General features: G+C 44.8%; 1 protein-coding gene and 2 long non-coding RNA genes across 3 annotated transcripts; all 3 read right to left on the reverse strand.

The window, feature by feature from the left end:
- Positions 1-4,409: 4,409 nt before the first annotated feature.
- On the reverse strand, positions 4,410-91,854 carry RCOR1 (REST corepressor 1). Its single transcript, XM_064169457.1, has 12 exons — positions 90,787-91,854; positions 90,621-90,680; positions 48,328-48,411; positions 27,995-28,047; positions 23,964-24,125; positions 21,303-21,421; positions 17,274-17,352; positions 12,775-12,969; positions 11,707-11,784; positions 10,947-11,004; positions 9,595-9,824; positions 4,410-7,062 (listed from the first exon to the last, which is right to left on the reverse strand). Exons 1-12 carry the CDS (start codon positions 90,971-90,973, stop codon positions 7,021-7,023), a joined length of 1,347 nt encoding a protein of 448 aa, XP_064025527.1. The 5' UTR covers positions 90,974-91,854; the 3' UTR covers positions 4,410-7,020.
- A 12,906-nt stretch (positions 91,855-104,760) lies between these two features.
- Positions 104,761-119,939, reverse strand: LOC135180513 (uncharacterized). The gene is made up of 3 exons (XR_010304467.1): positions 119,841-119,939; positions 112,581-112,680; positions 104,761-105,324 (listed from the first exon to the last, which is right to left on the reverse strand). It is a non-coding gene; the product is annotated as an uncharacterized LOC135180513 (long non-coding RNA).
- Positions 119,940-133,109: 13,170 nt separating this feature from the next.
- Positions 133,110-134,303, reverse strand: LOC135180519 (uncharacterized). Its single transcript, XR_010304476.1, has 3 exons — positions 134,090-134,303; positions 133,528-133,649; positions 133,110-133,164 (listed from the first exon to the last, which is right to left on the reverse strand). It is a non-coding gene; the product is annotated as an uncharacterized LOC135180519 (long non-coding RNA).
- Positions 134,304-144,179: the final 9,876 nt, after the last annotated feature.

Raw genomic sequence — 144,179 nt, forward strand, 5'->3', positions numbered from 1 at the left:
TGCAGACAGGCCTGGCAGACACACACATGTGCTGTAGAAAACAGGTTTTCCCCACACACACATATTCCCATTCTTCGTTAAGGGCCAAAGCTTAATTAAGGTGACACCTTAAAGCCTAAACCACAGCAGCTGCTGGAATGCTGATCAGCCTTAAGATTTTAAGGCTGGACGTTATCAGATAGCAAATTTGTTTACATAGGAAACAGGCTATGGAGGAACACAAAATATAGCATTTAATGTCCATTCAACACTGTATTCCCACTTACAAATAGCACTACTGGGCAGAAACGTAGCACTGGTGCTTTTACAAGCATCAGCATCACAACCACTTTACCTCTGCTTCTGGACTCCTCAGAAGATTCCTCAGATGTGCGTGCTGAGGCAGAGGAAGGCTCAGCTTCCTCACCTGCTTGTGCTCCCTGACTGAAAGGGGAGGATCACAGGATGTTAGGGGTTGGAAGGGACCCAAAGAGATCATCGAGTCCAACCCCCCTGCCAGAGCAGGGCCATACAATCTAGGGTCACAGAGGAACACATCCAGACAGACCTTACAAGTCTCCAGAGGAGACTTCACAACCTCCCTGGGGAGCCTGTTCCAGTGCTCTGTGACCCTCGCAGTAAAGAAGCTCCCCCCTGTGTTGAGGAGGAACCTCTTGTGCTGCAGCTTATAGCCAGTATTCCTTGTCCTATCACAGGGAGCAAGTGAGAACAGTCTGTTCCACTCCCCCCTCTCCTGACCAGCCCTCAGATGTTTATAAACATTTGTTAAATCCCCTCTCAGCCTTCTCTTCTCTGGACTATAAAGTCCCAGGTCCTTCAGCCTCTCCTCATAAGCCATGCCCTCCAGTCCCCTCATCATCCTTGTAGCCCTCTGCTGGACCCTCCCCAGCAGATGCCTGTGCCTTTTAAACTGGGGAGCCCAAAACTGAATGCAGTACTCAAGATGGAGGTCTCACCAGGGCAGAGTAGAGGCAGAGGAGAGCCTCCCCTCGATGTGCTGGACACACTCTTCTTCATGCATCCCAGGATCCCATTTGGCCTCTTGGCCACACGGGCACATTGCTGTCCCATGGATAACTTGTTATCCATCCATCCATCCCAGGATGTTCCTTCTTTAGTTGTTTATTTGCTAGGGGGCACAAAGGCAAGAAGGGCTGGCTTGCATCAAAAGCTGAGACCTGAAAGATGTTTGAGCTGAACAGCTCTGCTATGAAAGCAGATCACTATCTTACTGGTACCATATTCTCCATCATCAGGAAAATTAAAGACACTTCCCAGCAAGGAAACACCCTCAACTCTTAAAAATGCTTCCAAAGTCCAAAGCCTCTCTCGCTGCTCTCCCTTTCCAATACAGAAAGGCAAGACTAATTCCTGCCCTCCATACACTACAGCACTGGAAAACACTGCAGTGTCTTGCAGTATTCTTCCACGTTTCAATGCATGCGAGCAAAACAAAAAGCTGCTTCTCACACGTCCTGCACTAACACCCAGACTGACAAAGTACTGCTTGTGCCCTGCCTGCTGAACACAACAAGGCAAGATAAAGGAGTTTCTCCCAGTTTTCCAGTAACACATTGTCCATGCTTCTGCATCTACTGCTCAGTAGCACCCCCCAGCAGGCGAGGACAGAAAATAACCTTCCTGAGAATCTCAAGGCTCAACATCAGTGCAAAATTGTTATTTTGAGTGTCTGTGATAGCAACATCTAAGTTTCAAGGCTACAAGTTGTCCTCTCCATTACTCTGCAAACACATTTCTTTCCATTGCAGGACAAATACCTCACTAATCAGCACAGCCAAGTGCTAGCCCCTTGTAGGCAGCAAACAGTTAATTCTCCAGGTCCTCATTAAAATAGTGATGATACCATCAGTCTCCATCCATTCCTTACAAGCTGTTTTCTGGTTCTACCACCTCAAGACCTGCCAGTGTCTCAGCTCCACTGCTTCCCAAACGTAAGTGTTGGCTGAAGGCGATGCCCATGCCAGCAGGACTGCAGTGTACAGCTGGATGGCCAAACGCAGGAATACAGCACACCATCAACAAAGGAGCATCATTCTCTCCAGGGCCACCGGCACGAATTGCACCAGGCAGCTCCAGGTGGCAGCTCCACACTGAAGGCTGCTCAGACTCCCAAGGGATAGAGACTCTGCCAACTGACCTCACAGCAGGTAACTGCGCTCCAATGACACTTACATACACAAGAGGAGGCTCGGGAGTGACCTTATTGCGGTCTACAGCAATAGAGGGGAGGCTGTAGCCAGGAGGAGGTTGCTCTCTTCTCTCAGGTGGCCAGCACCAGAACGAGAGGACACAGCCTCAAGCTATGCCAGGGGAAATTTAGGCTTGAGGTGAGGAGAAAGTTCTTCACTGAGAGAGTCATTGGACACTGGAATGGGCTGCCTGGGGAGGTGGTGGAGTCGCCGTCCCTGGAGCTGTTCAAGGCAGGATTGGACATGGCACTTGGTGCCATGGTCTAGCCTTGAGCTGTGTGGTAAAGGGTTGGACTTGATGATCTGTGAGGTCTCTTCCAACCTTGGTGATACTGTGATATGATACAAAAGAGTAAAGGGCTCTCCCGACCAGAATCTCGAAGGTAGTGGATGAGTTACATTTGAGAATCACAGTTTACATGAATAAGATTTTACTACGTATTTTATTACATCAATGGCTTGAAAAAATTTTATTTGATGTCAGCAAACATTGGAAATGATAGAAAAAATGAATTATGTAGAATTTCACAAAGGATTTACCCCACTATAATTCCTCATACAGTAAAATAATTCAAAACCAAAATGTTACTTTTCAGTGGCTAAGCAATTTCATAATGCTATGAACATTCATCACATAAGTGTGCTGAATAATAGAAAACAGGCAAAAAAGACATTTAAAATATTACTTACAACAGCATTATTACAACATACTTTCTTTAAAATCCCAACGAGTATTTTATCACTTCAAAAGCTATACAGCATTTCCATTGTATTTGCAAACTTAACCTTATACATCTTTTAAAATCTTGAAAAAACTTCTTTTAAGCAATCTATAAGCAGTTAACAAAATTGATAAAATCTACATAATGGAATACTATACACTCCAGTATAAATTTTAATTTTAGGAGAATATGAATGTAAACACTCATTATTATACAACATGCATAGACTATACTGACCTTCCATCTTCTGAACTGTAACTTTCACTGCAATTGTGCTTTACTATCAACAGGAAAAGCTGCATTAATCCAGGGAGTGGCAGAAAAGTATTTGCTTTAGGGGCATTGCACAAGATTGCCAGATTTTTGACTTGCTGAAGACAAGCTAGAGCTAAAAACAAAATAATTTCTCTCTTTTCTTCCTTTTTTTTTTTGTAAAGCCTAAACATCAGACCACTCACTCCTGAACAGGCTGTGTGTAGTTTGACTACAGCTTCGAAACTAAAACCTAAACCAACACTTGATCAGTAAAAAATTGCCAAGGGTATTTTGGAGCTTCATTGACTTGGGAGATTTATGTTCACAAATCCAGTGATCGGGTTAGTGTAATGCACTGTTTGGCTCATATTTGGTGTGCAAGGATACCAATGGTATATTAATGATTTAGAGACTAAAACCTGAAGTTTAAAGTGACAATGAGCACATTTTAATACACGATGTTTCAGATGCATTTGTGCAGGAAAGAAAAAGGTTTGCCAGGACGCTGCTCTCAGAGTATAAGAGTTTTACTCCCACGTTAACTATTTAAAAAGTGGATATCTATGGGGTCTTTCTGGTTGCAAACTTGTAAAAATACCTTAAGAGTTCATTATCCCCATTGGTATTAAATATATCAAGACAACCATTGTGGTTGCACTACCAGTTATGGCTACTATGATCTTCAGCATCTGATTGTACACTGTCGCTATACTGTTAAGCACAACTGAGGCATGTATTTTTTTCCCCCCCTTGGTTATAAGATCGTATCACAAAAACTGATCACTGTTTCCAACCAGTTAACACAAATATTCAAGTAGCAAGGTTGTTTTAATGGATAAGCAAAAATAACAAAAGAAGTTACCTAGCACTTTACACACCTACATAAAATTAAATAGAACAAATTAAATTTATGTATATGCAATACACTTTTATACCTTTAAGATTTCTAAAACTAAAACTTAAACTATCATTTTCTTTAACAATACCAATATTTTGCACAATAACTTATACCTAGGAGAAATAGTTTCCCATTTTCCACAAAATATATATAATTATGACATTCACATTGATAGTTTAAGGAACAAAATTTAAGTGAGAATATTCTATCTTATGTGGTTATCTTTGTGGACCCTTCTAATCTGAATGCAACCAGTTGATGTATCTAATGCTTGACCCATTTAAAAAGAGAAAATAGGATCGTCACTTAAACAAGACCAAACCATTTAAACTTTCAAATGCTAAAATGATTTTATTGCATTTAAAAACATAGTTAAAGAGAATGTAAAAAAAACCTAAATGTTTAAAATACAGTGCTATTATATTGTATGTATCAACTACAATAAGATAGCAGTCAAATGAAAAGTAATTTAACAACTTTTTTCTTCCTAATATCACAAATTATACATGTTTCCCCCTACCCCTTGGGGATGAAGCCAAAACACAACTTTTCTGATCGTAAGATGGACAGATTTGAGGGCAAAAACCAATGAGAAGTCCTCACAAGTAACGATTCGCCAGCAGAATCCTCTCCTGATGAGCGAGTTTCACCAGCTGGGATGCAAGCTCACACAACCCTCTCGCACTGGTGAGGACCTGTCTCCATGCATTGACACCAGCAGGAGGTTTAATACTGGAGTACTTTCAATGAGCAGCATTGCCTTACACCCAAACTGACAGCTGAATTCACAGTGCTATTTGCCCGGTCTTTAATCCTAACTCACACTGGCTAACAAGTAGTGTCCTTTCCCACAACAGACTGCCAACTCCAACTGGCACAGGACTGTGGCAACATCTGCAGGGCCACCATCAGAGCTGCCAGTTCACATCAACAGCTGTAGAGACACTGCCACAAACTCGAGATTACAAGTTCCCAATATAGAGGCTAGAGAATAGCTCTCTTCCACCCTACCGTGACCTCAAAGGATGTCTCCGGAGCTACCAGAATGAAATTGCTCAGAAACAGCTACAAAGTGGCTGAAATGCCCTTTTTAGGCTCCATGCTCTAGCTTGCCCTAAGTAATGCCTATCTGCTCTTTTGCCTGTATGTTGTTGCTTCATTTCTGATGTCTAATTGCTTTCCTCACACAAGGCCCAAAGAGGATACCACCTCAGTGTACACGAGGCCACCTCTTCTGCCTTTCTTTCTACACCACAAAAGGTGCAGTCAGAACTGACTGTCACCTGGCTGGAATGATCCTCCCTTGTTTAGGTACAAAGAACAGAGCCCACACAGCACACAACCTGGCACAGCCCAGCAGCGCAAGCATCAGCACTAATTTCAGGGCTAGATTTTGAGCTGCAGCACCCCAGCTGCAGGCCAGGACATGAACTAGATGATTTCAGAGTTAAAAGGCTGCTGCCATACATTGCTGTGTGCCAGCTTGGCCTGAAATCTGTGTAGAGGAAGAGAGGCAAAGGAGGTCACCTGATGGTTTCTCCCAACATCATGAACCATTTTAAAATGCTTTGTGACTAGTGTTATTTTGCAGCTTTCCACTGGACAAGGAGTAATACTGCTGCTTCTAGCTTCTCTGAACACTGCTTGGCAGTCAGCAACTGCCTCGTTCAAAGTGCAAAGTCCCATATAGGGCTTTCAAGACCAGATCTGGTTCTCACCAGCTAGACAGGCCACAGCACAGGTTATCCGAGCAGAGGGCTGGGGATTTGAAAACTGCATGCACCAAGTATTTGGAAAAGCACCTCTTAGATTTTAAATTGCATATTTTGGTTCCGAACATGAAAGCGATGTGTGCTTCAGAAGGGTTAAAATGGCCAATGAAATTAACCTGGTCCTTCTCCAGTAAACTTCTGAGAGACCAAAAACTCCTGGAAGGTTGGATTTTGTGCTCCAACCCTCATGCAGACTTCCAGCAGGAGAAGCAGTTTGATGTCTTTGGCAAACAGCGCTCTGAAGAGGAATGAGACACTGGGACAGAAAGTGATCTATGGTAGCCAAATGTAAAAAGGCACATATTCCAAAAGGAGAGGCACCAGAGAAAGTTGTTTTGACTTAATCCCGCAGAGGATCAGGAAAAAGAAAGTTGTGTAGCACTCATTTAACAAGTTACAATGCAAATGCTGAATGCCAGGGGTTAAATAGCATATCAAATAGTTACGTATTCCCTTTTGCACTAAATAAAAGCCATTAAAACATACAGGACTAAGATGCTCAATTAGGGAGCTTTCTATGAAGCAAGAACATACAGGTACAGTGGAAAGAATTGCACAAACCAGAAGTGTAATGAGTTACATCCACAGCCTTGGGCTGACCGAACCTTAGAAATAACATTTTCTGTCACTTTGCATTATTCAAGACTGTTTGTCATCGTGTCCTGTCACTTCAGAACAAACCTGACACCACTGGAATGTGCACAGGCCGCCCCTTTATAGAAAGCTCACTAACAATAGTGTCACTGTAAGAATAACACAGGAAGCGGAGACCACGAGGCCATGCAGCAATACGCACTTACACCCTACGGACTGAGTACTCCTAATGTGTAGTTATTGTGGGGCTGCTAAGGAGCTCCTCGTTTTCCAGGCTGGTCAAAATTTACAGACAGGTGTTACTGGTTCTAGAAATCCCAATGCTTAAGCAGGACACTGATGAAATGGAAAGCTGAGCTACCTGGGTGCTTTGAAAGGAAGTGGAGGCAATACGGAGGAATGAGGGGAGATTAAGGCAGATGTAGCACAGGACTGGAAGCGTTTGCCTTTTTTTGGTAATAGCTGCTTGTCCACAGATATGATGCAGATGGCTGTCTGAGGTTTGCTAATACCTGATATCCTGGATAACACAGTAGTCAACACAAATTGTTCTAGGCTACAGCACCTTCTCACGAAGCAGATGCATATCTGACATCAAGAACAGAAGTTGCCTGGAGGGAAGGGGGAGGAGGGAGAAAAAGGACACATTTAGTTTTAAAATGAATATACACAGGCTTTCTTGTATCTCCAAAATTCACCCCAGATCCGTGGTACTGGAAACAACATGACAGATAACCCTGGCACAGGGGTGGAATAGCAGCAGCTTCCCCTATTCTGACCTGCATCAGGATGTATCAGGAGTGCAAACACAGAAGAATTAAGACTGGAGTTGAGGTTACTTTATCAGCAGTCTAACCTCCCCCCCCTTCCAAAACATAGAAAAAAGAAAAAACCCAAACCAAACGGAACTGCAGCCACTTGCTCTGAAAATACACTGAAGGGGAAAGCCCAGAGCAGTCAGAGGGCTGACAAAGTTTTTACAAGACTGGCAGCCAAGTAGCCAAGGCATGCCAGAGCAGAAAGCACCCAAGGCTGGGACAGCAGCCTTTTCCTGGCTACTGCTGAGTCCTCCTGACTTGATCAGCCACCTGTGCAAATGCTCTCAAGAGCAGGCACCAGGAGGAACCAGGAACACCCCTTCTAGCTCGAATGTATTGCCTATGTGAAAAACTCAATTTCACCCCACCCCCAGAACTGCTCAGACAGGCACCCAGTCAGCACTGTGCTTGGTACCTCTGAAGGCAGGAGCACATTTACAGCCAGCCTGAGAAGCAGTGCTCGGTGTGCTCAGAGAGCATAACAGCCATTAAGTGTCCACTGTATAACATTCCTGTGCCTCTTCTCTGTATATTTTTATAAAAGGCTGCAGTCTTGGTAGTTAAAATTTCTTCCTTGCTGCCAGCACCTTCCTCCTCCCAGCTGTGACACATCAGTTCCTACTGTCCAGAAGAGGCTTGATCAAGAACCCCAAACCACGTGGTGCTAGCACAGGGCATACGTGGTATGTCATAGCTGGCATCACTGCCACAGTGCCTGGCTCCTGCCTGTGTCAGCCTGGTACAGGCAGGCTTCGCCCTCACCCTTACTGTACTGCAGGGCATTTTGAACTGCCTGACTCCCACAACAGCTGCCTCTTCTCTACACTTTGCAGCTGTTCTCACCAGCCTGTTCTGGTCTTCACCCCATCACTCAGCACTTGCTCAGCTCCAGCCTAGACACTTTTCATCACTAACATGGGGATCACAACTGCTGCTTCACCAACCATTTCACCAGACCTTGCTGTCATGCTTCCAATTCTCCCTCCTCCTCCTCCTCTTTCTCTGGGATCCTTATTGTACCAATAGCCACACATTTGATCACATCAGCACGGTCCAATTCCTGCTGCAACCTGACACATTTTCTATCTCAAGTGAGATCAAGTATCAAGGGTGCACTTGAAAGCAGGAGGAATCTCAGAGGGCTCAGAGAAGGAAAGCTCTTCACTGCTAACACATACAACTTTACTGGTCACAGGAAAAAGCAATGACACAAGTCATATCTTTCAAACTCACAGCTACATATTAGCACCATTGCTTCCTTGCTCTACTTGTCAGTTCTGGAAGAATGGGACAACTTTGCTCACACTCTTCTGAGAAGACAGGGTTTTTGAGTTAGGTTTTGTTCATCCATCATGCCTTTGGACTTACTTCCAGTATAAGCACTTTTTGATTAACCCATTATCAGGATTTGTGAAGCAATGAAGTTCTGCTCTCCGAATGCCCTAATGGCAGCATAAGTGAGCCAATCATAATCAGGACAACAGAAATATGCAGTACACTGAGGAGTCATTAGTCCATGCAAGACTAAACTTTGCCTTATGCTGTTGACTGTGCTTACATTTAGAAGATAGGGCTTTTGTGCCAAGCTATCTTATAAATTAGGCCAAAGGGAGCCCCAGATCAGTCATTTTTAACATGCAAACCTCTAGTAGGGTTTTCTGTTGCAAGACTGTGTTAATATTACTCTTTTGTAACTAACTTTCATATTTAAATACTCTACTGTCTTAGTCAATTTTAACCACATATTGTCTTTGGAGAAGTGTTATCTCTGTGAGGCTCCATCAAGGAGAAGCTGTTTCAAGAATTTCTGTCTTCACAGAAACTGCAGGAAAATCAACAAAACTTTGTCTCTAGGTAAATCCAGAGGGAACAGTTTCACACACTCGCCTCAGTTTACAGCTTTCTTCCCTTAAGTGAAACAACTCCATCAAAAATGGAAGAGTGAGCTTTGCCTCAGAAGGCTGCATGGTCCCACAAAGCCAAACCTAGAACAGCTTGGAAAACTGAGTGCAGGGAAAATATCCAAGTGAGACAATATATGGGATTTCGGCAGCAAGTGGCATTAAAAATGTCCATGTGCTGATGAGATACAGATGCTGTCAGAGGGCTGCAAGTTAACTGTTCTCATTCCACTTTCACGTGTGCCTGGAATTCCCAGTTCCCAAAATCACTACTGGAATCTGTGTATCCAGAGGAAGTGAAATATGCTCCGACTGAAGATTGTCAAAAAATGGCTTTTGCAAAGTGTGTGCATATACATACACACACATCTATCTGAACTGAGCTCAGATGGGAAATTTTATGCAACTTTTAAACTGGATTTACCTCATCTTCCTCTTCAGACATTTTAGTAGAATTATCAGGGGATTTTACAGGCTTCTGGCTGTTGGTTCCATTTGTCTCCTCTTTGCCATGCTCTGCCTCCCACTCCTGTAGAACTTCATCTATGTTGAAACGACGTCGATAATTTACAAAAAAGTTTTTCACTTGCACCACAGATTTGTTTCCAATCACATCAGAGATTGCCTGAAAGTCTCGGCCATATTTCCTGATTGCTGAAAGCAACAACAACAAAAGCGGTGTGTTATTTCTGCAAAGACTGCAAATCCTAGAACCAACCAGGTGGGAAGAGACCTCCAAGAGCATCCAGTCCAAACTAGCACCCAGCCCTAGCCAGTCAACTAGACCATGGCACTAAGTGCCTCAGACAGGCTTTGCTTCAACACCTCCAGGGATGGTGACTCCACCACCTCCCTGGGCAGCCCATTCCAATGCCAATCACTCTCTTTGGCAAGAACTTCCTCCTAATATCCAGCCTACACTTCCCACAGCACAACTTGAGACTGTGTCCTTTTGTTCTGTTGCTGGTTGCCTGGGAGAAGAGACCAACCCCCACCTGGCTACAACCTCCTTTCAAATAGTTGTAGACAGCAATAAGATCAGCCCTGAGCCTCCTCTTCTCCTGGCTAAACAACCCCAGCTCCCTCAGCCTCTCCTCATAGGGTTTGTGTTCCAGGCCCCTCACCAGCCTTGTTGCCCTTCTCTGGACACATTCCAGCACCTCAACATCTCTCTTGAATTGAGGGGCCCAGAACTGGACACAAGACTCAAGGTGTGGCCTGACCAGCGTTGAGTACAGGGGCAGAATAACCTCCCTCGTCCTACTGGCCACACTGTTCCTGCTACAGGCCCAAGTTACAGCACAAGGATCTGAAGCTGAACTGAGAAAAGCTTGAAACCTTGACAAATCAATCAAGGGAGAAGAAAAAAAAAGTCTAAAATGGCAAAAGACAGTTAAGACTAGCCTTAGAGGGGAAGAAAACAGCGAAGTGTGGTAGGGATGGGCACAGCCATCTCTAAAAGACCCAGGTAAATCTGGGTGTACTACTTGAGATGTTGTGCAGGGAAAGCATGAAACTGTGACTCCAGCCTAGAGTTTCACTGCCTGTAAAGCTCAGACAAGCAGAGATTTTTTGCCAATGCTTGTATGCTGCAGTTTATACTGCCCAGGCAGGGGAAGTGGGATATTGCCTCCTTGTTCAACTCAGTTCTATGTGCTTTAATGCATAAGCAATAACATAATTCTTCATTAGCCACTGAAGGGAAACACTGCTCTGGAATGCAGCAGAGTTTTGATTATCACCATCTGGAGTACAGACAGACTTGTAGTACCATACCTTGCACGGCAAGAAGCTGCTCATCTGTGGTCCAGCGTGCATTAAATTTTTGAACAACCTAGACAAAAAAAAAACCAGGTAACTTCATTAATATAAGCAACAACTTGTTTCACTTGTATCTGAGCTCATAAAAACTTCACAAAACCACTAGGAATTAACTATTAGCCAAACTGCATCATTCCTTTTAGTAGCAACAATATTTTCAACAGGGCACACGGCATCCATTCCCTTAACTGTGGCATACACTGTGCCTGTAAGCCATGACAATACAAAGAGATAGGGAACGGTCTGGGCAGATAACCAAGAGCCACACTCTTCCAGAGCACCTACTTGTTTTTATCACAGACACCCCAGGTAACCTTGGTCACATTACTTCCATTACAAGGCGTCAGAGTTGGAAGGAAAACAGCAAAAACACCAATTGTCAAGAAGAAAGACAGGCCGTTAACATCTCTTACATTTCTCAGTGTTTAGAGCAAAGCAACTACCCCTCCCACAAGGGCACTGATAAAACAGTGTCTCTGGAATACCCTGTACTTCTGTTAGAAGCCACTTGCATATGTTAAACACTGCTGTTTCTTTTTATTCCTCATCTCTGGTTTCCATTACACAAAGCCACCGAACATAGTAACTATCTCAATTCACACTGTCAACTAACGTGACATTGGTCCTTGTTCACTGGCAAGAGACATAGCCCTGTTACGTAAACACAGATTAGCATTTAGGTCCACAATAAACAAAGGTCAGAAAATGATCCTACCTCTGGAAGTCTGTATTGTTCTATTCCACCTTCAAGTTTTTCTTTGAGCGCACTGTTCGTCTGTTTGATATTCTGGATCTGAAAACAAAGTTTCACCCCTTTAACAAGGATTAAAAAAAAAAATTTGGGACAAATCTTCCAGCAGCCCCAGCAGGAACCCCACAGCTCAGCATTGCAGTTTTCCCCATAACCTTCCTTTTCAAGAAAAAAACAAAACCCAGAAAATATTGGAATAAAGGAATGCAGGAATAGCAGGCACATTAGGAGAACCCATTTAATTTATTCTATCCCATATATATATGTGTGTGTGAGTATACATGCACAAGATATCTAGAGCAAGAACTGCCCCAATACCCAGGGCAGTGTAAAGCCTGATATAAGAAAAAAAGGCCCTGTTCGCAGCAAGTAATGAATCAAAGACTGCTAGAAAGCTTTTCTTCTCCCAGAGAGCAAGAAAAAGGCTTTAAGCCAAAATACCAATTTTATCAAGTTTAATAAAGAGCTTGAGCCAGATCTCTGCTTTAAAAAACAGTGAAAACATTCACACCTAGGAAACTAACTCATGTAGTAAACCTGTCTTCACTCACAAGTATTTGAAAAACATTTGTTCGAAACATATAACCTTCAGAGAAGCAAAAGGTACATAGGAAGGTTGTAGGATGTCAAAGGACAAACCAAACACATCTACCTGGTCCAAAAGTACTGTAGGAAAAGGCAAAGGAAATTACACTTTGTAAAACCTAATGTTATCTCAGGGAAGTTCACAATTAAAACAAAAGGATCTCTTATAGGCAAGAAACACTAAGCACCAACAGATGCTCCTTCAAGTCAGTGATATGAGCTTTTCCTGCTTAAATTGAAGTATAAAATATGCTTACCCATAGACCTAAAACATAAGACATGTAAAACACAGGGCTACAGTAGTTTACTGCACAAAACTGCAGCTCAACAAATAAGTCACATAATGATGTGCATCATCGCTGTCAAGCTACAAATTCCTGCCAAGTTTGCAGGACTGCAATTGGCTCTACTGCCAAAAACTGCAGTTCCTCTTGATCTGTCACATACCTGGCGTTTGATTGAAACTAATTCCATGTCCAGTTGTCTGAGTACAGTGGTAGCAGCTGTCGCATTGGCAGAAACAGCCTCCACATCTTCTTGGGAAAGGAACATTCCTTTAGGAGGTTTCCTCTTTGCTCTGTTCTTGGCCTGTGTACTGTGCTTCTCCTTCTTCACCTGAGGAACGGTTTCAGTGGGTGGCACCTGGCAATCAGCAGTCATTTTTAACAAAAAAGAGTTGACAAAAAGATGCTCTTTAAAGGTCCCTTTCAAGTCAAACCATTCTGTGATTCTATGACTTTTAGCCATCCTCAAAGTTTGGAGAATGACAAAGGTAGCTTGCAAATGGAGGTATTTTTTGGTTTTAGTGGCATGTCACCCAGACACTGTCTTACAAATATCCCTCTTATTCTAGGCAAATTTCAGTGTCTTCTCAGCCTGTTTTCATGTTGGGAGACAGATGCCCAGTCTCCCAGCAGTTAATCTTCTAGTTATTTTCAAATGCTCCAAAACATCTTTTCTTGATTTCATCATCAGGCTTGAACATGCCAGTTCAACTGAACACCAAAAGAAAACAAAGTGGAGTTTGGAGACAGAGGAGGAACACAACTAGAAGAGTTTACAGTGACTTGTTTTTCTAAATGCCAAACAGAACAGATAAACCAAATATGAAGGCTCAGGGTAAAGGATTGAGCAAAATAACTTTCAGATTGTTACACAGTTTCTTGGAAGCCAAGTTTCCCTGCATAGCACTGACATGTCAACTGATCCATCAAACTGATGAAGTTTTGAACACAAATAAAATTTAAATGTCTTCTGGAAAAGGGAATCTCTCACAGCACTGATTATTGTTATGCCTTCTGTCTAAATCAAAGAATTAGGCACACAATTCTAACAGATCAATCGGGACACTGTACTACAGATTCTCCAAAAGCACATCTGATCCCCTAGTACCAAAACCATTGCTTCCAGAAGTTGTTTTCAACAAGCAAGTCATACACAAGATTTATTACCCAGTGGCTGAAGCCTGGCCAAGAACACAGACCAAGGGTGGTGGGGAGAGAATAAGCAGAGAGGGGAGGCCACACATCTGAAATCCTCTGCTTGACAGTGCCAGCTTTGAACACATTGGCTTCACTTCACACTATTGTTTTCCTTCTGGTTTGCAGCTACATGTAGTTTCTACAATCTGTAGCATTTGCTGATGAGTGAGCATTAATATGCTTGCATTCAAACTCACAGGAGGCTGAGCACACAGCCCACATAAGCATGAGGCTCTTCCTCCTGAAGACTGGAAGATCTCAGCACAACTGCTAGCAGATAAATGTTTGCACCCTTTTCATGGGCTCAATGGCCAGAGCCACACAGGAACAGTAATGCTGACAATTCCCTGTTCTCTTCAGTTCTTATGGACTCCATAAGAAATAATGCCTAGGGCAAGCTCAAGAGCAAGAGGTAACTATTGCTGTTGCAGGATGGGTACCTTATTCCTTTTTGCAGAAGAGAGTGGTAAACAGTACAAACCAGACTAGTCTAGCTACAGATAGGCGAGATAAGGTCAACACTCCCTAAGTGAGCACTTGATAACTGAGCCAGATAAACTGTTCAACATGGACAGACACTTCAAATTTGTTCATGTTTCACCTACATACAGAATTTCACAGGATCATGCAGTAATGTCTCACAACAGGTTCACGCTGTAGATTGACCGATACACAATGCCTGCAGAGCAAATATCCTAGAAGCCTCAACATTATGGAAAAACTAAACTAGTTTGGAGCTGGTTGATACAGTTAAAAGAACATGAAACTCCTTTGTGTTGTGGACAAAAAGCCAGAGCTCCAGTAGAATATTTTTAGACAGTTCCAAATGCCTCTAGGCTCCAGTGATATTGCACAGGGCTCTGAAAGTCTGAATCTCTAAGCTATTGTTGAAACTCTTGCTTTCCTGGCCACACACATCTCTCAGTAGATTCAAATCAATTAATGAAAACCATGGAGAATTAAAAAATAGGGATTTAGCAGTGCTTCTCTATTTATATATTGCAACTGCTACCCAGTGCACTTCAGTCTCACAAAGCTCTTAATACAAACAAGGTTCTCTTCTTCAGATCTCATAGCATAGAAAAAAAAGAGAAAGTGAGACATTTCCAGGCACAAGGAATATGTAGAGAAAGCAGCTCTAGTTAATGACTCGAGTATTATGGAGTTGCTATTGCAGGGAACTGTACAAAAACAAAACAAAAAGAGGAAGATTGTCCCTCCAAAGAGAAGAGAGAGGAGATTTCAGGTACTTTGAGAAATCCCAGTATTACTCGGCAAGTCAAACAGTAACTAACGTAGCTCAGAGATGGAAAAAACATCTCTGTGGTGCTGGGACAGGGAGGTTCTTTACAGTAAGTCCTGGGCTAATGGTTCCTCACCACCCCTGCACATCTAACCACATTATTAAAGGAAACTTAACGATTACTAAAGACCAGCTTCCCCTCCTGGGTACCTGACCTCTCTCCAGCATTTTCAATTAGCTCCAGGCTCAGGTACTGCAAAATCATATTAAACGAACTCTCAAGAGGCAGTGCAGATTGTCACCTTTATTTCACCCACCAGCACAATACCTGTCCGAAAGAACCTCTACAAGGCTACCTGCCATTGCATACACAGCCAGACTGTACAGCTCTGTGAGTTCTGGCGGTATCTTTCAGATCAGTTAGAGTGCTATGGCCTGAATTAGCACGACAGGGAGGGCAGACAGCCTCCTTCATACAAAGACTCTTGATGGTAGCTGTCAGCCATCTGCTCTGGCCTTACAACAGAGGCAGCCAAACTGGCAAACTACCTTTCTCCCTTTTGCAGCAAGTTCAGAGCATGCTAGTCTGGCAAGGAAGGAATAACAAAGAGAATTGAAGTGAGCTCTAACAGATGCAAACTTTCAAAGAGCTTATGGAGAAATCTGAAGTTGAAAACTCATTAAAACAATGGGAAATAAGAAAACAGTATTAATTATTTACAAGACACTGGAGAGCTGCAGTATGCAGCTGCAACTTAACCAAGTGCAAACCCTTCCAGCTTGGGTGCTGCTCAGGCTATTGAGAACTTGGCTTCTTGTAAGGGTGAATATGAGCAGCTTCACATCTACTCTGCTCCTAGGAGGTCACCAGAGATGACAGTTCCTTTGGTGGAAAGTACAGCCAAGCCTTGCTGGAAAGTCTAGAGAGCACTCTGGCAGGGATGAATAATGGACTAGAATGCTGTGATTTTTCATTTATTCCACTCAAAATAACTTATAAGATGAATTAATCTCCTGACAGTAACTGAGAAAACATCAGACCTAGGGCTCTGGTCTTGCCTGTGTGCAATCATATTTTTAATTATTTCTAGTGTTGTTTTTTTTCCTTACATATACCCTTTTAAAAAATAGTTGTAAAAAAAAAACAAACTGAAAGAGAATGACTGTGGGAGAGAAACTGGGCTACAAGAAAGCAGGAAAGAGAGAAGGCCTTAGGGTAAACATCTTCCTGTAGCACTCGCACACACAACCCACGCTCCTGCTGAACAGCAAGACTTTTTTGTTTAGTAATAGGCAACTAGCAGGTTATACACATTTAAATATGCACCTTCCTGTTAGTAACTGGTCACACAAAGCCTTCTCATAGAATCAACCAGGTTGGAAGAGACCTCCAAGATCATCCAGTCCAACCTAGCACCCAGTCCTATCCAGTCAACTAGACCATGGCACCAAGTGCCTCATCCAGTCTTTTCTTGAAGACCTCCAGGGATGGTGACTCTACCACCTCCCTGGACAGCCCATTCCAATAGCAAATCACTCTCTCTGGGAAGAACTTCCTCCTAACATCCAGCCTATACTTCCCCCAGCACAGCTTGAGACTGTGTCCCCTTGTTCTATTGCTGGTTGCCTGGGAGAAGAGGCCACCCCCTATCTGGCTACAATGTCCCTTCAGGTAATTGCTGTCTACAACTACTTGAAGGGACATTGTAGCTGGGTAGGGGGTGGCCTCTTTTCCTTTGCTGTTCAGCAGTAGTTGCCACCAAAATCCTCAGAACTACTGCTGTGGATTTCAGTACATTTGTGGTTTACCTTTGAGTCTAAGGTGTAGATAAACATATTCTTGCTAGTATAGCTGAAAAAAACCAATGACTTATTTCCTTTCCACCCAGCCATCCCAGTGGGGATACAAGTGCTACAACTCCGTTTCAGCTCCATTTATACCATCACTGAAGGTGGTTCAAGCTAACACAGCCAAAGACAGAATCCTAAAGACTAGAAACACTCACAGAGTACATTATCATGAAATGGTAAACTTTTGAATTTTCCCAGCTACATTCATAATAACTTATTTTCCCCTGCTGTATTGACCTAAGAACAATTCTGAAGACAATTCCTCTTTTCTTGTATGACAACTATACAACACAAAGAAAATGTCACTAACTAGTTTATGTAGAAGTTAAGGAAACACTTTCATTTGTACAGCAGTAAGAAAAGAATTATACCTCTTTTTTGCTCTCCTTGTTTTGTTCAACTTCAATATCAATAGGGTTATTTCCATTTGCCTCCTCCATTTCATCCTCACTGGAAGACAAAAGCAAGCAGCACTGTATTAGTTCACGAGGCCCTCTTTTTCTATCAATATCATGCTAAAAGAAATGCTTGGATTCAAGTGCAGTAGCTTCACTTCTATTTATTCCCAGAGTACTTGGTTGTTTTAGGAGTCTGAGGTGGGTGTTATTATTTGTTGGGGGATTTTGTTGTTTTAAGTCAAGAAATTCTTAAGGATACCATGTCTTGTAAAGGAGAACTTCTCAGTAGTGCACTTAGACAAAGTCAGTCTGCTCAGATGAACGCAAGATACGTGAAACTGAATACTCAAGTTATCATTTAAAGCATGTGGGATGCTGACTATTTTAACTTTAGACAAAACAAGACAGAAACAAAGACTTAGAATTACAGCAAGTAGCTAAGCCACAGTTTTCATAAAACTAACATTTAGCAAGAGAGACATGCACAACTCCCTTAAGAACAAGCAGAAAAAATGTTTGGGCTGTTTGGGTTTGTGGTTTTTTTGGGGGAGTTTATTTGTTGCAGGGTTGTTTGGTTGGGATTTTTTTGGGAGGCGGGTGGGGAGTCTGTTTTTGCTTGTTTTGGTTGATTTGGAGTTTGGGTGTTTTTCAGTGACAGCCTCATGCTTCATTCTTCCCTGGAAAAGAGAGATTATCAGTCACAGGGTAGGCATGAAATTCAGGCCATATTGAAAGTGACCTTGGAGCACACAGCCACTTTGGTTTCACTGTAATTTTAATCAGATACTAAATCAAATGTATTTAGAATTTTGGTACTGCACTCAAGTTAACAAGTGTACTATTTGGGATGATACTCAGAAACAGAAAAATAAGCTGATTTAATCACAGCTGCCTTTTTAAAAACAAAACCAACAATATCCCCCTCCCCTCAACCCAACACAAAACTCCCCCCAAAAAACACAAATGAAACAATGAGAAGAACACAAAGAAATAAACAAATAAGAAAGCCTAAACTTATTTTATCATGTCAAACTTTGCAGCTTGGGATGAAGAACTTTGGGTGGTGTCAGGTGTGTCACAGCAGCAGTGCAAAGCAGGGCTGTGCAGAGAAACCCAGTCAAAAGCTGTGTCATGCTACTGGGATGCTGGAACCAGCCAAAGGGCACTCACACAGCAGCAGGGCACAGTAGGCACAGTGAGTGCTAAGGAGCATGGCTGCAGTACTGGTGCTCAAGCTTGGCTGTCTCCTTGCTGCAGCAATGTGCTGTGCAGACACAGGCCAAGAAGGAACATGCTGCTGGGTGGCTTAAACCACCACCACAAGAGCAGTCACTTGTACATGCCATTCCTGCTCTCTCAAGCTGCCTGGCTCACAAGCTGATTCGCAAGGTATTAGTCAGTGCAATGACCATCCCAGGGAATATTTACAAGCACTCTCTCCCAGAGTTGCATACACAAAGCCCCTTACATGTAACTAAGATCAGCTACTGAAAACCTGGTCCCAAATGCACTGGTAGCTATTTTAGTGACAGTCTGAGGAGTTGGGGAACTTCCCTGCCTAACCACCAAAGACATATACCAGTATTTGAGTGAGATATATCAGACTGCCTCTTTGCTACATCTCCAAGAGAGCTTCCTTGAAGTTCTCCCCTAGGCTCGTATTTCAGCTTTTCTGCTTGGCTGCGCTCGCAGTTTGCTCTTCTATGCCAGCAATTTCTCTAGACATGAGCTAGATCAAAACCCACCCTCTCATTTCTGCAGTTTTAAGCACTGGTAACTATTTACATAAGAACATTTCTGAAGTTTTGCCAACACCTTACGACAGTACAATCTCAAAATCCAGGCACCTCAAATTCACCTGGCTTTGCTTCCATGCACTGCATGTCTGCACTGACAAATGCTTCAGAGGTGTAAGGGGTTTGATAACGGAGGGGAAGAAGAGAAATCGCTATCAAGCTGATGGCCTGGTACTTCGCTTGCATTCCCAATCCAGCTGTCTGCCTCCAAGGTTACAAAATTACAGCACTTGGCAGCCCATACAGTTCTTTCCCAATCACCAGGTAGTCTGAGGTGCTGCTTTCCCCAGCAAACAGACATAGTTATCAGAGAGATGTATTTCCAGATTGCAGTAATCTCATTTATGAGCACAGAACAAAAACAGAGACATAGCATCAAAAGATCCTAAACTACATCACACAAGACAAAAACATACACCTTGTAAGAGATTTTCTTCCTCCACTCATAAATTAGTGAGAAAGTCAACCAAACCAAGCCAAAATAACAAGTTATTTTAAAAAGAGGCAGGATGGGAAGAAGAAAAATCAAAACGGTCTTTGCAGAGAAGGGAAAAGAATAGAGAAAGAGGCTCAGGCCAGAAAAAGCCAACCAAATACTGGACAAGTTGGCTGGTATTCTCCCTGCTTGTTAAACCAGCATTGTTGATCTAGTGAAGACATTGAATGAATCACTGCCGTAGTACAGCTCAACCCTGCAAACACATTACTTCTCCATTCTGAAACAAAGCTCTCTCAGACACTGGAGCCAGCAAATATCTCCCTGGAAAGTGCTAGAGAAGCAAGACCTTTGAGGGAAAAAGCTTTTGTAGAAATTTGCTTAATTAAATTAGGAGTCTTCCAAAGCCAGCAAAGACATGAACTAATTTTTTAACAGGTTGAGAAGGAACCTGCATCAAGCAGATAGTGCTGCTGGTATTCAAAGGAATTTTTTTTTTCCCCACATGTGTCTGAGGGCATTTTATTTTTGAGGCCCTGTCAGCTCAAAAACAGGTAAAGACTTGTGGTGGTCCTAAGTGAACAAATATTTGTAGCAATACAGAAGGCCACTGTCTGCCTAAACCCTCAACAGCTTGCAGAGATATCTAGGAGGGTGAACTTGGGAGTCAAAGCTACACAAGCAGGAGTCCAGCTTATCTGCTGAAGCTCAGTGGCCTTTGGAACACCATTGCTCTCATCCAAATCCTAAGCACCCAGCCCTTCTTAGAATCAGCTAGAGTGGAAGAGACCTCCAAGACCATCCATTCTAACATAGCACCCAGCCCTGTCCAATCAACTAGACCATGGCACTTAGGCTTTTCTTGAACACCTCCAGGGATGGCCACTCCACCACCTCCCTGGGCAGCCCATTCCAATGGCAAATCACTCTCTCTGGGAAGACCTTCCTCCTAACATCCAGCCTAGACCTCCCCCGGCACAGCTTGAGACTGTGTCCCCTTGTTCTGTTGCTGGTTGCCTGGGAGAAGAGGCCAACCCCCACCTGGCTACAGCCTCCCTTCAGGTAGTTGTAGACACTTGTATCTACTTGTGTAGCCACTCCTTTTGACACTTCTGCCAGAGAACTCATCCCAAGTTCCCTTGTGCCACCCTCTTCCCAGTCACTCAAAACCACAGCCTCAAGTCCATTTTTCTGAGGGAACAACACTCACTCCAATAGCCTTATACTGGTAACAGTTTTTTTTTATGTAAAAGGCAAGAGAAGAGGTTGTGTATGTACATGGTAGGGCTGAGGGGTGCTACCCTGGAACCTGTTCCTTGTCTGATACAGGTCCTCAGTCTATTGAGCATCATGTAGAGGAAAAAAGGCAGATTTCTATATCTTTCTTTACTTCCTTTTACTGTCCTGCCTCTCTAGCTCTGCTGACAACAGTGCCAATTAGCTTGGAAACAGTTTTAACTTCATTTCCTCCACCCTCAAGCAGTATCAGAGAAAAAAACTTCTGGAGTAATGGGATAGTGACCACTGCAGTAGAGGGCAATCAGAAATTGGAGTGTTGAGAAAGGGAGCTCACCTAATTGCCAACATATTCCTTTTGGGTTTAAGCAAAGCAAAACATGCAGAGCAGGGAAGTGGGGTGGGGAAAGAAGGTGTGGTACCAGGAAATGTTTTTTTGGGAAAATCCTGTATCCAGCTTGTAACAGGAATTGCTGAGATTGCCTAAAGGGGTCAGTGTGTGTCAATACACAGCCTTTCTTCTTGCAAACCTACCTTTCCTCACGTTCCCTTTTTTGTTTACGAGCATGCCGGTCCATCACGCTAGTTTTAGTCCTTGTCTTCTTCCAGGAGTAGTAAAATTTCACCAGGCTGGCTATTGATTTGTCAGGAAGCTGTAAATTAAACATGCATCTTTTTAGATGTTTATATGTAAAGTATCCCCAGGAGTTCACATACAATTGGTCTGGTTTTGTCAAGGAACATCTGATCTCTCTGTGTTGGATTCTCTCGAAGGCTCAAGCAAGGCAGTTCAGCAGCCTTTCCAAAAACGACCTATGAAGGAGTGTTCCAGGTTAGTGCCTACTATTTAGGGACATTAGAATCTCTAAAGAGTATCTCAGCAAGCCTTCATTCACCAGCCAAGTAGCTGGTTCCCTTCAGAATAGAGGGACATAGCAAGAGCAAATCCAAAATGGGGTCTTAAAACAGAAGTTTTAAGCACCAACACAGGCACACATAAGCAACCACAGGAACTGCTGAATAACAGGCTACATCCCAAGCATATCTCTGATGTTTGGTTAAAAAGGCTTATTCACACCATTCCAATGACTAAGTCTATTCAGAAGTCTCAACAAAGATGTTTTCAAAGGGTGAAATGTTACTGTGTGGGAAATAGACTATACAGCAAAGCACAGGTCTCAGAATGTTGTCTTTCCTTCCTTGTCCTGCCTTTAAAAAGCATGAATTTTTAGTAATCTTAAATCTCTACTTCTGAGGTATTCTGCATGGATGTTCTTACACAGGACTTCTGCAAGGTTAAAGTCCAGCCTTTCTTGCTGAATAAACATGTTTTAGATAAGTGTCTGATTCACCTTGGAGGGCAGGACGGGCAGGGAGGATGAGAAAACTGTGAGCAAGACACAGATCTCGCTCTTTCAGATACAGCAGCTGAAGTCTCCATTTAAGACAAGCTTGGTTCTCAGACTGCAGTTTGACTTTAGATTCTAATAATGGATCACACCAGAATTATGACCCTAGCCCACAGCTGCACACAGGCATAAATCCATCTGTGCTAGCAAACCACAGGTGGTAGCATTGATGTGTTGCCAGTAGCCACATAACAAGCTGGTACACTGGAATTTAAGAGTTCCACAGAACTAATAAAGGGACAATGCTGTTCATGACAACGATGCACTTGGCTACAAACATCTGCTAAGAGTGCCAAAATATCAGAACCAGCTCTGGTAAATATTGCAACTCACTTAATTCCCTAGCTTTGATGATTCTTTTGACCCCTCAGTTCTAAGTGGCATCAGTGCTAACACAGCAGCAACAACTAATGTGCTCCTGAACCATTAATTCCTACCCTGTTAAACAGAAAGCTTCATGTCATTTAATCCCTTTCATGCAGGATGGCTTTTCTAGAACCAATAAAAAATAACTAGGGAACAATGCATGAGTTTGGTGTTCCTGTATTGGAATGCATTCCAATGCAATTCTCTCAGGGAGAGAGTCATGTTTCTGCACATAAACCAAACGGAGAATTTCATGCTTTGGTATTTAAACAAGCAACAGGACAGGCTTTATGTTCTCTTTTTCCCCCCAGGACATTCCCCTTTCCTTTTGTTTTTCCCTATGTAAGAACAGAGGAATAAAGAAAATAGCTCCACCCTTTATGAGTCCACAACTCTTAAGACAGTATCCAGCTGTCCACAGTATGTGCAAGCCTCCTCATGTGACCCAAGGAAGCAGGGAACTCTAGGACTTCAAGACCATTTGAAAACACTAGTGAAGGAACTTCAAGGATAGGAGAACAAGCCTTTTCCTGACACCCTTTTGAAAAGGGATCTGGCAGGTCTTCATACTTGGGAGGCAAGTCACCTTTTGCTTTTCAGCAGCATCAGTAAGACAGACCTTCACGTGTGCTTTGAAGAGGCTCAACAGACTGCAACAGCCTATGCTCACTTCAAAGGGTCACAACCAGTGTAACTAGGTCCTGCTGGAACTCTGGAGAGGCACTTTACTGCAGGAGAGCAAAGAACAAAGCCTGGTTCCCACCTAGGTGATGAACCACTTGAGGAAACTTTCAAGATACAATTAATAAATTTTTATCTTACACCTCCTCCCCCTCTTTTGAAAAACTGCACACACCTAAGCAGTTTCCCTTTCAGGCAGAAACCTACCCTTGAAGGCCTCAATCACAGCTTAAAAAAAATACCACTACCAACCAAAAGCCAAGGACTGAATGCTTGCAGTGATGTATAAACCTCCACACCACAGCATCCACTGACAGTCCCAAATCAGATTAAGCAAAAGACTCCACAGTCAAAATGAATTCCTAAAAAACAAGCTGCAAAAAAAAGAAAGTCAACTTGGCACACAGATGATCTTTACTCTTTGTATGGGTGGGTATGTGTGCACAGAGCATGCCTGATTTCCAGCTGATACAAATGCTACTCTAGTGTGCTGGGGATTGAATACTGTCATTTCCAACCAAAAAAACCTACACAGTCCAAGTTTATCCTGAACCAGGAAAACATTTCTACAGAGACTGTGCAAACTAAGTAGTTTCTTTCTATTTATGGTAGTATTTTTCTACTAACTTCCCCTTTGGCTTGTTCTCTACCAAGAGCATTAGAAAGGAACCCAGAACAACCATAACTGATGATGGTACAACTGCCTGTTGTGCTTTTCCATTCCTGTGACACCACTTACCATCTGCTGGATCCTATGGAAGGTTTTCCCATGGAAACTGAAGGCCTGTTCAAACAAGACCTTGTCTTCCACTGTCCACTCATCTGGGAACGGAGTAAAGTTTGGCAGATCTGCCAAAGACTTCTCAATGTTATGCTTGTGCCAAAACAGCATTCCAAGGGCCTAGGAACAATGACACCAACAGGACAACTGTAATCACAAGCAATATTATATGCATACAAAGGGAGGGATTAAACACTTCTCAGGCAACATGCTAGACAATTTTAATTCTCAGCTACACCAGATACTTCTGTGTTCAAGAAACCCAGAACTTGATCTCCACCCTATCAGTTGTGAAGACCAGCTAGATGTTTATCCAAGGCACACAGGTGGTAATGTAGTAAGACAGAAACAACAGAAAGGGGAAAGAAGGCAATTTAAGGAATTATTCCTGCTTTACTTATCACAGTATGTACTGGAGAGCTAAGCATAGACTTAGGAAGAGTCCCTAAACCCAGGTTGGGCTAATAGGAGCTAGTGCTCAACTCCCTTCGTTTCTTGTGCAGTGAGGACAGTTTAGTTGACTGGGGGGGAAGGGTTACATTTGTTTATGGGGCTCTTTCTAAGGGGAAGGGTGAAAAGGGGGAGACTGCATGGGAAGAACGCAGAGAACTGGGGACTGCTCGTTTGTTCTCTTGAGAGATACTACTTCACTGTTGCAGACTCTGGTTCTAGGTTTCAAAGTGCAGACACTGTACTTCACTACCTGTCAACATTCTCCTGTCATCTCTGATGACTTACTTGCAGCCACCTCTCTCCCAGGAGTGCACAGCCCCCGTGTGTTATGACACATCACTACATCTGGCATGCCAGTGACATGCAAGTCATTTTGGAAAGGCCTGACTCAGCAGAACTACAAACCAGCTTTCGGCAATGGCTGTGCAGAGAAAACAATTCCCAACATGCAAAGTAAAACACCAGAGTAACCTGCTTGTCATATGCAAACTCAGCTAGGGTTTCAGAGCCACAGTGACTCTAATCTAGTAGTTCCACTCTGGCTGCTCAGTGCTGCAAAATCCCTCCAAATTTGGGGGTTCCCCGTTATTCTTTGCTATGCAAAACGCAGTTCCTTTAAGGCATCTTGCAGAGAGCATGTATATAAATACTAGTATTGCACAAGATCTTGTCCTGACCCTGCTGGTCTCCCAACAATGCCCAGGCATCATTCTCCTCCCTTTTGCCACCTTGCAGGACAAGAAGCAGCCTTGACTGCAACACTGTCACTCAAGTAATGTCGTAGGAACTACATAGACACTTATCTCCATCCACCCTGGCAGGCACAGGGTGAAATAAACTATTTTGCAGCTACAGTAGACTGAGTTTTCTCTCCTCAATGATTCATTTCAACTTCAATTACAAGATGTATCAAATACCTTCTGCGAGGAAGCAAGGGAAAAATGAGAGACACATTCTGGGAGAACAGGCTAGTGTTAAATACCCCCTACAGTGACAGCAAGGGCTGAAGTAAGCAAAAAGGTTTTCCTCATAGGCTTGTTGAACAAGAGAGCAGTAAAGAATTCTTCCTCCACCCCATGCCATCCTAACAGAGCTCTGTGGATGTACACAAGTGTCTAGACTGCTATTCCAGCCTTCAAGGGTGTCTGGCATTGGCTGTGAGGTGTGCTTTCCTGCCAGCCTGACTTACGGCAGTGCTTCCAAAAGCCTGTGACTGTTACGGCTCAGCACGACCACCTACAGCCATTTGCAAGACTAGCTGAAGTGGGCTTGCCCTGCTGGAGCTCATTTGCTTGCCAGAGCCTGCCCTTTCCCTGCCTTAGGGGTGGTGATGCTGCAGGAACTCTCACCAGCACAGCCCCAAGCCTCCAGCCATCTGACAGCAGCAGAGCCAACAACAGGGCGCTCGGCCACCAGCAAGGGGACAGAAGGACAGAATTATATAGGAGCCACGTGCAGTGCATATGCAGCCAGCTGGACAGAAAAGCTACTGGGCAGAGGAGTGCCAGCACATGCCCCAGCCACCCTGACCGGCAGCTTGCCATTCCCTCCAACAAACTGGTACATCTTCATCTACAAAGGTAGGCTTTGGGCAGGGGGCACAGACAGAAGAATGGGAATTTCTGTGAAGATTGTCAGCCAAGCCACCTGCACAGGGGTCCAAAGAGACTGGCTGCTGAGAGATGCACGCATGGGAAAGGGATGCCTTGGCTAGAAAAGGCCAGAAACAGTGGCCAAATGTAAACCAAGCTCTGCCTGGCTTCCAGGAAGCTCATATCAGCTTATCCACAGTTACCCAGCCAACAGCAACTCTAATGGTATCTGAAGAGAGAGTATCCCTTGATGACACAACTAATCATCCTGATTTGAAAAGCCTTGACACTTGTCCTATAAAACAAAATGAGTATGTGTCTTCCAGAGTGATACAAGATAGATCCTCTCCAGTATTTTCTGGAAGCGCCTAGCTGAGCTGTCCAGGATATCCTGAAGGACCTGGGAAACACGTTTAATGCCAGAGTATTATGCAATATTATTAGGGAAGGAGAAAAAACTTTTTAGAAGGAAGGAGACGTTTTTACATGTTGCTCAGCCACTTTACATCCTGCTGGGGTAAGTCCCATAACTTCTACTTCTGTACACAAAGAAGGGGAGAAAATCAGAGTGAAAGACTGAGGAATGAATGGGAGGTCTGCACTTACAATGTTAACATGAATGCAAATCTCTGTCAGACAAATCTAAGTCTTTCAAAACACAAGAACTGAACACTGTTTAAAAAAACAAACCCACAAGCTTAATTTTGACCAGCCTACACTCTCTATTAAAATAATTAAACCCATTTCTATTACCCTATGACCACCTATTCTGGGCAAATATTACTCACAATATCCAATACCAGGATGTATCTGTCTCAACTGAAGTGAGCTACCACTCTTTTTTTTTCACTGAAGTTTGCAGCCTTTCAGTGCCTTCATCTTCCTTTTATTTCTGGTTTTCTACCCTTGGAAAGTATAATTAGCAAGTCTGATCATTCCTGATTTTGCTGGAAATGTTGCTGGCTCTCTCAATTCCAATGCTCTTGTTCCTGTCTTTTTGAGTACAAGTATCAACTACTAAAAGTCTGGGGCAAAGATGACAGCAGTTTAAATAGAAAACTTGCTCATGTGAATGATTGGTCTCTACGCTGTTGGCCTTTCCCTGAACATTTTCATCAACTTTCCACAGAATCCTTTTGTAAAGATAGTGCATCATTTGCTAGTATACTATGTCATTAGGTTTCCAGCCAAGTGTTAGTGCATAAGCTCCACAGAATTCAGAAAAGCTTCCCAGTCCCAGGTATACTTGTGTCCCCAAATGAGTGCTGAGATTCACGTTAATTAACCCAGGAAAGATTAGCACACAACTCTAAACTGTGTGGAGTAAAGAAGTCTGTTCCTCAGACAGGATTTCCATCCCTAGGCTAAAAGGCACAGGCTAACCTCAGGGACAGCTGGTAAAGCCATCCACTGCTACTGCACAGGTACCTCAGGTGCTCATTTACTCAATACAAAAGGATTTGCAGCACAGTTTTTGAAGTAAATAACTGTGGATACTGGTTTGCTTCAGAAAAGCATAAGATGGTTCAATAGCTCATTAATAACTGTCAATACAACCAGGAGGCAGAGGTGGAGCCATCAACTGGAAACTGCAATGCAATCAGGCAGCTGTCCAAAGACAAGCCAATCTCTTTAACACAGTGTAAGCATTGTGAAAATGTTCAAGCCACCATAGGAAGCATAATACTCATGGTTAAACTCTGCTAGAAATTAAAATGGGTTTGGTTTTCTCCTTTTGACTCTTGAAGTAAAACTAAGGATGAACTTCAAATCCCCAGAGCACAGGTTACTACTAAGAACAGCCAGTTTTGGAGAAGTCAGGAGAAGTAAAAAAAAACCAAACCACAGACCATACAAAAGGGAAGAAGCAGTTCTAGACAGTCACTTCATGTCTTAATACCTACTGTAAAAGATTTAAAGATAAATATTCCAAGAGTTTTTTACCTGCTCCATATTGTATCCATGCTTCTCTTTAGCAATGGCAATATATTCGTCCACTGAAAAACAAAGACAAGGCATAAGAGCGTTTTATAAAACCATCTCCTCTTACCCTTCCCATTCTAAGCCCCAGCCCTGCAGCTCTGCCTTCAGTTGTGCTCACTGCATCCTTCACACAGAATTCAAGAATGGCTGCTGTTCAGGAGAAGTAGTAAACAAAAGCAACAGAACAGTCACAAGACAAACTACCAGGTATTTTTCTTAACAAGCCTAAATGATGTATGATATCCAACCCAGTTTCAGCACTTCTGAAACATGGTATATAGTACTTCAGAACTTGTGCACCAAAGCTATGGACATGACTGTCCCAGATACTTTTTTTTCCTAGAATTATTCTCCCAAAGCAGTTGTTTTCTTAAGAACAAAAGTCCTCAGACACAATCCATACCTTCCAATACTGCCAGAGTCCAAGCATTGCACAACCACTGCAGATATGTTGGCAATATTTTCAGACCTTATGCTTCAGCAGTTTTACATCTTGGATGAAACTCCACCTCTATGTATTATTAGGCCCCCCAGGAGCTTTTAACCTTAACAATGTGAAGATGCCACGAAGAGCTACATTTCACATAGATGAGACTAAAACCAAAATGTCTCTTCCCATATGAGTGGCTGAGCTTACACTATATGCAACAGCACCCATTTGAGAGAGCTGAATCCAAGTCAGTACCAGCAGTGGCATTCTGAAGCCTGTGCCCTTGTACTTGGCTGCTATTAAATGCACTGTAACAACACCTTTGGAAAAAAAAAAAACCCAAGCTCGACAGTGCAACTCCTACTTCACTTAAGAGCAGAAGATGCTGGAAGCACTGGTTGCTGTGGGATCCCCAGTATGTGAGGATACTGAAAGACTCATGGCTAGTACACACTTCATTGCTAAATGACTTAACTTGAAGTCCAAAATTTGAATTCAAGAATCATTGCTCCCTATTTTTCTGCAGATACCCAGGGAGGAATGCAAGCAAACTTTTTATCAGTGTGCTGTTGGTGTTCACTTTACAGATAGAACCCGGCCTGGTAAGCACAAATAATCTTAGGGAGCTTGTTTGTTCAGTCAGGTTGAAGAAAGCAGGAGCCTGGGAAGGATATTTCTTGTACTGGTAAAAGGAATGAACCGGTGTTGATGTTGCAGTGATGCCTCCAGACAGACATTTCCCTGTGATAGGGCTCTGGTAAGGACAAAGACCTAGGGTGGCCTGAGTAGTGCTTTCAGCTGCCATGTCTGCAGTGTCAGTCACACTGCTGCCAATTGCTGCCACATGGCATTTTTGTAAGTAAGAGCAAGGATGCCCCAGCCTGGGTGTTTAAATCCTTTGTGCAGCCTCCGTGGGGCTGTGTAGAGGCAGCAGCCAGCAAAGGGCAGCTCAGACAAATGAGCACTTGGATTCAAAGGGATGTTGGGATGATGGGTGCTACCTGAGGTGGGCACAGCACAGGCTTTTCTCTGTCACATGCAGGAGCAGGGAGGTCATTCTGCCCCTGTACTCTGCACTGGTCAGACCACACCTCGAGTACTGCGTTCAGTTCTGGGCCCCCCAGTTTAGGAGGGACATTGAGATGCTTGAGCGTGTCCAGAGAAGGGCGACGAGGCTGGTGAGAGGCCTCGAGCACAAGCCCTACGAGGAGAGGCTTAGGGAGCTGGGGTTGTTTAGCCTGGAGAAGAGGAGGCTCAGGGGTGACCTTATTGCTGTCTACAACTACCTGAAGGGTGGTTGTGGCCAGGAGGAGGTTGCTCTCTTCTCTCAGGTGGCCAGCTCCAGAACAAGAGGACACAGCCTCAGGCTGCGCCAGGGGAAATTTCGGCTCGAGGTGAGGAGAAAGTTCTTCACTGAGAGAGTCATTAGGCACTGGAATGGGCTGCCCGGGGAGGTGGTGGAGTCGTCGTCCCTGGGGCAGTTCAAGGCAGGATTGGACGTGGCACTTGGTGCCATGGTCTAGCCTTGGGCACTGTGGTAAAGGGTTGGACTTGATGATCTGTGAGGTCTCTTCCAACCTTGGTGATACTGTGATACTGTGAAACTGCTGTGCACCTGACTCAGAGTGCACATGCAGCACCTCCGGAAGAAAATGGTTCTGTGTGCGCTACAGCTAAGGAAAGCACATTTCCCACAGTCTGGGCCTGACAACTTCAGCTCTCAATGAGTTTCCCCCAGGTTTTCTGTTTTTGAGAACTCTTACGTAGTCTCTGAAACTAATAGCACAACATTTCTTAAAGCCTCAAATCTTCCTTCAGTTGAGCAAACTAAGCAATTACATCAAAACACATTGGAGAAAGAGAGACAATAGATGAAGAAATGCAGAGCATAAGAGCACTACTCTCATATTTTCAGTGTGCCATCAATATGAAAATCTAGGCACTCAGACACCCCATTTTAAGAGACAATATGATGAGTTGTATCAACGCTGGCCTCATTTGGAGAGTCATTAGTAATTTTTTGGGAAAAAGATGTGTTGCAAAAGAAGGCCTTAAGTGCCATGGTCTATTCCATGAGAACATTCATACAGCTATACGTTGAGGCAGAAAAGCACATAGTACATACACGCACAGCTCCACACTAGAAAGGACGCCCCATGCAAGGGTGCTTGCTCTTCTAAGCTCCTACTTGCACACAGTGGGGACTCCCAGTGGGCTGACAAAACTGCTGCTAGACACTGTTCTGAATGTATTCAGTAAAGGTTTTATTAGCCCTTTGGAAAAAGGCACAGCCCCAACTATTTGTACCTCCTGTAGTACAAATGCTTCTGGCCTCTTCTGGTCAGCAAATTGTTTCTAAGAACCATACTGAACATGGGATGAAAACCATCCCGTCTTGCAGATTTCTTCTTGCACAAGGTAAACATAATAAACCACTAAACAGACAGTGCAGGTGATGGGGACTGTAACAGAAAATTCTTAGGCTGAAATCACTCCACTGCCTAATGGAACAGTGAATTGTTGACGGTTATCAAAGGGTAGAGACCTCAGAAATCAGCTTTGACAAGGAAAAAAAATACCCACAAAACAAAAACCACACACAATTGAGGAGGACCACACACAGAAAATGGGGACAAAGAAAGGAACTGCCTCCTCCCTACATACCATCCCTTCCATTCACATGCCAAAGAAAGCAGGGAACATCAGTAGGATGTGGGCAGAAGAATGACTTCAAATGCTTCCAGTCTTTATAGCCAGACAAAAACCAAAGGCTGCCAGGAAGCCTCAAGTGCAGCATTTCCCTGTACTTCAGCTAAATGCTCTCAGCTTTCTTCGTGCAGGTATTGCCCATGCAGTGTTATATATTTTGTGTAAGGGAGAGGGGGAGGGAAATGAGTTGAATTCTCTGAAGTCCAAGGCTGAATTAAGCTCTTGAATGCTAAGCACTGCTGCATTAACTAGCTGCTCTTTGCTGTGAAAAGATCTACAGTTCTTGATTCGATTTCAGCATCTTATCCTTTAATACAGCCAAATAAAAGATGAGGTGGTTCCCCTTTCCTGCATATTACTTTTCCTACGTCAGATGCAGTGAGAATACTTCCTCTCTCTTGCACCCTAACCCCCTCAAAAAAATAAAAGTCTACAGCATTTCCTCTCCTAACCAAGGAAGAACATTAGCAAGGTTATCCTACCTACTGGTTAGATTTCTCTTGATTCAAGTCAATACACCATGGGGCCAAACAGCAGACTACGAGCAACTGGACACTATGAAAGGCAGGAGGATGCTTTTCTTGTCATGGTGAGGTCTGCGATGCCTCAGTGTCATCACTCATTGTTACAGCAAAGGAGGAGAGTATTGAGATAAGAGGCAGTAAGGCAGTAAACTGACCACGAGCACACAGCAGTGCTCCCTCTATATACTAAAAGAGTGTCTGTGGATGAAAGAAGGACAAGAAGTACCCCATTGTAACACTACTATTGGCTTGTCCTCTGCCTGCTCACTGACAATCTAGCCCATTTTGCCTGTCATTTCTTGGCTAATTGCAGATTCACTTGCTTTGATGTTTGCACCATCTGAGAAGTATGACAGCATCATGAGCAATCCTTCTCATTGCTCCTTCTTCTACCATCCCTTTCTATATGAAATATGAAAGAGCATGGCATCAGCTGAGTCATAGGATCCCTTTAGTCTCCCATACCAGTAGAGCCTGGAACTGACACAAATTTAATGCTTCACATGCCACACCAGAAAAGTAAGTACCCTCTTCCACTTATGCCTGCCGCACGTACCTCTAAACGTACCTCTAAGCCAGCTCAAGGTGGCAGACACAGGAGATTCTGCTCTACTGCATTTCAGTGGCATTCAGTGACACTCAGCATGTAACCCAGCAATCTGTTTAGACATCAGAGTTCAGAGCCAGAGAAGCCTGGGGGCTAAGCCATGCTTACACCAGAAGAGAGTTTGCCAGCACAGCTCTTAGCCAGTCTCCAGAAGAGAATAAGCAAGAGCGACAAAGTAATCCCATCCCATTTCCCCTAGTATGAACTACAACACCACACACTTTCAACCAACATACTTTTTCACCAAACATGTCAGACAAAAGCATTCTCCCCTCCCATTCAACTCAGTTCTCTATGCTGCAAAGATATTTTGGCACAGATCAGGCCATAAAAAGACAATATTTGAATGGAGACAGTTGTGTGACACGAGATGCATTGCTCCTGTGAAGGTTCTTGTTGCTACTAGAAACCAGATGGGGGAGGGATGGAAAAGAGAATCATAAACTAGTATTTCTTCTCTTGCATACACTTCATCTGTTTAGGGGTGAGCAGGATGCTTCTGTCTACCCCATACCCCAAACGGAGTGAGCACTGGCCCACAAGAGCCCTTTCCTAGAGGCAGTCACACTCAGGAAGGCAGAAGCAGCACAGAAGGTGGGGGTACAAAGGGAATAGAGCCCCACATACTGTCCCCAGAGAAGAGGAGAACAGAGTGTTCAGAAATGCTAAAAGACACTTCCCCCTAATGCAAGAGTCGAGGTCTACAATGAAATGACCAAAGGACCCCAGATGCAGCACTAGCAAAGAGACAAGATAAATGGGAGTGGGAAAGGAAGCAGAAAAAAAGATGCTTCCCTTCCTGCCACATAGAGAGCAGAGTTTGTGACCAAAATGGTGTCATCAGCCCCCTAAATTTTGTGGTCTTGTTTCCAGACATCCTTCTCACTCGCCCTTTTCTCTTCATAACCATCTTTCCTGAAAGAATTCCTCACTAGAGGCAAAATGAAGGGAACTCTCTTGGCTGACAGAGGGAAGGAGAGACAAGAACAAACAACTGCATTGCTGATTTTCAGTTCCGCATCCTAGAAGAGTGAATTGAGAGACGTAAACCAGGGAGGCACTAATTTCACCAGTTCTCTCGACCCCATCCTGAAAAGGGAAATGCCTGAAAGCAATGACTCCACTCACCACCATTTGATCAGATGAAACTATCTCTCCTAGCAGGTCTTTTGAGAAAATTTCTACCCCTACTCAAATTGCTTCTTAATGACCCTACCAGCATTGCATCATGTTTAGTCGGCTCAGTGACCCCAAGGAGGTTTGCAGCAGAAGCGAGTGTGCTAAAGCTTATAGAAAGCAACAGGAATGCAGAGGTAGAGCTGTTGCTGCAACCTCAGTTCACCCCTATTACTGGGGTACTGCAGGAGCTCTGAACACTTTGCATATTACGTGATGCAATACCCTGACAGGACAGGGTGAAATGAGGACAAAAGCAGCAGCCTTCACAGCCTCAGTAATGTGCTTCACAGGGTTTGATCAATGCTGGAACCTGTGAGGAATTCAGGATGCTGCTGCATATCTCCCACTCCCCTCCATCTCTCTTGAGAACAGGGGAAAGAAAAAAACAGAGTAAAGACCCAGAAGAGATCAATGTTATAAAAATAAGGAACACAGATTAGACACATCCACGTGAAATTCTTCCAAGTTTCAAAACACAATTATGAGGGTGCACAGACAACTAAGCACAGGTTTTGCCTTGGCTATAATAACGAGCAGCTGCATGGCTGTCCACTGTCTTTGCAGCATCGGTGGAACAATCTCGCCACCTCGTGGTTCGGGCACAGGAGAGGATGCCGCAAAAAGCACAGATGGGACAAGCGTTGCACCAAAGCCAGCTGCAACAGGGAGGTAGGGAGCAAGCAGAGAGCAAAAGACAGCAGGTTGATCACTTTTTCTGGGCAGAATCACTTAAAATAAAATCCACCTATTTAAAAGGGACTTCAGCCACAGAAATGCTATTTTCTTGTCTTGGTAAGATGTTATTTGTGTCACTGATAGGAGAGAAGCAGAGAGAGACAGAGGATGGTCAGGTTTGTGTCCCAACCTGCACACACCTTGGGCAAACATACATACAGGCTCCTTTAACACTGTTTCTAGGAACAGAGAGTGAAAGTTACACTAACAAAAAGGCTGCTTCAATTTTTTTGCAAGTAATTATCTGCAACTGAAGGCATGAAAGAAATTAGGCTTCAACTACATTGCATCTGCAAGTAGTGATGGAAATTCTGGATGCGACTGGAAGACAAAGGGAAAATCAACCTTACCTGGACAAGTGTATCTGAACAGGAGCAAAAGAAAATAACCTGCAGCAGGGCAAGGCACCTTGAGTATTATGACTCCACAGTATCTCTCAACAGCCCACCTACTTGCCACCCTGTAACTCAGATTTTACCTGTGTATCATCTCTCATCCACATACAAAGGACCAGAGGGTGCCAATCCATTAGAAGCCTACTTTAGCAGCAGGGCCAGGTTTAAGCACCCCTAGCATCCAGCCACCCATAATCCCAGGTGGCAACAAACATTTACCAAGACCCAGAATCACGGAACTAACTAGCTTGGGGAAGATGTGAGATGATCATGTCCCACCTATCACCCAGCTCCATCTAATCAACTAAACCATAGCACTAAGTGCTATATCCAGCCAAACACTTTCAGGGCTGGTGACTCCACCACCTCCCTAAGCATCCAGTCTAAATCTCCTCTGGCACAGCTTGAGACTGTGTCCTCTTGTTCTGTCAGTGATTGCCTGGTAGAAGTGACCAACCCCTACCTAGCTACAACCTCCTTTCAGATAGTTGTAGAGAGCATTAAGATCTCCCCTGAGCCTCCTCTTCTCCAGGCTGAACAACCCCAGCTCACTCAGGTGTTCCTGGCCTCTCACCAGCCTTGTTGCCCTTCTCTGGATATCTTCAAGCACCTCAACATCTTTCTTAAATTGAACAGCCAAGAACTGGACACGGTATTCAAGATGTGGCCTAAACAGCACAGGGGCAGAATGACCTCCCTAGTCCTGCTGGCCACACTATTCCCAATACAGACCAGGATGTCATTGGTTGCCTCGGCCACTTGGGCACACTGCTGGCTCATGTTCAGTTGGCTGTTGACCAGTACCCCCAGGTCCCTCTCTGCCTTGCTGCTCTCCAGCCACTCTGTCCACAGCCTGCAGTGCTGCATGGGATTGCTGTGGCCAAAGTATAGAACCTGGCACTTAGACTTGTTAAATTTCATGCTACTGGACTCTGCCCAACTATCCAGCCTGTCAAGGTCCCTCTGCAGAGCCCTCCTACCCTTTAATAGATTGACATTTGCCCCCAACTTGGTGTCATCTGTAAACTTACTGATGGTGGACTCAGTCCCCTCATCCAGATCATCAATGAAGCTATTAAACAAGACTGGGCTCAACACTGATCCCTGGGGCACATCACTAGCAACTGGCTGCCAACTGGAGATGGTGCCATTCAGCACCAGTGTCTGGGCCTGGCCATCCAGCCAGTTCTTAACCCAGCAGAGCACACCTGACCAAGCCATGGGCTGCCAGCTTGGCCAGGAGTTTGCTATGGCAGACCCCTGAGTAACTGGACTAAGAAACTGCTGCACTTGAGAAACAACCACTCCTCTCCTGCTGCGTTATCTCCCCTCACCCAAGCAGCAGTGAGGCCACGTAAGCACTGAGTGGTGGTGGTTGAAAGGACTGAGATTGTCTCACCCAACAGGATCGACAGTCTCAGACCTGGCTGCCCCCAGCCCTAGCTACATAGGCTGCCCCTTCTCTTTGCACTAGCTCACTCGGAGCACTAAACAAGTGACCACCACCAAAGCAACACGATACTCACATAGCCAAGTCTTACACTTGTTGTGTGGTTGCATACCATATAAATTCACTTCCCTGGGATGTTACACAAGACTGAAAACAGGAAAGCTCTCCTACTTCAAGCAAGGCATCAGATTGTTTCAGCCAGAAGTGCAACTTATTCCTTGCCTAGGCACCACACACTTGCAGAGAAGAGCAGGGGGTGGGAATGGGCATGGATAGGTAAACCAGCGCTGGTCAGAAAAAGTTGTTCACAAATCACACCTGGAGCCTGCAGCTTTGGAGAGCATAAAACAAGAAACAGACAAAGTGCTCCATGCTGGGAGATTTATTCCTTTAAAACCCCTGATACCTACCAAAAGCTTCCTTTCTCACACAAAAGTAACCAGTCCCCACCTAAGCAGTGCACACTAATAAGCCAGATAAGGAACACCATTATTTCCCCCCTCCCCTTTTCTTTTTCTCCCCCTCTTACTTTTTTTTTTTTTTTTGCAATACTGCTCTTTGCATAGCCTATATCTAATGGCAAGTACAAAGCTGAAACTCCAGTGATGGCTGAAGACCTCAGGCACCTGCCTTTTGATTTTTGCTACACCAGCAAGGTTGCACTGTAGACAGGTGTACTGAAAAATCTAACAGTTTTTGTAGCATGCCCAAAGCTTGCTTATCAGAAAAACCCTTTGCTAGTTGATATGTTACTTTTAAAGCTTTTACCAACATATGCTCATTCCTAAAGGTGGACCCCAGCTGACACTATCAAGGAAAAGCTCCACAAACTGTGTATGTGTGGGGAGGTGTATTAATGAGGATTTCCATAAAGGAAAGCCAGTCAGTTGATGCTCTCTTGGCTTTCTGATGTTGCTGCTGTCCACCCTCAGGAAGGCCACATAGATGCCCACTGTAAGGACGTTCATGGAGGGCCTAGAGACCTAATCTATGACCATATTAGATGTGAGTATAGCTATCACTTGGACAGGTACTGGACTGTATTAAATGTACTTGGCACTAGATACTACATTTGTAGGTCAAGTAAGAACATAAAAATGAGCACACATGAACTTCTGACAGGGAGAGAATACTCATTCCCATGTATGACCTTTCAAGATGGGGACTGGAAGTTACAGACAGGATAAACACATAGATCACACACCCTAAGAACAGAGTGAGTTTATATCACAGCAGCTCTTTATTCAGCAGAGGGTTCTCAATTCAGTACAAGCAGCCCTAAAGCCAGATTTATTCTGCCATCAAACCAAGGCTTGAGTTAACTCTGGGAGGTTATAGTCCTTAACCACTGGCAGCAACATGCACATGCAATGCAAGTACCAACATTATCAACACAATTGTGACAAGGGGTAAAATGTTAAAGAAAACTATATTTGATCAGATGGTCCAATGCAGGAGATGGCAGCCTGGATTAAAAGAAACCTCCCTCATACAGATTATCGCATGGAATTTTATTTTAATGCCTAACAGTGCATCCTTTCCAAAAGGCAGGTTCACTAATCCAGAAAAATACCATTTGACACACACTGATGACAGCCAGCACAGGAGGCCACAGATTAAGACTACTAGTAACATGATACAAGGCTTTGGTACTCTATCCAGGAACAGTGTCAGCTCCTTATATACATCGTGCTTTATATGATGAAATTCTTGTTCTGCAACACAGTCAGCACGGGTTACCATAAAACTTGGTCAAGCAACCTGCTGCAAACCTGCTGCTTCAGAAGCCACCAAGGAATATTCAGACCTCTGAATAAAGTGACACCTTCCACAAGGTCCATTTTCCACACTGAAATATTCTGAAGCCTTCTAAAACCAGAACTATTATGTTCACCATTGTAATAGGAATGCAAACTCATAAAAACACTGTGCCAGAGTCAGGCTTCCTAAAAAAGCATGGGTACCTCCACTTCCCCATGACACAGGGTCTTTGTGCAGTACAAGGGCACACACAAGGTTATGTGTGGGAGCAGAATAGCCTTTAGAATCATAGAATCAACCAGGTTGGAAGAGACCTCCAAGATCATCCAGTACAACCTAGCACTCAGCCCTAGCCAGTCAACTAGACCATGGCACTAAGTGCCTCATCCAGTCTTCTCTTGAACACCTCCAGAGACGGTGCCTCCACCACCTCCCTAGGCAGCCCATTCCAATGCCAATCACTCTCTCTGGCAACAACTTCCTCCTAACATCCAGCCTATACTTCCCACAGCACAACTTGAGACTGTATCCCCTTCTTCTATTCCTGGTTGCCTGGGAGAAGAGACCAAGCCCCACCTGGCTACAGCCTCCCTTCAGGTAGTTGCAGACAGCAATGAGGTCACCCCTGAGCCTCCTCTTCTCTAGGCTAAACAACCCCAGCTCCCTCAGTCTCTCCTCACAGGGTTTGTGTTAGGTTAATTACAGCTCATTATTATTGTTACCAACAATAAAGGCTGTAGAAGCCATGCTGACTGCCTTTATAATGGATACAAAAGCAAAAGAAATGATCAAACTGTCCCATAGCTACTTCCTTGAAGGATGTCACTTGGGCAGAAAGGAAGCACGGGGCAAGCCAGCAGGCAGTGAAATGAAGATGAGTTGGAGTCACATAGAGGAGCTGCCCACAGTAGATGTGTCAAGAGCTACTCAAAGAGTGAAGTGAGCCTCCAGCTGCAATTGCCCACATCCAGCTTCTCAGCAGCTTCGACAGAACTCCCTGATCCTGAATGGTGAGTGGTCAGGCCACAAAAGCACCCCTTACTATTTCTGTTATATTTTTACAGCCAGTTCCCCCATTTCCAAACCCAACTACGAGTAACACAATAGTTTCAGCAACCCAGATGGTCTCTACACTAAAGAACAAGTCGTATGAAGACTTGCTTCCAGCAGAATAAGACAAAGAATGCCAGAGGCTAAGTGACAGCAACTTGGTGTCAGAGGGAAATGAATCCTTCAGTTGTATTTTCTGAATTATAACTGCAATGCTTTTGTTCCTTCTACATCTGTGGTTAGAGGCCTATTTTCAGATGTTTGGTGCTAGTCTCTTCTCAGAAGGCAAGAGCTCTCCCACAACTCCAGTCAAGGTGCTACTGCATCTGGGTGCCAAGAACAAAAATACTGGGTCTCAGACTTGTTTTGAAAGGTTCCATTTTCCTCACTTGCACATCAGTAGGATGCAAGCATGTTAGTAGAAAGAATAGAGACAGATACTTCAAATGCACAGAGTGCTGCAAAAATGGAAGGGAATAGGTTCTCTCAAGAACAGCTGTGGCTCTGCCATCCAATTACCTGCCCAACTCCTCCTATTCCTGCTTCCTGCAACAATAGCTCAGCTGCTCAGTAAGCATCTATTTAATCAATAAAGCAAGTCATGATATAAGAGCATAAACAAGCATCTACTATAGGTTAAGATGCAGTGATTCAGGAAATTCCAGGTACCTTACCCCACACAACATGAGAACCTGGGCAATATACATGAGTTTTGGGTGAAGAACACCTTCTCCACTGGAGATATAAGATAGCTGTGAACAAACTCATATGAACTGCCCTACTGCGGAGGCAGGCCAGCCTTTAGGAGACACTAACACTCAAATCCATTCCTGCAGGTCTGAAACCAAAGAAGTACAAAGAAATGTTTTTGACCTCTCCAAGAAATCCACATGGAAAGACAACAAGCTTATACAGCTAGACAGACCTTGGACAATATAATATTTATAGCTGCCTCTAAACCAAAGTATTGGTGTTACACTGACAGATGAAGGTATTGAAAAAAAATATATTTAAAAAACCCCAAACAATCAGAAAATGCACTACTACCCTATCCTAACATGAATCTGTGCGAGAAGCACACGATTTAGAAAGTAACTTAACATTCAGTGCAAAAATAAAGAATGCAGGAAAAATAACTAGTGGGAGTGGTTCCTAATTAGAGCAAATAACGCTGCAAACATTACGGTCAGGGAAGTTCTGGCACGTGTCCTTGAGAAAGCCTAGCTGCTCTGCCTCCTGCACCAGCACCTCTTTAAAGGTCACACTCTGCAACAGCACACGATATAGAAAGCTGTTACAGCCATAACCTCCTCAAGCATTCCTCAGTGGAGGATATATCCTAAAAGAGCTACTCCCTGCCTGTGCACAGCTCCAATCACATCCCTGTAAACACACGCTTGTGGATGCATTTGCTGACTTAATCTTGGTCAAAGGAAAAAAAAGTATTAAAGAAGTTAGCCTCTAGATCTCCAATCTTTCTTTTTTCTGTTGAAGCTATAGTAAAAGATGAGTTGAGGAAAAACAAACCAGTCCTCTGAAATGCTCCAAGCCTGCCATTCCCAACAAGATCAACAAGACTCCAGCACACTCAGCCCATCCCAGGGCTGGGTGCAAGCAGGGCGAATTAGCTGCAGCTTGCTAGTTCTTGTCATACTGGTCCTACAACTCCAGGGGCCTATTGGGCTGGCTAAGGCTGCTCCCAAACCTATTTCAGATCAAGGCTTGCTGCCAGGACAACTCTTAGCACAGCTATCATCACTCCATTATATCCATATCATCTTGTCTCTGAACTTCTCTTAAGGAAAAAAAATGCTTTCTAGAGTTCAGTCCCTGCAGCAGCAACGGTAGTGGCAACCTTCAAACTGGGTCATCTCGACATGTTTGGAGGCCTATTTCACACTGCAGTAAGAAGAAGGAACAAACAGGTGGCAGAAGAGGACAAAGCGCATGGAGAAACTAGTGACTGCCCTCAGCACCACCTCCCACTTCTTGCACAGCAGCAAAAATTCCTCCAGGATAAGACAGCAACTTTAGATAAGACACCCTTTTCCCGGATCCTCTTCACCACATTCTCTCCTTCAGGATTTTTGTTCATGGGTTGTTTGGGGTATTTGTTTGGGGTTCCCCCCCTCTCATTTTTTGGTCTTTGGTGTTTAAAAAATAAACCCAAACAAGCTGTAAACCACACAATCTACTGTGCCTTGGGTGAAATCCATCCCAAACACATGCCAGTCTTTTCAAACTGAATTGCTCCCCTAGCTCCAATATAAACCACTGCTGTGAAAGGGTTAAAATATCATGCTTCTTTAAATAGGCATCCGGGATCCAGTAACATAAACCTGCAGCAATAATGATGAAAGAGGTTTCCACATAGCACCACAACAGCAACTAGCACAGCAGAAGACAAGAGGGAAACTGCAGCTAAGTTTGAGGCAACTCAGCCACTCATGGGATACACCCATAGGCTGGGTATCTTTTTAACTGCCTGCAACACTACTACCATAAGCACTGAAAAGTGACCACTTCTACAATGAAAAAATGCATCCCCTCATTTTTTGAGTACTTTCTGGAATGCAGCAACTGCAGCTGCTGAGAGAAGTGGCCTTGACTATTATTTCTATGGCTAAACTTAAACAGAATCTTAAATGGAACAACAGCTGTCTCATTTCTGAATGCAGGGAGTTGTGTTCTTCAGGCACTGCACTTGCATCCAAGCTGCCAGGTTCTCAGCATAATATGAAATAGATTAAAGGAAGAGCAGAATTTGATCTTTTTTTGCTATCAGTGGGACAGCCCACAAATTAGTATTTCTAGGGAGGGACTACATACAAACAAGAAGGTCATAATTTTGAGGGTTTTATTCCACCTTCACGAGTGACAAAAGCACTTCACTTCAGGTGACAGTTACAACCCCTGAACCCTAACCCCTCAGAGATCTGTAACTCTTGTCTCTACCTGGCAGCTGTTTTTAAGGCTAACAGTTTTCATGCTACCAAAAAAACTCCACCTGATGGAAAAGGAAAAAAAAAAGAGAGAAAAAGAAGCAGCTCAGACACAAGCAGAAAAAAAACCAAATAAGAAAAGCACAAAGCATACTCTCCTCCTTTCAAAGACCTCCTACAGCACTTAGGCAGTCACAAAAAGAAAGAAGCTCAGCTAAGAGTTCAACAACACTTTCTTCCCTCTCTGGTGCAAAGCCTAAGCAGCTCCCATCCTCCCATCTCTGACCAAGGTGCCTGGACTCTCACTGAGAGCCAACACAACCTTGCTTGGGGTTGTGCTATAAATCAGGTCACAGTAATGATAAGGGCTGGAGGGGAGATGGGACCAAAAATAAAATCACAGTTCTAACTATTTCAAGGATTGTTTTTACAGTGTGATGAAGAAGGAGGCTTTAAAAAACATATTTGCTGATGCTATTGACTACATTTTTTCCCTCACTGCTGCTGCCTGGGGAGGGGTGCCAGTGTGTTGGGGAGGAAGTGGTTCCTAGGTGCCTCTGAAGCATTAATCCTTTTCATGTTAATTCCTTTGTTTCCCATTTGTAGTTTTACATCTCACACTTATTACTAGGGCACCCTACACCTCAAGGAAAACAAGGACAGGTGATGATAATGGGAGTCATCTGTGCACAGAATTCACAGGCCCAAAACAGTGAGCTGAAGGGGAAAGTATATGTCCAGGCAGAAGCCCTTCTCAAAACAGCTATGGCTGAGCAACACACTGAAAATGGGCTCAGCAAACAACACATGATCAGACACTCAGCAACTGGAGAAGACAACTATTTTCCTGTCATCTACTCTGGCAGTCATTTGAAGTTAGAAAATTCAGACAAATGTGATTTCCAAGTTTTTTTACTGTCTCCTTTAAAAGAGAAATGAACCAATAATAATAGCCTGCTCTAGTCAAAGATTGCCCCTTGAACTACAGCTAGAGACAGACTGGCCACTTAAATGTGCAACCTGTCCTCAGAAATTCTGGTGTTCACCTTGCAATATAGCTACCAAAATTCACTCTCACCCAAAGAAGGCTGTTGACACTAATGACTAGGACACACAGACTTGGTTAAGAGGCTTTTGGGATCTTGAATGTCACTACTCTCACATTCCCAAACCATTACCCAGCCTGTGGCACAGTTAATTAAACCTTGCCCATCCAGACACAAAAGGGTTAATATCCTTGGTAACCATAGCAACAAGCACTTTCTCCTCCATCAGCACCTCAGCTGATATATTGTTGCCTTCCCAGCATTAGGTTTTGCAGCACATTCGGGGACCCCTCCCTCTCCCTCAGCCACAGGGCTTGTCCAAGCATACCATGAGGATGCTAAAGCACTGCTTCACCTCATTCTGGCACTCCTCTGTCCCCAAGTCCTCTGGGCACTGACACTTCTGCTCCATAGGAAGGAGGAGATAGTCTAAATTCTCTCCAAGAGTACCAAGGAAGACAATGCAAAACAGGCAGCCAGATACAGCCTCAAAGGAAGAGATGCCATTGGGTAAAAAGGGACAGACCAGTGAGTACCTGAAGTTTGCAAGCCAGTCAACCATCAGGTCAAAGAGAAGCAGCACTGCAAACCAGTAGACCTAGCTATCATCCACAATCTACTGTCCCATAGGTACTAGGGACACCCCATAAACTTCAGTGACACGCCATAAACTGCAAATCCACTGGACACACCCACCAAGACATCAGCAAAAAACCAAAACTTCCATCTAGTGGCATAGGTATTTTCTGTCAGGAAGAAAGCAGAAAAGTTACTTTCAAAACAGAGTTTATCACTACCAAACCAATACATCTTTCTCCTCCTGCAGTTCACCTTTGAACTGCAGATGCATAAAAGCAATCATCACATCCCATCTTCTTGCCTGGTTTTCATCTCTCACTCTTGGGCAGCTGCAGCATGCCAGTACTTGCTCATTTCTCAACCAACTCAATGTCGTTTTTATGGTTCCACCCATTGGTGTACTTGGCACAGAGACAGACACTGCTGTTCTATTAATAGCTTCATGCTGGCCCAGCTCTATCCTGTGCAGGGTTTCCACAGCATCATTACAATGCATTCTTCACTATTTCTCTCCTCCTTCCCCATGGGCCATTCAGACAGAGCAGACATCTGTCTTCCACATAGTCGTTCTTGCCCCTCAATGTCACCTTGCCCAAGACTTCACCCTTCCTCCTGTCTTCTTCCCCACCCTCTGTTACAGAGTCTCAGCACAGCCAGAACAATTGTCCTCCATGGCACCAAGTCCTCAGAGAGCCTCTCAGGTGTCTCATTTTGAGAGCAAGTTCTTTGCAAGATGTGCAACATCACCCACAGCACGTGGGGTATTTGGAGCAGGGCTAGAAGGGGAGCACAGTTATTTTAAGTCCAAATGTTCAATAGCTGCACAATGACAATTCTTTCCTTGTTCTTCAAAAGAGACAGGACAAACTTCTACCTTTAGACTAACTTTGTGAGCTACTCGCTAATGGTGACAACTGCTACGCAAGTGACTCCTCAAAGGCAGAAGTCCGGCAGTAAATACAGAACACGCTGGCAGCATTCAACTTCAGCATTGATCTGGGCAAGGCAGTTAGTGGTTTGGACCCAGGATTAATGGTTAACGAGGCACAGGATAAAAAAGTGATCAACGCACCAATAAACACCTTTGTTTCCTTAACCATAATTTCATGGCACACAGGTGAAAGGTTTTCTCCAACATGATTAAAATAGTGCGCATGGGGTGCATGGGACCAAAACAAGCTTTAACTAATTGTATGAGCCTGGAGTATCTACCATGTGTTGAGGTCTTTCTAGGATTACAGAGGACCTCCCACAATCTCTGCCAGTTTGGCCGACCCCTGGCAAACCCATCAGCGTGCATTGCTCTGGGCACTGTCATAGTTCTGCTTAAAGCATTTTGTAGCACAGACTATCCACACACAGGTGGCTTCCAAAAGCTTTACCAGCTGCACAGAAACATCTTGCTCATGAGAGCTACCAGTGCATTCCCACCTGACAGCTAACATGTGCTGCACTATCTTTCACCTTCACATTTGAGTTCCAGCCACAGAAACAGAAGAGAGGCCTATGACTTTTCAAGAGCTCACCACAAGAATTGGCATAGGATGTATTAAAAGGCTTTGGAGTACAAACGAAAGTAACTAGACACAAATGCCAGCACGCTGCTGACTGGAAGGATTTATACACCTACACTTCAACCTTAAGAGCAATATTAAAAAAAAAATGAATGTGCAAGCTAAGATTCATAGTTCTTACACACCAAGGGACTAAATGAACCTCCTGGAGACTACAGCTACTTTCAATTGCCATTTCACACTGCCAATCCACCAAAGATAACACATCACAAAAATCCATGGTTCAAATGAAAGCATCAAGAAAGAGAATCCATCACTTCCCTGGATAACTTCCAGCAGTCAATCACAAAAGAAAACCTCACACAAACTCAGGCATTTCATTCTATGCCCACGTGGACTTACTTTGCAGCCATTTATTTGTATTATGCATGCCTCTTACTATGTCAAAACTTCCGTTTGAGAAAATAACTGACAACAGTCCCCTTTCAGTCTATTTTGGGTAAGCTAAGCAGATGCAGTTTGTTGCATTTTCACTTTCCAAAACATTTCGGTAGCTCCTATGTCCATCCTTTTCTCAGCTTTTCAACACAAAAGCAACTGTTCTGAGATTCATTATCTGGAATTCCGCTGGGTGCAGAGGCAGCAACCATTCTGGCAACTACTTCAGCTCTTTACGCCCACATCATCTATTGGGTAATGCACAACAACGTGTAACTTTTGTCAAATTACCTGCCCATTGTGTCCTCAAAAATTGTTCTCCAAGCCACTTTCTTCCAAACATCAGCCTTGATGCAGAAGATAAGGCCCAAACTTTTAGTACTGAGATTCGTAATCTTGCAGTAGAGTCATTAAGAACCTGTTGCACTGGCATCAGCCCACACTAGGGAAAGACCCAAAGCACTCTACAAGACTGTCAGTAACATTCATTTTATTTACTGACCTATCAATCTATGGCTCACTCTCAATTTCTCTCCACAGCAATTCCATATCCATTTCCATATCACTGATGGAAATGTTGATCATTATCAGTCCTCTTGCGCATCTCCATGGACCCCACTGTATAAGGATTCACTAGCAACAGTGCTAAGATGTGTTGGCAAACTCATAGAATCAGAGTGTTACAGGTTGGTAGATGAGTCCAGAAAGAGTTCAATCCCCCTGCCAACAGCAGCATCACTGCTCAAGAGTAGCTGAACAGTCTTCCTGTCTCCTGATTTTCTTGTTTCGTAAAACAGATTAGGGAATTCTGCTTGTAATACATTTATTAAGTGCTCTACAGGCATTGCAGACCACTGGAGGACTTTCCCATCTTCTGAAAGGAAGATGGCATTCAATCAGAATTTCATGCAGTAGCAAATCAGCTGGCTGAATGCATTACAGCTATAAAGTTATTTCTAGTTTCAAAAAGAACAAAGGCCTTTAGCAAGAGTTGTTTTTTGTTTTTAAGCAATGCCTAGTAGCGACAGGAGTAACAGTTACCTTTCAGTAGTGTAAGCTCAAAATGACAGAGGACAAGGCAATGACCAACCAGCCCCCTCTTACTCTGCTCTCTCATTCCCAGTCCAGCTGCCCTCTTAGCTGCTGGAGCTTTCTTGTCACCCCAAAGTCTCCTTGGCAACCTCTCCCAAAGCTCCTTTGGACTTTTTACTAGTACTAGATGCTGAATTTCACCCGAGAGATATTTTGTGTGTCATTTACAGGACAAGAGCACTTCTCCCCTAAACACAACATGAAACATTTACCTTTCCCCTCCCTGCTCTGTCTTTTTTTGGAAGGTGAAATTGCTGAGGAGTCTATATTCTTAGTGACATTTTAAGCCTTTTGAGAAATTTCTTCTTGCTCATGTTCACATTATTTTCTTCAATTCTACTGTACCAGCAACAGCCAGGTGCCACCTAGTTTTCATTCAGTGTCATACTACATTTTAAATTGCCTCAGGGTCATGACATCTCAGGAGATATTACATCCTTTTTATGTTTTATAGTAACCTTGCATATTTTTGTGCTCGTTGCCACAGAACATTCACACTATTTTACTCAATTTCACATATCTGCACTCCTTTTCCTCATTCATTCTCTCTTCCCTTTCCAAGACCCCTATTTCCTATCAGGCAAGAGTTAAATGTTCCAAAGCTGATCTGAAATTCAAAAGACTCTCAGAGTTGAGGCAGCTAAAGGAATTCTGTGCCACAGAGCAGACTCATGAAGAGTCATTTAGTTTGGTGGAGGCAACAGTTTCTTGCTCTTATGCCTTTTTAAGTTTCTAGCTGTAGGTACCTGTCAAATATATCCCTCTCCTTGTAAGTCTTCAGGAAACAGACAACACGCCACTGGTAGAAGGCAGACATGATCCTTGAAAAGCCCTTTTTATCTGTGGATCACTGTACCAGCATCCTTAGTTATTTAAAGGGTAACTTGTTCAGTGGAACAAATGCCCGAGGACAGAGACCAGCCCTTTCATGACAGAGCCAGTTTATGCAGTCTCTGCTGCCTTAATTTGCAAATGCCACATCATCTCCACAAGTATCTTGTGAAGTATCTTAGCCCATGGGTCTAGGGGAAAATCAGGTATCAGCTTAATAGTGCCACCACAAACAACTGCAAAGAAACAGGAATACAAGATTTTTATTCTTGGTCCCAGAATCAGAAAAGAGGGGGAAATAAACAAACAAAAAAGAATACCCACCAAAAAAGAGCTATGAGCACAAAGTCAAAAACAGCTCCTTTAAAAGGCTCCCTCCCCAAAACACACTTAGGTTTAGTTACTGCATTCAAACAGCAGCCCTTTAATCAATGAATCCTATTTATACAGGAGGAGAACTGTAGCTAGACAAACCTTTCAAACACTAGTTCTGCCATCTGGCAGCAGCACTGACACTTGTTCCCAGACACACAGTGCTGGTAATTGCCCTCACGTGGAATTCCAAGGCACTGCAATTGTTCTGGCATTAAAATCTCCATGGGCTCCAGATGTAGATTTTGTGTCTTTGTCGGGAAAAGGCACTGCTAATTGCCATATATTCCACCTCCAAAATGCTTTTCTGTTTACTCCCCCCACTTATTTCTGTGATCTTCTAGAGCACCAGCAGTAAAAAAGTAGATCATGTAGACCTGTGGATAAGTATCTTGAAGAATTCATACTGAAGGAGAGTGTGCCAGATTTCTCCCGCTTTCCCTGCCTCCATGGATTTGATGCTCCATGCAGCAGTGCAGCGGGGAATGCAGCTCTTTTCAGGGATTGTTTTATTGGCTTTTCTTCTTTCAAATTAATTTTATATCATAACGGAAAGGTCACAGGCATAACCTCTCTACTGAAAGTGGCAATTCTGCATTCTTTAAATGATACATGTAATGGAAGAGGGGAAGAGACTTACATTTTGCTTCAGACAGATTCTGGTTAGGCGACCAGACCAGCATGCCGAGATTCTCTCTCTCTTGACTTCGTCTTGCAAGTTTGGCTTAAGAGAAAACAGACACAAACCAAGTTACAGGGAAAGTCATTTCAGATGCAAAATGGATACAAAAGTGATTTATCACATATACATCTGTCGCTTTTAACAAAGACACAAAACCCATCCAGAGAGTTAAAACCCTATCTTCCCATTCCAACCTGAGGCTTTTCCTTGTTTCTTCAATGCATCACCCCCTATATAACATGACAGATACTGCACACTCTCTCTTTCATGCAGAACACTAAGAAGCATACATTAGATGTAAATTAAAATTTAATTAATGTTTCTCTTCCAGCATACTTGATTACTTTTCTTCCAGCCATCATTAAATGAAAAAGGGAGGAGCTGGGCTCAGGCAGCAAGCTCCAAGCCCTCGACATCATGAGACAGTACTGTGCAGCTAGATTAACACTTCAGGGTAGGCACAAGCATGAACTCCCTCGATTTCACTTCTAAGCACCTTCTCCCCTTGCTCTAGCTGCCATTCTATTATTCCATTCCCCATACAGGACAGGAATGTGCACCAAGGTGACACTGAGTCTTTCCAGGTCGGAGTCACCTACACGCAGAAGGAAAGTATGTTTTCAGCCAACTTAATGCTTGGTTGGCTTGAGAGCTCTGAAAGTCTCAGGCAAGGAAACAAAGCGAAAAATTTGAAAGACCAACCTAAAGCTAAGGTATGTTTCAACATTCCTGTGAACCTGCTATCATTCAGTCACAAGCAGTCAAGAGGAGGTTGATGAAAATAGAAAGAAACTTGCTCCATTGAGTCAGCACACACACAGCCAGCTCAACTACCTGCCCTGGCCAAGAGAAACTTGCAGGTCTTGTTATGACTAAGTGTCTACAGTGCTACTTCCACTACAAAACAGCACATAACGCTGACATTTTATGCAACACTTCGACACAATGTTATTTTTTCTGCATTGTGCAATTAGACATATAAACACCACTTCATCGTGTGTTAAACAGGTCACAAAGTACAGTTCAATGCTATGAACACTCAATTCGCTCAGCTAAAAAGGTTTTAGATAAAAACTTTAAACATTGAAATGTAAAGCACAAATAGCATGCATTAAAAACAGCCAGTTGCCAGCAACACATTTACATTGAACTAACAACTTTTTTTCATGACCATCGCTATGATTATCTTTCAGTTAGTTGTACTTTAAAGAAAAATAAGATTAGGAACTGCACATACAAAATCCTGTGTGCTGTGCATATTCATTACTTGCTACACAAGGCAGAAAAACAGGAGAGAGAAGAGACAACAACAGCCTCTGGTGGCAAGAGATGGGGGTGGAGACCACGTCTACACACAGAATACGAAGGGCAACTGCATTTAAAAATCACGGTACTGAATTTTAAAATTACAACTTTATAGCCAAAAAATAGGCTTGAGGAGTTGGAGATTAAATCTTACTTTCTCTCCCTCACTTCAAATCCAGGTCTGGAACTCAAAGAAGCATAAGCCTCTCCTTTATAGAATTTTGTTCCTCTCCCCCCCTATCCAGGATGGTCTGTTCTAATGAAGTCTAGCATAGGGTTTTGAGACACAGAAATAAAAGTCTCCTCACTTGGCATTACACTGAAAAGCACATTCTTATCTCATAAAACACTCAAAGACAGGAATCATCAGGTCTCTTAAACACTTTTCACCCAAACGCAAACACACCCCCAGCAACGCTCCGCAGCTGAGGAGCCTGATGCCCACATTCTGCCAGCAAGGTGCAATACTAGGCAAATTGTCAGCCTGGTTTTACCTCAGTCTCGCTCACTGAACTGGTAAAACACACCTAACTTGAGAGAAAACATTTATCCTAGTTCAGCAGGATGAACCTCTTCCCTTATGTGTCTTGGCATATATCTCAGCCCAACTGCCCCTTTTTGGAGCAGAACACCGCTAGCTTAGCTCACCCACAATAAGGTGGGTGAAGTTTAACCTCCCACAGTTAAAACCCCAAGTTACACTTTGGTGCACTGAGAGGTAGCACCACGGCCTTCCTGGATCTGAACGGCAGTGCACCTTGGGAGGTCATGACCAGTTCGGGGAGGTACTGCAGGACCTCATGGCACCCAAGCAACTGTTGGGTGAAATGTGTTCCTCATCCTCCATCACAGCTCCCCACGAGGCTCCTAAGACCTCCCTTTGCAAAGGGAGTGCCTTGGGTTAGAAGGTGCCTCCTCTTCCAGCACCACATTCCAGGGTAAACCACTCTCAGGCCTCGCACCCAGCAGAACCCTCTGTATCAGATTCTGGGCTTCATGCAATTCTTACGACTCTCTTCCACTGCAGCCCAGTTTCTTCCTCCCTCCAGCCTCCTGGTAGCAGCAACCAGCCTGTTACATTGCACTCGCATGCACCACCTTTGGCATGCACACATCACCTCTCCCACCCTGCCTCTCCACCCAAACCCACACCTGTTCACCCTTAACTCTTGCTCCCGAGAGGAAGAAACCAGTGCAAGGCACACAGAATGGTTAAGTTAAAACTCATGTTTCTCTGCAAAGCACAGGAGCACCTAAAGGCCAGCACACAAAGCAAGGTGGGGGGATTAGAGAGTGCACTCAAATATCCATAGATGCCAAGACTGCCTCTCTTGTATCAGAGGTGACTTAGTCTGCCACCTGGCTCCTTCCCCTTCCAGCATCACAGCCTCTCTATCACTTTTTCTCAAGTCCCCACCCTCCTCATTTCATAGAATCACAGAATGTTAGGGATTGGAAGGGAGCTCAAAAAAAAAATCTACTTCAAACCTCCAGGCAGAGTAGGATCACCTAGAGTAGGTCACATGGAAACACAACCAGGTGGGTTTTGAATGTTTCCAGTAAAGGAGACTCCACTACCTCTCTGGGCAGCTTGTTCCACTGCTCTGTCACACCGACAGCGAAGTTTTTCCTTACATTCATGTGGAACTTCCCATGCTCCAGCATGCACTCTCTGCCCCTTGTCCTATCACTGGACATCATTGAGAAGAGCCTGTCTCTGTCCTCTGGACACTCACCTTTCATGTATTCATAAACATTAACGAGGTCAGCTTTCAGTCTCCTCCAAGCTTAGAGACCCAGCTCCCTCAGCCTTTACTCATAAGGGAGATTTTCTACTTCCTTAATCACTGGACTCTCAAATAGTTCCCTGCCCTTCCTGAACTGAGAGGCACAGAACTGGACACAGTATTCCACACATGGCCTCAACAAGGCAGAGTAGAGGAGAAGAAGAACCTCTCTCTCCCCCATGGACAAGGTAGACATGATATGCATTCTTCATAGCCCAGCATTGACCTGATTATGAATACATGCAGCATATTCTTGCTACATGATGCAGCAAAGAAGTTAAGAGCTTGCTCAGAATTTGGAAGCATGCAAATGGTTACTTCAGAGCACCAGCCATGAAAAGGAGTAGAAGAATTTCAGGAAGAGCAGTTATCAGATCTCTTGCTTCTGCCTTTCCAAGCACAGATGCAAGGCTCACCAACAAGGAGGAATTACTTCCCTTGCTTCTGGACAAAGCATACCAGAGTGAATCTGAACACTACACTTCAACAACAATGCTACAAAGCTAAATCAATTTAATCCATCATATCTTTCATATAAATAGCATCACAAAGAGGACAGAAGTTACTATTTTTCAGAGGGACCAAAGAATTTAGGATCTGGTTTAGGATTTGCCTGTTTAAGCAACTGCAGTTAAACCAATGCAATCTGTGTTCAGAGCAGGTGTATACCTATGTATTGAGTGTATCACCCGATGTTTCGGGAAACCGTTTAGTTTGCCAATCATATTTGTGAAGCCTCTGCCATAGCCATTAGCTCCCCATCATGGTGGTAGAGAAAGCAGACACTCTGTAATCGCTTTCCCATTTGTCCCAAGACCAGGAGGAATTGTGGATGCTTCCTCCACTGCCAACTGGAACTTTCTACTACAAGCAGTACCCCCTACATTTTGTTCGACTGTCAGAATTCAAAGGATGCAAGCTCCCATCGCTCTTACCCAAGTGGAGAAGTGCAGACCCAACTAGGCACAGTGTCATGTTGCTTTTTCCACAGCAGTTTCCACTCCTCTCTCATCCCCAGAATATACTCCTAACTCCACAGGCTACATCACTGAAACACAGGAGGGTACTGGTGCAAGCTAAAAACCACTTTGTGAAGAAAACATTCATTTTAAATTTGATCCCATACATAGATGTGATTCACTGCACGAGGCAATGCAGCTCAACCTATAGGCAAAATACCTATGCAGCAACATTATTCCGAAAAGAAGTTGGGAGTACTTTTTTTTTTACCCTGGAGCTGTGAGGACAACACCAGCATGCAGCTGACCACACAGCAGGGAGCATTAATTTGCAGAGCAGAGAGGCAACACCACCATTGGAACTTCCTGTCACTTCTGCTTGTAGGCTGAGGCTCTTTGTCCCTGGGGACTCCCTGAGCTTCCTGTGCTGAGGCACAGGCCTAGCACATGCAAGAGCAGCACACTGCCAGATGTGAAATACCAATCCACAGCACAGCTATGGCTCATCCCCAACTTTTGGAAAGCTTTTGCAAGACTGACCCACAGAAAAACACCACAGAGGTTTCAACCAGTAGCAGCAGGCAGCTCAGACTCCAAGAGGCATTAGGCTGATTTTAAAAAACAAATGACTGAGTCTAAGGCACATCTTCTCTCAGCTGAGGTTACTACATGGGATTGCATCACTCCAAAGCACATATGTCTGTCACTTGCATACATAAAGATGTCAGTCTTGCTCTCCAACTACTAGTTTAAAGCTTCAGCGGTAAATCCGCTTCAGACCCCATACCCGAGTGATCCCAGCTCACACAGAAGAACAGAGTAAAGTGACAGCAAAGATTTTGTGAATATGAAAAAAAAACAAAACCCCACACTCCAAACAACCAGCCCCCAAAAGACCCCTGACTAAATACACCAAATAGAAATCTTCAAAAGCCATGCTCTCTCAAGCTGCATTTCCTTGCTGTTTTTAATCTGAGTCAGGGAGAAGAGGGTTAACTCTGCCAAGACCCTCTGCAAAAAGAGAAAAAAAAAAGGTGGAACTTGCAAGATCCTAGCAAAGAACTTCTTAAAGGACACTGAGCCCAAAATAAACCTACAAGTCCTCTGGTCAGTTACCTTAAACCCTGGGTGTGGAATCCCGCCCCCACACCACAGAATGTTAAACCTATCTCCTTGCATGTGAGAGGGTCTTCTACAGATATCATAGCTTCATAATTTCTCTTGGGTAAACCTAATTTGGACTGGAATCAGGACTGTATGAATGAGCTCAGTGTTGAACATGCTGCAGACTATCATCATGAATACATTTGTGTTGACATGAAACCCCAGATCTTTGTTCAGGCTCTCTCTAGAATGTTGCAAGACATAATGTACATGGCCCTGCAGGCTCCTCAGTTACCATGCTCAGCAGGGCTGCTGCAAGCAGACAACAAAGCAGAACTGAAGGCAACAATCCTGCTTCTCTCCTTATCTCTGCCAGTGTGCTGTGAATTCGGGACACCTGACGGCAAAGGGGAAATAGGCATATCTTGGAACAGAAGCTACCAAAGACCACTGCAGCACACACATGAAGTTCCCCCTACAGGTCAGAGTACCCTTCCCATCCCTCTGAGCCCTCCTAAATTTTAAGTTAACCAAGGAGGTGCTGGCATAAGCATAGAGAAAAAGCTGTGTCTGTCAGCAATACCACTCAGTTCATACCACCCAAATCTCCTTTTAGGGAGATGAACTAAGAGCCTCTGAAGAGTAGTATCAAAAGGCCACAAGGATGAAGTTTGCACTTCATCACTTGAATCTGTTCAACACCTCACCACTTTTGAAGGGAGTGGAGGTCCTGCTCAGCCAGCCTTTCTCTACTCTCCTGACATGTGCTCCCTGCCTCTCCACACCACCAAGCATTAACTCTGACATTTATACCTCCAAGTCAAGCACATTTGCTAAAAGTAATCTGGCAAAATAGAAAGCAAACAGCATTTTCTTCAGTTATTAAATCAGCTGGACTGCAAGGTGAGACCAACACCTAAACAGGTGCACAGGGAGCAGGAGGCCTCTGTGGACAGGGGACTTTCTGCCTTCACAAAGCTTTACCTCCATGTGACAGTTCAGCAGCACCACTGCAAAAAGAGTCTCCCCTTGCACCAACACTTAGTCGATAAATCAAAGCAGGGGACACACCCAAGCTTAAAAAAAATTAAAAGGTAATCCAACAACAACAACAACAAGTTAAACTCATACCATTTCCTAGTTTTCTACTGCACATCCTAAGAGATAAGGAAGACAAATGAGGAAGAAAGGCCAGACAGGACACCTCCCTCAATCACAGCATCAGTTTGGGCTGTCTAAAGGACCACTGGTGGAATAACAGTGCACATGAAAATCAAGCATAAAGACAGAGGCCACTAACAAGCAGAAGCCCAGCACTGTACACCTCCAGTCTGATGCATCCTATTTTATTTTTCCTCTCCAACTTGCAGAAATGTGCCAGAACCAACTCAGTGGGAGTGACCAATCATTCTACTGCCTATTATTTTGCTTCTGTGCAAGACACCAGTGCCAGCTGTCACTTGAATTCTTGCACTGGAGTGAGCTGCTTCATCTCGCAGCTCTCCCCAAGGATGCTGTATGTCCCAGACACAACTGTGAACTGTTTAGAGCACTTGATGTTTTGCTTTAGGCACCCGTGCTGACCCCCAGAAAAGATCCTCACTTCTTGCAGATGCCAAGAGATATTCTGCTCCCAGTTCCATCTTGTCCAAGTGGGGGTAAAGCTCTCCAGAAGGCCTCCAGCATTACTTCCCCTGCATAACTTTTTGGTAGTCTCTGATGGCAGTTTTTGTTGTTGCCATTTGCACAGTGCATTTCAGCGCTACTGAAGCCCTCTGAATTTCAAAGCAAAGGACACTAATACATGACTGTGCAAGAGCCCAAAAACACACACCACGAAAATTGGGAACTTGCTGCTAGTCAGTGCCTCCTATTTAGAAAAACCAAACAGTAACTCAGAAAATCATCTCCCCTGTCAGGTGCTTGATACAGAAACATTTTTCCACCATCTCTGGAAGGTAAACCAAACTTTCAAAAGCACTTGCCACAGAAATACAGGGAATTCTCCAGGCATTTATCTCTCACAAGACAACAGGTAAGAAAACATTTTCAGATCTAAATAATGTATTTCATGAAGTTATGAAAGTTTACACAACAACTGAAAACCCCACAGTACCGGATGACAACATTCCCAAAGATGAAGGTTCTCACAGTACTAACAGGACTCAATGATCCCCCCCCATAACTAACACTAACTCATTTTTAATTCACATACTGTAGGTTTAAAATTAAATACTAAAAGAAAAACACCTTTTCAGTATGTAACCCTCACCATTATATAGCAAACACGTGTTGTATAAAATTCAAAGGTGATCATGTTTCTACTGTTTGGGGAAGAGCTGGAGTTGACATAGAACCACTTAGCTATTGAACACTGCTTAAAGCTGTTTGGGACCAAGTCTAAATATATTTACTTCTAATGAAGTGAGATGAACAAGTGCTTCCATTATAAACCACACCTTTCCTTTGTATTTATTGCATAGGTGATGACTGCTAAACAAAACAAGGCCAGGTAGGCACTGGCTCCTACAGTCTAAACAACTCTCTTGCTGGTTCTCTGACGTTACTAAAGCTTACAGTGTAACTGTAAATGCACAGCTGTAATACAACAATACACCTGTGTAGCACAAGAGAATTCAAACGAAATTGAACATCAGAAGAAAATCCTTTTTCCACCTTCCTTCCCCTCTGCTGGTGCTGTTGTCCCAAGCAGCAACTCAAAGCCATTTGAAGAACTTTACTGCCCATCTCCACTTCCTTCTGCATGTGACTTTGTGCAAGTCAGCAGATAATGCTTGTGATTCTCTTTCAGTCGTGTTTTCTGAGGACTGCAGAGATACAGAACAGCTTTGTACACACTACCGAATCATTAAATGCAGCAGAACATTTTAGACTGGAATGCTGCAAGTTGAGGATTCTTTTTAATTGAAGTTATAAATTAAGCAGCAGTTAGATCTACCTATACATGGCTACACCCGACTGACACTATCATCTATATGCAAATGACCTTCTGAGAGCACTTTTGTATCTGCCTTTAGAAACAAAGGTGACTATTTGTGTTTCTATGCAGAGCAGCAGCACTGAAAACAGACTGAAGAGCCTTACTGCCTCAGAATAGCTGTAAAAGTACTGTGCTACAAAAACCTACACATTTTAAGAGTGTGAGAAATATTGCTTTAAAAAAATAACCAGTTAAAGATTAATCATCCAGTAATGATTACAAAGGTCATTTTGCAGTGATAAAAATTATTACCATTATAATAACTGGAAGAGAAAATGAGAAAACCCATGGATCTCAAGTTTCACTTTCCTTATAAAGTCATCAAGTTCAATTCATACTAAGTTTGAACTTCATGTCTTTACTTTTGATTTTATTTCCAACTTTTTAAAGAATGTATCAGATCCAAGATGCTTTTCCAGTTGAAGAGCTGGCAGTAAAGCAGAAGCAATGGCCTACATTTTGCCCACAGGCCAGACCAAACAAAGCCAGAACAGATGTTGAGGCCTCGCCTTGATTTTTTTTTCTCCCTGAATAATACAGTCCACTCATTCTTTCCTGCAAGCAGGTGGCACCAATGTGCAGCCATAGATGAGATTTGAATAACTATACAAGCAAACAGCTTTTCAATATACACCCTGAGTGTGTAAAATTATTTTCACTGCATGCATGCAATTCCAATCAGAGTTTCAGCAAACACAAGCTCTGCAACCCATACAGGTGCAGGAAATAGATTATCAGAAGCACGAAATATACCCTCTCACACACTCAATATTGAGAAGCATACCTCTGCTAACCGCAACAGGCATTTGACTAGATATGGCCAGGGTTTTGTAGTGAAATATGAAACAGTGTTTGTCTAAAGAGAGTTAGCTACGAAGAAGCACAAACACATTTCATTAACATTTTACCACCAATCTCTTACAAGCCATTTGAGGAATGAAAAAAAAAATTGCACCATCCACTTTTTGGTTTGGTTTTAGTGTTTAAGGTAAAGGGCTAGTAACTGTACTACAGCTGTTCTGAACGCACAACCAAAGAACAGGCAACCAGAACAAAGCAAAAGCCTGCAGCGCACGTGTTGGACTGGCCCTATGAGGCTCACCTGCCCTTCCCAAACACAGTTTGTGCCTCTCAACATCAGAGAGCACTCCTGGCATCCCCAGGCTGCAGTTCAGAACCACAGCAACTACAGAGCTTCATTAGGAGAACTGGGATGGAGCTGGACCCATGTCACCCTACTGGTCAATAGCAGCAAACAACATATGTGAGGCCTCACAGGCCGCACACACCTTATGGCTACCACCCCACAACTCACAGCTGCCATGCTGGGCCTCACATCCTGCCACCAGCATTGGGAACCCCTGCACACCCACAGCTCTACAGAAAAACCCCACCACAACACAGGACCTCCACAGAGCCATGCAGCAAACCATTTAAAACTCTGTTAAAAATAGGCAAATGCATGCCCACAATTAGGTCTGAGAGCCAAGCTACAAGATGAGCCAAGCTACAGTGAGCCAACTACTGTTGGTCTCTGTTCCACTGCCCTAACAAGAAAGGATTGTCTTCCTTCCCTCCAAGCTGTTTCCTTTCCACACTCATTTAGGTGACCAAGAAGTCACACACACCCCTACTTGAATGCAAGTAAGACCCATGTATAGAATTTAATATACAGAAAAAGGAACAGCAATAATACAGCACCGGGTCTCATGATGCCAACAAATAAATCACTGCCAAATCTATTTGAAGCTCACCAGTCAACTGATGAGGAAGCAGAGATAAGGTAAACATCTTTTTCTCTTTCCATCACAGATCTTGATTCTGCTGACTCCCTTGATCCTTGACAACAATTCCTACACACACAGCTCCACATTCATACGGTCTCCCACTTCTTTAAACCAGACCTCAGATATTCCCACCCATTGAACAGGGTCATCTGTTGTGTTCCCTCATACCCAGCATGAAGAGCTGTTTGGGCCCAGTCCTGCCTGTTATTCTCAGGCAGCACTTAGGAATAATGAGTCCTGGACCAGCAAAGAGATTTCCTGAGCCTGGTATTGCATCTGCATCATTGGATTTAATGGTCCTTCATGGGGGGTAGGGGGGGGTACAAGGTTCCATCAAATAGTCTAATCCTTTTTGAACCCATTTGTAATTTTGGCATCTACAACATCCTGTGGCAGAGTGCTTCAATTTAATTATATGTTTGTTGTCTAAAGGAGAACAAAGAAAGCCCATGCATACACTCCCTCCTCGGCTCTGAAGCTGCTACTCAGTCATTTCATTTGGTGGCCCCGTTTCCTGCCTTATGAGAAGCAGAGGGTAACTGTACCCTGTTCATCTCCTCTGTGTCTCTTTCTGTTTCACAGACCCTCCACCATGCTCCTCTCAGTCATCTGTTTTCCAAGATAGACAGTCTGGGTGTTTCTGCTTCTCCCTTATACAGAGATGGAACACAACAATTCCTGTACTTTATCTACTTATCTTACAAGTCTGAGAAGTATGTATGCATGGGGAAGGGATGAAAATGGGGCGCAACCAGAACTGTACACAGTGTTCAGAATAAGGGTACACCACAGGATTTATAAAACATGGCATAATGAGGTTCTGGTTTGTTCTCAGATGTTTTCATAACAGCTTTTAAGAATACACTTTCATTTTAACTATTACCACTAAGTTGATGAAGAAAACACTGACTCCCAAGATATTTATCTAGAACTGCAAGAGCTAACTTAGAGACCACTACTATACACATACAATTAATAGTTGTCCCACCCTACTGCCCACTTCAATACCACTGAGCACGTAAGTGCCACCTGTCATTTTTAATAGCCAAGTTGTCACAAGACTGAACAGGTTGCCTATTCCCCCAATTCAGTAGATACCCACATCCCCTCTGCTGTTCTCTCCTTCCATTTACATACTGTCTTTTGCACACTGTTAGTAGTAAAGGTTAAAGGAAACAAAAAAAAAAAACCCAGTATGTATCACCTGAAACGGAGAATATGCAAGTGTTGCTTTATTTGAAAAGTGAGAAATGAAGTAGTTCCTCTCCAACCCCCAGCTCCAGGACACCTCTGGCTTCCCAAGGTTTCTTGTCCCAGGAGATGCAACAAAAGGAGCAAGAAGCCAACAGTTTCTCAGACTTTGCAGCTTCCCACTATTCCCTTTCTCATTAAAGAACAATGCTGTTTAAGACAATCCACACGATGCTGCTGAAGGATGCTCATCTTTTCTCATTCCCTAGCACCGCTTAGGGAATAAGGAGAGAGCCTAGTGCCTCTGCTCAGGAAAGACACTCCCACCTTTAGAAAGTACTCAACCTTCTTACTCGGATAGCAAACCCTGTTTCTCCTGAAAACCGTCAAACTTGGCTTTCATAGGCCCGCATACGCACAGGCAACCCAAACAAGCAACATTTTACTCATCTTTCCCACACACTAAGGAGCAGCTGGTCTGGTTTCTAATGCCTAATACAAGAGAAAAGGAAAAGAAGTCTCTGTCAAGTGTTTGCAAAGCACAGAAACTACTTTTTTGTGTGTTTTTTATCAACACCTCTTTCCTTCCCATCCATTCAAAGTTCACATGACCATATTCTTTTGAATACTGATCAGAAGTAACCAGTGCCTAAAAAGAGGCAGCGATAAAAAAATATCCAGATTCTTGGCTAACAAAGTAACTGGTTAATTTTTTCCACCAGGTTTTAAAAACTTACCAAGAGATAACCAAGAAGAGATCTAACAAGAGCCCTGTCTCCAAAGAGTATGGAATGTGGGTACTTTTCCTTTTCCCTCCTCACCCTACATCTCAGAAGTTCAGGGGAAAAAAACACTGGCCATGCTCAATGGCTTATGAACTAAGGCTGCTGCAAAAATGTGTGACTGTTTGGCAAGACCATGCTGTGAAGGGCATGCAAACAGGACACATTGGTGTCTTCATCCAGACAAGAGTGTACTCAAGAGGTCAAATGAGAGAAAATTCCATGTTACTGTACTCTTGCAGTTTCAAATCATTTCACATAGTTGAATGAATCAATCAGCAACAACTAAGCACAGTCACTTCTCAACAAGTAAAAAATCACTCACATTATGATTATTTAAACATGGATCAAATACCGTTTTTCCAAGCCATTAGATGACAATTCCATCATATACAGGGGCAGACGAATCTTCCAAACTCAGCTGGGTTCTGTGGACAGGCTGGGCATGTAGGAAGGTATTACCAAGGGCACCTCCTGCTAGAGGCAGTGTCCTCTTCAAGAGCAGCAAAATCAGGCCCTATCAGCATGCCCAGAACAGGCCTCACCTCTGTGATTTAATCATTTAAACTAACCCAGTCACTGCCACCTGAAGCTGGTTTTGTACGGCTTAAGTGTCTTGTCTGGCAGAGCATCAGAGATAGCAACCTCTGAAGGGCACAGCTTCCTCTCCCGGACACAGCCATCTCCAGAAGCAGTCACCTGTCCTCAGGCCGATGTGAGTGTACAAGAAGCTTATATATCAAATCCCACCCAGCCCTGGGTCATGCACCAATGTGGTGTGCAACTGCAATCAACAGGCTGTGAGCATGCCCACTTTAACCCACACAAATCCGACTTTCAAACGTCTGTGACAACCGCATATCCTCCTCTCACCCCCGTCCATGACAGCCTTCCAGGTCCTTATCCTCACAGCACCGCTACCAGCAGATGAGAGCTTTTATCAACACACACACACGCAAAGCACAGAGTGCCAGGCTTATGGGAGTTGAGCCAGGTTTCCCAAGCCCCACGTTAGACCCCAACTGTGGGTCATCCTTACTCAGCAACCCACTCTCTGAAATGCTGAGATCAGATAGGAGCCCATCAACAATACATTTGTAGTATTTCAAATCAGATATCGAAAAGTCAGCCTGCTTCAAGCTCTCCTTGGAGATGACTGCTGTATTCATTAACTCACAAGCTCTCCAAGGCACAGGCAGTCCCTCTCTTTCTGTCTGCAAGGGGCCTGGCTCACCAGGGTGCTGTAAGGATAATATTCATACCCATAAACAAAGTCAGATTTAACATGCCCTTGAAATGCAGGCAGCTTCTGGATCACATTTTTTCCCCTGACAGATTTCACAAGTTAATTTTTTTCCCCATTTTTGCCAAACTCAGAGGCACATAAGGACTATATTTAAAATCTAGTTAACAATCAGAGCTAATTTTAAAATTTTAGTTTTAATGTTCAACATTTAGACCATCCAAAGCAAATAATCTGATCCCTCTTCTCTTGTCTTCAAAAATAGTCTTGGAAATAGTTTATCTTGCATCTACATTAATAATTTCAGAGCAAGAAAGCAATATAGTAAGTACCAGAGAGGCAGAATAATTCATCACTGCTACATACCAAGCACTGCCTTGCACTCATTCTGCACTGCTGTTCTACCCATACTCCCACTTCACGCCAAATGTAACTGATCCTAAAAGGTGCCAAGTAACAGCAAACCAACACCTGGAGAGAGAGGCTCTTGGCAATATGTAGCAGCAAACACAGTTGCCATCCAGGGGAACAAAACAGGGGCACAGCCCTGCAAAGATGTTGGATTTTCCGGAGCTGCCTCTGCTTTGGAATTACGAACGCTCCTTCTGCAGCACCAGCATTTGCATACCACAGCATATTTACAAAGAAATCAATCGGGACACAAGCACAAAGGTGAAGAGGGGGAAAAGGCCGGCAGTGCTTAGGGCATTGTATAGAAAAGCATCAGGCTTTCCGCTCTGTTTAGACACTTCAGGGAAAAGCAAATCGGTTATGACCTATGCATGTCCAAAACACGATCCTCTTTCCCAGCCTGTGCAACAAAGAGGACAGAAGTTTGCAGGCACAAGGCCGTACAAGCTCTCTGAAACGCAACCACCACGTGGCAAGCGTTAGGAGCAGAGCTCACACAAAGAGCCGAGAGGCAGCAGCAGGAGAGGGGAGAGGGCTGGGAAAACCTCGGCAACCAAGCGACGGGAGTAGAGGAGACCAAGCCTTATTATTCCATCGCCACGAGGAATCAGGCACAAAAGGGATGGTGAGGCTAAGCAGATAAGGCGAAGCCAAACGAATGCCAGCCTGGCAGTTCAGATAAACAGAAGGGCCAGACTGCTGGAAGAGTAAGTGTGGTTTGCTGGAGAGCTGAGGGAGGCACCCAGCTCGGCGCTGCTCCGGGAGGGGAAGGAGGAGACTCCTCCTGGCAAGGCAGAGGAAGGTGGCTCACACAGCAGTTACCTGCCCTGTAGCACGTCTCTTGCACTGTGGCACCGTCCCTCACACACACCCCCCTACAAAATTAATTTTACTGTGTTCAGGGCCATTAGTCATTCTAATCTGAGGACTGAAATCCTATTCAGCATATGTCTCTTTACTGAGACCGAAAATTCTTATATTTTCTCCAATTAAAACCAAACAAATATACAATCAACCCCTTTTAGACATAATTCATGCTCAGGGCAGAACACCTTCTCTGCCTTCCTTCGAAAATCATCATCACAGTGAAGGCAGACAGAGCATCCCTGTCTGCATTAGAAGCCCCAAGGTCTTGTGTTTTCCCTTCCCACAAATTATATAATGGAAAAAAATGCAGTGGCCAGCCCCCAGCAACTGTTTGACAGGAAAACGGCTGTGCTTCCTTGCACAAAATAATGCTGTGCTAGAGAAACTCACAATGTGGCTGCTATACTCATTTTCTTTACCTAGTGACCATTGGATAACTCCAAAAAAAGTGACCATCAGCTATCCGGAGGGCACCACACTAAACTCCAGTCACATAAGGAGGCATTAAGCCGTAGACCCTGTCCTTCAACACCTATCGCTACCGTTCTGTAACACTGTCTCCACATGATCACCTTCTGAGCATCAGTAACCCACTGCTGTCTCTTTCTGCCACTAGGTCACTTCAAATCCAAAACTCAGCACTTCAGCTCAATAGAAAAGCACTTAATGGGACTTAGACACATCATCCACAGAGAAGTTTAAAAAAAAAAAAACACCCACAAACTACCAAAAACAAACCATAAAAAATACCACTGATGATAAGCAACAAGAACAAGACAGCAAAGAAAACAAAACACACAGGGACATAAAGAGGACAGAGAGCCTCAGGGGAGGGACAGCATTTAGTAAAGCAGAGTTATTAGAGACTGAGAAGCTAAATCATGCTAAGGTTGCTGGGGCTTCAAAGGGGGAAAAATTGTCTGTGCAGAGTATCTTAACACAGTAGCCTTACAGGTGAGTATGAGGGCTGGAGCAGAGCAAAGCTGAGACACACTGGCACCAAAGGGGAAAGCAGATTGTCAAAGAAAACGACAAGACAAGGTAAGTCAGGGAGTCTGCACTATTTACCCATAGCAAGGAACTCTGTCAGGCATTTTGAGACACTTGCATCTTCCTCAGGAGAAACGCTTCTTCATTTCTATCCTGGCCTGCACTTTCTCTGCAACTTTGCCAGCAAAACTCATTGCATTCACTGAAAGATGATTATTTCTCTGATGTCTGGAATTTCAAATGGTGCCATTTCCCTGATATCTGCATTTTCACAGACATCAAGATGGGTACCACAAAATGGGGACTCATAATCACCATTCTTAGTGCAACTGAGCTCTGATCTGATTTGAAAGATTTAAGTCTTCTGCTCTGTGCCAGCACTCAAAATCAAATTGCTACTAAGGAGAAGAGACCAACAACCACCTCACTGCAGACACCTTTCAGGTAGTTCTAGAGAGAAATGAGGTCTCCCCCTCAGCCTTCTCTTCTCCAGACTAAACAATTAGATTTCCCTCAGCTCCTCCTCCAATAATTCTCCAGACCCTTCATCAGCTTCATCGCCCTTCTCTGGGCATGCTCCAGCACCTCAGTGTCCTTCTTGTAGCAAAAGACCCTAAACTGAATGTAGTATTCAAGATTCAACCTCACCAGTACCATGTACAGGGACACAATCATTTCCCTACTCTAGCTGGTCACACCATTGCTGATACAGGCAAGGATGCTGTTGGCCTTCTTGGCCACCTGAGCACGTTACTAGGTTATGGTCATTCAGCTGTCGATCAACATCCTCAGCTCTTTAGCCACTGGACAGCATTTCAGACATTTTCCCCCAATTCTGTAGCACTGCATGGAGTAGTTCTGATTCAAGTGCAGGACAGCCCAGCACTAGGGTTTTGTTAAATCTCATACAGCTAACTTCATCCCATTGATCCAGCCTGTCTAGATGCCTCTGCAGAGCATTCCTACCTTCAAGCAGCTCAACACTCCCACACAGTCTAGTGTCATCAGCGAACTTACTGAGGGCATACTCAATTCCCTCATCCACATCATTGATATCAAAGAGAAATGGCCCAAATATTGGGCTCTGAGGAACGCCACTTAAAATCAGCTGCAAACTCAATATAACTCCATTCACCACCACTCTTTGGGCCTGTTTTTTTACCCAGTAGAGCGTCCACCTACCCAAATCATGGGCAGCCAGTATCTCCAGGAGGATGCTGTGGGAGAGTGTCAAACGCTTTACTGAAATACAGGTAAACAACATCCACAGCCTTTACCTCATCCACTAAGTGGGTCACCTTGTCATAGAACACAATCAGGTTCATCAAGCAGGACCTGCCCTTCATGAACCCATGGTGACTGGGCACATACTGCATAATGACAGTCAGGATGCTGTGTTCCATGATCATCCCTGGCACCAAGGTCAGACTGACAGGCCTATAGTTCTGAGTCCTCCTCCCAGCTCTTCTTGTAGAAGAATGAGTGTCAAAATAATTTGGGCTAAGTTGACTCCACAGACTTCACTCTTCTTCTTCTCCTCCTCCTCACCTAGAAAATCCCTTAGCTTCATCTCCCTCTCCTTCTTCCATAGACACAGCCTCTCCACAACAGCTTTGCAAGAATTACTTGTTACCATGGCCAGGGACACTGCTGGGAGTCTCAGCTCCTTTTAAGGCACACTCCAATCAGTCCGGCTTTAGAATGATAAAACTAGGTGCTGTCAGACATTCATGATGCTGGTAGTGATTCCTTGTATAATCATGCTTATTAAGATCTAGTCTGAATGTACAACAGCAAAGGAGGAATCATTCACTGCCTATAAAAGATACTCAACTTCAGTTCAAAAATACAATAAAAAGAACAAAAACTCAAGAGTTTTGTTCCAAAGAAGACTGAAGCTCTTCTCCTATGGCAGATTTCTGCAGCATGCATTTACTGTAAAGAACAAGAACATCCAATTCAACTTGTTCCTAAGATCCCACCTGAGAGATGCCCAGAGAAGTCACTGGATGTCTGTAGTTGGCCAAATGCAACCATGACTCCAATCTCACTCTCGTAAACACTTCCTACATCTCCACTTGCAGAGTCCTGCGTGAGGGTTTCACTATGACACACTCACTCTCCCATATCTCTGTATACAGTTCCCCACTATCCTGCAACAGCTATACAAACAGTTGCCACTCCTGTGGCAAGTTAAAACATGTGCTGCTCTACAAGACACAGAAGCAGTAGGGAAATGGGATCCTCTGAAGCCCTCAACAAATCCCCACCTTCAAAAACTTGCATTCATCAGGAATATAGCTGAAGCTTCTCAACATCTCGATGCTAGATCTTTGCATTCAGTCATTTTAGTATATCCAGCATAAGATACAAACATTAGCTCATGTTCCAGCAAGGCCTGAATACCAGCAATGCCTGCCAGACCTTGGCCACAATGCAGGAAGACAGAAACAACTCTGATGAGCCTCAAGAAATTTGTGGTGGTGCTCTCCTCAAAAGTCATGATTATCATCAGTAACAACCATTTTGTCCAGGCTGGTAACCCACATGCTAAATCAACTCACATGGCCTCCAGCAACACAGCACTAGTATCAGTCTTAGACCTGTAGCCACCTTTGCAACAGTACTTCAGACTGCCATACAGTTGACTCCACGGTCTTACTTGTTTCTATGTCCCCAAAGAGAAAAGGAAGCCACTTACAAAATTCCTCAAAAGATCACTTTCTCATAGCAGTGTTCCAAACCCATCATTATCAGGCCTGCAGAAAAAGACAATCCCATTGCATCTGGTGCTATCCTCAGAGGCATTAACTTACACACAGAAGTTTGGATATCCGTTGCTTCTGAGTTAGGCCTAAACTTGAAAATACAGTCCCCTCCAAAAACTTCCATTTTCTCCCCCTTTCAGAACCCAACAAGCTCAGTCACAAGTAAAAACAGGTTTATCAAATAAAATTATCAGTCCAAGATCAGTTCAGTGACAAGTCCCTAAGCCCCCACATGCCCCATGCAACCCAGTCAGTATGTAGATGAGTCACATGAGACTAGCACAGATGCAGGAAGAGGAGGTTTTAAGCTATTCCTTTACAAGAAAAAAGAGTAGTAACTAAGCAATGCTCAGTGAAACATTTGGACTCTATCTGCTTGAGAATCTTTGCATAATTGGCTGTAAGCAATACACCAAAGAAAAAGCACTCCTTCTCCATCTTGTTTTAATACCTGTACTATCTGCAGTAAAGAAAACTCTGCAGCCATTTCTAGGAAAGGTGACACCAAAGTACAACAGTTTCCACATATCTGGCTTACTGCCCTTGGATAGATCTTTCTGTGCAGAATCTGCAAGGCTGGAAAACTTGCTTCCATCTGACACTGGTTGGTGATGTAACCTTCTTCCACAGCCTAATATTAGAGGAGCAGCCTAATATTACAGGAGCAAAGCCCTTCTGAAGATCCCACTCAGTAATCTACAAGAACAGACTAACATCATCTTCCATACTTCATTTTCCCTGAGTGGAAAGCCATCTTTTCACAATGAGCTTCTAGGTTGTTCTTCAATTCCTAAAACAGAAGGTCACACGCCGGCAGACTCAGCTGGTGCCCTGCAGTAACACTATGTGTGAGGCAAGGGCACCATGCCTTTGCTCTTCTTCACCACCTGCAATAAAGAATTTCCCCTGTAGGAACAGGGGAGAGACAAAGGGGACAGGGAATACACTAGGCCATGGTACTACAAACAAAACCCAAGCACGTGTCTCTTACAGCCACCATCTAATGCAAGAATACTGCAGAGCAGACCCCCCCAGGCTGTATGTACGTGTGCTGCATGGTCAGTTGTTACTCCCTCAAGTTTAGGATTGGCCACGTCCCTTGTCACCCTGTGATGCTGGTAACATACTGAACAAGGGTTTTTATTCAAATGTCAAGGGCATGCTAGCAACACTGATAGGAAAGCACATTTTTCTGCTTTCAGCAGATCTTCCATGTCTCTTCCTACAGAGCCAACAATTTGGACCACTAGGAACCTTGTGATAAGGATATTAAAAAAAATAATAAAAAAATTAAAAGCAGCATCAATCATCATCTCTGGATTTGCCATTTAGCTATACTAACAGTCTCTTCCCTGGCTCACTTGGCTCCTCTGTAGAAAACTCACTTGAAGCCATCACACAATCCTGCAAGTTCTGCAAAAAACACAGTAACTTCCCCTTGTTCCTTCCATTTCTTTATTCAGGTGATTTCGAGGCCATCTACAAGAGTCTCATTCTCAGCACTGTCACTAAAAAAAAACACTTGTGAATCAGAAAGGGCAAACTTCCGTAGCTGCCTGAATCCTCCTAGAACAAGGCACATATGCAGAGGACAGAGGTTTAAGGTCCCTACCACATCCCATGTTTTAACAGCTTAGACACTGTCCTGTTACATCCTAGCGTAAAGATGATGAATCTTGTTCACCTCATGCATCAGAAGTAGAATGCTCCTTTCAGTTGTGAAACACAAGGAGTGAAAACTATTTTCTTTTTTTCTACCTGCTCCTTCCAAAAGTTTTCAAAGAAATCAGCTACAGGAACTTGGAACTTCATTTGCTCATCCTACAATGAGAAGCATCTCATGCCTAATTGAGTTACCACACAATTCTATCAGGTACACTTCCAAATACAGCCTTCTAATACACGGCACATTCATCACCCTTCAGAAGTGAGACTACAATGTCACAGCACACTATGGTTAAGTGCATTTGTTGCCAGCTGATATATCTGTAAAATGAGACAAAGGAGGGAGAAAGTGGCAGAAATAGAAAGTATCAATATTGTTAACTACAACAGAAGGTTATATCTCCTGAGGGCTCTGAAATCATACAGAAATAATGACCTAGTGTCACAACGCAAATGTAAAGAAACAAGTGCAACATCCCAACCTACATAAAAGTGTCCTTCACTGTGACATGGAAACAGCAAGGAACAATAAGTAAATCTGATCCCATGATATCATTAATTACAGATAGATTTTCTTTTTTTTTTAATGAAGCAAATCCATTAGTGACAGAAAATATTCTGAATAACTTAAGTGCTGCAGTAAGCTCCACTTAGAGATTTTCAATTACAATCCTGAATATATCTGAAGAATATCCCTTCTGATTTTTCCATTCAGGACTTCTGGAGGGGAAAGTGGATTCTGAGAACTAATGACTCTTTTCCCTTCTTGAGTTCTCACATGTACTACATCACATCCATGACCTTTCCATAGAGATTAAGCGTTGTTTCATGTACCGAATCTTGCCCTAGAGAACTATATGGCCTTGATGAAACAATGCTATCATCCACAAACCAGTCTCCGGTACCATTTACTTCTGGTTATGAGGATCTGTGTTAGTTCTGTCATTGAGACCAGAGTTCACAAGACAGCCATAAAACCACCTTATTCATTTATTAAAACAAATAAAAAACCTGAGGGAATTATTTTCTCCTCACAGACCTAAAAGATCTGATCCTTGGAATGGGACTCTCTGCATTTCATTACTGATTCATGAAGACCTTACCCTGCTAAGTTGCTTTGCAGACAGAAGCCCCACATTTTCTCCTCTCAAGCACTGTTACAACAAAAGCTTAGATCATCTGTTAGAATGCTTACACACTGCAGTTCTGAAGAAAAAGCTATATGAAAATGGAATTTATTTCTGACTACCACAGGAAGTGGCTGAATGTGGAATAGGGATACTATTGGGAAGCCAATCTCTGTTGCTTGGAGTAGAAGTCATTTCAGCTCTCTGCTTCTACTTCCTCCTGCCTTCAACTCACAGCAGTAATCTGCACTCTACAGATGTACATGCAGAGGGCTAGAAAGCCCAAAGGTCATCATCAGGACAGCATTCCAGGCTCCACAGCAGAAAGAACTGCTGCGCATGTGCAAGTCATACAAAGATTTAAAGGAATTATCACCACAGTGCACTTCAAAGTGAGAAGACCACAAAAATCAATCCAAGCTATCTCCAGAAGGTAACAGTGGCTATAGGAGGTTTCCATCCATCACATCCCAAGAATAAATCTCCCAGTATTACCAATACAGGCAGGTTACTGTGTCTGCTGAAGAAAAACTTCCATAGCAGACCAAAAACTGTTCCTCAGGAAAGCTACTGTGCTTTCCAGGCACACCCTCAATTATTTCATACCTTTTCCAGCACTGACACCTGCACAGCCAGTTTCAGTGTTAATGGGAGCACAAACCAGTGCCAGGCCAGTTACCCCAGCAAGTCTCTTGGTAGCTGTGCCGCTTTTCCTTGCAGCACAAGCCTTTCCAGGGACCTGAACTGAGTGGGACAAAGCAAGAGCAGCAACTATTCACTCCAGTAGGACAACAGGAACATATCCTTGGGCTCACAGCCTCAGAGTTGTCTAGTAGGATAGGAGATATTCTGCCTAACAAAGTCTGTGCTTCTCAAAGGCTATTTAAGGTTTTGCAAAACCCTTTTCTAAACAAAGCCCCGCTTGGAAGGGAAAGAAGGGAAAGGGAAAGCAAGCTCCTCACATCTGACTGGAGTTCCTCCATATGGGTTACACAGCCTTAACTACTGCAAATTAAATTCACACCCTAGCTCAGCTAAGAAAAAACTTTTAGTACAGACAAAGAGGAAGTCAGAACCCTGCACCTCTGCAACCAAAGTTGTGCTACACAGATTAAGCTTTACTTAAGGCAACCTACAAAAACAACAAATAATGATTCCATATATATCAGCTATCAAAAGGCATCCCTGAAGTTCTTACACCCAGGAATATCTCTGAAGAGCACAGTTAGCCTACCTATAGCTGCTACCTTAAGCAGGGACAGTCATGACATAACCCAAATCTCTGTACAGACATGGAAGTTGAGAGCAAAGTAAACTGAGAAGTTATCAAGTGAAAAAAGTAGTCACACCATACTATGTCCACTGTGTTGCAGGCGAAGGAGGCTGCTCCATGGTTATACTGGTATAACTGAGCTAATTCAGCAGCAGAACTTCACTAGGAAACTGAAATCCCATGTCCATCAGGTGCTCTCCCATCCTCAGAGGCTGCTGAACTAAGCCTTCTTTTCCCACAGTTAAGATGGACATCAACCTTCCCACTGAGTACAAGGGTGCGCTGACATTCTGCGGTGTTTCCATATACTACCTCTGAAATGAATACTGTCAAAACACAACAAAAGGGCATGGCAGTACCAACCCCACATTTCTCCATAATCAAACTCAATAGGTTATGTGCTGAGAAGACACCTAGCCCTAGCTGAAGACAACTGATGCCAACAAAAAGATTTTAACTCTGGCTGGTAAAATATTAGATGGAGGGGGAAAAAAAGGATCAGACTGAACCACACAGCTATTTACAGCACTGAAGACTTCCTGTTTTGAAGTCAGCAAGATCTTCTGGGAAACCAGAACAAAATCAGTAGTTAAGGAACAAAATCAGTAGTTAAGGATAAGCTAGAGAAGCTAACATTCTATCACTGTTACACTTTAGAATAGAAGAAACTGTATCTATGCCTATCATTTTCTAGCAGTACTAAAGACAGGAAAATGAAGGAAAATGGAAGATTAGTAAACTAGAAAGAAAAGCAAGCTACTAGCCATAAGAAAGGAGGCCATCTATGCCTTTGCAGTTTCAGATACAATTCTTCTGTACTTCCTCAGTCCACTCGTGTGCCACATCAGTTTATTTTAACCAGTGAGTTGGAATGAAGCAATGAGTACCATGTGCAGAGCCTTTAGAACATAGGCAGAAGTGATTCTTTAAAGTTCAGAACAAGTCTTGCTGCCACACCAGGTGAACTGCCTGGAAAAGATAACTGGAGACAGCTATTAAAAAGAAAAGCTAAACAACTGAGAACAAGACATTTAGGTTCTAGAAATCTGGTTGCTCTCACTATAAAAGCTTCTACGATGCTAAAATGGACTTTAACATATTGCTAAGCTTTATTAAAATCTCTTGCAATATACAGTTTTGGAGAATTGCAGGTGATAGGATAAGACAATACCATGGGTTAAAAGCAGCTACATAAAAGCAAGAAGAGAGGGGGGAAAAACCAACCACAATTCTTTCACATCATAAACTGGGGGGAAAAAAAATGAGTAGAGAAATGGCAACACAAAGCCCAGCCTACAGCCCTCTGACCCAAGGGGATTTGTTCCACTGACCTAGGTGGGCTCTGGTTCATGGATTCACTCCAGTAGCAGTTAAGCACAAAAACATCCCAGATTGCTCCCTGTATGTGTCCTGCTCTACAAACAGAGCTGTGCTTTGTACAGTTATACTGAACTGCGCCCCAGCAAGTTCTGCTGGTACAAGGGTGGGGTTTGCTGGCCTCACAGCACCTACATTAGGGATTTTTGCCTTCCAGCAGCTAACCCACACCTCTGACTCACAGATGAGCCAACAGCATATCCCATCATTGTAAGCCTGCACACAGCCAATAATTCCAAGTTTATTTTTAAAGCTGTAATTGATAAAGCCACCAAAGAGCTTTGCAAACTAACAGGAGCCACCCTGCAAGCCTTCCATCAGAGCCAGTCGGTGTAGTTAAGAGTGATGGGTCTCAAGTACTGCTTTCAAAATACCAACAGCATCACTCACAGCTCCCACAGAAGCAGCTGCACAGCAGAACATGGTGCTGTACACCTCTTTCTTCCAAGCCCCTGGACCAATTACTGAGAAGGATCACTCACTCAAAAGCATGAAATTTCAGACTTGAGAAGACACAAGCAGCAAGCAGGAAGGCTTCTGAATCCAGGGGCTATATCAAGGCTCCCTTTGCACATACTGCACCAAGCAAGGATCAAGCCAGCATGACACACTTCAGACTACTGCTCAGCTCAGAGTGCTTGTACTCCACCAATTCAAAAGCAAATTTCCAGGAATAGCAGGGAATTTTGTCACAAGATGGATGGATTTATATTAGCATGATAGACATACTCTGCAAAAAAGTCTTATGATAACCAAGGTAGAGATACAGATGGATTTATCTGAGACACAAAATGCTCTGCAGAGCTGGCAATACACCTTAAAGAAATACATTTTCAAGATGCTTTGGTGTACATTAGCAAGTATCTTAGGCCAGTGTTTGTTTCATTCTCCTCTCCACAAGCCATTCCCACAATGTGCTGATTAAGACAACAGCTGTTTGGCTGCTAGATCCAGGAGCAGCTCTTACAGTCACTCTGACCTCTTACACTTCTCTCAGCTCACCTGAGTACTCATCTATCATAACACACACATCAAACTGCAGCCAAGCATACTTGGACATTGCCTTGAACTACTTTCTGCTTGCCTATGTCATGATAGCATCTTTTCACAGTAGAGCAGGTCACCAAAGGACCTTGAACCCTGTGAGGGGCCTCCTTAAATTATGCCTCCACATCAGAGTAACTAGAGCCTATTCCCCTCAGGGTGTCCTAAGGCTCCGTTATAACTGAGTCTAGGAAGATAATTTCACCATCCAATAGACTGTGGTTTTCACAGACCACAGCAGACACATTTAAGACTTGCTTTTTATCTCTCCCTTCCAAGAACTGACTGAGCACAAGTTACATTAAGATTTTCAAGCAACCAGCACTCACACATTGTACAGACACACCTTACACACAGTAGGCTGGAGCAAACCTGAACTCCACTAAGGACTTTTGATGGATGCAGCAGGCACTCAGTACTCTCTGGCTACCTTAGCAAATGCTGTGGTGTCTCCATAGACCAGCTGTCCTCTCATCACTTAGTGGAAGATTTGGAATGCAATTCCCATTTTACACCATGGAGAGGAAAATTACCTGTGCTCTAAGGCATAAGGCAATGGTGTGACTGATGCAGAGGGATCTTACTTAAGCAGGCAGCTAGAGAAGCGTCCAGGAGAACTGAACAAGCTTCTATTAGCATCACTTGGCATTCACTTCTCCATCTTTTGCAGTCAGCATGGCCTTAGGCTGTGAGAAAATCTGGAATCAAGCTGCCTTTTTTAATCCAGCAATCCAGAACACATTCTGTCTGTGATACCTTGCACTCTCACATTTTCAGTAGGCAGGTCTCCAGATTCTCAGAAACCCTCTGGTGAAAATGTCACAGAAAATAAAAATGGAAGAGAAAATGACAACACACTCCAAATGCTTTACAGGGCAAACAAGATTTGTTCTGAGACAGTGAAATACCTCCACTCCAGAGCTGTGGCTATTCCACCACACCAGGCTTCACCCACAGAAGTAACATTCCAGAAACAGGGAACATGTAGTCAGAGCAGTGGTTCCCAAGAAGCAGTTTTTCTTACATGAGGCAAGGAAGAGAGGCAACATCATGAACTAAAAGTTAAGGTAAGCCAGAGAAATACCTCCTTAAATGAGCAGCACTGAGCAGCCCAGGAAACCTTCTGATCACTCATCACTCCATTACAGGCAGAGGGAAGGAATCAAACTTCTCAGACACATCAGCGCTGGTCATAAGGCACAGCACAGGTCTGGCAGAAGAGTCTAACCAAAACACACATTTATTTGCTATCTTATACATGTATTTCTTTTCCTTCCAAGCAGGCTGAGAGGGAAAAACGTGTAAATTTAGCTTCTGCCTTCCCTGCTAGAGGCATGTCTCACTACCCCCCGAGCAGAGAAACGCAGACTCCTCCCTCAGACTGCTAAGGCAAGCCAAACACTGGTCGCACCTGCTTTACTTAGCAGTAAAGCTAGAGCAAGCACACTGTCTCCATGAGAAATTCACAGTGGAATAGTTAATGCACCTTAGTTACCCTGCAGCCAGAAACGTTTTTGACTTTTGGAAGACAGATTACGAAGGAAAATTTCTTCCTGTTTTACCTTCAGAACATGAATTACTCTACTGTGGTCAGACCAGACTTCAGATGCATCAATTCTGTTAATAAGACAGACCACAAACACTGTGACACCTCTCCTCATCTTACTGTTACCAAATCAGACAGGGGAGTTTCCAACCCTGCCACTAAGCACTAGGCCTGCTGAGGCTGCTGCTTCCTTCCCTAATGTCTCTAGATACACTACACAATTATCCACTCGATGCTCATCAGCATACTGAACAACATATGTAGCTCTAAAGAAAACAGAGAAAGCTAAAAGGTTCAGCTTTGTGCCCAAGGTCACACTGAAAGTCAAGCAATGAGCATCCTATGGTGAAACACCTGTCACAGTCTCTGCCAAATGGAAGTGAGTCTCACATGTCAAGATTTTAGGTGACTTTGCTTAATGAAACCAAGCTCTTTTTAGAGTCTTCTCCCTGCCACCACCACTTACCTTGAGATGTCACTGTTCTTTGCTGCAGGGGACAGCAACATAAGCCAAGCTCATCATCCCTTTCTAGAAAAAGCCTTGCCTGTTACCCCATTTGAAAAATCAATTGGAAGATGCTTTTTGAGAACAAATTTCTAAGCCATTGGCCCAAAATGGAAGTAAAGGGGAAGAAATATCACCACACTGCCTGCATACCAACCTGGCTCCCAGCTGGTTTCTCACTCATTCAGATCTGGCTTCCACTGTGCAAAGTCAGGTGACCCAAATGGGCTAACAGTATAAGAAACACAAGAACTTGGAAGGCTTAACTATGGAGGACATACACACTAATTACTCATCTTAGTGTATCTGGTAACTGTGTGCACTGAAAGGCCTGTCCTGCTCTAAATAAGAACAGTGGCTACTTGCCCTGTGGCACACAAATGTCCCAAGCTCCTTTACTTGAAAGGAAGTACCAAGAGCTGTACACACTGCAGGCAATACCATTCATTTTCCTCAAAGCCAGCACAAGCTTGTACTCGTACAGTCCAAATGACTGAAGGAAGAGAACGAGAGATTTTTCCTTCTCTGCCACTGCCCATCTTCTCCTCAGCACACATCTAAATCCTGGAAGGAACCCATAAGACAGCTTCACAAACCACCTCCAGCCATCAGATATGCCCAAGAGAGCCCCTCCAGAGGCTAATGTCAAATCCCGGCATCTTGCATGCTCTTTACTCCATCACTGCCCATTAGACTTCTACAGAGAAGGGCCAGCTTCCCCTATTCATTGCATTCTAGGGCCTGTCCACGATCTTTACTCCATCCCCTCACTTCAGTAACACTCCAGTTGTGCTAGGCTGTGACTAAGGACTATTCACACTTATTAGAAGTCCCTATTCTGACCACCTCCCTCAATGTTAGTCTATGCTCCAGTTAACTGTAGTTGCATGGAAATAGTTCACTACAGTGCAAGTTGAATAGTCACTTAATCATTTGCTTTGACAAGACCACCTTTGTCACCCTATAGTTAGTTGTGTGACACACATTTGTGAAACAACAGATCCAAGGACAACAGGGCTCTTAGCCTAACAACAGCAGCAGCACAGACTATCTGCTCATAGTGAACAGGGTTAGAGTAACCACCTGCTGTAACATGGACAGAACAATGGCAGAGGAGGGCTCAGCTCTGAACCCCTAGCACAGAACTTCTCACAAGTCATTGCAATGTAGATCGTTTTTCAGAGAGGGGAGACTGAATTGTTGCATGGCAAAATGAACAGGAATTGGCACAACCCAGGAGATTCGAGCAAGACAAGGCCTGTCCCAGCCTCAGAGAGCTAGGAATGCATATACATCTGGAAGACGTGGTGCTTTGCACAGCTCAGGCACAAAACAAGGCATCTGAAAAGAAGGGAGGTTAAAGGCAGAGAGAAAGCTACAAGGGCCCCTTCACCCAAACACTTAGTCAAAAACATACATGCAGTACAACACAGATAGAGGAACAAGACCTATGCTGTAAAACTCAAGCCTGAACAGAAGTAGGAAGACTTAAAAGAAGATCAGACTCTAGAGCCTGCAAACCATATCTTACAGCTTTATTCAGTGGAATATTGTGCCAGAAGTCAGCCTGCATGGTAACTTAGTGTTAAGACTCTTCCTGTGAAATCACTAATGACAGAGCAACAATACCAGGTGCCAAAGAACTTGCATCCCCACTATGTAAGTCCACAACTTCTGAGGAAAATGCTTTCAGGTAAGGTAAAACAAAAATCACAGTAAAAGATTGTTTCAGATGAATAATCTGAGCAGCTGGGAGGTTTGGAAAGGGCACATGAAGAGACAAAACCACAAATCTCCTTCCCTAGGAGAAAAGAAAGGATAGGCCTTCTTTGGCTCTTCCATCACCAGGCAAGCTGCATATTTGCCCAGGTTGCCAGAGCGGTATGCAGCCATGTACATAAGCCCCTAACAGACAAGGACAGCTGTGTAGGCAGAAGCAGTAGCTCCACTCAATGTGAATGTGCCAGGCCTTCAGAGGCGGCAGCTTCTGGCTGGTAAGATGCTGTCATGAATGTAGCTTCCCTTCCACCACCACCCCACCAGCCTGGTTGTCTCCTGATTGTGCAAATTCTGTCCAAGACCATATTCTCTGAAGTGTGGGAAAGGTAGATTTGCACTTATCTGAACTGGCAGCTGTATGTTTAATCCATCAAATGATAAAACAACAGAAAGAAGAGTGAAGTATCTTTAGAAGAGAACACTAACAACATGAGATTTTTTTTTCCTTAAAGATTTTTCACACTGCCACTTTTCAGCCCTTCTTGGTTGGTTCTCTTCCTATTTCCCTCTAAGACAGTATGCTTCCAGCTCTGCTGACCTCATGTCCTTCTGACATCATTCTTGCACCTCCACTGATTTTTCCCTTCTTATAGTTACCCTCTAAAACTATAGAGTCTTGCCAGAAGATAAAACAAATTCTTTTTGTCAATTCAGCTCATCCTTTTAACATATGGCACACAGAGCTTTGCTTCATCTTAAAGCAACAAAGTTTAGCATTTGGCTCTCATTATAGTATTATAGAAGGTGAAATTCTAGGCTAAGAAATACTATATCTAAAATTCCATGTAGATTCAAGAACACTGAAAGCCACTTTGAAAAATAAAAGCAACAGAAACACACAACTTAGTACATCATGGAAGCAATTCTGTCACTTGTTTTAAGCTTTGTGGTAATATAACAAGACCTTTAACATTTCAATTCAAACAACTGAAACAATGATTGTTCTGTGATTGTTCTGTTCCCACAGACATTGTCATTGGAAAAAGTCAGCATACCTATGTTCTGATTACCTAAAACTAAGGGCAAAAAAACCCAAAAGCATCAACGATGTTTCTAATTACTTTTACACTACTGATGAGAAGCAGATATTTACTCCCTGCTGCAAAATCCCCATGTGCCAGGTACTGTAAAACTCACTAGGATATTCTCTTGCAAACTTGCTTACAGCAAGCTTTTGTATTTTGACCATGCTCTTCAGTAAGCCTGTACAATAGTAAAAAACCACGCCATAGAATGGTTCTGTTGAAATTCTTTACAGCTGCCATTCCTAAAACTTCCAGGTACTTTCTGAAAACATCCCCCTCCTCCACTCCCATTAGATGTATAAAGATTGACAAGATACACCATTGCTAAGCAAACTCCACAGTTAAGCCCTAAGGTTTTATCACTTTGGAAAGAGAATCTTGGTTAGCATGATTATGCCCAGAAAGACATGGAAAGATGGATTTCTTTTGAAGGCACTATCCCATATCAAATCCATTTCCACCTAGAGAACAGCTAAGAACATTTTGTTCAAACTGAAAAATTTCCAGCCCTTTGATTACAAAGGCAACCTGCCAAGTAAGAGTATAAAATTAGCACATTAGTGCAGTAGTGTCTTCCACAGTCTGAAGACAGCTTCAGTACCTCAACTGTATACCACAGTTTTATAGATTATAACTGAGCAAGGACTAACTAGATTCATTCTTCCCTACTCCAGAGGCTCAGAATCACTTGAACAGCAGTGAAACGCACATATCAAGCCAAATTATGTCTACTGATGAAAGAGCAAGAACCAAGTATCGCTAAGGCAACCCAAACATACAGAGAACCCCTCTGTAGCAACCAGAAAACAACACAGTAAGTGAGCAGCATCCAATCATTTTATCCCTTCCTGCTGCAGGGCATATTGCAGCACAGGTGTTTCCCACCGTGGTTTGCAAGCACCAAGTCAGTTTTTCAAAGTCTAGTTGTAAGTGTCACTCACTTTAGAAATAGAAGTTACTGGTGAAATGCATCGTCAAAAAAAAAAGGTTAAACACAACCCTTTTATTTTATTCTCTTGTTTGATAAATATTTCAGCAGGCATCTATCCAACTTAAGCAAGTTCTAGGTGTGCACCTGCTCAAAGCTTTGTCCCAGCTCTGGCAGCATGAATTAAATCTGCTGCCTTTATTTATACAGGTACTACATAGTCACTGGAAAAGTTTCTCCTACCCATCTCTGTCACAGACCCCATCACACCTCCTCCCACCCCCTCAGCAGACACCAAAATGACTTTGCAGGTAACGCTACTGCACCCGGTAGTTTCCTTCCCTTGAGATGAATCATAAGGACACACTGCTGCTCAGGAGGTATTGCCTTGGGCAAGGCAGCAGTCACCACAGAACAAGTGATAACCAGACAGGGCAGCATTCCTCCAAAGTGAACTGGAGACAGTTGGTTTCAAGAGGAGACTAGTGTCTGCTCCCAAAGACTCTTTGCAAGGGCTCAGGTGAAAGGATATAAACACAGCTCCTTTCCCAGCAGTTTCAGGGCATAAAAACTGCTTCCAAGTCTAATTCCTCCAACATCTCATTTATTTGTTTTTAGGACCTCTAAAAATACTCTCACTAGAGATTTAAGAAGTCCAGTCTTTATTACTTCCCCATCCTCCAAAATAACTTTAGCAAGACAGGTACAGTAAGACACATCAATTTCTCTAATGTAACTTCTCAGTCATGAACTCTGGCTGCATGATTTGACCTAAATCCACAAATACACCCGTAGACCCTTGCCAGTGTTCAGACTGTTGGTGGGATGGCTGGATTTGTCCTTGACCTGCTTACACCACAAGGACAGCATCTGACCTGTGCATGGAGAACAGCCTGTCGTTTCACTTGATATTCCCCAAGAAAAGACACAAAATAAATTGATCCCATGCACTCACACTCTCAAGCAAATGGGGGATACAGACATGTTAAGAAACAAATCAAAAGGACTAAAATTTCACCCAAAATACAGAAGAAGGTAGAGCACAATGCAGCAGTTTCACAGAGAGCAGAACTGCTTCTCAGAGCCAGTACGTACAGAAGGAAACAATTTGCCAAGCAACTCAGATCTTGGGCTGAAAGCCAGAGGACAGCTCAACGGGAGGGGGGAGCTGCCGCAAGTTCCCACCAGCAAGCCTCTCCTCCAAGTTATTCTGTACTTGCACAAAGCCAAACAGGAGAAGAGAGGCGATGAGAACTTCATATGAGATCCAGCTGTACCCTCTTCAGCTCCCCTCAGCACCACCCAAGTCAGCACACTCAGTGAGCCGAAGGTTGAGCCCACGGCAAGAGGAAAAGCTCTTCAGTTTGCCCATCCCCTCTGCGACACGACTCACTGCTTGAAATGCATCAGCTAGGAACCTCAAGGTTCACTTCATTCATAAAACAAAAATGGAGACTTCCATTTCCTCCCTTTCAAACTCACAGGATAAGCTCCAGAGCTACTCACAGCAACTGAATCTTAGCACCCAGCCGGCAGGAATAGGCTGGGAGCTTCAGCCAAGCACTTAGACCTGCAGCCAGGGCTGCCCTGGGGATGGAAAGATCAAGTCTCACCTTTCTCACACACCAGCTTGCTCACAGCAGCAACAGTTCAGAAGAGTGGCACTACTGGCCAAAGTGACAAATGTCCTACTAAGGTTGGGGGAAGCATTTGCTTCTACAAAAGCAAGGAGCACCTTCACACTTCCACCAGAGAAGCTGGGGCAGAAAATCTCTAGCAGTGCAAAAAATGCCTTGAGAAAGGAGCCTGAAAAGGGAAAACCATCCCTGCTATTTAAATGCTTTAAAAGCAGGCAGATACCCTATCCAGAGAGGCACAAACTTTAAAGTAAGTTGTCAAGGAGGAGAGTTCAGCTACATTGCCACCTCTTTTAGAGACAAATCATAACAGCGAAAATCAGGTTCACTTTCTTCCAGACTGTGCGGCAACTCGGGAGAACAATTACAATGTAGCTCAAGCACAGAGAAGGTCTCTCTCCTGCAGGGACAAAGTAATGGGAAAGAAGGCTCAGACGTAGAGAAATCCAAGCTGGACGACATTAGTAAGAGGGTGGACAGATAGAATCTAGAAGCTGCACACAAATTACAACGAAAGTGGGAGAACCACAAATAGCAACTTAGGAAATTCAAAAAGGGCTGAGCCATATTTAAGGGAAGCAATTTTTTCTTGTAGAAGTTGACTACAATAACATTTTGGACAAACCAAGCAAGCAGTTGTGCCCCTCAGAAGTAGGTCATTTCTGGAAGAACAAGCAAGGACAACTGCAGTTTGTTAGGGTGGTCAGAGGGGAAAGGGATAGCAGCAAGCCAAGGTGCAAAGAGAAAATTACTTCAAAGCAATTGCTGTGGGAGGTTAAATCAGGTAAGACTGTACTTTGCAAAGAAAGAAATAGCAGGTGGTAATTGGGAGCATCTCTATAAATGGTGTTATCCCAACAGGAATGAGAGTTACTGCGCAGCAAATGTTTATGAAATAAAAAAGATCCATTTAAACCACCAGCCAGAGCATAACCAATTACTGCTGGGACACAGGAAGACAACAGCTGCAGAGACAAAGGCACACTGGAGCACAGCCCCCAAGAAGCACACAGGGCCCATCGCTCCCTGAAAAGTCAGGTTCTGTTCAGGCCCCTATCACTTCCCATGAACCCTTTGTCAGGCACTGATGACAAAAGTAACAGGAGGGAATGGGCTGCCCTTATTTCCTGAACAAGAACTGCCACAACACGAGCTTGAAACAAAGCACATTATCAACAAGAGATTGCCCGAGTTAAAAGGTCTACATCGGCTCATACAGCATATACCAGGACCTCTGCTAAGAGTGTACAACAGCAGCCTAAATTTTGAAGGCATTTACCTTGCCTTAGTCATAATTTCAAGTTTTTACAGCCAGAGTGTAGGAACGATCTTGTGATACTCTAAGCCTGTGACCTTTGTTTAGGGTATACGTCACTTTCAGCAGTATCTATTTTAATGCAGGCTACAACTTTCAGACTCTATGAGCCATGCATCAGACTGCTTATGGCTTTACTTCACAGCACTTTGTTTTTAAGAAAAGGTGATGTTGAAACCTACCTGCTGGAACTCCCCCTCACCCATCCACCACATACTTATTATTCATATGTACAAGGTTTCCCTCAATGTTGTCTGCTGTCAGGGAACCTTTTAGGCTGGCAGAATGAAACTAGCCCCTAAGTACAAATACCAAAAAAGTTCAGATGAGCCATGAAAAAAGGTAGAAAATCAGACTAGGGTGAGGTTTTTGCTGTTTAAGACTACTTAATCCACACATTGTACTGGGTCTGCCTAGCAACAAGTTGGAGTTTTAAACTTCTATCATCCTACTTGTGTTCCCATGGCTACTGTCATGAACAGTACTATGGCAGCTGCACAAATGAGCACACAGGTCCCAGGAGAGACATCTTTAAGATTCCCAGACAGGAAACAATACCGAGAAAGTAAAAGCACTACACCTGGTATGCCTGCCTGCCTTTGCAGCCCTTTGCTTCCCCCAAAAGCATCCAATGCATCCTCCCTCTAAGGACAGGGAGATTTCAACTGGGAGAACAGACCTGCACACTGGTATCTACAGGTCATTTGCACTGTTTAGCACAAAAAAGCTTAGATTACACAGTATCACAGTATCATCAGGGTTGGAAGAGATCTCACAGATCATCAAGTCCAACCCTTTACAGACACAGCACTTAGATTCTTACACAGCTGTTCGCAACCTAGGCATACAATCATGTACAACTCCAGCCAATGGCACCTGCTATGTGGAGCAGCTAGCTAAGAACACAGGGTGGGTGAAAAAGTGAAAAATCTTCCCCCCATTCCCATGACCAAGTCTCAAACCAGTGTTACTGATGAGAACACAGAGATTAGTTTATACCTCTAAAAGGTGAGAGCTCGGAAGGAATAGAAAAAAACACTCGACATTTCAATGTAAGCTGCAAGTAAAGAGTTTCCTCAAAAGCAACCTTCCAAGTCCTGCCACTTTAGTCTTTAAAGAGAGGAAGCCATTTCCTATTCAGAAGAGTTTTTTTCTTAGCCTTCATCCAACCCAAATCCCACTGTGAAACTAGAATCTCTCTCTGCCCTCTCCAAGGAGCAGTTAAGAGGGGCAAGCAGGCATCATGCCCCTGTATGCAAACCGTGTTGATGTATTCCTTAGGGATTCCTGAACCCAGAAGCCACAACCATGTTACACACTTGTTATGCTGTGCCTTCATACCAGGGTTATAAACTCTAGAAATACACTAATTCCAAGTCACATACACTAATAATTATTTTTAACACTCAGTATTCAAATCTAAGTCTCTTTCTAAACACAGCTAGTAATCTAAAAGCATGTACACATGCCATCATGACAGGTTACCAGACACCTACAGAGAGAAGAACTGAAAGTCTGTGACAGTCACATGGTTAGACTCCTCTAACTAGACAACTACAGTGCAAAAAAAAAGTTGTTTGCTCTCTGATTATGTGTGAAATCCATCCAGGTGTAAAGCACAAACATGAGAAGTGGCAAGGAAGATGAAATAATTTGAAGAAAAAACTCTCCACCTTATCCTCCTGCCCCTAATGAGGCAAGGGAATAGTCTTATAGAGATATACCTAGTGACACACAGAGCGCTTATTATGTCCTCTAGAGGTACCTGCATGATAGAATGACAGGGCTGAAGGGGAAAGCCTAGACTAGAATTTCCTCCCAAGAGGGGATTTTTTCAATATTATCACAGTGCTGCAGCCTCCTCCCCCCAGAGAGGCAACATTTACCAATACTTCCTTTAAGTAGTTCAAAGAGTAGCTGCTGCATAGAGCTGATTTTCTGAAGACACTTGGAAAAGCAAATTAAACTTACTTGTCCTAAAACTGTACATGAGAAGTGAAGCAAATTTATTGAGTCTGAGCTGCAATAAAGGCAGCTCCATCAATCCACTGCATTTCAAAACAAACAGTGAGAAAAGTACAACAACAGCTCAGTTCTAGAATATGCTGGAGAAACTTTCACTGTCTTCACCAAGGCTGAGCACATCCCCTTGCACTTTCGAAAAGCACAAAGAAGTCAGAACTCTCATACAGAACTACAAAGTAAAAGCTTGTAAAGTTTAAACAGAAACACCTCATCCAACATTCCTTACATGAGCATTTTTTAAGATGAAGATCAGTTTACAAATCCACTTTGTATTTTCAAGAGCTGAACTTAAATTGTTCCAAGTTTAAATACTCAAGAACATGAGATTGCTCATCTTGTTATACTGTCAAGTTAAAGCTTCAAAAGACTGTAGAAAGAGGTAGAGACTTCACAGGAAGGGTGCATGCTCTAGCAATCAAAGTTTTCTGTTTGATTTGGTCTGTAGAGTCAAACAGCCACTAGTCACCATGTCTCAATCCCACCTTACACTTGGAATGGGCAGGGCAAGCCTCAGTCAAAACTGGAAATTGTTATATCTGAGGGAAACAGGGATTGGAGCACTAACCACAAGTTTGAGAAGTTAGTTACTTCAGATTTACCCGCCTGGTGCATACTGAACAAACAAAACAAAACAGGAAACACAACAACAACCACAAAACATTAGTTACACCATCAGTTTGAAATATACATACTTATGTCAAACAAAGCATTACCATTTATACTCTGAAGGTATGTGACAGGAGTAGAGCCCACTGTAAGCCGCATTATAGAGCGTGCCTTGATCACAGAGGCAAAGATTTCCGAGCTAATTATAATGACTAATCACAGGGAGCTCTAAGCCTTCACTTGGCCAAGTCACAGACCTAACTAGGGCTGAAAACAAGAGTTTTAAGAGCAACTCATTAAGCAGCAGGAGCCATCTATGAAGAACAAAACAGTAACTCTACCTAGTCCAGCCATTAATATATTTGTCAGTACATGAGACAGCTATTGCCTCCACTTTATGTGCCAGGCAGGGAAGGAAGCCACAGGCTTTGGCTACACCAAGACGTGTTTATCACAGCATTAAGGATTGAGAAGGATCCTCTGGTACTATCTGAATAACAAGAAAGCTCTGAAGTCATGCTCTGCTTCAGGTGGACCAGAAGCATTGCTCACCACCCAGTAGCCTCTGTACCTCTTCACAAAAGTAGTGAACGGATCAAGTGGAAGTCAACCACTGAGCTACAGAGGCAACGGTTTCCCTTGGGTTAGCAGTCCAGAGGTAATAAAGACATGGTACCGAATCAAGCTGAACTCCTGCTGAGGTGCCAGGGATATGGAAAATAAAGCTCCCAACTTGAGCACTACTCTTTCTCCGGGGTGAATTTATGGAACAGAGGATAAACTAAAGTGTCAGCATCTACAAGTCAGCTTCATTCTAGCGTAGGAGTAGCAGGACTGCACCCTCTCCCACCACAGTGAGTGGACCAGCAGTACACGCCGGTGATGGAACAAGATGAGACACACTCACCCACACACCATCAGAGCTCCCAGCACAGTAAGGAGGCGGCAGAAATCATCTCCCCCCTTCCCCAGGGCTAAGAACCAGCCTGACCTTAAGAACCTCTTTGACTGCACCTAAATGCCTATGGGGTTGAGACAGATGAAAAAAACATTTTGGCAACAGCTCGGGTGGAACATCTATTGAGAACTTACCTTCTCATCCCTCAGCACACATCTCAGACACAGGCAAAAAGATCAAGAAATGCCTGGTTTACCAAGATACTAGGCAGCCTGTCAGCCCGAACACTTTGGGCGTTAGTATGTTATGGCTTGGTATTTTTTATTAGATCAACCATCCCCATAATTCTCGCTTCTTCTCCAGAGACTGTTTCACTAAGGGAGTTCCTGCCTGTTGTGTTTTAAGGTAGTCACTTCAGGAGATGAGATAGTTTTCCAGGATACCAGTATTTCCAGTTTCAAGAGCTTGGCTTTGACTATTCCACTTGCTCAGATGGAGATCCCAAAGTCTCACCCAAAGAGCACATTTTTCCCCTCACACTCCCTTTTCTCAGGAGTCCTTTCATCTAAACTCCATTTTCTCTTACAGTGACTGGGTACTCAGACTACCTCCAAACTATTAGGACTGCTAGGAGCAGGACTGCTTGCAAACAGAGAGAATAAAACGGCTGAGTGGGACTTGCCAAGGGCAAGTCCTAAGGTATCTTTTAACAACCTCTTGTTAAAAGGTCACAGTTCCTGTTGTGTATGCTGATAGGTGCTTCTGCTGAGACCCCCTCCAAGTAGCTGAAGATAGAATCTAATGAAATCTACTCTTTTCAACCACCAAAGAAATACAGCTATTGGAAGGAAATCAGCCACCCAGGGGCTGTCCCACTATTATACTTTCACCTTTGATCTGAAATAGACAAGAGTGGGCACATTTAATAGTCAGGGTTGGAGGGATGGATGGAAGCAGCAGCTTCCTCTTCCAGGATACAGCTAGGACTCCACTTCCCTATCAAGCATTGCAGATCAGAGAAAGCAGAGACTTTTTTCCCCTCTTTTTTAAAAGCCTTCTTAGACATCTACACTGACAGAGTTTCTGACTACACTGAAAAGGTTTGTTTCTCTGAAGTTCCCCCTGCCCCATCCACTTTATTTTTTGTTAACACTGAAATACACTCTTGTCCATGAAAGAAGGGAAGGGAATATCAAGTCTTTGTGTAGGAGCAGGCAGAGCACAGCTAACTGTGGACCAGAGAACGAGCACTTCAAGGATTAGTGACATTCTGGCACTGACAGCCTTCCAGTTGACTTCTGCAGCTAAGGGTGAAAGCACTACACAATATTTCCTTCAGCCATTTTTACTTTAACTCTTACAGCACAACAGAAAACTGGGAAGATATCAGTGTTGCAAACAAGGGATTGAAGTCTCAAAACTCACACACAGCCCAGCTTTGGGTCTGCACGACACTACTGAGTAAACAAGGTTTTGCTCAGCTGCTTCCACTGGAAATAGCCCAGAAGTTACTTTCCAAAGACAACCAACACAACTACTGTCCAAAGGCAGAAGATGCGGTTTGATTTTTCACTGCCATCACAATCACTGTGAGAATCTAAAGTTGAAGTGCTATAGAAATGAAAGCTTATCTGCTTTTAACACATGTCAAAATTTATGACGGACCATAACTTCACTGGCTATGTTAAAGTGCTCACTAATATTTTTTTTCTTCCTATTTTCAATGCTCCAATAGCATAAATTAGTAAGCAACAAGTACAATGGTCAAGTGCAATATCAACACTTCCCCAAATGAAAGATTTTTATTTAGCTTTAGGATATGCAATGTTTCCTTTCACTATTTTTTTTCCATTAAGAGGACATTTAGGTTTCATTTGTATGGATTAAAAGAACAATAATCATTTTCCCTCTTCAAAACCTTCAATGTCTCTGACTGAGCACTCACAAGAAATGCTGACCTACCAATACCAGCCTTTGTTTAACACATGGAATTTTCAGCTGGCAAATATTTGACTCTCAGCTCTAATAAGAGAGGAAATAGGAGAGACAATAGCAATTTTTCACGTAGCATCTGTGAAATCAAGGCCAAACAGCGAAACGCAGCTGAAGTGCAAGTTGTACTGATTCTAGTGAGTTATGGCATGGGATTTTCAGTCCCACAAGTTTTGCTTATTCTTCTCCCTATTTGAATCAAGTTGTTTAATAAACTTTTTGCCCCTGCAAAAGCCTTATCCTTTCTAAACAATTTATTATAGCAATAATAACTGAGGTGTAAGTGCTACACTGAAAAGAATAGACATGTATGTTTTTGAGAGAATAAAAGGAGGGGAATCATTGCATAGAGAGCTCACTTTCCCAAAATAAGGGGAGATTGGGATAGGTAAGAAAGATATTAACATTAGCAAAGAATCTATGGGCTCTGCCAGAACATGGAATAAGTCTTGCCACTATAAAGCAATTTACTAAACAAGCTGTGAGGAAGTACAACTTCCTACAGAGGATTCCAGCCACAAGCTTTTTTTACAGTTAAAGAATCACACCAGGCCCCTCCTTAGCCACTGCCAGGGCAAGTTTTAGCCACAACTTGCACTAATATATTTTAATTCAGGATGAGAACTTGCTATTTTCTGTTTTTAAGAGGGGAGAAAGAATAATCACACACAACTCAGCCATTTTCTTCATACTCTGCTCAAACGAGCAAGACAAGCGCTCTATACTCCTCTATGCCAACTGAAAAATGTTAAGGCCCCTTCCCTCCCTAAACCTAGGCAATCATTGAAGGGGCAACTCTCTTCACACCATACCACATGGTAGTTTTTCCACTCTAATTCACAAAACCCAGACCAGCATCCCACCACTGTCTGACTCTACCTCTTTTCTCCCATTGTCTTACAGAAAACGTTTTCAGGACAAAAAGTCAGAAAAGCATCCTGACTTTATGACTCTCTGCTAGAAGAACTCAGATGTGGCTGAAAAGTGAAATAAACTCAAATGCTTTGTCTGCCCCTACGCAAGGGGACAGAGGAACAGAGCTAGAGCAGCAAGAACCCTCTGCATTTTACCAGCGAGCTAATCTGAAGGTGAAAGCCTCTGCAACTCGACACCAAACAACCTTCAAGCTCTAGGATCCTTTTGTCAATCAGTCCCTAAAATTTCTAGTGACAAACAGACACGGCATCTGTGTGCCCTGATAACAGTATTCCATCAATTTCACTTTAAAATTATCAGTGAGACAGGACAACTTAAGTTTTAACCAAAAGGTCTCAGTGCAGACTTCAGGGTTTTCTTTCTTAAACAGGGAAACAAAAGAGGCACAACAAATAAACACAATGTGGCTGGAGAATTCACAAAATCCAGAGAAAATGTTGCATTGCAAAATTATTCCTGGGTAATTCCACAGGACAGGAAAACAATTCTTTAATACACAAACAGACAAAAGCTCACCACAAACTTGGTAACTAAAAAGTATACTTTTAAGAAGAAAAAAAAAAGAGATATTGGAAAAGGAGAATTTGATATCCATCCAGGTCATCAGAAGACTGATCATTTACTTCAGGTCACTCTACTAAGAGCTTGCTATATTACACTGTGTAGTCAAACAAGAGTGCCTGCTGATGCTGTGTTAGGGAATATATTACTCAGGAAAAAAAAAAACGTTTCTCCACATCACACTTCTCCCTCTCTTCCATTCCACATCACACAGAGAAAGAAATAACCTTAGTATAGGTCACTGTACATCTAGAAGTTAAAAACCAGAACAGTATATAACCAAGCAGATAACAGTGAGGAAGGGGGACACAGGATTTTCTTCCCCTCTATGTATTATGCTAGAGCAAAGAATTGCACAGACTGTAATTCACAGGGGTGACCAAAATGCCCAAGTATTGTTGTGATACCTGGCTAATAGCCAGCGTGAAGCACGTTGTCTGTTAAAGAAATGTTGGGTTTGACCTACAGATTGAAAAATAGTGTCAAGTGCTGCCTAACTAACAGCTCCCTCTCCCTCCCCCTCTAGTTTTTCTCCTCCTCCCCACCCCCGCCCATTCCTCCTCCTGGTCAACCAAGAAATGGAGTTCCCATGTGCCAAGACTTGCTATCTCGTTTTGTCAAGAAAAAGAAGGGGAAAATGAGTGAGGAAAATGATTCTTTAACTAAATACAAGCAATATTGAAGTTAGGAAAAAAAATTCCTCTTCATCCTCCATCATCCTCCCCTATATCCCCCAGACCTTAACATAAATGTTTATTAAGAATAAATATATATATATTAAGAAATAAAAAGGCGTCCAACATTAGTGTACAGTCGGAGGACAATTCAGAAGAAACCTTTTTCCTAAATCCACAAAGTAGTAACTCAGGATTATTCCACAAGGAGACGCCGTGCCTTTCCCCACCATTCTTTTTGTTTTAAGGCAAGAGGTGCGGAGGATTCAATTAAGTTTGGGCTGGGCAAAGGGACAACTCCAAATGCTAGAATCTCCAGACAAGGAGGGTTTTCACTAGCTTCAACCTCCACTTACAAAGGAACAATAATTTTTTGTTTTAATTGCCTACACTTCAAACTAAAGAGGTCAACAACCTGTCTTTCTATACACGGAGATACATCAGTATTAACGTGCTTCCAGCACCTGCCTTTCAGCACAACCCCAATTCCTTTGTTTGCTCAAAATTTGCTTCCATACTACTTAAAATTAGCTTGCAAAGAACCGCAGCAGGATAGCTGGGATGTGAAACCTTTTTTTTTCTTCTGAGAAAGGAAGGCGAGCACCTTCTTAGGAAGAGAAAATTAAAATAGAGACCCAAGTCGCTTCTAAACACCTTCTTAAAATATATATTTACAACTTCCTCTCCTCTAGTTCCATCCCTGCCACCGAGCCCACAGACACACAAGTCCCGGAGAGAATGGGAAAAAATAAAGAAAAGAAAAGGAAAAAAAAAAAAAGAGAGAGAGAGAGAAAGAAAGAGGAAAAAAAACCACCCAACTGCCATCTCCTGCCTCCTCTAGCCCTGCCAGCTTCCCTATTTCTCCCTGCCTGCAAAGCGCCCTCTGGAAAGCATCGAGACTTCTTTTATCAAGCGTGTGTGCTGGGGGGGGTGGGGGGGTGGAGACACGTACTCCTTGTTCTTGCCCTAGGTGTTTGGGACTGCATTTAATGGGGGTGGGGGTATTTTTTGACTCCTCTGATGAACAGAACCCCGGGGGAGTACCTTCGCCCCTCGGGTTCCGCGGACCGCGAGGGGTCCAAAGCAATGATGATGGGGAGGAGTCGCGCTACCCCCCCAGAAAAAAAAAATTAATAGACTTACCGGGGTCGAAATCAGGGACCACCGCCTGATACTGCGGTCCGACCCTCATACCGCCGCCAGCTGTGGGAACAGAGGGAGAAGCGTTACTCGCGTGGGCCCGCCCGGCCCCTACCCCCCACCCCACCCGCTCCCCGTTACCACCACACCGCCACCCCCCGCTCCTCACCGTGCTCCTCATCGCTGGAGGACCCCGAGCTACCCTCCTCCCAGGAGTTGCCGCTGCTGTTGCCGTTGGGGGCAGCAGATAAACTTTTGCTACCACCGTTGTTGTTATTATTCGCGCCGGTAGCGTTGTGGTTCCTGCCCCGCCGCTTCCCCGAGACCTCTGGGCCCTTCTCGATCATGGCTGGCATTTAGGGGAGGAAGGGGAGGGGGGGTGTGGAGAAGAAGGGAAGGGGGGGAGGCTGGGAATCAGAGTTTAAAAACTGCTGGGGGGGGCTGGGGGAGGCGCCGAGGAAGGCGGGAGCCGGGGCGGGCCGGGCCGGTGCGCGGCGGTAGCGGCGCTGCTACATCCCCCACCACGATCGCCCTGAACTTTGAGGCTCATCCCAGCCCTGCGCTGGGACTCCGTTCAACCTGCACTGCTGCCTATAACCGAACCCGCCTCCCCTCCGCTCCTGCCCCTTCCATTGGCTAAACCTACATTTTGGGAGGTCAGCCCGTCTGCCTATTGGACGGCGCTTTCTGTCCATCGCGGCGGCTCGGCGCTTCCGTTTGCTGGGTTAGGTGGAGGCGTATCGTCGGGCTGTACGTGTGCGGGCTGCGCGATCTCTCCGCCCAGCGGTACCTTTCCTTCGAGGGCTACACCGGAGCGGAGTGGGCGAGAGGCGGGTTTGCACGTCCCGCTGGAGAGGCGCTCCTCGGTTGTGTCCGGCCCGCGGAGAGAACAGCAACGGGGTCCACAGCTCCGCTGTGAACTCAGTCCCTAAGGAGGGTGGCGAGGGACTACTTTCCCTCCCCCCCCTCGCGGCGGAAGGTTACCGCGTGGTTTGAATGGGATTGCATACAAAGCCCCCGTTACCCACGGGCCGGTTGGTGCCGTTGATTTGCCTGCGACCCGATTGGGAAGGCTCCCCTGGAACGGGTGGCTGCGAGGCGAGGCAGGGGGAAAGATGTCCTTCGAGGGGCTGGGGAATCCCAGCGGCGGGGAGTGCCTTGAAGAGAGTGGAGGCGGGTGGCCCCGCCAGCTGGGAGCGGCGCTGGCGATGCGGGATAGCGTTGGGGCCAGGGGAGATTGAGAACAGCCAGCCGGGAAGGCTGCACCACTCGGGCAGCAGCGGGGATCAGGCCCCGCCGGTGGGTGTCGACCGCCGGGCTGTTGTAACCGTCATAAAGAGCCGCCGAGGCCGTTGCCCCGGGCTGCGTGGTGAACCCCGGTGGTCGCCCAACGTCCTCTGAACTCTTCAGCTCCCGCTCCCCCTTAGGAGTGGCTCTTTACCAAGTTCACACCCGCGCTTCGGGCCCAGCCTGAACAACCCTCCCCACGCCCCAGGTGTGCGGAGCTCTCGCCGGCTAGGCGCCAGGCTCCCCGAGCGGCCTCGATGGCGTGTCCAGGACTCTCGGGACACGGAGAAGCCACTTCAGCCCACGAAGGCTTTGGCACGGCGCAGAAATCCTCCCCACGTGGCTGCCGTCGTGAGATCGGGCTGGGGTAGCCGGGTCCGGCATCGTGCTTCGCCTGTGCACCTTCCCGAAGTCCGTGGGCCCTGCCCCATGGCCAGCGGCACCGTGTCAGCTCTGCCCCAGGGCCAGCCGCCGGCAGCAGCGCACCCGAAAGCTGGGAGGGAGCCCTGCTAAAGACACGAGACAAAAGGGGAAGCAGCAGCACTACTCCTTTCCCTGTGGCACCAGGCTCCTGTCAGCGAACTCTGCTCGCTTCAGAGCAGGGCTGGTCTCGGGGGAGAATGGGGACGGGGGTCCAGACCCGTCCTGAGACTAGTCGGCCACAAAAGTACACAAGCTGCTCGCTTTCATTTGCCACTCGTACCGTGCAGCAGGGTGAGGAAAAACAATACATCACGGAAAGCAGCTTTGCGGGGTGTGTCTTCTATTTCCATTCAAATTAACTTAAGTAGCTTTTTCTTTTCTTTCTAATTTTATTAGCCCGTGCAATTAAAAGTGCGATTTGACTAGCAGCGGTTATCTCGTATCAGAGTGTCCCCAGCCACTCCCCTCTTCCCTCTGCCATTTTAATCCAAGAGAATTTGCACAGGGGGCGGGGGAAGAAACAGCATGCTGCAGGAGTGCTGCGGTCTCAGTCCTGGGCTTCCCGTGCCTCTTCTGTGCTGTATTTAAGACTAGCAAAATTATTTCACTTCCAAGTAGTAGTTTGGAAAGGGTCCTCTTTAATTTTCATGCATCTGCATTAAAATTAGGAAAAGGAAGACCTTTCTTGAAACGCTTGGTAGTTTATTTCAGCATACTGACCTCTTTACAGTATTTACTGTCCCCTCTGCACTTAGCATGTGTGTTGCATCTCTGTACTGGGACATGCATCATCAGTTTCCTTCATGTATACATGCAGGTACCTGTGCATATTTATTCACCACAGTTATTTACTTACCATACACACACACACACACAGAGTTTGTTTACACAAAAAATAACTGTATTGCTCACAAAATGGGATTTTATTATGGGAACTCTTGAGCTCACATTTTTGAAAAATACCAGGTCTAAATCAGAGGAACAATTAGCAATGCTTTTAAACTCCAGCACTGACAGCCACAAGTATTTCCCAGTGAGCAGTGTATTAGTTCTTTAGCTCGGAATAAATTTTCATGATGGACAGGAATGCAAACACGGTGGTGTGTTCATTATTCTCTGTATCCCACTACTTCTGCTCTAGAAATGCAAGGGCGGGAAGAGAACACCTGAACACTTGATATTTTTTTTGTTTAAAAATGAACTTGAGTGACCTTGACAGGGTTTTCCAGCTGCTTTGCAGGTCTCAATCCTGAAAACAAACAAACAAACAAAAAAAACCCCCAGAAGTTCACACAAGAATTAGGCTGAAGCACACCCGAGGATTCATCTTGAACTCGAGACCACATATGTGCTTACACCAAGACACAGGTCTATGCTTTGCAAATTGGGGTCTAATTTTGGTCTTACCTCACTTTCCATTCCTCTCTCCTCTTTTTATAGCCATTACCCACCCACTTAGGCCACAGAATTAACATCTAAGTCAATACTCTAAAATATTGATAACAGAATTTCACTCTTTAAAACTATTGAAATTACTTTTACAACCTCTACGATCATTTGCCTTCCCTAAAGTTGTAGCCCCAGCTCTGTCCCTCCTGGAAGTGGGGCTGAAATGCAGGACACTTTGTCACTCCTGGTCACTCACCAAGCTGCTCCCTGGCCAGAAAGAAGAGTGAATTGGTGTCTTCTCCCTTGGGTGCCAAGGGGTGCATTTGTTTGCACACTGTGCATGTGTCTGCCCCAGAGCAGGAAGTCTTGGCATTGTCACCATCACAGCCAGTTTGCACCTGTCACAGCTGCTGTCTCAGGCCAACAACACCCTCTTCATCCCCAGCAGGGCTGCTTTTCTTTTTCAAACCTTCCTGCAGAAATTCGTGAGCCCTGAAAAGAACATCTCTGGCAACAATGGAGCATTTTGTTCCTAACCACTGCGAAAATATTTCATGTTTGATTTTGCTCCCTTAGCAGTGGCACTGGATTTATTTCTGCTTAGGCTAAAAGCCAAAAGTTTTGAGAGTACCCTGACACAGCACTACATTTTGGTGTTGCTCTTGAAGGAAACTTTGGAAAATTCTGACTATAAAGAAAACTCTTTGCAGAGTGTGGGCGAGTGTGTACACAAAGACTGTACACAAAACACAGAACTTTAATTTGCAGCAGCAACAGTGAATGCACTTTATTGCAGCCTTTGACTACTTCAAATGCCAAAAGACCAGCAAATTCTACTCCTCCATGCTGCTTGCCCTGGAGAAGCACATTATTAACATTTCATTATCTTTAAGTGCTGCAAGGTGGGACAGATGATGAGGAAACATCTATCAGCACTGAGAGAGACAATGGTGTATAAGTGAGCTTGTTAACCTGGATCAATACTTCAGCTAGGCATATTCGCCCATGATGCTACAAGTGACTGCACACACCTGTATGTCCTGCCAAGGCTCATCAAGCCATGTGTAAGACCAGGAGGAGCTTCATATACAATCTAAGGCAGACTGAGTCTCATAAAGCAAGGATGCTGTTTTTCCTAGCTCCTGAGCTTGACTTCAACTGTTCAGCTGTTTAGAGATATGGGGGAGGGGAAAGGGGGAAAGGAGGGGGGAAAGGGGGAGGGGAAAGAGGGAAGGGGGGGGAAAGGGGGAGGGGAAAGAAGAAAAAGGGAAAAAAAATATTTTTTTTCCTAAGAAGGTGTCACTGTTGTGTATTTGGTGTAGCCTAACAGGTTGGACCAGGCAGGACTGTCTTCTTTTAAATAATTTCTTGACATTTGGCTATCTTTGTCAAGGGAAAAACACCTCTGCTTGCCAACATTTAAATTAATACATTTTATTGCCATTAATCCTGTCAGTCCCACAAGTAAAGTACAGATGAATTAGAAACATAGCCAGGGTGCTCAATGACTAAGAAGCCTTCACTCCCTGGACAAAAAGCAAAGTGTCTTCCATCTCTTTCACTGTCTCCTCCCTGCCCAGGTGAGTGTTTTGTGCCTTTCACCAGGACAGCAATGCTCTCCACACATCTCTAAGGCTGCCTAATTCTTGCAACAAAGGGTTCCAACAGCCAACCACCTTCCCATTTGCCCAAGCCGTAAAAAGCAGCTCTCACCTCCTGCATGTTGTCTTTTCCTTGAAAACAGACACACTAAAAATGCTTTCTCCACTGAGAGTGTGCCTGTGCATTTACACAAATGTGTATATATGTATATACTGATATACATTTAGTCACTAGTAGTAGAAGGGACAATTAATCATGCTCTAGACTGATTGTTTTTAATACTGAAAGGCTATTAATCAGGAAAATGTTACCCTTTGAACAAGATGTTTATACAGTCAACACTATGAGTTGTTTTCTTTTCCCTGGTGCTAAGCTGCCTGCTAAAGCAGAGCGGAAATCAGGTTTATAATCTCATGTTAGAACTTTGTGCTCCAAGTTCGACAGCAATTTTGGCTGGAATTTGGAAGGAATGCACAGGAGTTGATGCCTGGCTCTCTTTGGTTTCAAGGGGACTTAAGTTTTCAAAATCCAAATCTGTGGCAGTACTTTGATGCTTACAAACTTACACAGACATCATATGCAAATCTCAAAAACACTTCCTTCTGCTGAAAAAATCCCATGGGCATTTAATTGCACTTTAATCTAACTAAAATACCTTAAAAATCTGTCCCTAAATCTCCAGTGCTCCTTTGCAAATTTGTCCTTGGAGCTTTTCAGCCCAAAAGATGCTTTTAGAGAAGGAATAATGCAACAAATTTTAATCTAAACTTTTATTTCCCACTGAAGAGAATGGCTCATATCCTGTAGTGAGTGGGAGGCCAGTGGGAAAAGTACAGAGAAGACCATGGTGGGAGTACAAGGGTGCAGAGAGGCAGCTGGGGTTGGATCAGTAAGGGGAAGCGGGAAAAGGGCTGCTGGCAGCTGCAGGGTGAGCGTGGTGATACCAGGGGAGCTGCAGCAGCAGGAGAAACCTCGTCTTGGCCTGGAGCTGGGCTCCTAGCTGGCCCAGAGAGCTGGCCATGGGAGGAAAGAGAGAATGGAACTGAAATCTTGCACAAGCAGAGGCTGGGGATGCAAAGGAAGGCAGTGGGACAAACACACACGGCATGGGCAGAGATGAAGAGAACACCCCAACTATCACAGCAAGGTGTGAATGGAGATCCCAGGGGGGTTGTTTTAGTGTCCATGCTAGAGACTATTTCACAGCTGATGAAGCTGAAGAGAACAGGAGTCTCTCAGTCACTGGGTAGTTACTTTGAGCATCCCCTTAGTGGGCATTCAGCTGCTGAAGTTTATGGCCTTCCCCACCATCCTGTGTTGCTCCTACAGAACTCCCCCCTCTCTTTTTCTCCCTGCTTCTCTCAGCTAATTAAATGTAAGGCTGTTGAGGAGCTCTGTTCCTTACTAGCTCCTCCATCTCCCTACCCAGCATGGCTCTGCTGCAGGGGCATCATTGGGCAGGCAGCACCCAAAGCAGACAGCCCTTCTCTGCACCACTGACCAGTCCTGCAGAAATGCTCAGGAGGAAAAAGTGGGAAGGGACAGCAGTGAGAGGTGAGACACAAGCTAGGGGTCTGGTGCTGCTAACCCCTCTGTAACTTGTACCTTCTTGCACAGCGATACCAAGTTCCTTTCATAAACTTCCTTTTAATTTCTCTTCATCACCACCATCTGTGCAGCTAGTGCACAATGATAAACTCTGTGAGGGGCAACAGAGTTGTTTGGGACAGCTGCCATGGCTTTCAAGGTGACCAGGAGTTCAATAACTCAATTTTCCTCACAGGAGATTTTAAACAAGAAATATCCACAATCTCTTCAGGGAGCATTTTGTCACAAGACCTAATGAGACAAAGATGTTGTACACTTAAGGGATCCATGGTTTAAGAATGACAATTCCTTGCATGTTAGTGTTTAAATAGATCTCTTTTTCCCCCCCTTTTCTTCCTGTCATCATCCCTGTTCCCTGCCCCACTCCCCCACTTTTTTTTTTAATTGGGTTTGGTTTGCTTTTGGGTTTTGGTTTGGTTTTGAGTGAGGGGAGAAGCTGTGGCATTACCTTTGAAGGATGCTGCTGGCTGCAAGGCTCATGGACTATGAGAATCATCAACCAGATCAAGGGCAGGACAACTCTATGCAGGATACTATGCAGGTGGCAGCTTTCCAATGGCTCATGTCACTGCTGTCCACTGGTGGGAGCAGAAAAGGCAGCCAAGGTGTTCCATCTCTGCCACCTTGCAGACAGGCCCCTGCTTGCAACCTTCCACAGAGGTACACCAGTGTCCAGGGCTCTGACAGAAACTCTGCCAAAAAGTCCTCCAACTAAGCAGTGTCCTGCCTCCCTAGGGGTCCTCTTCATTTGCCTTGCTGCTGTAGTGGTAATCTCAGCAATGGGGAAGAGAGGTCCAGCTGAGAGGCAGCTGCTTGCTCCTGAAATCCTAGCAAAAACTTCTCAGTGTGACTTTCTGCCAACACAGCACCCTTTACTCCACCATTCAGACCGATCTTGTCCCATGACATAGGATGATCCTAGGGAAATTCAGCCCAAGGTATCCTGCAGGATCAAATTTTTGTAAGAGAGTTAAAATATATGGGTTGGTATGACCATACACACATGGCCATACCAACCATACCACACCACGTGGGAGTGGAGAAAGTCATCTTATTCACATCCTCTGACAAACAGGGAGATCACTCTGCTGAAATCCCTGGAAATTCCCTTTGTCATAAAACTAGTACAAGAAAGCTCAAGCTCAGAGTTTCTGTGAACACATCCCCCTAAGGCAGAGCACAACTCATCAGGACTCCAGTGCCAGCCTTTTATTTTACACACTCTCTTAATTTCATTCTAAATATATAATCTGGAAATCTCAAAAGCTAATGATCTCATGGGGAAGAGTGAGAAATCAGAGTTAATTTCTCACTGTTTGTCTAAAGAAAGCCTGTAACACAGGAAAACCTGGAATATAAAAGGAAAAACAATCAACAAGAGTGAGGAATTAATCACCAACTAAAAGAAGCTGATTTAGAAAATGTCATGACCTCCTATCTCTTTAAATCACCCTTTGAAAAATAGCTACATTCCTATCTGCCCTGGGCTTTCCCCTCATTAAACACCAAAAGCATCAAATACAGATGCATTTCCTTTTCCCTCTCCACCATTACTGAGCTTATGGGATGAGTGGTGTTCCTCCATGGATAACTTGATGATACCTCTCGCAGCCACTGTATGACTGTGATTTCATCAGAGGACATTGAGAACCTTGTACCAAACCCTCACTTATCAGGCTACATCTCTATCCTGTGGTCCTCCTCTTCTGAGTTACTTCAAGTGTAAATCTAGCATTCACATTGATCCAAACCTGCTCAGAGGCACTTGGAGGCTCTGGATTAATATCAAATGCAGACACTTGCCTCCTGCTGTTTCTGTGCCTCTGTGATTTTGAAAATTATTATTTCTGTACAGGCCATAATGACTTAGAAGGAACAGTTACAGCCTGTTGTGCAAACCTGAACAATACTGGCTTTCTTAAAACATGGATTTTTCATACAACAGGAACTAATGGCCCTTTCAGAGCAGTTATGGTCTATCTTGTCAATTTGATTTCTATTCATGCATGCTAAGTGATTTTTTATAGCCGAATGAGGAGTCCTTAAAAATGGGCCTTATACTGGAAATGCAGATAGGACTTACAGTGAGTTGTGCTAGAAGAGCAACCCTGCCCCTGGGGAACCAGAACCAGTAAATCAGAATTCCCTTTCTCTGTGCACATAACATGACTTGAAGGCACTCTTTCATCTGCACTGAGAGGCAGGAAGAAGAGGCAAAATTAGCCCCTCATTACAATAATGTTTCTCACACTTTCTCCAGCTACTCTCTGCAGGCATTAGTAGAGGGGCTTTGGCTGCTAGAAATGCTGAACACCTACACCTGCAGTTAAAGGAAATCAGAGAGCAGGATGCTCAGCAGCTCTGAAAATCAGAGCTCTGTTTTTATACCTCTAAAAAGAAAAAGAGAGAGAGAGAGAGATTCACCTTAACTCACTCTCTTTACTCTGATAGTTTTGTTATGAAAGAAAATTGTATCTTTTTCCAGATTATCTGATTTCTCTCATGGCTTCTCCACTAAAAATGGTACTGTATACATACTTGATATGAACACATTTACCTGCCTGTTTCACAGCTGGAAAGATAATTGAGCCATCTCAATCATCTTCACATTCACTGATAGAGAAAGCTGATTTTTTTCCCCCACTCAATGCCAATTAGAAAGTAAACCATGGGTAATCATAGAATCATAGAATCAACCAGGTTGGAAGAGACCTCCAAGATCATCCAGTCCAACCTAGCACCCAGCCCTAGCCAGTCAACTAGACCATGGCACTAAGTGCCTCATCCAGGCTTTTCTTGAAGACCTCCAGGGACGGTGACTCCACCACCTCCCTGGGCAGCCCATTCCAATGCCAATCACTCTCTCTGTGAAGAACTTCCTCCTAACATCCAGCCTATACTTCCCCTGGCACAACTTGAGACTGTGTCCCCTTGTTCTGTTGCTGGTTGCCTGGGAGAAGAGGCCACCCCCTACCTGGCTACAGTCTCCCTTCAGGTAGTTGTAGACAGCAATGAGGTCACCCCTGAGCGTAATCTGCCAGTTGCTTTAGTTGTCCAGAATAGATACGCTTCCATATCCACTGTCAACCTGATCCTTTTCCAGGACTAGGAAAAGCAGGAGAATAGAGGGTATATGATCTTACTATGTATTTATTTAAAATGCTGTAGCCATGCCTTCCTTCATCTTTTGGCTCCTTAACCAAAACCTGTGTAGTAAGGACCATCACAGCACTTGACCATCAGCAGGCATGGCAGCTCTAGTGAAATGCATGTCTTTATACTGATTTACAGCAGCTGAGGATCTGCCACAGCATATCCAGGGAATACCTGACTCTCCAGAAAACAAAAACAATCAAAACAAACCAAACAACAACAAAACCCACAAACAAACAAAAAAACCCCAAACAAACAAAAAACACCTCTGACAATATCTTCTCAAGGTATTTCTCAGAGATGTCATGCTGCAGTGAAGTAGGAGCCATCTGCACCCCAGCTTCTTCTATCTCAGTTGAGGCACTGAGTGCCTAACCACCTTGTCCTCTTCATAGAGGCTCTCATCTGAAAAGGCATGGAGCCAAACCTGGCATGAACCTATCAGATATGTACAAAGGAAAAATCTTGACAGCATCTGTGAACAGAGTTTAAGAGAAAGGAACAAAATAATACCACATATGTTAACAGATTGAAATGGTAGCTATGGTGACCATGGACAAAGAACAAACCACTTTAACTGAATTCAGACAATTCTTTCTGACAACAAACTGCAAGTATAAAGCAAACTTTAAAAAAAAACAGACTCTCTAATGAAATCATTAAAACAAATCCATTCTCTTCTGTTTGGTTTGTTTGCTTTTTAAATTTCAGTTGCAGCTATTACATTAAACCTATTAATCACTGATGTAGTCACAGACTTTCCACTGACTAAAAATGAGGATTTACTCATTGCAAAAGAAATAAATATGCTATTGTTTGTGTTTTCAAATAAATTTTAAAAGGGAATGAATAGCTATTCTAAAATGACAGGCATTCATACTTCAGAGCATTTTCTTCTGCATGAGTGTCTGAGATTTGTAGAATAAAGGCTTGTTTATAAAAGTTGCATTACTTTCCCTATCCTGATCTGCAGCGTAACTATGAAAAATTACTGTCCTGTTTATTGTGCATTACAGAATCAAACGTCTCCGAGTTTCTTTCCTCCAGTGTGCCAGTCATTTTTTTTTTCCACCCTATGGAGGAGCCGATGCTCAGCACTCTCCCATCGAGGGCTGGCCGGTTTAGCCTAGGGGAATTGAGCCAAGGACAATGCGGGAGAGCACAGAGCTAGGCTATCGAGGGGTGGAAAAGCTGCCTGGGAGTAAGGAAGGCAGGAGATGGAAAGGATTACCCTAGTACCAGCGCAACATAAGGCTGCTCAAAGTGATGAGCAGCTGCTTGCTTGCAAACTCCCCACTCTTCAAGTGGCTTGAAGGGGCCAGAGGACGTTCCACAGGGAATGTCACAATGGAGACTCTGTTTGTGGGGCTACTCAGATTTAGCCCAGAAACTGTTTCAGTAGAAGCAAAATGAATGATGCTGCCCCTTCAACCCCTCCTTCCACCCAGCCACACTTGCTGGGTATAGATTCAGGCCACTATACAAAATCTTACTTCTAAACTGTAGAAGAGCTGCTGTCATTTCCTTGACTGAGTGCTTAATTTGGTGTGTGCAGTACCCTCTGCAGTTGGTAGAATTCATAACAATATAGATTTGCAATATGGCCATGCTTTTGATGCTCCTGGAGCAGAACTTCGAATTTCTGTAGTGTGTGAACTACTCCACTCTCAGATTTTCATCTGCTGAAGTTCATCATTCTTTAAAGAACAGCAACAAAAAAAAGTGCCCACAGTCCAAATGCTACTCTCCTTTTCTGTCTATCTGACAGAGGCTCTGGCTTAGCCTTCTGTAAACTGAATTCAGCTCTTGGCTATGCCATTGCTACCTCTATGACAAGGGATATTTCATCAGCTGGCTCTGCTCTTCCATTCCTTCTGCACTAAAACAGGACCTATTTTAAGGTTTTTCACTTCTGCCTAGCATAGACTTTCTCTGTGTTTTCTACCCATTCCCTTTGCTTTTGCTCTTGCCAGGGCAGAGGGCAGATCCTTTGGGACTTTTCCTTACTCTGTATCGGTACCCAAGAATAGAGCTGAGTGAGGGTGACTGTGTGTGCTCTCTGTCTTTTGTAAAGGGATGGGCAGAGGAATAAGCATTCAGTCTCACACAGCTGAAGCTGCTTGATTTAGCCATGGCTCTAGTGCAGCAAGAGCACATGGAGGGCAGGAAGAGTTTTTTAAAATGGCTCTTTTTCTTTCCATATTGCCTGGAAACAGTAAAGAAACACTTTGGTTTTATGTACAGTAAACCCTCACTAGATGGCTCCTTACAGCAAGTAAATATATTGCCCACAGAAAGAACACTGACATGGCATAATCCCTGCGAAAGAGGGGACAGCATGATGCTAACTGGGTTTTACTGCTGGCTGAGTGTTTTGCATGGAAAAGCAGAATACAGCATGGCTGTGGGTGGGTGAGCAAGTGAGCATTTACACAAATTACCAATGACACTTCTCTACGAGTCAAGAACTGTGAGTCAGATGGGCACGGGCATCCCAGGCACATCAAAAATGCCACTTGCCGTTTTCTGGGGTTTATTTTTTTGGTTGGTTGGGTTGGTGGGGTTTTTTTTTTAGTTAGTCTGTTTCATATTCAACCTTCTAATTTAGAAAGTAGAACTGGGCTGCGGTCATGGCTACCAGCAGTGGAGATCCTGGAGGCAAACAGCTGATGCCAAGAGCCAAGGTAATAGATGGTATTAAGGCTGAAACCCCAAATGCCATGCAATCACTCCATGTCAAGGAAACAACAGCCACTTCTGAAATGCACCCCCACATGCACTTCCCATCACAAGAACACGCTATTTATAATGTGTGTATCGGCAGAGTGTTCTGGACAGAAGAACAAAAAGAAATCAGCTGTCATCTGCAGTTAACCTCTCATTCACACAGCACTGTGTGCACTCGGTGGTTTGAGGTTATGCAAGCTGACTGTGTCCTCATTAATGCACTGTGTTAATTGTTGTCTGTCTCGCATTGAGATAAACATGTATGTCACATGTTAAAAGTACTGCAGACTGTGAAAGAGCTGTATGGTAAACAGATGTGTAAGGGCCCTGCATAAGGAACCACAGGCAGAGACTGCGTTGCAAAATGCTAGGTCTGATTTAAATACACCTGTAATTTCAATCTGGACAGACTGTGGCCCTGTAAAATGGTCTGGTGCTGACTGGAGGGATGGGTGACTTCTATCAGCAGAAGTCTACTGCCATCTCTCCAGTTCCCCATTACACCTCTTGCCACATCCCTGAGTGCTCTGCCTACAGTCCCTGTTTCAAGGTGGATCAGCAGTGATTTTAGTTTCCCTTAAACCATCAGGCTATAAGCTCCAGCCATCAGCAGCACGCAAGGTAGTTTAACCATCCATGCAGCTGGGCAAGCAGACACAGGAGGAGATCCCCATACAAACAGCCCCTTCTCAGGAGTCCAGTCAGCTCATGGCCTCCCTGTCAGCTGCCCTAATGGCTTTATCCAGCTTCTTCCCCCTTCCTCTTTCCCCTGCCCACACGCTGGCATTTGTTAACTCAGGATGAGGTGAAATACACAGATCTACTCACCTCAGCTCTCCTGGTGAGAGACAGAAAACAAGATCTGAAGCGTTGGCAAACTTGCACGCCATGAAAAGCCTTTGTGTGTGTGTAAGCTGTTGAAAATTAGCACAGATAAACAGCATGAACCAGATCATAATCAACACACAACACTGACACAAAAACACAGAGCAGAGAATTAGGGCAATTAGATAAAATAACTTGCTGGAATATTGGAAATGCTCAAAAGAAGAGAGTCACATGTCTCATAGCAAGCCTAAGCCATGCCAGACCAATGCAAGAATTTACTAATAAAGTAATATGTTATCATCTAATTAGCAGAGCTGTTATTTCCCCATAACAACTTAGGGCTTAGAGCTTTTAGAGGCATTTTGTCTTATCATTAAAAGTATCACAGTATCACCAAGGTTGGAAGAGACCTCACAGATCATCAAGTCCAACCCTTTACCACAGAGCTCAAGGCTAGACCATGGCACCAAGTGCCACGTCCAAGCCTGCCTTGAACAGCCCCAGGGACGGCGACTCCACCACCTCCCCGGGCAGCCCATTCCAGTGTCCAATGACTCTCTCAGTGAAGAACTTTCTCCTCACCTCCAGCCTAAATTTCCCCTGGCATAGCCTGAGGCTGTGTCCTCTTGTTCTGGTGCTGGCCACCTGAGAGAAGAGAGCAACCTCCTCCTGGCCACAACCACCCCTCAGGTAGTTGTAGACAGCAATGAGGTCACCCCTGAGCCTCCTCTTCTCCAGGCTAACCAATCCCAGCTCCCTCAGCCTCTCCTCGTAGGGCTGTGCTCAAGGCCTCTCCCCAGCCTCGTTGCCCTTCTCTGGACACGCTGAAGCATCTCAATGTCCCTCCTAAACTGGGGGGCCCAGAACTGAACAGCACTCAAGGTGTGGTGTAACCAGTGCAGAGTACAGGGGCAGAATGACCTCCCTGCTCCTGCTGACCACACCATTCCTGATGCAGGCCAGGATAGCACCTGACAGTAGCACCTGACAGACTTTCCTTTCCTTTCCTTAGCAGCATTCCCTAGAAATGCAGCTGTTTACTTCAGGCCTTGAAGGCCAAATTAACAGCCACAATTGCTTGCTTTAAATTACACACACAAACTGTATTGTTGTTGCTTCTGCCGCTAATAAGCTGTTTAATAAATGTCAAAGTAGCAAAGCTCAGCAACTGCAAAAGCAAGAGTCAAGTAATCAAACCTGGAAATAACAGACCTTTCCCTCATTTCATGCGATGTACTTGCAGCAGGTAGTGTGAAAGCGCTTCCAACTTTCACAGCAACCAGGAGCAACAGCTCATGAGTCAACCCAAAGAGGAAATATGTCATCACCCAGTGAGTCTTCAGCATATACAAAACCAACCTGTGTCTAGGGCATGCAGGAAGGAATTTTTACAGCATTGGCTGTAGTAAGCAGTTTATGGCCGTAGTTCTGGGCGTGGGCAGGTATCTCAATGACTGAGACTCTGATTACCTCCAACATCGCTGCTCATTTCACATCATAGCTCTTGTACTCCTCCCTTTCAAAACAGGGAAGACATGAGATGGGGCTTTTTTGTGAACTGCTGAAAAGACTCATCTGAGTCCTCGTGGTTGTTCCTTGAGTCCCTCTCCATAATCCATGGCATGCTTGTCTCACCAAGGAAAGGGTAGGGCTCTTATCTCGGCTTTCTGGAGTTCCTGCCCTTCTGCAACTGAATGAAAACAAACAGAAAGGAAAAAAAGCACCAGCTTAGTACACTTCCTTACTTGTGTAAATTAAGCATCACATTCATTATAGGAAAAAGGAAGATGCAGATTTGGAAATAATTAGTGGATTCCTCCATTTTTCTTACAATATGCAAGTGCTATAACTGTGTACATAGAGGACTTTTTTTTTCTCCTTCCATGCAGCTTTACAACAAAATAAAGGCCTCAGTTGTTCTAGTTAGTGATTAGGCTCAATGTTATGCCTCTGGGAATGGGGAGCACAGGGACTCAAAGGAACAGAAAACTTAATGAGTTCTTTATCTGAAGAAGGGAAGAAATTTCAAAGTGTTTTCCAGACCTTAGAGGAGGGATTCAGAGCTTCTTCCCTCTTTGGGAAGATGTAGCTCTTCCAGATGAAAATAATGTTTGCCAAGCAGCAGCCCTTCACTAAAAATTTCCCTGCCCTCCAAGCCTCCAAGCTGAATTATGATGCACATATTCTTTTACTGGCTAAAACGAAGTTGTCTGTCCTTTCACTAGATCTTTTTACTAATATAGCTCATACTGGCACATCTCACTGAAGGTCTCAGGATGTACAGTGGGATCATTCACAAACCAATGTTTAATTGCATAAGAAGCTCCAGAAAGACAACCAGTATGGCCAGTGATTTTGCATACACTCACCTTGAAGTGGAGCTTGCAGGTGATGTGTGAACCAGGCTCAGGTAGCCCCTCTTCTGCATAGGATCCTTTAGCCAGAGCTAACCCAAGAAGATATGAACTCAAAATGGAAACTGCTGCTGGCAGAGCTTCAGTAAGGCTGGTCAGTGGCTCCTACTGTTACACCAAAAGAGACCCTCCTGGTGCTGCTGGAGCTGCAACAACTACCCAAGAGAAACACCAACTGTCCTAGCACTGGAGCCACTGGAGTGCTAGAGCTCCAAAGCAGCCCAGCTAACAGCATCCCTTGCATCCCAGGCCCCTGCTACCACTGGGACACAGCACTTGCAGTGCTGAAAGCATTTTATTTGGGCACCCCATGGCATTTAGTGAAGATGATGCTGCTACCAGCTGGGAGGTAAAGGCACAACGGTAAAAGCTACTAGTTACAGTATCACAGTATCACCAAGGTTGGAAGAGATCTCACAGATCATCAAGTCCAACCCTTTACCACAGAGCTCAAGGCTAGACCATGGCACCAAGTGCCACGTCCAATCCTGCCTTGAACAGCTCCAGGGATGGCGACTCCACCACCTCCCCGGGCAGCCCATTCCAGTGTCCAATGGCTCTCTCAGTGAAGAACTTTCTCCTCACCTCAAGCCTAAATCTCCCCCGGCATAGCTTGAGGCTGTGTCCTCTCGTTCTGGTGCTGCTAACTTATTTTATGCTAGTTCAGAATGCCTCTAAATGAGTGAGCTGTGCCTGGTGCTTCTAAGTGCACTCAAGCCTGCATATAAAAGAGGACAGGTGAAATAATAGCTTGCACAATGCTGAGAATAACAGAAGTGGTCACCCAGCGTACCGGGGCTGCTAAGAAAGCTCTTTCAATTAAATGAAACACCCTGCATAATAAAACTGTACACAACATACGTTGATAGCATCTCCTGGGCTACCTTACACCAAGATGAAAAAGAAAAAAATGACCCATGCTAAGATCACATCATCTATCATCAGCAAAACATTTGGAAAAAGGGAAGCCAGCCTTAGCCCAAACCATGTGTGTTTGGCTTTAAACCCAGCATTATTTGGGCTCAGGCAGCCTGTGTGCCACCCTGCCTGTCCTGGATTCAGTGCTTCTTTCTCGGATTCAGCGTTTTTCTCTCTGCATGCACAGCTGAATCACTCTTGCATCAGCAGCATCACCATGGGCAGCATTCCGTCTTCGGTGCAGGCATGCATCAAGACTTCCAACCCAGCTCTGCTCAGGCTGGCAGTGGCACAAGAACTCTTCCAGGACACTGTGTCATTCTTCTGCAGGGCCCTGTGCAATTCTTTTCCTTTCTTTTTTTTTTTTTAATAATCCCAAATTAAAACTTGAACTTCAAAGGCATAGATCTGAGTAGGGGGAGGAGGGAAGCTCTCTTCATGTGGGTACTGTATTTCTGGAACAGATCCTTTAATTTTGTGGTTAGCCAGAGTTGAAGACATTACTATTCAAATCCTTATTTAGGCCCTAATGCTCTTTAGTATTGGATATAAGGATTTTAGACTGGAAATGGCACTCTTGACTTTACTATCGCCCCAAACAGACAATCAAAATTTAAGCTGCTATTTCTTTTCCAGCCTTCTTATGATGTTTCCAACACCCTCCAGAAATTGTAATTATTCTGCCACATCTACTCTGCTAATAAAATGCACTCTGATCTGTGTTTTTTCCTCCATTTTCTCCTTGAATCTTACATCATCAAATAAAACCAAGGTTTTCATTTGTAAAGTGGTGATTGGTAGCTCAGGTTTTACTACAGTCCTTCAAAAAGGTGCAGTTATAGAATCATAGAGTCAATTAGGCTGGAAGAGACCTCCCAGATCATCCAGTCTAACCTAACACCCAGCCCTATCCAGTCAACTAAGTGCCTCAGCCAGGCTTTTCCTGAACACCTCCAGGGATGGTGACTCCACCACCTTCCTGGGCAGCCCATTCCAATGCCAATCACTCTCTCTGACAACAACTTCCTCCTAACATCCAGCCTATACCTCCCCTGGCACAACTTGAGACTGTGTCCCCTTGTTCTGTTGCTGGTTGCCTGGCAGAAGAGGCCAACCCCCACCTGGCTGCAACCTCCCTTCAGGTAGTTGTAGACAGCAATGAGGTCACCAGTTGCTGGACGTGTGGAAATACAACATAATGATATATACTGTGGTCCAGCCTCCAGCCCCATTTTATATGAGAAGTCCTGTAGTAGCCCTGTGCATTTTTGTTTGTTACTTTTTCAAATCCTTGTTGATGATTCCCAGGCCTGGAGCCCAGGAGAGTTTTGTTTCATAGAGAGGTATAACCTTGTTAAAAAAAAAAAAACAAACCACCAAACCATCAAAACCCCAAGGACATTAAAGCTCAGCTGAAAAACAGCTGTATGTTCCCTCTTCAGAAAACAGGGACTCAAAAACCTGGGGAGAGGGGCAGTAAGTGAATATTCCCAAAAGGCAACAACAGGCAGGAGCCTTTTAGATGGTCTCACATTCCCTCATCCAAATGAATACTCCCAAATAAATACAACAGTCAAACTCAATCGATGTTTTAGATCTGGGGAATACTGCAAAAAAACTAGTTAGGAATACTTTTTCATTTCCTCAGTGTGTGGACACACACTGCTGTGGCAGCAGCTTTCTCTGAGCATTCCAGCTAAACAGCTTGCCACAGAATGATCTTTGAGCAGCAAATTATACAAAGAGCCCAAGAAAATATTCCCCAGAAGACAATTTGGAATAACTAATCATAAAAAACCCCACACTGGACACTTGATTTAGGAGCTCTGATCATCCCTTCAGCACCTAGAAGTATAACACTTCATCTGTTTGTCCAGTCGGAACAAATGTGCGTAGCTCACAGTGAGCTGCTCGGTAAGTTTATTGCTCACCAGTACCATGTCCTGAAAGTCAGAGTTTGCTTGCAGAAAACTCACAAGTGAGAAAAAGCACATGTGTGTCAAGGAGATCCCTTGAGTAAATTTTTTACTATGAATTACTTAGCCTTAGATATTAATTGATAATTCCTCCCTTGATGTGCTCTGTCTAAAGGAAATGTTAACCAAAGCTAATCCATGGCGCAGCTGGGAAGAGGATTATTTTGCCAATGATTACTTTCTTTAAACGTGGAATTGTCATCAAAGCAATAAGGTTCTGATTTTTTTTTCCCCCTCTGTTTTCAGCTTTGTAGTATGGTTCTTCTTAATAGTAAGTTACCACTATAAGCATGCCGTGAATTTCCAATATAGCAAAGATTTAATAACTGCAGCCATAATTGTTCCTGCTTCAGTCTCCAATTCAATTTGGTGTGGAATTCCCATCTCCCAACACAAAGCTTAACTCAATGGTATCTGTGTGAGACAGACTATGAAACTAGTCTGGTATAATGGACTTCATTAAGGAGCAGGCAAAATTATTTTTATCCATAATCTATTTTAAATGGAAAAAAAAAAAAAAAAGACTTTTGAATAAATATTTTTCTTTCAAAAGTCATTAATTTCTGTGGGAAATGGGGGGTGGATGGTTGCTGTTGCTCTTTTTCCTTTGTTTTTATAGAAGGTTTGAAAATTATTTTCTACTTGAATTATTTCTTTGTTTGAAATAACAAATATTGGAGCCAGGAGCAGAAACAGCATCTTTTTATTTTACTGTAGTGTGAAAGATTCATGGTTGCTTTTACTTTTTTTTTTTGCCTGCCCAGATGTAAGATTTTCTGATGGTAAAATCCAGGCTCCTGGGCTGACACAAGCATCCCCAGCCTCCCAAACTCGGTGGTCATTTGTCTGCCTACGTGCAGATTTAGTAGCCTAAAACTGGTTTTTAGCCAAGCTCCAAAGCAGTGAGCTGTGTGATTCTAGCACGGATATCTGTTTTTAAGAGGCAGCCTTGCATTGGCACAAGACCCATTAACCCTAACTTGAACTGCACATACGCACAGACTAATAACAGGTTGGTGAAGAGTCTTATTCAAGCTCTGCACATGAGAGTAAATTACTCCCTTGGTGAATAAAAGCCATTACTTAGTATTTAGCATCATAGCAAGAAACCTCTTCGGCCTGTTCCTAACAGAGATGTTACAGTTAATTTAGTGTAAAATTATCACCTGCTGTACAATAAAACAACAAACTGCAGTCAAATAATCTCTTAATAAATGAAAATGTGTAATAAACTGTGTCAGCACCACAGAGACTTGGCAGGGCTGAATACCCTAAAGGTACCAATCCAAACAAATTCACCATACAATATATGGCCTGTGTCATTTCTGGTTCTTATCAGAGATGATTCATCTGGGAATCCTTGGCACCGAGTTTTACCTCTAAAGACCAGGCAGTTATTACAATGATATAATTTCTGCCACATTAATTAAATATAATGCCTATAAGCCCCTTTATAGGGGTCTATAAATTTGTTGTAAGCATATGCTGTAGATGGGCACATGTAGACTACAAAATGTAATACACATTCAGTCAATTTCCTCTCCCTTGCAGAGCAGGGAGTGAGGTGAAACAATCACTGTGCCAAAAAACCCTCAAACACCCAAATGTAAACCTAACCTTGCTTGTCATGGGTTTATTTATTTATATATAAATATATGGCAGAAACCAGAAAGTCAGGTGTCTGAGAGGAACAGACAGAGGAAGCACAGGCACTGGGCAGGCGATTCGGCTGCAGCAGGCATGAGCACAAGCAGCTGCGCTCTCTGCCTGCAGGCTGCCAGCTCCAGCATGGGTGTATGCGGACAATAAGGGCACCTCAACTCACTGCAGTTCAGCACAGTTCTTCTGCCAGCTCCAGCATGGGTCTATGTAGGCAATAAAGGCACCTCAAGACATTGCAGTTCAGCACAGTCCTTTTGCCAGCTCCAGCATGGGTCTATGTAGGCAATAGAGGCACCTCAACTCACTGCAGTTCAGCACAGTTCTTCTGCCAGCTCCAGCATGGGTGTATGCGGACAATAAGGGCACCTCAACTCACTGCAGTTCAGCACAGTCCTTTTGCCAGCTCCAGCATGGGTCTATGTAGGCAATAAAGGCACCTCAACTCACTGCAGTTCAGCACAGTCCTTCTGACTGCAGCAGAACAGTGGTTATGTTAGATCTTGCTAAAAATCTGCGTTGCACTAATTTGCTGGGGATCCAAATGTTCCCCCTATTCAGTATGAAGCAAAGTATGAGTGGAAAACAAAAGTGAAAACAAAGCCAAGCTAGCAGGAGCTGGGTGACACTTTCTGCAGCCAGCTAGCCTCAGAATTTGAGTAGCTTGTCTGAAGTCCAGCCTGGGCAGAAAGAACACTTTCTGCTGCATTACATAGAATCATAGAATCAACCAGGTTGGAAGAGACCTCCAAGATCATCCAGTCCAACCTATCACCCAGCCCTAGCCAGTCAACTAGACTGTGGCACTAAGTGCCTTATCCAGTCTTTTCTTGAAGACCTCCAGGGATGGTGACTCCACCACCTCCCTGGGCAGCCCATTCCAATGGCAAATCATGAGCAAGTTAAGGAGGAACTTCCCTAATGTTGTGCTGCCCCAGCAAAAGGAAGGCTGTGTGCTCTGCAGACAGAGGCAGCAGTGGTGCTGCCTGCCTAAAAATCCAGCCCACCCTTTTGGAAATCAAAAATAGACCCTCAGGCTTTGTCTTTCTGTGACCTGACCCCAGGCTGGCTGCTGGAGCTTTGTGCCCCGCAGCCATGCAGGTGAGAGGCTGTTTGGTGGCATGCAGAGCAAGTTATCTTCTGAAACTTGACCAGGCCACGTCTCCAGAACTGCTGACTCCTGGCCTGTGTCCCTGGAGGTTTGCAGCACAGGCCATTCACATTTTCATGCTGTACTTGTTTTGTTTTGCATAGCTCACAAGAAAAGAGCGAGGGACAGCCAGTGTCAGCTGAAAATGATGTAGGGGCAGGGCAAGACACAACATGATCATAGCATCACAAAGATTGGAAAAGATCTCTAAGATTATCAAGTCCAATTGTCAACCCAACCCTACCATAACCACTAAACCACATCCCAAAGTGCCATGTCTACAGGGTTTTTGAATACTTCCAGGGATGGTGACGCCACCACTTCCCTAGACAGCTTATTCCACTGCCTGACCAAATGCAACTACTCAGCAGAAATTTTAGGTATGGATCACCATCAGGACATTTATTTTTCCTCAGAAATACTAGTCAAATTATGGAAAATTCAAAAATTACTTTTGTTTGTGTGCAGCGTCTCTTACATAAGCATGGCTGATCCCATTTCCACTATCAAGCCACATAGCAGGGCTACAGTAGAATAGCAGCTTCACTGAGGACAAAGTGAGAACTGACTGGCACCCCATACCAGCTCACAGAAGGGCTGCATGCAGTGCAAGTCAGCACTGAATTCAGCCCCTTGTTTTAGGCATCCATCTGTTAGCCCCATTATAAGGCAGCCCTTGCTGGTACGAATTACTTTGGTCCCTCAATATTTCCAGTACCACAGGCAGCAGGAATAATCTTCCCAGTCTACTCACTAACACTTATCTTCCAAACCATTGCTGGTGTCTTTACAGTAGGGAATTGTGCCCCACAACTGCTTAGATACTCACCTCTCCACAGTGCCTTTTGCAGAAGAGATATGGAGCAATTTCTTCCAGGCTTTCAGGATGGGGGAGGAGGCTGCACTGGTGCGTAAATTTGGCTGAGCACCTGGAGACAAAACAGCTCTATTTCAGCCCCTACCTCCAACAAAAAAGCCAGAAGGTCTTTGGCCATACCATTCCTGCCTATCAGGTTAACCACCCGTAAGAAGTCTGCGTGCTACTACAGGGCTGGGTGCAACTGCTGCCTGAACAGGGAATAAAGTCCAGGAGCCCACAGGGTAACCAGATACCATAGCAGGCAGCACTGAAAGTGGAAGAAGTCTCTTGCATCACTGGTACACACTTACTGTCCTTAAACTGAAGAGGTTTTCTGGTGGGTGACTATTTTCCAGAGACAGGACCACCCAGCTCACAGCAGATCCTGAACTCCTGAGCTGTGAGGACCTCCATGCGCAGGACTGGAGGCATCAGTTTATTCATTTTACACCATCATGATGGCAAAGCATACATCCATCACAGCTCACCCTTCTAAAAGGTTGAGGTGGATCATTTTAAAACAGGAAATTAAAGTGACAACTGTAGGAGACATTTCCTCCACCCAGCTGCCTCCTTTGGAAGCTCTCATTAACCTTTCTGGACAACATCCTCCCCTAGCAGTGACAGCAGAGCCCTTTCTTCAAATTGAGTTAAGATGAGCAAAGATAAATAAAGCATTTCTCCTCAATTGCATCAAGCATTTTTAACAGACAGGATTGTCAGGACATGCCAGCACCTTCTGGTAGCAGGAAGAGCTGAGCAGCAGTGGAGCTGGTGGCTCCTAACATCTGCCCTGCTGGGGGATCAGCTTTACAAAGGTGAGCAGCCCAGCCACACTTCTGCTATGGCAAGCCAGCTGGTATCTAAGCTGGCCTCAGGAGAAAACTGAAATGTAAAACACTCTGCTCTTCAAGTCAGTGATAAGGTTTTCCTTGCTTTTAACAATACTTTTGATCAACATGCTGAAAGATTCACTATTTTGAGCAGCCTGACAGCCACACCTCGCAGAACAGCCTGTGTTTTATTGTACTGCCCATGGCTGTGTGTGCTTGCAAAGGTAACAACAAAAGTGAAAAGAAGGAGCACAGTGGGGGAAAAGAAATCCCTTTATAAGGCCAGGAACAGTCTCAATATCCATTTTTACTAATACAGCATTTGAGAGGGATCCTGCCTGGCCAGCAGTTTGAGGCAGGAAGACTGTTGACCTCCAGTTCTCAGGGCCAGAGCAAAGAAACAGGCCCTAGACAACTCCAGCACGTTTTGCTCAGAGTGATGCCACTTGACTAAACAGAGAAGGAGCCCTGAGTTGTCAAAGGCTGAATGTAATCCTTCAGCCTTTAGTTAAAAAACAGGTGGGGAAACACACTCCCAGCACCACTGAAGCGAGGCAGTGGGCTTTAGCCCAGCTCCCATGCCAGCATGGTAACTGGACCCAGATGGATAATTCCTGCAGCTTTTCCATATTTTGCAACACCAGACAAGGTTTTTGTAGGTTCTTATCTCCCACATGCACCTGTGCCAACCTAACTTGCTATAAATATCATGCTTCTAGGAAAAGCCAGAGAAGAAGCTCAGTGTAACCTTGCCGGTCAAACCCATAACGTGCAGGAGGTGACTTGGAGGTGTGTTTTGGCCTTCTCAAGCTCTTCTCATTTTAAAGATGGAGGGGAAGAGTGGGACTTTCTTGGAATGAGTCTTAACCAGAAAATCAGAGAAGTTTTTGGGCATGCAGGAAAGGACTCTGGCACCCCGTGAGTGGCTGTGCTCTTTGGTTGGCTGCACACATTTGCATAGGGGAGATACCTATAGCTGCTTTGCCTCTGGTAGATGAAAGCCTACAAGTCTATTGCCTGTCTGACACAAAGCAGAGACTGCCAATAATGGGATGTTATAGAAAACCTTGTCACTTTCAAGACAGGCCAAGCCTGCCTCAGTCTGATACCTCCAGCCAAGGGCAGCTGATATGACACTAGAATCTGGCCACTGAGACACTGTGATAATCAAAAGGACATCACAGTGGTGAGACTATTGATCCACCTCGCTTTATGGTCCCTGACTGATGTCTGACAGGGAGTGCTGCCTGCAAACCCATCCACCACACCATAGGAAACAAAACTGTTCAAAGCAAAGAAAACAGGCAGAGCCGAAAGCAAGACTGCCACTAGTTACTGCTCCCCACTCGCACCCATGGGCAGAGAGGGTCAAACACACTTTGATCAGCTCATTGCTCTGATCACAAACTCATCCTCATGGGCAGCAGGGCAATATGTACCTCACATCCTTCCACCTCTTCTGCCACTACCTACTGGCTGCTTAAACACTTAAACCTCCCAGCCCAATATGGTTTCAGCTTATCACATATCATCTCCAGTCTTTCCAGTGCTTGCACTTCTCAGAAGGCCATCCTTTAAAAGAATACCTAATTCATCTGGAATGAGAGAGTTTGGTTTTTTTTCCTTGGACTTGGGAGTTGTTTTTTTTTTCACCAAGCAAAACCACTTTGTCCTCCTATAACTGGAAGCAGAGAAGGGAGGACATGAGTGTGATCTAAACTCTTAAACTTCTGTTAAAGGCAGAAAGAGAGGAACTGTAGTTTCCTTATTCCATTGCAAAAGGGCTACACTGTCTGTAAGGCCAGTGGCTGTATGATTTGACTTTATGATCATAGAATCATAGAATCAACCAGGTTGGAAGAGACCTCCAAGATCATCCAGTCCAACCTAGCACCCAGCCCTAGCCAGTCATCTAGACCATGGCACTAAGTGCCTCAGCCAGGCTTTCCTTGAACACCTCCAGGGACCTCCCTGGGCAGCCCATTCCAATGCCAATCACTCTCTCTGTGAAGAACTTCCTCCTAACACCCAGCCTATACTTCCCCCAGCACAACTTGAGACTGTGTCCCCTTGTTCTGTTGCTGGTTGCCTGGGAGAGGAGACCAACCCCCATCTGGCTACAACCTCCCTTCAGGTAGTTGTAGACAGCAATAAGGTCATCCCTGAGCCTCCTCTTCTCCAGGCTGCACATCCCCAGCTCCCTCAGTCTCTCCTCATAGGGTTTGTGTTCCAGGCCCTTCACCAGCCTTGTTGCCCTTCTTACTTTAAATGTAAGGGACAGGCCACTGCATACACTTGTGTTCTTTCTGCTGTCAGCAGGATGCCCAATGACTCTCCCCTTCCAAACCAGACCTCCAAAGTTAGCATGTCCCTTTCTCTGTATCAAGAAAATGACTATTAACATGATTATCTTTTGCTACTGAAGCTTCACTTTGATGTGAAATTAAATATCTGGTTTGTTATTGAATTGCAGTTCAGTTTCCTTTTACTAAAATGAATTAAAAACTGAATAAAAGGTTGAAATAAAGTACTGTTTAAAACTTTTGGAGAAGTGGTAGTATTCAGATTTAATTTTCTTTAGCTTTCTAATGTCATCAATTTTTGCATTTTTTGTGAAAGAATCTCAGCAACTCCAGTAATGAGCTGTAAAGCTAAAAAAAATAAACAAGCCTTTATCTGTTGCCACATCAAACCATGCCTTTTGCCCAAAGCCTAGTTATATTATGGCAGAGTGTCCTGGAAGGCTAACAGGCCTAAACCCTGTCCTGGCCTGCCCCACCCTTTTGCTGATGGGGGAAGCAAGGACAAAGGAAAACAAAGGCTTGGGCCATTACATCCCCTCCCAAAGTGATAAACAGGTTCCCACATGTGTTCAGGCACTTGTTAATGTTTTGCCCAAACAAAGGTAAGCAAGCCCTGGTTTCACCTAATATGATATGTTTTGCAAATGCCATTCTCTGTGACCAAAAGAGACATTACACTCGGGCAAATAATATACATGGAGCTAAGCTGCAAGCAGCTGCTGCCACCTCTGCCTCACTGCATGCTGCTCTGCTCAGACAACATGCTTCTGTCTCATGGCTCTCGGCTTGGACAATGTGTTCTGCTCTGCCTTGAGCTTTTTTCAGTTGTTTTTTTGTTGGTTTTTTTTTTCAGTTTTTTATCAACCAGGTTGGAAGAGACCTCCAAGATCATCCAGTCCAACCTATCACCCAGCCCTATCCAGTCAACTAGACCATGGCACTAAGTGCCTCATCCAGTCTTTTCTTGAAGACCCCCAGGGACGGTGCCTCCACCACCTCCCTGGGCAGCCCATTCCAATGCCAATCACTCTCTCTGTGAAGAACTTCTTCCTAACATCCAGCCTATACCTACCCTGGCACAACTTGAGACTGTGTCCCCTTGTTCTATTGCTGGTTGCCTGGGAGAAGAGGCCAACCCCCACCTGGCTACAATGTCCCTTCAGGTAGTTGTAGACAGTAATAAGATCACCCCTGAGCCTCCTCTTCTCCAGGCTAAACAGGCCCAGCTCCCTCAACCTCTCCTCATAGGGTTTGTGCTCCAGGCCCCTCACCAGCTTTGTTGCCCTTCTCTGGACATATTCCAGCACCTCAACATCTCTCTTGAATTGAGGGGCCCAGAACTGGACACAGGACTCAAGGTGTGGCCTGACCAGTGCTGAGTACAGGGGCAGAATAACCTCCCTTGTCCTACTGGCCACACTGTTCCTGATGCAGGCCAGGATGCCATTGGCTCTCTTGGCCACCTGGGCACACTGCTGCCTCATCTTCAGCTTACTATCTATCAGTACCCCCAGGTCCCTTTCCTCCTGGCTGCTCTCCAGCCACTCAGTCCCCAGCCTATAGCGCTGCTTGGGGTTATTGTGGCCAAAGTGCAGAACCCTGCACTTGGCTTTGCTCAATCTCATCCCATTGGCCTCTGCCCACCCATCCAGCCTGTCCAGGTCCCTCTGCAGGGCTCTCCTACCTTCCAACAGATCAACATCTGCTCCTAGCTTGGTGTCATCTGCAAACTTACTGATGCTGGACTCAATGCCCTCGTCCAGATCATCAATAAAGATATTGAACAGGACTGGGCCCAGCACTGATCCTTGGGGAACACCACTAGTGACTGGCTACCAGCGTAGCCCTGATGTTTGGGGTTTGAACTACCTGGAAACTTAAGTGCCTCAAGTTTACCAGGAGAAGCCAGTAAGTGCCTCACGACATGGTGAGAAGTGCCACCGGCATTGTGCTCTCTGCACACCTGCAAGAGATCCTGCCTGCATCTCTGCAAACCTCGGTGCCAAGAGGAACCAGGATCAGGTCAGAGATCGTCTGTCTCTTTCCCAGCACCCTGCTAGAGCCTGGGAAGATCTAGAAGCCTTTCAACAGCTATCAAGATGCTTATCAGTTCCAACACTGCCACAAAGGAGCCAGGGACTACCTCTGAATTCTACTCCACCGCCATGAGTAGAACAGATTTTCCCTAGGGCTCCAGGCTGCCTATGTGTAAGTGGGGCAAAGCCATTTTGTGGCCAAACTTTTCCAATTTTCTGATTCTCCTAAATGAATGAATTGCCCATAAGCATCCTTGTGATGATTTTCCTGACCAAAATTAGAACCCAGATTTAACTAGTTTGTATAGAGTTTGTGGGCAGGGCTTTTTGGAAGTAAAATAACTTCATCTTTTATAATTCCTGCCTCGTTAACTGCCACAACCAATTCACAGAGATACGTAAGAAGAATTTTCTCCTAATACCCTTTGCCATCTCTGTAACTTATGTTCTCAAACAGGACTTGCCCAGGCTCACCTTGCTTTTTGTTTCGCCTAGTCCTAGATTTTTCCATCCTCCATTGGAGATAAAACCATGTTTGCTCAGTGTCACACCTTTTGTATCAAGGGCAAACAAAAAGGGCAGCAAAGCAGCATCCCTATGCTGGAGGCTAGCTGCAAAGATGCAAAGGACCCTCACCCCTGCCATGCTCCCAAGGACAAACGTAAGAGGTGAACAATTCCCATTTGGATGCCAGAGCCCTGCCCAGGGTTGTGGCATGGGTAGGACCACACCATGCTCATAGCCCTGGCTTCACAGCTTACTGCACGTCTGCCTCCCTTTCAGAAACAGCCTCTGAAGGACAAGGGCAGAAGGGCAATGCTGGCAGACTTTTTGGAGTTGCTCCTGATTTATGCCACCACTACAGCTAATTTAGAGATTTCTACAGGAATAGCACTTTACTCCTGGTTGCATGTGGTCCAGCATGACTGCTTGGGTGGTGACAAGGAGCAGGATTTGAGCTCGTGTTATGGTGTCATTATTTTGAAAGTGACTTCTGCTTAACAGTCATTTTTTCCTCTCCGCTGAGTGCAAGCCACACACTGAGCCAAAAGCTATCCAGAAGTGCATTAAAATGCAGAACTATTTATATTTCACAGAAGGACCATGAGCATCTTTGATAGGCTACATGGATAGCTCTTACTCCATTTTACTGAAGACCCTGTTATGGTAAGGGAAAAGAGGAGTGTGCTTTAAGTAATGTGGGAGCTGTTAAACATTTTCACCCGGTCTGTCAAAAATCCACATACATAAAATGAAGCTGGGGGGAGCAAACCACAGAAACAAAACCAAACCACACACCAAGAACCTCCTGCAATTCCATTTCCAGTCTAACAGTTCTGTTTCATATGTCACCAGCCATCAGGTATGGACAGAGAGATCCTGTGCTTTCCAGGCAATAACTGTTCCTTGAATCAGATTTGAGTTCCCTCTGCCTATAGGCAGCACACTAGTGTTGTTTCACAAGTTGAGGAAGAGCCGAGACCAACAACTGAGACCTCTATACATGATCACACCCATGTAACCAGAATTATAGAGGGTATGTATTGCATAAAGAAATCAAGAAGCAGGAGAGACTTGTGTGCACCCTGACTTTACCTTTGCTCAGCAGCACAGCTGGTTCCACCACAGCTACATTCAAAGAGTCACCAAGTACCACGGTCTGGGCTTCTCCCTTATTTGAGTTCTTTTCCCAGCTGCATGGTCTGGGCATTGCAGATGCACCCAAAGGCTCAACATCATGAGCACTGAACACCAGCACAGCTCAGCAGCAGTGCCTCCAAAGGGAATGTGGAAAAGTTCATTGCAGAGTAAGAAACCTGAGCTCTTACCTGGCACACAGCTAGGAAATGGAGCAAGGGCAGCTCTCACAGATGTTTAGCTTCTTCAGGGTGCTTTTGCAGATCATAAGAGAAAGCTACCACCATGCAGCTTTCTTGGCCGTGTGCTCAGCAGCCAGGCTGCAAACCCGAGCACGGCCCGCCTCATGCCCAGCAGTGCAGGGGAAGCCCCTGGGGCAGGCAAGGGAATTAAAGCAGCGCCACAGACAGCCCTACTCACATGTGCACTGTCTGAAGATAGCACAACAACAACATAACCAGCAGAGAAACAGCAAAACGGCTGCCCCAGAGCTGCTCCAGAGAGAGAAAGGGGAGTTGAATCCACTTTTACCCTGCTTAGCAAAGAAAAGAAAATCCAGCTGAAGCATCTCTGCAATAAATAGCTCCACAGTTTGCTTCCCTTCCTTTGCTCTTTCTGTGCTCCTTATGGACCTTGGTCCTCTTTTTCTTGCTTTGACTGTCCAGGTTTTCCTGTTAAGTGTAAACAAGTGCACAACCACCCTGAAACCAATCTCTCCTCTCCCAGGAGAGTAGAATAATACTGAAGTACAGGTTTTCCTCCCTCGGTTAATTTCTCCTGTCTACTTTCCACAGATTTCCATTTCCGCTAACCCTAATTCCCTCCTTCTGAAAAACCTCTCAAACCAACTAACCCTCCTGCCTCATGTCCCCTCCCATTTCCCCATTCTGCTCCTCTCCTGCTTCTGGTTTCTTCCCTTTTATCTGCTTTCTCTCCACAAGCTGGTGTCTCCCTACACACAGCTCTCCCTTGCCTCCCAGCCTCTCTTCACTCTCTCATTACTTTTTAAATCATGCTAATTAGGCCCTTGGCAAACATCTTCTCTGCCTCCCTTCCTCCTCGCTTCCTTTTCACACACTCCTAACCCCACTGTCCTGGCATTTTCCTCTCCAGGGTTGCCTTTAATGTGATACAGAGGCCACCTAGCAGTTCCAGGTCTGCATGGGCTCTAGCAACCTACTTGAAAACACTCTTGCTCAGAAAGCTTACCCAGACCCCACTACGTGTGTGTCTGCCACCGCGTGCAGCTCAGCACCAGCGAGGTGCCACCATAATTACAGTTGCCCTGACTGAGGCACACCAACGAAGAGAAAGAGGCCAAATCATCATTGGCAGCTCAGCCCACCACCGGCAGCTCTGCAAGCGCAGCCATACCAGCTGTCTTCCTCACCCAACACCCTCCGCTCCGCATGCAGACTCCTCCACTGCAGTCCCAAACCATGACCATCTGGGGTCAGGCACATGCAGCTGGACTGCACTCGAAGTGTTGGCTGCCAGGAAGTTCTGCCATGGCACTGCATGGCTCTCCCCACAGAGGGGGAATGGAGCCACATAGAAGCATACTCGTGTCAGAGATGCTGTTCATGCCTCTTGCCCTCCAGGACATATGTTATAACAGTGGTAACTTTTAAACAGAGTTTTGGTCTGCATTATGGTGGCAAGTTCCCAAGCCTTCAGATACCTCAGTTTGATGAAAAATTGAACCATTCAGATGCCCAAACCCTAATATCTGAGATGGCTGTCATTAACAAGGGAGAAGAGGAGGGCTTGCTGCTCCTGAGAAACCTAGCCCATTGCTGAGAGAGGACTTGGAGGGAGAGGTCAGAGGGTTTTTGCTTTGTAGTCCTACGTTTGTGCAAAGCTGGGCTGGAAGAAAGTTTCCTCTCCCAAAACTGTCTTTGAGCTGTTTATCCCAGGGGTATTTGTCCCAGCAGAGGATCCCCTGGCAAATATCCTGGCAGCTGTCACAAAACAAAATGCTTGCAAAGAAAACCAGTCCAGCTCAGTACATTTTGTGTCAGTATCTCATTCTTCCCTTGATCATCACTGCTTGTCTCTACCATCAGAGCAACCAATGCTTCATTACTAGGCTAGATCCTGACTGTGCCAGACACAGAAAGATGAACTCTCTGGTACAAGGGCAGTCATCCAGACAATTAGTACACTTCTAAAAAATCATTTGGAACAAGAAAAGTGGATTTTTTAAAACTTTGAAAACATTGAGACATCACTTATCTGCCAGTAGCAGTTCTCCAGCTGTGTTGCTTCTACATGCAATCCACCTGAGGATGGAGGTGACAAATATAGGCCCATACAGAAAAGCTGGGTTTCTGCCAGCACTGCCTGTGACACCTAGACTTTGTCTGTTCCCAGGCTGCACATGTAGGAGATAGCAGGTACCTCTCTTGCAGGGAAGAACTGGAGGATGAAACATGTAAATGTATGGTCAACTTCACCAAAGCGACACCCAAAGCAGCTTTGCTGAGAATAGCCCTAGCAGACCCATGCCTTCAGACTCATTGCTGCAAGCATCAGGCTGTGCAGACACTTCAGAGGATTCATCTCAGCTCATCACAGCCCTTCCTCAAAGAGTGAAAAGCAATCCCAATCACAAACACAGGCTGAGCAGTGAGTGGCTGGAGAGCAACACTGAGGAGAGGGACTTGGGGGTGCTGGTGGACGAGAACATGAGCCAGCAGTGTGCACTTGCAGCCCAGAAAGCCAACCACAGCCTGGGCTGCATAAGGAGAAGTGTAGCCAGCAGGTCGAGGGTGGTAATTCTCCCCTGTACTCTGCTCCACCCGGAGTACTGCATCCAGTTCTAGAGACCCTATTATAAGAAAGATGTGGAAATGCTGGAGTAGGGAGAATGGAGCAAAGCTGGAGGTGGGGAAATTCAGCCTGGACATGAGGAGGAAGTTGTTTAGCATGAGAATGGTGAGAGCCTGAAATGGGTTTCCCAGGGAGGTGGTTGAGGCCCCATCCCTGGAGGTGTTTAAGGCCAGGCTGGATGAGGCTCTGGCCAGGTCTATGGTAGGGTGTCTGTGCCTATGGCAGGGGGGTTGAAACTAAATGATCCTTGTGGTGCCTTCCAACCCTGACTGATTCTATGATTCTAAGCCCATGTGGAGCCAGTGGGACCACAGAAGGACTCTGATGAACATATATAAGAGTTGGCACAAGGACACTACTGTCCCTCCCCAACCCTGCAGGGCCATTCCAAGGACAATGAACCACCAGAGACGTCTCTACACTGCAGCTTTCCCTCTTGAAGGAATACCTGCTTGGGATGTGTTTGACCCCACATGAACCTTCTTCCTCCTCTCCCTGCCAATTGCAAATGTGTCACTGAAGGGCACTGCCAGAGCCAACCTTTGTAAGAAGTCAGGTGGGTTTTATTGCAAAATTGATGAAAATAAGGCAGTTTGCACAGAAAACTCTCTCCAAAAAATTACTCTGACAGGAGTGAAGTTATTGCATTTTTCACATGACCAGATCTATTTTTTTTTTAATTTTCAGTTGATTTCTTTCTCTCTCCCTTCCTTTGGTTTAAAAGCTGTTAGCAGATGCCACAATGCAGCAGCAGTGCTGTAAGCTCCTAAATGGTCTCCTCATTAACCTCGTGGCGCAGGCAGGAGAATTAATATTAGAGGACACCTTTAAATTGCTCTCTGCTTTTCCCTTCACTTCCCTCTCTGCTCCCCAGGATGTAGCCTCCCCTGAATCCACTGAACATAGAGAATCCATCTCCTCTTCCACAAATATCACACTTCTGTATGTGGCAGCAATAAACCCTCCAGGCTTAGACTGCTTCCCTTCAGCTGCCTCTGGGTTCACCAATTCAGGTCCTCAGGTCAGGGCTAGCATTCTTTGCTGCTGCAGTTTTGCCTGGGCTGGGTAACCCGAGCACACTGGCAGTCCCCCAGGTTCTGTGCCTGCCCACCTAAAACACTGTTTCTTCACTAGCTGCAGGGTGGAACAAGTATGCCCAACACCACCATGACTTCACCCTCACATTTGCCAGGTAGGAACTGTCCTGGAAGGCTAATAGGCCTATTAGATGTCCTGGCTCACCCCACACTTCTGCTGATGGGGGAAGTAAGGGTGGGAGGGAAACAAAGGTTTGGGCCATTATGTCCCCTCCCAAAGTGATAAACAAGTACCCGCAGGTGTTTAGGTACTTGTTGGTGTCTTGCCCAAGTAAAGGTGAGCAAGCCCTGGTTTCACCTCATATGGTCAGTTTTGCAAATGCCCATTTTGATTGGTGAATCTCTGTGGCCAAAGGAGCCATTACACTCAGGGAAATAACATGAATTGAACTAAGTTGCAAGCAGTTGTGCTGCTCCTGCCCGGCTGCCTCATGGCTCTTGGACAATGTGTTCTGCTCTGCCTCATGCTTCAGAGCAGCATAGCCCTGATGTTTTGGGCTTGAACTACCTGGAAACTTGAGTGCCTCAAGTTTACCAGGAGAAGGCATCAAGTGCCTCACAACATGGTGAGAAGTGCCACCGACAATGTGCTCTCTGCACATCTGCAAGTGGTTCTGCCTGCATCTCTGTAAACCTCCATGCCAAGAGGAACCAGGACCAGGTCAGAGATCTTCTGCCTCTTTCCCAGCACCCTGGGAAAACCTACAAGCTTCTCAACAGCAGAGCAGTTCCAACACTGCCACAAAGGAGCCAGGGAATATCTTGACATTTCCACTCCACCATAGGGAGTAGAACAGAGTTTCCTTAGGGTTCTGGGCTGCTTTTGATTTGTAAGTGGGGCAAAGCTCTTTTGTGGCCAAACCTTTTCCAATTCTTCTGATTCTCCTAAATGAATGACCTGCCCATAAGCATCCTTGTGAAGATTTCCCCAACTGAATTAGAACCCAAATTTAACTAATTAGTACCTAGTTGTGGGCAGAGCTTTCAGGAAATAAAATTAACTACATATGTTATAATTCCTGCCTTGTTAATTGCCCCAACCAAATCACAAACACCAATAAGTCACTTGAAGTGCAAAGTTGGTCCTGAGCAGCTATAAGCAGAGGGAGACTGAATTACCCTAAGGACTGCGGTTAACTGGATGCTTCTTGCCAGGGCCATGCCAGCTGTGGGAAGATGGGTAATCTCCAATGAACCATGCAGCTGGAACAGCCCTGTGAAGCACTATCTGATCACACATCAAGCCAGCCAATAGTTTACTTGCCAGTATGTTTTAAGCCCACTTGGACATGCACCAAGTCTCTGCAGCAAGGGGGTTATGACAGCAGTGATACATTCTCCAGGAGCAGATATTCACTGCACCAGCAAACTCATGGTTCTCCTCTCATCCAGCTCCCAGTCTTGAAGTTGGACAAATCTACAGCATGACACAAAGCAAAAAGCAGCAGCACATTTTAACTGTGCTTATTGATAAACAGTAAGTAGCAACAGCCATGGCCAGCCCAAAAAGGGGAATTTTAAGGCAGCAGCTGGCTTTGGATAGCACTAACAGCACGTATTCTGGAGATGAGGCACTGGCACAAGAGGAAGAAATAAGGACAAGATCAGCAGTGCTTTCCTCTTAGCAGCAGTGATTCATTTAAGAAAGTTAACAAAGTATTTTTTTTTCTGGAAAACAGAACAAGTTTTGTCCCTGCAATTATTAAAAACAAGTCTTGATTCAAAAGGAGTTGTTGCTAAATTTTACATCAAGCATCAGCAGTTTCCTTGGCCACTCTTCCCAGAAAAATTAGAGAAGAGCTGAAAACAAAAAAACTAAGTCCTGTCCATCACTGCCAGACACCTACCAAAGGTGTTGGCTTGTGAAGGGCAAGAAATGCATTTTTAGGGGCTTTGTACACCTTTGTGAGCTTCCACCACAAAAACAAGAAGGGGATTCAAGCACCACGTTTCCACTGTAATCAGTAAAATGTTATATACCTACAAAACTCGGTCTAAGATTATAACCTAAGACTAAGCTGAAATTTGGTACTTTTGCCTTATTTAGAGAGGTTGCGTTTTTAGTGGAGCCTTAATTACTTCTTCCAGCTGTAGGTCTTAAATAAACCTGTCTATCAAAAGCTCAAAGGTTGGGCTGAAGTGGAAATTTCTGCGTAGACAAATTTGGAGCAGATTAAAGAAAAATAAACCACAGAAGAGGAACAAAATGACATCATGTACTGCATAGGAATTAATTTTGCTTTCTTGCCAGCCTTCTGGAAGGAGTCACCAAATCTAACATGCCTGTACCCAAGGGGTCAGGCAGGAAGAGAAAAAGAGTTGCTACGATTTGGATTTTTACAGTTCTGGAGCCCCTATGACAAGAGGGATGTGGAGATGCTGGAGCGTGTCCAGAGAAGGGCCACTGGGATGCTCAGAGGGCTGCAGCAGCTCTGCTATGGGGACAGACTGAAAGAGTTGGGGCTGTTCAGTCTGCAGAAGAGCAGGCTCTGAGGTGACCTTCTTGTGGCCTTCCAGTATCTGAAGGGAGGCTACAAAAAAGCTGGGGAGGGACTTTTGAGGCTATCAGGGAGTGACAGGACTAGGGGGAATGGAGCAAAGCTGGAGGTGGGGAGATTCAACCTGGATGTGAGGAGGAAGTTGTTCAGCATGAGAGTGGTGAGAGCCTGGAATGGGTTGCTCAGGGAGGTGGTTGAGGTCCCATGCCTGGAGGTGTTTAAGGGCAGGCTGGCTGAGGCTGTGGCCAGCCTGTTCTAGGGTAGGGTGTCCCTGCCCATGGCAGGGGGGTTGGAACTAGATGATCCTTGTGGTCCCTTCCACCCCTGACTGATTCTCTGATCCTAATGCAGTGAGGACCATCTACCAAAAATTGAAGAAAACCTACAATAACTAAAGTCAAATTTCTTTGCTGTAGTTCCTCAGTACAGCTGTATTTTATCATCTCCCAGGGTCAGTTTTACTGAATGTCAAAGTCAGCAATTTACATCTTTTATTGGTGTGTCACTTTGCAGCAGGTTTGACATAAATTACAATGGGTGCAGTTTTCAGCAGGATGGGCAGCTGTTGTGGTATGTCACCTCTACCACAAAGAGCCCTTGGCTATAGCAGTGGCCACCCCAGGAGGCAGCTTGGGGCAGAGCCAGGGCCATCAGGGCTCATGAAGTATTTGACCACTCAAGTCATGGAGTAAAGTAGTGTTCTAGGAGCCCCCTCCAGAACCACTCATATTATGTCACAGCCTTCACAAGAGACAGTTGTCAGACCAGCAGGGACAGCCCGCTGCAGGGACTTTGATGGGACAGCAAGACTGCCAAAGCCAAGAGTCACTGTTGGAGCCTTAGACTCTACTGCCATAGTACAGTCCCTGCAGTTTGGATGAAGAAGTGGTACTAAACCCCAAAACAACATTTGGAACAGATAAAGACTTCCTTGGGTCATTTTCCTCCGCACTTTTTCCCTGCATTCAAAGGGTGTGCTGCTCAACCACCACACCAGCTGGGACATTCAACACGTGGGGCAAGTTTGGGCCTGGAAGAGGAGGACCCATTGTAAAGAAAGTGGCACAGATAGCAGCCCCTGCAGTGGAAGCAGGGGGAATCTGCCCACAGGAGGGATCACCTTGCAGCCAAGGAGCCATATTTGAGTCACTACAATTTACAGCCACACTGCACAGCTTCTCCACAGTCACTGATCAAGTCTATGCTTGTTGTTGGCAAATCCCAGGGCATTCTTCAACAAAGGCACCTCAACACCCTAACCCCTCTGCCCAGACAGCCCAGTGCACCCCACAGCTGGGCTGGTCACCTGGCTAGAGCATCACCCTGCTTCCACCTCTCTCTAGGCCCATTCCTGAGGGTTTTGTTGTGCCTGGTCACATGTACCAAATCACAGATCATCAGCCAACCTCCACATCCTTCAGAAGGAAAAAAATAACAAAACCCAAGCACCACCACAAAAATCAGCTTCTACAGCTTTCCAGCCAGCAGAAGCCACCCTATCACATGCACTCTTGAGTGGTGTGATGTTACAACAAACCTCACCCACCCAGGCTGGGGAAGAAAGCCAACTTACTCCTTTATATCCAATATACTGAGTAAAATACAACCCCCCAGACGTGGTGAAAAACGAAGTGACTCCTGCATTGGTCTGCCTTCAGCCCTGGAGCAGCACAAGAGAACAGACAGCTCATGACAGGTGCTGTCACCTCCCACCACACCAGAGTGTGCTCAGAGACAGAGCAATCATCTCTGACAACGCCAGGGCAACAGAGCTGGTGAAGTGCCTGGAACACAGCCCTGTGAGGAGAGGCTGAGGGAGCTGGGGGTGTGCAGCCTGCAGAAGAGGAGGCTCAGGGGAGACCTCATTGCTGTCTACAACTACCTGAAGGGAGGTTGTAGCCAGGTGGGGGTTGGCCTCTTCTCCCAGGCAACCAGCAACAGAACAAGGGGACACAGTCTCAAGTTGTGCCAGGGGAAGTACAGGCTGGATGTTAGGAGGAAGTTCTTTCCAGAGAGAGTGATTGGCATTGGAATGGGCTGCCCAGGGAGGTGGTGGAGTCTCTGTCCCTGGAGGTGTTGAAGCAAAGCCTGGCTGAGGCACTCGGTGCCATGGTCTGGTTGACTGGCTAGGGCTGGGTGCTAGGTTGGCCTGGATGATCTTGCAGGTCTCTTCCAACCTGGTTGATTCTATGATTCTATGATTCAGGGAAGAGGAAGATGTGTCCAGAGGAGGCTCCCCTAGTCGCAGCAGGAGCGTGTACTTGTGCATCTCACCTGTCCCCCAATCCCTGCACCTCCTTTGCCATTTCAGAAGCACTCAGTACTGCTTTGGGCTTCCCTCCCAGCTGTTTCGGCGGCGCTCACTGACTGTTAAGTTCTTTCCTGCCCCCGCAGCACTGTGCAGGTTAGCAGCGACACGAGAGTTGCTTTCACCCCAGCAGTGGGGTCCCACCGAGGCGTGTGCCAAGCCCCCGGGCTCAGCCGTGCAGCAGGCCAGGGCGGCTCGGCGGCGGCTCCCTTCCCCACACCGGAGCGCAGCAGGCCAGGGCGGCTCGGCGGCGGCTCCCTTCCCCACACCGGAGCGCAGCAGGCCAGGGCGGCTCGGCGGCGGCTCCCTTCCCCACACCGGAGCGCACCGCCCTCTAGCGGAGCTGAGCCGGGAGCCAGCAGCGACAGGCACCGGCGAAACGGAGAGGCAGAGCACCTCCCAGCCGGCAGCTTCCCGGGCCTCAGGAGCTGCTGTCTGAAGTCAACCAGATCTAAAGGCAGCAACCACAGTGCACCCTTGAAACCCCAGGACCCGTGAGAAGTAAAGTAGCCTTTGCAGAGGCGATGAGCAGCGTTCACTGCCATCCCTCAAAACAGCACTGGGACCTTCCACACCCCATCTAGTTCCCCTTTGCAGCCCGGGACAGTCTGTGTCATGCACCAGCTGCTGCGTTTTATGCAAACAAGCAAGAAGAAATCAACCTTTCCCAAGGGGCTGATTTTCTTTGGCAATCCAGCTTCAAATCCACTAAGGAAGGATCAGTGCAAGACCTGCTATGTTCATAGATTCATAGAATCAACCAGGTTGGAAGAGACCTCCAAGATCATCCAGGCCAACCTAGCACCCAGCCCTATCCAGTCAGCTAGACCATGGCACTAAGTGCCTCAGCCAGGCTTTGCTTGAACACCTCCAGGGACGGTGACTCCACCACATCCCTTGGGCAGCCCATTCCAATGCCAATCACTCTCTCTGACAACAACTTCCTCCTAACATCCAGCCTATATCTCTCCTGTCACAACTTGAGACTGTGTCCCCTTGCTCTGTTGCTGGTTGCCTGGGAGAAGAGGCCAACCCCCACCTGGCTACAACCTCCCTTCAGGTAGTTGTAGACAGCAATGAGGTCACCCCTGAGCCTCCTCTTCTCCAGGCTGCACACCCCCAGCTCCCTCAGCCTCTCCTCACAGGGCTGTGTCTCAGGCACTGCAGTAACTTTGAGGGCACTGCAGATTGGGCCAACATCAAGACAACTCTTCCACTGCTCCACCATAAGCCAAAATTTTCGTGAATTTTGGTGCACAACAGACAGGGGATTTGAGCTTTCATGCCAGTCGTTAAGAGAAACATGGCTATTTTTGCCAGCACAGACCCCGTCCTCCTCTGCAGGTTTCTCCTACTCCAGGATGCCACCAGGCACTGGGGTAGGGCATTGTCCTACTTAGCCTCAGAGAGATGGTCCCAAGCAGTGTACCTGGGACCTTTTGCAGGTATACCCCTGGGTGCCTTTCCACAACTTCTGTTTTAAAGTTTCTCTTGCTCTGTGGTTTTGGGGGCTGGATGGCTGCCAACTCGTGACTGCACTGCAGAGTCATCCAGTGTGAAAAACTGCTGAAAGGAAGCTCATCTGGGTTCAGATGCTGACTGGAGCCTCCCAGGGCGGGCTGGCGTTGCTCTCAGGCACTTATCTCCGTGCAAGAACATCCTCTGTGCTCTTCCTAGTGCTAGGATGCAGGGACGCACATACAGAGGGCAGCAGAAGTCTTTCTCTTCTCTTAACCCACTTCAACCAGGAAGGCTCACGCCCTCCCAGTTAGCTAACACATCTCCATGCAGGAGTTTGTGTGTCCCTATGCCACCAACTCAGACTGGATTGGGCACATTGGTGTGAACAGCTATTTTTGGGGGTTGTTTTCTCCTGTTAATTGCAACCATGGCTCATGTGTGGAGGCACTGCAGGAGCACCTCCTGCCACCAGAAATTCACCAAGCTCTTGCACAACATGCCCAGAACAGCACAAAAACCATCCAAGATGGGGCAGAAATGGAAAGAAAAAGGACTTCAGTGTACAGGAGGTTCTCCTTCCTCCTAACTTGAACCCATGAATAATTTCCTGACTGAGCCTGCTGAGTGAAGAGCTGTGGAGACAAACAGTGCTCTTTTTTCCCCCCTGATATTTTTGCTCATGTTGCTCTGCCAACAATCAGCACTTCCATAATTTCTCCTGTGTATCTGTGCACACTCACCTGGTTCACAAGGCTAAATGAGCTTTTCTCAGGCAACACATAGGTGCAGAAATATAAGCCATCTGTAGTATGTCTTACTGAGCTAATCCATAGTTGTATTTCAAAGCAGAGCAGACATTGTGCAGGCCACTGGACTGAAGTTCTCATAGCTTTCTTAGCACTGTCTTCTGCCAGGCAGCAAAATACATCTGATCCTGCAGCCTTTGGGGAGGGTGTACTACCAGACTCTACAACACATCACGTGCCCCTCAGGCACAAGCCCACTAGGCAGCTTCTAATCTGTCCCACTCTTTTTCCAATTTTACTCCTATCCAGCTCTCACACATCCACCCAAGTCCTCCCAGCCACCAGCCAACAAACACCCACCAAGCAATGAATGGCTTATTTCAGCATCTCCCCAATTCTGACAGCTTTCTTGCTGTTTTGGAACGTGAATGCAAATTCTCTGGCTAGCCTAGGACAACTTTGCCCTTTTTTGGGAATAGCATCACACCCCATTGTTAAGAACTGAAGAAGCAGAAGCATTTGACTCTCTGGTACCTCATTCACTATTGCTCCTTGACAGGTACCAAACTCCTCTGAGGACAGCTGCACATATGACGAGTCTGTCACTTCAACACATCATCTGCTGAGTGAGGGAGGAGGCAGAGACCCTTCTCCTCCCTCAGGAAAGTCCGTCTATGGGAGGAACAGAATGAATCTCTCCCCAGCAGCAACCCCTCTGCACCCCCAGCCCACTCTCCTTGATTCCCTCACCCGCTCAAAGCTGCTGTGTTCTGCATGCTCCTCTACTGTCCAGGGCAGACCATGTTGAAAAAAATAGTATATTTCCCAACACATGCCAATAATAAGGAATAAATAAATCTGCTCAGCCATTCTGCTAGTACCAAATGGTGACAGCATTTACCTTCAAATGTCCTGAAGCACAGGAAACCTGAACAGACAGATAAGGAATTCTGGGAATATATGCAATTTGGAACACTGAATCTAAATCTGGAATTAAACAGTTGCCTCTGTGCTACCCCTTAGCCATCATCTTTCCTAGAAGTAGCTGCCTGTGTTTCCAAGGCATTTGTCAGTGTCTCTATCTCTCACTTCCACTGGCTTCTGTAAAAGGTCTTCAAATAAAAGGAAAATGTTATAGAAAGGTGGAATGTTCCTTTTGATATAGGCTGTAGAGGGTATAACCATCTTTAACCAGCCTCACAGATTGAGAGGGAAAGTGGGTTTAATTACAAATTCAATGAAAATAATCCATGTTCACTGAAAAGGTTTCAAACAAAATTTTCATTAGTACCAATGACAAATTCCATACACCTTCAACCAGCACCAAGTTGGGTCTTCTAAACCATTGACAGAGCTTTATTTAATCTGATCATTAGTTCCAAAATTAGTTCCTTGGGAATACCATCTCCTTGGAGAATCAGGCAAGTTGAGAAAACTTCCCTCCAGGGAATCACTGGTTCAATGTTCATAGAATCATAGAATCAACCAGGTTGGAAGAGACCTCCAAGATCATCCACTCCAACCTAGCACCCAGCCCTAGCCAGTCAACTAGACAATGGCACTAAGGGCCCCATCCAGTCTTTTCTTGAACACCTCCAGTGATGGTGACTCCATTTTCTCCCTGGGCAGCCCTTGCCAATGGCAAATCACTCTCTCTGTGAAGAACTTCAATGGCACAAGGCAAGAAGGGTGACAGATTCAGATTTGGGAATCACTGGTTTAATATTCAGATTCAATTCTCTTCTAAATTTCTGCTCTGTCTCTCTGGTACAGTTTGAATTTGTAGTTGAAGATATTTAGCAGAATATGCTTTATCATCAAGCTGAAATTTGTACTTCATCTGAGAACTTGAAGGCTAGGCTGCTAGAAGTAGAATTTTTTTCTTTCCTGCTCTGCTCTGAGCCTGTTTCCCCTTGCCTGGGACATGCAGCATGCAGCACTGTAACACGTAAGGCTAATTTTGCAACGCAGAGATGCTTTGCAGCACTGCTCTTCATGTGAGCACAGCTGCTGGAATGAAAAGGTCTGTGACCCAGAGCCAGCTTTGCAAGTGCCCTCATGCACAGCCTGTTTCCCAGCTAGGATGAAGCAACTCGGTGATCAGCATCCAGCTCAAAGGGCAGAAACCCACGTCAGAGGAGACCCTGATACAACCAGCACCAGCAGTGACGGATGGCAGGAACAGAACAAAATGCTTTTGTACACGCAAAAGCAGGAGCGAGGTGTACCACACCAGCAGCTGGGGGAGGAGAGGAAACTTCACCCACTGGTGCCAGGGCGCTTGCTGGTGCCCCTGTGAGAGGGAGGATTCCAGTCCCTGGGGCTCTTAATCAGGCATTTAAAATAATAAATCTTATTACACTAAGCATATTACAGTTAAGCCTTCAGCTGTTAATGTTCAGCCTCTGTTAGAAGGGCTGGACCCAGGCACAAATCGGCCCAAAAGGGACACATTCAAACCAGCAAGATGATACATCTGAGAGGAATAATTATTTTGGCCAGGGAGACACAGAACCGGTATGGCAACTGTTGCACCACCAGCACTGTGGAAGCTCTGACTATTGATCATGAAGGAGCTGTGGGAGATGTCCCCTCAGGCCAGCTGCCTGCAGATGTGCCTTCCTCCAGCCTCACGCTGCATATTTCCTCCTCCAGGACACATCTGCTCCTTGGGTCCCAGCTCTGAACAATTTAGATGGACAGATTTTCCCATAGCAAGGGGCAACCCACACTGAACTCACCGTCATTGAGGTGTGAAAGCTCTCCAAGCCTTGAACATCATACAGGCTCCTTTTCTCCATCCTTCAAAACACACACAAGACTCCTTAGCCCCTAGCCCAGCTCCTACACCCTCCAGGAAGGCAGGAGCCCACCTTCATCTTCCAAGACAGAGGAAGGCTTACTATGGGCACTGCTCAGCCCCAAGTGGAAAGCTTAACAAACCAAACTTCCCTCCAACCCAAATCTCAGGACTGCCACACTGCTACTGAATGTACCAGCAAAGAGTAAACCCCAAGGCAGCACCTCCTCTCCAAGATTCCAAAACTAGTCTCCCTTTAGGTGCCCTCTCTAGCCAGCATGAGTAGCTAACAGCAGTCACCTAAACGCGAAGTTGTAGGTCGTTGAAGGCTTTTTTACATGTAAATGAAAGCTTTAACCACCCACCTGGTGAGGGATTTAGCAGCCCAGGTGTTTTCTATGGGTATCTGGGTATTGATGGTGTAAAAGGAGTTGGAGACAAGTGAGCTGCACCAGTCCCGGGTCTGGATCTGCACCCACCCAGTATCCTGTGAGACCAGACAGAAATCATTCTGAATTGCACTTACGTGGCCTATTTTCATTTGAGTTACAGGTGTTTTTTTCAGAGGTTTTAATATTTGTTATCTCCCTCTGTACTAATTGTTTCAAAGGCACCCGTTCTTGAATACCCTGGTTTTGACATCATCAGCTCTGATTCTAGCAGTTAAAGCTAATAGGAGGTTCAAATTATCTGATGTAAAAATCAGCAGCAATATTAAAAACAATGCATTTGAAAGTGTCTTTTAATTTCTTCTCTTTCCTAGATCTTTCTAGGCCAAATTATAAGATGGAAGTTGAGATCTGGGATGGAATTTGAAGTAAAATAAAAGCTAATATTTAACTGAAAACAGCATGTCTGCTGACTCATTCAGTTTGTGATGGACTCTGTCATCACTGTTACTGACTTGATTTCCTTCTTTGTTCATACCTCTGATTCCCAAGGGAGAAAGAAGACAGCATGTATGCAGGGGCTCTTGGAAGCTCTTAGTCATCAGCATGCTCAGATCTGCAACTGAAAGCTGTTGAAACACTGCTAACTTGAAGCATGGGCTTAATGTAACACACAGTTGGCTCTTTGAGCTGCTGGTGGGGAGGAAACAACCAGGGGAAAATGAGATCTGTATTTCAGAAAAAGAAACAAACAACAACCAAAAAACCCCACCAGTCCCGATTGAAACAGTGCACATGAGATGCTTCCATCCCACCTGTCCTAAGGAATGGGCTGGGAAGGCCTGATTTGTTACCAATGCTCTCTGGCACCTAGCTGACCAGAACCAGCAGGATTTCCCCAGTGACAAAGGATTCCCAGAAGTTCTTCCAATGCACATGTGCCTTTCTCCCACCTCGGGGAAAGGATGCCCCTGGACCATGTCAGACAGAGGATGGACATGGCCCCTGACCCTACTTCCTTCCCTGAGGAGCAGTCTTCCTCCAGCTCTGCTAGAGACAGAGGAAGCAGTGCACAGGCTACCCACCATGGGACCTTTCCTAGACATTTTTTCTCAGGCACTTTGGGGCAGCAACATTAACAAAAACAGCTGAAGGTCCATTAAGTCATGAGTCATGCATCCTGTTACAGACTTCACAGACAGCTACTGAACATTAGAAAAAGCATCTCCCACTGCTCCCTTCGTACCAGTAGACTCCAAGCCAGATCCACCCAGTCCAGCACAGTGCACATTCTGCCCTGAAACATGCACTAGTTCCTTGATAGAGTTTCTTGACTCCTAAAATCAGAGCCCAGACACGCAGTAATCTCACTGCTAGCTTGTTTCACAGAGCTTCGGTGCTGCTGGGGAAACCCCCGTGCCTGAATGGGAAGCCTGACATTCAATAGCTCCAGGCTTGCAGCCTGAGGTATACCTTCTAATTTCTGAGCTACTCCCTGAAAAAGTCCCCATGGTTTGTTACTGTGACCTGCTCTGAGCAGCAGCCTGCACAAAACTATTTTACTGAAAGTCTTCAACTATTCAAGACAAACTTGGGAACCAAATGAGATGAAATATAACTACTTTGATGTATGTGACACTGCAGTCTCATCCCATTTGGAAAGGCTAAACTAAACCCAACTGTGAGAAAAGTCTTGATTTCACTCCTCATTTAGCATTTTGAAGACAGACATGGGCTTACACTACACAAACATGCCACTACCAAATTAGTCAACTTCAGGCCCTCTCTGACTCAATAAGCGCTTGGATCATTATGGCCACATTTTGCTCTTCACCCCAGTAGAGTTTTGGGTGACTCCAAGTGAGACCAAGTGGCTGCAACTCTTTGCAGCAGGAAAGCATAGTTTCACCTTCCTGTTTCTGCATTTTTAGGGCCAAAACTGTTCCCCACTGCCACTCCTAGTCCAAAAATAATTCTCGTGTGAGTGACTAGAATACATACTCCTTATCTTGTGGTTTGTGTTACCTTAGCCCAAATGTGGGACTTAACATCACATTATTAAAACTTACAGAAGTGGCAGGGGAGTGCCCATAAGTGCCATTTGCTTCTGGAGTGTGGCCTCTGCAGGGCACAGCTGTGTCCTCCGTTGGCCGCTGGGGTGGCTGTCCTGCCTAAGCATGGGGAGGCTGAGTCAAAGCCCTGACGAATCTGTTTTGATGCCAGTCGCCCTCTTTGATCTGAGGAAGAGCTGTAACAGATACTGGCTCAGGGTGATATCCAAAGCTGGCAAATCCATGCTGAGCTGGCAAGGAGGCAGCAGCTTGCCCTGGGTGATTTTCATGTTCCCAGAGGGTGGAGAAGTGGACGCAAGCATCGGAACATGTTCCCGCTAGCTGTAGTGGGACTGGGGCAGCTCTTGTCTCAGCAGCTCTAATTTGTCACCTGCACTTATCTTCCTAGTAGACATTACACTGTATTTGGTCTTATACATGAGCATGCACATTCCCTTCAGTTGGTTGCTGATGTCCCTCCTATGCTGCCACTAGGCTGACCACTTCTATTTAGTCACCGAACAGCTAAAAGACATTACAAAGCGACCTTTGGGGGAAACATCAGTCTCCAGTCTAGGAGACCCACACCAACACACTCCTGTACCCCCAAAGCAGCAGTTTAGGCTCTCCAGAGCCCAGAGAAACTTTGGGGGTCAAAGACAGGACTACATGACAAAGCCTAGATCCAAAATTACACAAGAAACTGTCAGCAACCAGATCAAATCCAACGTCTGCACTGCGCATCTCAGCACGCCTGGGTACAGCATGACAAAATATATCAGGTCTAAAAGTACTGAATGTGGAGCAAGTTGAAATCCAGGAGCAAAACACTTACACTAGAATCAGCAAGTATTTAGATTGTGTGTCCATGGGTGTGCATTTGTATGCACTCATAAACTGCTTGAATTTTTAACGAAGTTAAAATCTAAGTTAGTTCACCAGGAAAATGAATCGCTCCTATTAGTCACATTTTTCATAGGCAAAATCGCGGCTCAGGCTGGCACCGTGATCTGCTTTTGTTCAGCTCTTTTCCCACAAACAGCATTTTGGGGCACAAATGATTTCGTTTAGTGAAGCTGCAGAGAGTCAGCCCATGCCAGGGGCAAATTCCAGGCTGGCCTAAATGGGTGTAATTCACATTCAAATCAGTTGAATTTATGCCAGACTGCTCCAGGACTGGCCCAGCTCCTGCAGCTTTTCTCCTGAGCTTTGTTCCCAGCCTGTCACTGTAATGAGTGCATAAACCCAGGATTTTGGTGTAGATGTGAAATGAGGACGGCCTTGGCCGTGCCAGCAATCACAAAGTTTTATGTTGTATGGGATTGAAATCAGTCACCATTTACAGATTCCCAGCCTGATGAGGCTTGTGATGATCAAGAGCGTTTGAGGATACTTATTTATGTTCCTAGAAATGAAAATGTAGGGAGTTATTAATAGACAAATCTAAAAGCATCCCCGAGGCTGTGTGAGGTCTCATCATCTGGCAACACTTTGTTATATCCACTGATGGAAACGTAATTGTGTAGGTTGCCGTCGTGCACCCACTGGCAGTAGCAGCAGCAAGAGCTCAGCCCCGCTTCGGGACCGACTCGATCTGTACTAAAGGGGAAGCAGAACTTTAATCCCCTCCAGGGCAGGCTTGGATCTCTGCTTATCAGCTCAGCTGATCAGACAGGATCCCTCTTCCTCTCTTCCCAGGCAGATTGAGGCAAAGCCTAGAGCCGCTCTCTGGTTTGATGACAAAGGTACACTTGAGAGCTGGAGGGAACGAGTTAAGGATGCTCCTGTCCTGTGGAGGCAATGACAAAGCAGGACCCAGAACTTCACCTCACTCTTCTTACCTTTGAATAGGACCTGGTCAGTGCTGGGGAATGACTGGATCATTCTCAGCCTCAGGACAAGGTGTACCTTGTCAGCATGTGAACTGGGAGGCTTAGAAGCACTGCTCACCATCCAAATCCAGTAGGGCCAGAGGACCTGACCACACAGGCCAGGTTTTCAACACACCGTGCATCACTAAAATGCAATGTGCTTGTTTTTATGTCCACCCCTCTATTCTTCCTTGTGTTGAGTTTCCCTCAAAACTGCAGGCACAAACAACTTTGCTTTCCAGCTCCAGGACAGTTGTTATGTAAACAGACAAGGCAGTATAAATGGATACTGCCTTTTCCCAATAAACTCTCTCAGGTCTCTGCTGTTGCTCTGTAAAAAAGGTGGAGGGTTGCCAAAGAGCAGGCTGGGGTACACCCTCCTAAAGATGCAGTGTAGCCAGCTGACTCCTACTTTGCTTACTGAGTTCCTGGGCTGCTGGACACGTACAAAGAAAATATTCCTGCAACTTAAAACTGAACACATTAAATGTATGAACAATTTAATCTTTTCTTTTTCTTACATACATTTATATTTTCTAAGCAAACTTTTTCAGAAGTATCTCACATCTTCCCCGTTCTTGTCCTTTAGTACTATCATCTGCCACGTTATTGTAAAGCTGTGTTTCTAGAAGGTCATAGAATCAACCAGGTTGGAAGAGATCTCCAAGATCATCCAGTCCAATCTAGCACCCAGCCCTAGCCAGTCAACTAGACCATGGCACTAAGTGCCTCAGCCAGGCTTTTCTTCAACACCTCCAGGGACCTCCCTGGGCAGCCCACTCCAATGCCAATCACTCTCTCTGGAAAGAACTTCCTCCTAACATCCAGCCTAGACCTCCCCCAGCACAACTTGAGACTGTGTCCCCTTGTTCTGTTGCTGGTTGCCTGGCAGAAGAGACCAACCCCCACCTGGCTACAGCCTCTCTTCAGGTAGTTGTAGAGAGCAATGAGGTCACCCCTGAGCCTCCTCTTCTCCAGGCTGCACACCCCCAGCTCCCTCAGCCTCTCCTCATAGTGTTTGTGTTCCAGGCCTCTCACCAACTTCGTTGCCCTTCTGTTTCAAACAGCTTTAAATTAGTTACAGATTTCTAAATGATCACATATTTATGTGAAGAGGGGACTATTTTTTTTAACTACACATGTAATAAGACACTCAGGATATGAACTGGCTACAGTTTGGGGTTTTTTTACACTTTTACAATGTTTCTACCCATTTATTTTATGGGCTCTGGGAAGCAGAGGCTAAAAGTGAAAACTTACAAGAGGTGATCAAAGAAGGAACATAGTTTTTGTGGCAGCTTGAATAGCCACATTAAAGGAAAAAGCAAACTAAACAACACCACAAAAGCAACTGAAATAAAAGCAAGCAAACAAAGCAAACAAAAAACCCCCAAACATCAGCAGTGCTTTTTATTCCTAGAATCATGTTCCAGGTTAAGACTAGTGTCTTAATTGCAAACTGTAAATAAAGTTTTTGAGAGAGTTCAAGAATGCATCCCAAAAGGGGCTCAACAGAACATAAGAGATATGTTTATCCCATTTCATTGGGTTGTTATTTTTCTATATAGTTGGGAGTTCAGGGTGGTTTCTCTCTTGCTTGCTTGCTTTTCCCACTGTCTGTCCCTCTGGCCTTGCCTGATCTGCACTGATCATTGTTTAGGCTATGCTAAGAAGAAAGAGATAATGTTGTGCTAGCTGGTTCAGGGGGGGTTCACAGGATCACAGGATGTTAGGGGTTGGAAAAAACCCAAGGAGATCATCGAGTCCAACCCCCCTGCCAGAGCAGGACAATACTATCTAACACAGATCACAGAGGAACACATCCAGACAAGCCTTGAACATCTCCAGAGAAGGAGTTCCTGGCTTTGTCCAGGGTGGGGGTTAGCTGGGCTGTTGCCTAGTTCTATATGTCTATATGTATTTGTGTATGCTTATTACCTTTTATATTTAGCCTACTTTTGTAAACTACAATTTCATTGTACTTCCAAATTCTGAGTAGTGTAGTAATTTACCTTCGGGGGGGTAAATCCCAAACTCTAAGTGGTGTAAACCCACCACAAATCATGGAATTGTTTTGGCTTGGAAAAGAACTCTAAGATCAGTGAGTTCCACTCTCAACCTAACACTGCCATGGATGTTAAACCATATACCAAGATGGATTAGCATCTTAGACACTACTTTTAGCCAAAGGAATATGTAACACCACACACATAGCCTGAGTACTTGCCCAGCCTGAGCTCAGCATTATTTTTCTCAATGCTAGACTCAGGCATGGACACTTCTATTTTTTTTCCCCCAGCTGCCTTACCACTTCAGCCCAACACTTCACTGATGTGACAGCATCTCCTCTAAGTGAAGGGCTGTTGCTATCCCCACCTTAGAGACCAGGGCACACAAAAGAGAGGCTGCAAACAGCCATTAATTGCAGAGGCCCAAGTGGAAAGCCCAAAGACCTAAATCACTGGGGTGCATGGCACCGTGACTCTCTCTCTGTTTAAAGCATTGCTCCTACTATCACCTGCCAAAGCTGTGGGCATCTGATGCTTCTGTAAAGCAGATTTTTAGGTCTTCAGCAGACACTGAGTGCAAAGAAAGCACATTTATGGGTCACCCATGGTCAAACACTGCAGAGGTCCAGAGAGATTTGCACAAACCTGGTTCCCATAACCAAGATGGAATGAGTACTCAGTGAGCCAAAATCTCAGACTTTGTGGTTAATTACACATCTGACATGCACCATGTCTGGCTCCTGGTTTTACAGCAAAAGTCCTGAAATGGGAGGAAACAGCTGGTGAATAACTCATTGTGTACCCTCCTGGTTGTACTGCAGCTTCTCTGCTTATTTGCAGGCAGGGTTATCTGTACCACCATGAGCCATTCCCTCAAAGCTGCTGTAAACAAAGGCTTCCTTTCTGCAGCTGTTTACCCAAAGGACATGGAGAGGGATGCTGGAGGAGGTGGGGAAATAGCAGTAGTCAGAGATCCCACCCAGCAAAGTCCCTCCTCAGGGAGTGGAGGTACCTCCAGGGCAAGAAGGGCTTGGCACTTGTAGCCACATGCCAGGCTTATCTGCCACCTATGTTGCCCTAAACAATAGGTCTTCTCCCAACTTATAATGACCCATCTTCCTGTATCCGACAGACTACTTCTGAACTTGGTAATGAAACTGAAGTGGTGAAAACTGAAGAACTATGAAAACTAAAGGGTGAACAAGTGAGTGAGCACAGTGGGGAAAGAAAACTCCAGGAACATTTTGAAGGGTAAAGAACCATATTGGACACTGCAGAATGTAATGAATAGAGAGGCAGACTCCTGGTGGGAGCTGGGACCATGCCAAAAACCTGAGCCATTTTGTTATGTCATACTGCCCAGGTACCACCAGCATCCACTATTTGGAGCTGGGTAGCTCAGAGCAGGCCTGAAAGATGTGGTGAGAGGAGCACCAGATCCAGGATATGCATTTTAGAGAACTGCTCCAAGCTCCAAGTTGTGTCACAATCTCACCTCCAGCTCATCCTGAACAGGTAGGAAGTTATACTTACTGCACCTCCCAGCCCATAGCTCACACATCTATTACTCAGTGATACCCCACTAGAATTTTTTGCGGTCCCTTGCAGTGCTTTAGATGTTGCCAGGGTCTAACTTGGGGAATGTTTCTCCAATATATTTTTAGAAGCAATAAAAAAAAAAAAGCCCTATTCTTTTATCAGCTGGCTGCCCCAGTTAGTGTGCAGCACAGATGGAGACCAAGGAGAGGATTTGCAAGTTGGTTTTATAGTATTGTGGTGGAGGGGCAGCAGCCCCAAAACTGAGGCTTCTCTATGCCTCCACCTGCCTGGACATGTTTTTCTGCCAGGACCCATGGCAGTAAACAGGTTGTGTAACACACACACACAGTCCGGGTACCCCGGGGGTCCGCCCAGGTAATCCCCTATTGGGAGGGTCCAGGCAAACAGCTACTGCCTATTGGGGTAAGGTGTGGTTTACTGCCAGCCTGACTGGTCACTTTAGATGTCCAGATGAGCCACGAATCTCAGCCCAGAGTCTATAAAGAGGGGTGCATAGCAGCACCATGTGTTCAGACGGTTCAGACTGCTCATTAGTTCAGAGCACTCAGAGCATTTCAGACTCAGCTCTGATCCACAGCAGCACCCTGCTGCCCTGACCTGCTTGCATGGCCTCGACACAGGATCAGGCCTTACTCACTTGCAAGCATTACTGAGGCACAGACCTCTTGCACTGATCTCAAGGTGCAGTTAAGCTGTCTGCAAACCCTTTGAGAAGCAGAGCACATGCACGCCTGCACTCCATACATATATGGGGAGCTGAGAGCCCCCTGCTTAAGCCTAGAGCAGCCATACACACTGGCTTGCTGCCTTGCATTTATCTACAGAGATCATCTCCCTGCAGCATGGCATAGACCCTGCTTGCCCGGCATAAATACTGCTTGCCAGCTGTCCTGTAAGTCTGGAAAGATCCAGAGCCCATCAGACCTTCAGACTGTCTGCAAACCTGCAAACACAGCCTGCTAGCTGTGAGACCATGTCAGAAGCTACACAGACAGATCCTTCTCCTGCACCAGGGAAAACCTGCCATCTGATCATCCCTGGACACAGCATCCAGAGGAAGCAACAGCTCCAAGGCAGAGACTACTTCACCCCAGGAGAGAAGGTTAGAGAAAACCCTATTTAACCCAGAGATTGGGAACCCTTATCATCCCTGCAAGCCAGGACAGGTATCAACTTCACCAAGACCTGAATATTGGGCACACACTGAGACAGAATCCCAGGAGGGTGATTAATGATTAATACCTAAGAGAAACACACCTAAATAAGCTTTAATACTTTTGTAATATAAGTTATCTCTATCTGAAGAGCAGACACAGTTTAAGCCCTTGCTGGGTGTGCTAGTTAGAAGCAAGCTAGAATGTTTTGGTAAAAGAACTTGATAACAGGCAGTGGAATGAAAAACAATTGATGACAACTTCTCTCACAGTCTCACTGAGAGCTCTGGGAAGAAGTAAACATTCTCCATTTTGTCTTTTTCTTCTGCCTTTGCCTTCAGACCTGGTCACATCTCATTAACCTTGCTCCCACTAACCTTGCTCCCTAACCTCTTGGCCACACCTCTCTTCTTCCTGAGAACTGGGGTAAGGTTGAGAGGGGCCGGGGGAGGTGTTGGGGTGGTTTGAGAGCCCCTCCTGGGGACTCAGGTTTCTGGGAGGGGAGTTGTGCTTTTGTATTGTTTATCCTTTGTATTTTTCTGTATATAATTGTATATAACTGTATATATTGTAAATAGCTGCTTGTAAATTCTGCTAGCTGTAAATAAATTGCTTCATCTATATTCCCAGGGTCCGTCTGAGTTAGCTGGGGCAAATTCAAAAGTGTGGGAGGGCAGGTAAGAGCCCAAACCATCACACTGGGCAGACAGTGTAGTTGTTAAGAGGCATTAAGCCTAAGGGAATCTTTCCCTCTGTCTATAATTGTTAATAATTTGATATTTCATTTAATAATCAAATCCCTGTAAATATATCCCAAGCTATTTTCATAACCTCGCAATATGAACCTGGATTTCATAGTGGTTGGGGGTGGTACAATTTTGTAAATATTAATTTTAATAAATAATTTTATAAAAAATCAAAACTGCCTCAAATTAATTTCTCACCTCCCCCTAACAGAGGAGGAATAGAGAAATCCCCTCCATGACAAGTATTGCAGTAAAAATTCCTCTGACATCCAGGAAGTTTCCTGCAGGAGTGAGTCAGGCACAGCCATGATGTCACACAGAGGGTCCTAGGCTCCGTCTCCAAGCATGGCTGCTTTGGGCTGAGGGTGAGGAGAGGTGGGCACACAGCCTCACAGTGCTCCCCTTAGCTTAAGCCTGTCCCACTCACAAAGGCTGGGGGAACATCCCATTTCCAGGCCCACCACCACTGGCCAGTGCTGTGCTTTGCGAGCTGCACAGATGCAGTGGGAGGGAGAATATTGGTTGAATCCCAACAGACCTTATGCTAATTCACCAAAGCGTTTTAGACCATACATGGACACTTAATCGAGTGGGAGAGACAGCAGTGAACATGACACTTAATTATGGGAAAGAAAAACGAAGTCTTTTACCCTGCATTTGGCGTTCTCCCAACACACAGAGTTAATTGTTAGGAGTGTATATTAGAAGGCAATGAAGGAGAAGATTGAAAACCCTGATTATGCCAAGCTCCTGAAAATGCTGCATTTATTGAATTTCACATGAGAAAACACAGGCAGTGCCATGCTATGGGCTGCAGCAGTAGCCAGCTAAGCTCAGGGTGTTTGTTTGTACACGCACGTTGGAACAGGACAAAGTGTCCCAACCATCTTAGGAGCCCTTGCCAACTGCTGGCCGAGCTCCACTGCATCCCTAAGATGAGGCAGGTCAGTATACTGGGGTAGGCACTCCTAAAGCATGGACAGACCTTGGTGCAGGTGATGAACAAGGTGAGCAGACTTTGGTATAGGTGAGGCACAAGACCAGTACATTCGTCAGGAGCTCAGTTTTCCTTTGCAAAAGGACCTGACTGGGTGAAGGTGGAAAGTACATTTCAGCTGCAACCTCTGTGCAATACATGCAGCTGCATTTGCTACGTTTGACAAGTCTGCAGCGACAGCAGCCCCAGACTGCTTTGGGAAGTGCTGGCACAAGTATCCATGAGAGAACAAGAGCCGTG

This window comes from Pogoniulus pusillus, chromosome 1 (assembly GCF_015220805.1).
Source record: "Pogoniulus pusillus isolate bPogPus1 chromosome 1, bPogPus1.pri, whole genome shotgun sequence".
NCBI classification, from domain to species: Eukaryota; Metazoa; Chordata; class Aves; order Piciformes; family Lybiidae; genus Pogoniulus; species Pogoniulus pusillus.

Coding starts and splice junctions, on each gene's coding strand:
- RCOR1 (XM_064169457.1), bottom strand. CDS start 90,973: ATGCCAGCCATGATCGAGAAGGGCCCAGAGGTCTCGGGGAAGCGGCGG. Junction 17,353..21,302: donor AAAAGGGAACGTGAGGAAAG/GTAGGTTTGCAA, acceptor TTTGTCTTCCAG/TGAGGATGAAATGGAGGAGG. Junction 12,970..17,273: donor ACAAGGAGAGCAAAAAAGAG/GTATAATTCTTT, acceptor GCTGATTGCCAG/GTGCCACCCACTGAAACCGT.